The sequence below is a fragment of the Megascapheus bottae genome, chromosome 3, assembly GCF_031878675.1.
Source record: "Megascapheus bottae isolate mThoBot1 chromosome 3, mThoBot2.hap1, whole genome shotgun sequence".
Taxonomy (NCBI): domain Eukaryota; kingdom Metazoa; phylum Chordata; class Mammalia; order Rodentia; family Geomyidae; genus Megascapheus; species Megascapheus bottae.
In genome coordinates this window covers 23,224,414-23,368,592 of record NC_143511.1, presented here as the reverse complement: position 1 = coordinate 23,368,592, position 144,179 = coordinate 23,224,414, and the positions used below count along the sequence as shown (strand labels likewise).

General features: G+C 37.9%; 1 pseudogene; it reads left to right on the top strand.

The window, feature by feature from the left end:
• Positions 1-26,147: 26,147 nt before the first annotated feature.
• On the top strand, positions 26,148-139,208 carry LOC150065070 (small ribosomal subunit protein eS1 pseudogene; annotated as a pseudogene).
• The last annotated feature ends 4,971 nt before the right edge of the window (positions 139,209-144,179 follow it).

Here is a 144,179-nt window from a genome sequence, read left to right as displayed (position 1 = left end):
CCTGTGGGAGCCTTGCTGAGATGAATTTGGGGCTTTATTGTCCCATCCTACGTTCCACATTTAATAAACACTAAGATGGCTCAGTTGGAGGGATCTGAAGTATAATCACCAATCCAGACTCTCAGATCTGGCCAACATTCAGTTGCTCCAATCTAATGCCACAGATGGTAAACCCCCCCCATTACACACAGGCCCCCAAAATAATTCTCTTTCTCAAGTTGCTTCCCATTTGTTTGTTCAGCTACTTCTCCCATGTTAGTTCTTTCTGACTTGTAATATTTATGTTAGGATAAATGTTTTGCTATGGAAAAGTTATTTATTTTATTTCTCTAATAAATAGGAGAGGCAGGATAAAGTAGGATATTGTGGACCAGAGTATATATATTTAATGCTACCTTTAACTTATACATGCAGAAACACAGAATATAATCTATAGCACACAAAAATATTAATTGCATAAAGGATTGCCTCCTGCTGGGATATTTAGATACATTGTTTCCAACTTTTCCAGTTTGTCTCAGATTCTAGGCCAATCTTTGTAGCATGTTTCTATGCAAAGCCATAACTCTCAAGTAATGACAGGAAGTATTGTGTTTGATTGTAAAATCAGCCTTTGTACCTCGTTTGGTCAAAGCTCTATGGTCATACATATATGATTCCTACAGCAATATGACATGTTTATACCAGCCTCTATGGGATCCTCCGTGTGTGTGTGTGTGTGTGTGTGTGTGTGTGTGTGTGTGTGTGTGTGTGTGCATCACTAACAGGCTACCTTTTGATGGGTCCGATTCAGATGGTAAGAACTGAAAGCCAGAGAAAATAGGGTTTTTTTCTTCCACTTTGGAGAAGTCAGGTCATAGTATACTTACATACAAAAGGTGTTTTCCTGAGAACTCTCAACAGTTAATTCGCCTAGAATGTAAGGCTAGGAATATACCTTTGATAGACCAAAAGACTAAGTGAATGAATTAAAACTATGAGTAAATATTTGAAACACTGGCAGCAGAATGGCTGGCTGTGGCAGGAACAGCTCTGAACAAAGTACTGTGGCATTTATTTCCTTGTACTTCTAGCAATTCTTCCCTGTTCTATGATAGTCACTCACAGGTCCCCCCAGAGACAACTGCTCTGTAGCCCCAGTCACCATGGCAGTGTGTTTTCATGTCAGCCCTCTTAAAAGTAGACAAAAACATGAAGTGAGAAAGGAAATGCAAAGCTTTCCATGGGAGCTGAATGCAGAGCAAAACCTCACTCCTGTCTCTGAGCCACAGGGTATCAAAGACAAGCCAGCCATACATGTCTTCTCCTGGAGGGCATTCGGGAGATTGGTACATTCAAAGAATAAATTTACTTCAAATGAGGTGTTTGGTATAAAGTAGAAAAGGGATTGGGAGTAAGCGAATGAAGGAAACGAAGCTGCTTCTTTTTTGCTATAGTGCAAACAGATTTTTATTTTAAAAAATGGCAAACAAAAACAGTTGGGAAATAAAACTTTCCACTTTGGAGAATCATAAGAAAACACTATAGGAAAGCACTCAGAATTGAAGCATAGAAAAATCAAGTAACATTACTTCCAATAAATATCTTCTAACTACATTTTGTTGTTGGAATAGGAACAAATGTTTCTGTGTTAGATACATGCCTGTGCTAAAATTCAAAATAAGCAGTTTTAAATCATCAATACTTTAAAACAAAAAAAGTATAAAAATAAAGAGAGGAAGTCATAGAAATCAACTGAGGGAAATTAAGAAAATTGAGGGAAGGGGTAGCTTGGGAAGAATGGGGGAGAATGATAAAAGGACTGGCAATGACCAAGAGTCACTGTGTCCACATATTATGTTGCTTACTGGCAACTCCTGTATAATGAAAGACAAATATTTTAATACCCAAAGAAATAATTATCTTGCCTCTTTAAACCAACATAGTAAAATTCAACAATGTATCAGAAACACCCTAGTGCCGTGTTACTGAAATAGTCAAGTTAGACATACTATTTCTTGCAAAACATTTTCAGAAAAGGCAAGGGTAGAAACTCCAATTAAAAGAGATTTTTATTTTTAATAAACACTTCAGTTCTAGTGATCACAGTGGCATCAGAGGCAAGAGATAACAGTGAAGTCCTTTCACCTTTATGTCACCAAAAGCAAGGAGTAGCAAAACAATGTAAAAAAAAAATGTTACAAAATGAGCTGAGGGCATCCACTATGACATTTATCTGGAGCCTTCCATGAGTTTTGGTTATGGCCTTTTCTACTTAACACAGGCCTAAGAAAGTACCTTTAGACTAGTTTTGACTTTTAAAATTAATCGTCTTTAAACTAGAGATGCCTTGTAAAATATTTTTGCTATTTTTCATTTCAGGTTCCCTGTGAAAGAATGGAAGATTAAAGAATGTTTTATCTATGTAATATTTGAAAAACAAGATGTTTGTAAATGCATGTGTTCAATACTGTCGCTTTTTCACACATTCCTATGTCCACATCCCAGTATTTATACATTTTATATGGATGTCTTATAAAACGAGACAAGCATTGTCATTGGAGAAAGATATTCTGAGTTTGAGTACCAACTTCAGCAGTATGTGACAGAGATAAATATTTTAGGCTTTGGTATTATCCATAGGAATATTGTCCATTCCCATATTACCCTCTAGTTACAAAATCCTAATTTTTTTGCTTTTTTTCAAATTTATATTCTTACAGAGTATCATGTCAGAAAGCACTGATAACAGATGACTATGTAAAAGCTAGTTTTGTTATGAGAATTACCAGAATGTGACTTCTGCTTTCCTCTTCTTATTTCTTGTAAGTTATGCATGTGGTACCGAGTAATTGAACCTGGGTCTTTGTGCATGCTAGGCAAGCACTCTACCACTAGGCCAAACTCCCGGCCCCTCATGATGACATTTCTATACTTATGTATAATCAACCTAAATCCACCATTCCTAGTTTCCTCTTTACAACAAAATCCTAACACTGAGTAGAAGTCAATAAATAGAAGTAATGCTATATTTTTGGTAATTCAAGGTTGTTGGCTTTTGTGTGAATGCATTTATCTTTAATGTATATCATTTATTGTTCATTGAAACTTAGTTCAGAGTCTTCCAGTAGAATACAGTCCATTAATGAATCTCTTCAAACTTGTTGCTGTTATTTACAGAAAGGGTATCTGTGGGTCAACACTTCTTTGGAACGCTACACCAGTGTTGCCTCTAAATATGCAACCATGAGAAAGTTAGAAACCTTTCTGGTCTTGATTCCACATCTATATAAAGAGGTTAAAAACCTAACCTAAACTAGTGGTAGAGTGCTTGCCTAGCATGCACGAAGACCTGGGTTTGATTCCTCAGTAGTACATACATAGAGAAAGCATGAAATGGTGCTGTGGCTCCAGTGATAAAGCTCTAGCCTTGAGAAAGCCCAAGGATGTAGATAGCTGGACTCAGAAGAGATCCCCTAGGTAACTGCCTATTTCTTGCTATGTTTTTAATTCTGATCTCTTGTATCTCTAACATGCATTTGCTGCTGGCTGTGAGTCAAACTTCTCAAAGAAAGATTTGATTCCAAATTCACTTTGAAACAATTCTCCCCAAAACTGATGAGTCAATAGAAGAAAATATCTAAAATGAACTTTGCTGGTTTACTTCAGGGGCAACATGAAAAAAAATCTAACAAGTTTTTCTCCTACTCACTCAGCTAAAGATATTGCTTGATATGAGAAACCTTAATATCTTGGGAGTTATGGATACTCAGTAATGATCTTGAATGGATTACAGGAGAATCTTTCCCCTGTCTTCTGACCATAGAATCTGTTAATGGAGTGACACCTTTTTCTCTTTCATGTATGCCTGTCATGTCTCTATTTTCTGCAATAATACCTTCCTATTCCAGATACACTAGAAAGCCATAGTCTGGGAACCCATGTCAAGTCTCGGTTCATAGTGCAGGGTTTAGGTAAGGAAGAGATACAAGGAGAGAGGCAGAATTGCTGGCAAGGGGAGAGATAAGAAAATATATATTTCAGTAAGAAAATTCTAGCAGTTCAGGGTACCATAAAACTATTTTAGAGTAAAAAAATCCCAATAATTATTTTATGGGAGGTGAATTTGTTGAGCTCTAAGTATACTTTAGATATGAAGCTCTTGTGGGATGCATAGTTAGTAAAGACCTTTTCCCAGTCTGTGGGCTTTTTATTTATCCTGCTGGCTATGTACTTTGTCATGCACAGACTCTGCAGGGTAATGTGATTCTGTTTATCCAGATGTCATTTGTGTGCACACGTGTGTGTATGCATGTATATGTGTGTGTATGTGTCTGGATCTTCGGAAGTTTCAACCTGTGCCAAGGAGCAGTAGCGAATCCCTTCCTGTAATGTTCTCAAGAGTATCTGAGGTCTTTGTTCCATTTGGAATTGATTCTGATAAAGGTGATATATAAGGATCTCACCTCAATTTTTGCATGGATATAGCCTATTCTGCCAGCACCATTTATCGAAGAGCTGTCTTTCTTCCACACTGTGTGTTTGGCTCTACTATCAAATATTAGATGGCTATAGGTCTGCAGGTTCATTTCCATTAGTTTCTGGCCTGTTCATAAGCCAGTACCAAACTATTCTTGTAACTACAGCTTCCTAATTGAGTTTGAAGTTTGGTATTGGTACTCCTCCAGAAATGTTCTTCCTGCTGAGGATTTTTTTTTAATTCGGGGTCCTCTATTATTCCATATCAATTTTTGGATTGGTGCCTCTATATCATTGAAGAATATTGTTGGAATTTTGATCAGTATTGCATTGAAGTTGTAGATAGCTTTGACATTGTTCAAAAAGAGTGTACTCATTACCTGAATTACATAACTGTACATCACCTTTACAGTAATACTTTTTATAAAAAACAAATAGCAGGAAGAACAAGCTATGGGCTAGGGATCTATTTTCTTCTACAAAGTCAACTAGATTCTCAGAGCAACTGTCTGATGGAAAAAGAAAAAGAAAATCTCCTCAAGGAACTATGCTGAAACAAAACAGCACATTCTGTGCTTAATTTTTATATATGTGTAAAGGGAACTAACCAATCCCAAGCCCGCTGAAGCTTTCGTTATTTTCATTTTTGCAATAAATATTGATTTCATGAGTTCAAAATCACCCTGGGCTACTTCATGAGGAACTTATAAGAGTAAAACAAAAATAACACATTTGATTATGTATGCTTATGTTTTATGTATTAACTAAGATATGTATGCTTATACATAAAATGTTAGAAATAATAAAAAAGGGGTAGAGGAAATTTTGATTTTAGTCAAACTAAGTTTTAAAATGTTTTAAATATGTTAAGCTAAATAAAACTTAAAATACTGTTTATCAAAATGTGTGGAAAGTATTGAAAATACATAATAATTGCAGCATTAAATAGGGTAAGAAACATCTCAAGTCAATAATACATACTAAAAGTCTATTAGGCAAATACTGAAGGAAACTAAGAGAAATTTAAGATCAATCTAATAAACTAAAAGAGGAAATTAAAATTAAGCAGAAGCAACACAATAATAGAGAAATTAACAAATTAAAAATATAAATAAAATTAAAAACTTGCTCCTTGAAAATATCAGTGAAATCAATATTTTATACTTAGGTTAAGTGAAAAATAGACAAATGATATGAATTACTCAACTTAGGTAAGAGGAAGTACCAATTCAATTAAAGTGATTATAAAGAAATACTATGGCCAGGCGCCAATGACTCTAGCCTATAATCCTAGCTACTCAGGAGAATGGGATCTGAGCACCACGGTTCAAAGCCAGCCTGAACAACAAAATCTGTGACACTCTTACCTCCAATTAACCACCAGAAAACCCAAAGTAGCTCAAGTGGTAGAGCACTAGCCTTGAGCTGAAGAGCTCAGGAAACAACACCCAAGCCTAGAATTCAAGGCCCACAACCCACCAACCCCTTCCCCCACCAAAAAAAAAAAGAAATACTATGATCCTATGTACGACTTTATACCTAACAAGCCTGGTAATTAATCAAAATAGGCCAATTCTATGCTCTGCCAAATAATATAAAATAAACAATCTGAAAAGGTCTGTATTTGTAATATAAATATATATACCCATATATAATTTGAATTTTTGGAAACTTTGCCTGTGCTATAAACTTTGGGGAAAGATCCAGCTTACCATACAGTAATTAATAGCCATACTAGTCTACAAACATTAAAATTAATTTTTCCATTTATACTGTATTAAATATGTAACTCTGATCTACATGGTTTTGATTGCAGAAGCTAATAAAGTATTCTCTAAATAATGGAATTTTACCTGTATTTAAGGAAGATTTTAGTAAGTTTCTGTAATATCTTCTAGGCGATAGAAGGAAGAGAAAATATTTCGCTGTGTCCATCACTACTAAAATAATAAAGCCAGGTAAGACTTTGTGTGAAACAACACTACAGGACATTATCACTTATAAGTATAGAAGCAAAAAATATTACTAAACTTAATTGAGTAACATTAAAATATATATTATGATGAAGTGGATTTCATTCTACACATGGCAGTCTGGTTAAATATCCAAAACATACATAACATCAGCTAGTTCAAAAAAGATAGTTGCCTAGACCAGAAATAGCACGTAACAAAATCAAATTTTCATTCATGTGTTAACAAAAAAATCTGCAAATTATCAATAAAAGGATCTTCTTCAATCTGATTAAAAATATCTATCCCAACTCCCCCCAAAACACCCTACACTTGAATCATATTAATAACAAACTCAAAAGTTTTTTTACTAAAATCAAAAACAAAGGCAAAAATGTCTCCTCTTATTATTTTTCACAATGTATTTGAAATTCTAACCAAATAACAAGAAAATGAAATAATATATGTTAACCGCTAAGAAAGAAGGCAAAGTGATTTAGTTTGGAGGTGATATGATCATTAATATATAAAATTAAACAAAAAAATTTCTAATGAATAAATGATTTCAGTAAGGACTGCAGAATACGAAGATATTCTTGCTTTCTTATATGACAATAATTGAACAAATTTGAATTTAAACACATATTATCATTTATAGTAGCAGCCCCCAAATTAAACTTAAATGTAAATTAACAACGTATAAAATCTATGATGAAGAATGCTATAAAAGATTAATAAGTTGGAAAGCAGTGTGGTGATTCCTCAAATATCTAAATATAGAGCTCTCCTATGACCAAGCAATCCCACACCTTGGCATTTACCCGAATGTCCAGAAACAAGACCATACTAAAGCCACTAGAACAACGATGTTCACTGCATCATTATTTACCATAGCTAAGATATGGAACCAACCCAGATGCCTCTCAGCAGATGAATGGATCAAGAAGATGTGGTACTTATACACAAAGGAATTCTATGTTGCCATCAGAAAGAATGACATCACCCCATTTGTAAGGAAATGGAAAGACCCAAAGGAGCATAGGCTCCATAGTTTCTCTCATTTGTAATAATTAGTACAAATCTAGGACTCTCCTAGCAGAATAATAACTCAAAATTGATGTACAAATATAGGATGTGGCTAAATGAAATGAACTCTAGAATATGGAAACAAGAGCTTTATCTTGTGTGATTTTTGTTCTTTTTTTTTATTCCTGTTTGGTTTCTTTTTTTCAGATATTTATTATTGTAATTAATAGAAGGATTACATTATATTTACCAGATAGAAGGTACATTACTTCACAAACATTGATACCCTTCCTCAAGTCTTGGTCCCCATTTTCCTCCCTCCACCCCCACTCCTCATCTTGTTTTTCCCTCTTTTGTTCTTAATGTACTATATTATTTCTCTTCTCTTTTTTGGCCTTATAGTTAATCAGGTTACTGTATCTGACTTTGTTACCTGGTATATTGTTTTTAAAAGATCAATAAGTGAATAAGCATTAATATTTTAGAATCCATGTTCATAAATATTGTCTATTTATTAGTTCAATCCAACATGACCTATAGCTTCAATAAATCCTAACTAAAATCATAGTAGGAATTTTTTGATGGATAATTCACAAGTGAATTAGATCAAAGTTGATCTACAATTTATATTGAAAAGTAAAAGATTCAGAATATCCATCTCAATATTAGGTGAAAACAGCAAGTTCTGATACTGTCAGTCTTCAAGATGTACTATAAATCAACAGCAATTAAGCCAGTTCGGTATTTTCCAAATAACAGATAAGGAAACTGAAGCAGTAGAATAAATATTCAGCAAGAAGTGCACACACACACACATACACACACAGTTAAGTAACTTTTGTCACAGGAGCAAAGGCTGTACATGTGAAATTAAAATTAATCTAAACACAGACTTGACACCCATCAGCATAATTAATTTAAAATTAATTGTAGTCCTAAATATAAAATGCAAGCACAAAACTCATAGATCATGTAGAGGAAAATCTAAATGGATTTTGTCTGTTAATGACTTTGTAAATCGAACATCAAAGGCTTAGTCTGTGGCAGAAATAATGGGCAATTTGGGTATCAAATCAAAATCCTTTATCCTCATGAAAGAACAAATATCAAAAGAATGAGAAAATCAGCCATATGTCCAGAGACATATGAGATTATGTACTGCTATCTGGCTAGGTACCAGTGGATCATGCCTGTAATCCTAGCTACTCAGGAGGATGCATTTTGAAGCCAATCATGCAGGAGAGTCTCTTATCTCCAATAAAGCATCAAAAAGCCACAAGTGGGGCTGGGAGTTTGGCCTAGTGGTAGAGTGCTTACATAGAAAAAAAGCCGGAGGTGGTGCTGAGGCTCAAGTAGTAAAGCTCTAGCCTTGAGAAAGTCCAAGGACAGTGCTCAGGCCCTGAGCTCAAGCCCAAGACTGGCAAAAAAAAAAAAGAAAAAAGAAAAAATAAGCAAGAAGTGGTGCAGAGGCTCACATGGCAGAGCCCTAGACTTGACTTTAAACGTTCAGGGATAGCACCCAGGCCCTGCATTCAAGCTCCAGAATAGGCACGGACACAAAACAACGAAAGTAAACACACACAAAAAATTTTAAAGCAAAGGACTGATATTTAAAATACACAGTTTTGCAACCTAGCCATAAGTGGACTAGAGGCAGAGCTCCTGTGGTAAAGCAATTGCCTAGCAAGAACAAAACACTGTTTTCAAACCTCAGTACAGCTGAAGGAAAAAAAATAATCTGCACTAAGAAAATGATTTAAAAATGGACAAAAATGAGGTGTTTACACCTTACCAAAAAGGAAACAAACAGATACCCATTAAACGTAGGACAAAGATATTCTATATCTTTACCATCGATGCAAATTAAAGTAATTCTGGTTATTTATCACTACACACCCATTTGAATAATCAAAATCCAGAGAACTTTGACAACTCCAAATTTGGACAAAGGCATTGAGCAACAGGACCTCTCATTTACAAACATGGAGACAAGCACAGCTGCTTTGTAAAGTCATATGCAATATCTTAGAAAACTAAACACAACATTCAATACAAACAATTGCACTCTGGAAAATTTACCCAAAATTCAATATCCATGATGTAACTGTCACCCCTCTGTACATCACCTTTATAATAATAGTACAAAATTAAAAAATAAAATAAATCAAGCAATATAAACTTCCAAATGGAAAAGAAAAACAACTTATGTCCTCACAAAGAAAAAAGAAACTTTCACAGGCATGAGAGGAGAGAAGGGGAGGGGGAGGGAGGGGGAAGGAATTGGGAAGGGGAGGTGAATGAACAGGATCATGAAATTCCATAACATGAGTTTATCTCTAACTTCTAGGGGTTTGATTTTTCCAACCAGTGTTAGGATATTAACAAGAATATTAGTTAAAAATATTAGTAAAAGCTGAAATTCCTCATTGTCTAACCTGTCAGTAAATACTGCCATTATGATTACAAACAAAAAATTCAAGAGAGCACAAAGTTTCTTTCCAGAGCATCACCCTATCATCTGCAGGCATAGAGTACCTGCCAATGTTTTGCCAAAAGTATTTTCTCTGGGAGCTATGCCCATATTTTATTTGAATGATGCCACATCAAATTAGTTCCAGTGGCGTTAATAGTCTGGTATCATTATAGACAAATCAAGTGCTTTTGTCTCCCTTGTTTTATAAGGTCAATAGATTTTTGAAATTGGAATTTATCAACTGAGACAGCCAACCAAGACCTAGGTATTTACACTAATTATGTGTTCATTTTCATTTGGCATTTAGGTAACCTGAGTGAAAGAAAAATGTTTATTTGCTCACAGAAACACAAACATGAGTTAAAAAGGAAAAGGTTAAATGTTAAAACAAAGTTGACTCTAGTCTAACATTTAAAGCATTTAGCTAATAGAAAGATTAGGAATAATATTTTAAAAATTATATGGTATTCTTTCCAATCATTAATTCATTTGTACTGTTACTGCCAACTTGCTGGTCCTGTGTGAAGCCAGAACTTGCACATTTTGCCAAAAATCATTATAGCTCACTATGCCAGATTTATTCTTCTACAACTAGATCGTGAGTCTATTAAAAATCAACCTAAAAACCAAGTAGCTATGATGGAATAATAAGGTCCAGGCTAGCCTGGGCCAAAGACACTATAGGATTTTAACCTCAAAATTAACAATGGGAAAAGGATGGTGACATGGCTCGAGTGGTAGAGTACAACCATGAAGTCATGAGTTCAAACCCCAATACTGCCAAAAATTTAATACAAAAAAGAACCATCAGTAAGTGAAAAACAAATAAGTCTAAATTTAGTATGTCATTTATATGGAATCTGACCTAAAATGTCTTAGAAAGAATAAAGTAATTAAAAATAAAAATATTGCCTGGACTTATTTGTAAGCAGTGATGCAAAATAAAATCATAATCAGATCCCCTTTCATAGCTATCCAATGAGCAACTCAGGATATTAGTCAATATTTAGTAAAACAAATTCTTTGACACTGGTGAGAACATAAATTAGTCCCCTTGAGAAAATATGTTAGCAATAATTTTGTAAAGTTGAAAATTCATATGCCTGCTACCCAGAAATTGATTGCAAAGTACCTCCTTTGGAGGTAGTGAGGTAGGAGACTTGTATCAGGAAATTCATAACAGCATCAAACATTAAAAGGAGCATAGTAAAATAATGAAAAATAAAGCTATGAACAATAATGTACATGATCTTAAAAGTATATTTTTTAATCAACTGAGTAGTTTGTGACTCATTTTTACAGCATGCAGTTTTTAAAGTTTAGAAGTAGCTAATTGCATAATACAATGTATAGAGAAGTATGTGTATGAATATATTATATATTCTGTTATGTATAATATAAATATATCTGCATATATATTTTGTCAATCATGGGGCTTGAACTCTGGGCCTATGCACTGTCCCTGAGCTCTTTAGCTTGAGGTTAGTGATCTACCACTTTGAGCCACAGTGCCATTTCTGGTTTTCTTGTGCTCAATTGGAGATAAGAATCTCACGGATTTTCATGCCTGGGTTGGCTTTGAACCGTGATCCTCAAATCTCAGCCTCCTAAGTCACTTGGATTACAGTCATAAGCCGCTGTTGCCTGGCTAAATATATATTTTTAAAACAAGTGAAAAGCCAGGTGCTCATAATTCACTGCTATACTTCTATTCAGAAGTATTCTAAAAGTGCTTGAGAATCTTTATTTCTAATTAGCCAGCATAAAGCCAGAAATGGAGGTATAGCTCAAGTGCCAGAGTTCAAGTCTTGAGTGAAAAAAAAAAAAGAAAACTGAGAAAGTGAAGCCTCGAGTCCAAGCCCCCATACAGGCACAAAAACAACAGCAAGGCAGAACTATGAATGTGTAAGTTCAATCTACCACTGGCAGAGGCAGTCAGGAAAAGGGAAATTCAGAAGTGTGACATTATTAGGAAGGTGCTAGCTGTTATGTTGATGACAGGCTTGTGAGTGTTCATTATGTTTTGCGATTAGTACACATTTTCTGAATATTTCCTTTATCATATCAAAAAGGATAAAATAAATGGACTAAGTTAAAAAATCAATGGTACATATAATAAGGCAGAATTATTTCTAGGGACTCTATATAGGGTTGAATAATGCTCAGCAGGTGATTAGTAATTATTCTTTAAACAATGTCTGTGCACACATATGAGGTGCATGCTACAAGAGGGCATGAGCTAGAAGACACCTGCACTCTCTTGCAAATACAGCATGTACCATGAAGAACTGCGCTAGTGTAAGAAGCATGTGGATAGGGGCTTTTACCTGATTTAGAGGCATAAGTTTTGGCTTCAACCAATCTGATAATGACAACACGGAAGGGAAGTTATAAATGGATATACGGCACAGGTGATTCTCAAGGGTTTTCCTATGCACTGTAAGTCTGCAATAAATCTGTCTGCCATTGTCTGCAGGGGTGGGAGGGAGGGAAGGGACAGTCTCTCCTTTGTTGACCATAGACATGGATGAGATGTTTTGTTTGAGCAGCACTTCTTTTTTAACTGGATTCTTTTAACTTTCATGAAGGCTTTACATGCCTTATTCACTAATAAATTTGAATTGAATTAATTTTTTTTAAAAAAAAAGAGGTTTGGTTTGGGAAACACAAACATCTGGAAGGATATTTGTAACAGGTGGTAATACCGGACCATGCAGCCCCATGCTCAGAATTTTCTTATGGGCCTTCAAATCAAGCCACCTGACTTTTCTATTTAATTGTCTGTCATTGGGAGCTTCTTTGCCACTGGCTGCTGGTTAGACTCAGTCAATTGACTCACCGTGGCCCCTTTCCTGTTTTATCCTGGCAGAGGTCAAATGTGTCCCATTTCCTGCCTCTTTTACCCTTTACATCCCCTAGGAAGCAGCTGAGTCCTCTCTTCTTGCCCTTTCATTCCTAGGGAAGATAAAGTTCCCCTGGCCCACACCAGTCCCCTCTGCCACACCTTTTGCTTTTATTAAACATTTAATTGCTCGTTTTGATTTTCCATATGTTTCCTGCTAGATTTCTGACTCATTGATGAAGGGTTTTAATAAAAACTCTAACAAGGAACAAGGGAGAAAAGGATAGGTGAAATATGAACTCTTTTCCACTGGGAACATAATGTCAACAGAGGATCATTAAAAAAAAAAAAGTAAAACAAGCAAAAATCCCACTTTTCCTCAAAGATAGGCCAGGCCAAATCTCCAAACACATAAATGGCAATAGTAACAGATTTGTCCAGGGAAGGGAGTGAGGGAGAGAGTGTCTCAGAGCTTGAACTCAGGCCTATTGTTTAGCCTTTTTTGTTCAATGCTAACCCTCTATCACTTGGACCACGGCTCTAGTGATCAATTGGGATATTAAAAATCTTCTGGACCTTCCTGCCTAGACTGGTTTCAGATCTCAATCTCAGCTTCTGAGTAGCTTGGATTACAGTGAAAATGAAAGAAGAAAAAGAAAAAAAGTGTGATTCCAAGAGTGTTCCCTGATTTAAGTAGATATTCTTATGTTTCAATTCCCATTAATTTCTGACAGTAATTCACTCATTCCTCAGGTTCCTCAAGCTGAACCCTGGGAATTAACAACATTATAATCTGACAAACAAGAAGCTTATTCGAAGTAATTAGAAATCAATTACTCATTTTACAGCAATTAACTAACAGTTAAAGAGCATTCCTATTCTTATTTATAAAACATACATTACATATTGAGAGCTCAATAAATTATCACCGATAAAAAGTAATGTGTAAGTCACCATATAATTGGCTTGCAACAGCAGTGACATAAAGGTACATAGATTCTGAATTATTGTTGAAATCACCAAAACAGAATAATGTAAATTTTACTAATCAAGGTATTTGATTGGCAGAGCATCATATCTTTTGAAGAGTAAGGGAAATTAGTACAGAGAAAAAACTATGTATGTAGTATCTCATCAATTAGTAAATTATATTTTAGAGTACTGAAAAACATGGGACAAACAATAACATTGATGAGTAACAAAAACAGCTCATTTTTTTCCGTAGTGCCTTTCTTTGTTAATGACCTGAATCAACTCCATGGCTACAAGGAAGTAGAAGAAGCTGACTTTGACACAGCCAAAGCTGCAAATCCTGTCTATTTAGGCAAATGCTAGGGAGTGTTCACCACTGCAGGCTCCAGAGCAGAGAAGTCATCTGTTCTGATGCATTGGCTCATTAAAAGCAAGCAGCAGAGTTGAGTCTTTTTCATTCATTATTCAATATTGATATATTTTGGTATAAAGGTTTGCACTCATTCAAAAACTTCTCTTTGAAATGAAAAACCCTTAATTTTCACAAGTGCTCAGTTATCCTTTATTCAAACATGTACTCAGCTTAAGAGATTTAAAAGCTGCACATGTAAATAGAAAAATCGTATATCACGTCCCTCTTTGAGTGTTATTTTATCAGCAAGAACCCTAAATACTGTGTCTCTATTACTAATCTTTAGTATGCTTTGTTTTCACTAATATGACTTCCTCCAATTAAAAAAAAATTTGGTAGAACTGATCAGAGAAGTGACAGAATCTGAAAACAGATTTTCTACTATATTTTAATAGATTAATATAGTAAAGCAAATGGACAGGCTCTGAATTGCTTCACATCAAATGTCAATGAGCAAACGGTATGCTGTAGGCCAAAATTGGAAAGAGGTGACATAGTCTTGCTATTCACAAATAGATACTTGTTTTATTTATTTTGTTTTTGCCAGTCTTGGCATTTAGACTCAGGGCCTGAGCACTGTTCTTAGGCTTTCTTCAAGGCTAGTGCTCTACCACTTGAGCCACAGCATCACTCCTGGCTTTTCTATGTATGTGGTACCGAGGTATCAAACCTGGGTCTTCGTGCATGCTAGGCAAGCACTCTACCATTAGGTCAAACTTCCAGCCCTTGTTTTTTGGTTTTTCTTTTTTTTCATCAGATTGACTTTGTTACCTGGCATATTGTATATACGTTTATTTGTTTATTTGAAATAGGGAAGGGAAGGGGGAAACAAGATGATTGGGAGGGGGTAGAGGGAGAGAAATGGGGACAAAAACATGAGAAAGGGTATCAATGTGTGAGAAGTAATGCACCTACTATCTGGTGAATATAACTGTAACCCCTCTATACAATAAAAATCAGATTTCTTAAAATAATGTACGCATTGACAGTGACTTTCATTCATTATTGGTTAAACAATACTTGGAACATCTAAATTGGATAATTTAATAAGAAATGGACATATCATTTTATACATAAGTATTGAGGAAAAAAATAAAGGGTACCCAAAAAGCCAGTACTCTATTATTTCTTTTTTCCCTCACACTACTGCAATTTATAAGCTGAGACTAGTGGTAGATGCCTATAATTCTAGTACTGAGGAGACAGAAACTAGAGTATTATTACTTTGACCAATCTGAACTAAATAAGGCTGTCTCAATTACATAGCCACAACATGCCAATAAATACTTGATTATTTAGAATTGAGCAATATTCATGGCCACGGAATAAAAAGGCATTCTAATCAACAATACAAATATATTGATTAAAAAACTCAATTGTCATATATACATATATATGTATATATATATATGATAGATCCTGGGATGTAAGAGTGGAAACACAGTGGGGAAGGAAAGAGCATAATCGAGTTCCCTGATTCTTTTTTTTTCAATATACAAAGGGGTTACATTTATATTCGCCAGATAGAGGGTGCATTACTTCTCACATATTGATATCTATTCTTATGTTTTTGTCCCCATTTCCCTCCCCTCATTTTTCCACTCCTATTTCAAATGAACAGGTAAACATCTATATAATATGCCAGATAACAAAGTGGGATATAGTAACAATATGAAATTAATCAAAGGCAACACAAGAGATGGGAGAAAAACGTAATATATAAAGAGTAACAGTCACTTACAATGGACCTCCAGGACATGGAAACAAGAGTTCCCTGATTCTTTTTGTTGTTGTTGTTGTTGTTTTGATATTTTTTATTGTAATTAATAAAAGGGTTACATGATATTTGCCAGATAGAAGGTGCATTAATTTACATACATTGATACCCTTTCTCATGTCTTGGTCCCCATTACCCTCCCCCCACCCCCTCATCTTGTTTTCCCCCCTTCCCTATCCAATTTCAAATAACCAAATACAAATATATCTGATATATCAGGTTACAAAGTGAGATATTGTAACAATATGAGATAACCAAGGGACAGCAAAAGAGATGAGAGAAAACATAGTACCTTAAGGACAACAATCATTCATTATATGGCTTTTGTTTCTATATCCTAGAGGTCCTTTCAATTAGCATCATACTATATGGCCTTATGTATCAAGGTTTTGCTCTATTGCAAATCTCTGCTAGGAGAGCCCAAGGTTTCTACTGATTATGACAAATGAGGGAAACCATTGAGCCTAAGTTCCTTTGAGTCTGGCTTACTTCACTTAATATGATTTTTTTTCCATTTCCTAACAAATGGGGTGATGTCATTCTTTCTGACAGCAGCATAGAATTCCATTGTGTACAAATAACACATCTTGTTGATCCATTCATCAACCGAGGGACATGTAGGTTGGTTCCATATGTTTGCTATGGTAAATAGTGCTGCAATGAACATTGTTGTGCTAGTGGATTTAGTATGTTCTTGTTTCTGGATGATTGGGTAAATGCCAAGTAGTGGAATTCATGGTTCCTAGGGGAGTTCTATGTTTAGCCTTTTGAGGCACTGCCATACTGCTTTCCATAGTGGTCGAACGAGTTTGCACTCCCACCCACAGTGTAGTAGTGATCCCTCCTGGCCACATCCCCTCCAGCATCTGTTGTTCTTAGTTTTCCTAATCCTGGCCATTCTAACTGGAGTGAGGTGGAATCTTAGCGTTGTTTTGATTTGCATTTCTTTTATGACCAGAGATGTTGAGCATTTCTTCATGTGTCTATAGGCCATTTTTGTTTCTTCTCCAGAGAAGACTCTCTTTAAGTCTTTGGCCCATTTTATAATGGGATGGTTGTTACTTTGGAGATTAGTTTTGGAGTGATTCAATTTTTTGAGTTGTTGATATATTTTAGATATGAGGCCTTTGTCTGTTGTAAGGTTGGTGAAGATCTTCTCCCACTCTGTAGGCTTCTTCTTCTCCCACTCTGTAGGCTTCCTATTACCTTAACTAAGAATGTAAAGGAGTTTTTGATGAAAACTTTAAAACCCTGAAAAAGGAAATTAAAGCAGAACTAAGGAAATGGAAAAACCTCCCATGCTCCTGGATTGGAAGAATCAACATCGTGAAAATGACAATCTTGCCAAGGGCTATCTACAAATTCAACGCAATACCCATCAATATCTCAATGTCATTCTTTAAAGAAATAGAAGAGGCAATCCAAAATTTCATATGGAATAATAAAAGACCCTGTGTAGCAAAAACACTTCTTAGCAGAAAGAACAGAGCAGGAGGAATTTCAGTACCAAGCATTAGACTCTATTACAGAGCTATAATTATCAAAACAACTTGGTACTGGCACAAGAACAGGCATGAAGACCAATGGAATAGAACTGAGGACTCAGATATTAAACCACAGACCTATGGCCACCTAATCTTTGACAAGGGAGCCAAAAAAATAGAATGGAAGAAAGAGCCTCTTCAACAAGTTGTGCTGGGCAGAACTGGTTAAGCACCTGCAGAAAACTAAAGTTGGACCCTTCTTTGTCACCTTGCACTAGGATTAACTCCAAATGGATCAAAGACCTGGAGGTAAAAGCTGACACACTGAAAACTTTACAAGAAGGAATAGGAGATACACTAGGCCTCCTTGGCAGAGATCGAAACTTTCTTAATAAGGACCAAGAATCACAACAAATCAGAGAAAGGCTGGATAAGTGGGACTGCATTAAACTGCGGAGCTTTTGTATGGCAAAGGACATAGCTAGCGAGTTCCCTGATTCTTGAAGATCACTTTTCTCAAAAAAAAATAGGCCCCCTTCTAGCAGTAAAACTTACAGTTTTGATGATTTGATAAAGAAGGCAAATGGCAGGGAAATGCCATGATTTCAACTAAAAAGGGAAGGAAGAACACTTGCCACCAAGAAGAAAACAGTAGTTCTCAATTCTCGGGATAGACTCATCAAACATCTATTATTTACACAGATTCACATAGCTCATCTAAGGCTAATAAAATTGTCATAAAAGTTTTGTTTCTGTCCTTGCAAAAGAGATAGAATTATAAAGGCTTGAATTTGATGTGTTTACCTGTATGGTACTGCAAGACACGGAAAGAGAAGGGTATTGGATAGGATCATAATAAAATACAGTTACTATAGATAGTAATCATAAAATGCAGTATATAATCAGAAAAATATCACCCCATATACAAGGGAAAAGTAATCATCACATAGCTAAATACTGCAATGATTAAATTTAGCAAAGGAGATATTTTAAACAACTTTTACTCCTATCCTCTAAGACTAAATATTTAAAAGCTGTCAAGTCAGTAACAATCAAATATGATTTATTATATCTCTTGCCTTGAGGAAAGTGTCTTCTAAATGGTTTGAAGGATTAGATTTCTTGAAATAGAGCCATGCGTGCTATTGGGATGAGTCTTTAATTCAGCTACTGTGAAACAGAGCACGAAACTTCTTCCAAAAAATTATAAAAGAAGCTACCATACAATCCAATAATCCCACTACTAGGTTTTTATCCAAAGAGCATGAAGTCATTGTGTCAAACAGATAGTTGCACTCCAATATTAACTGCTCTATTCCTAACAACTACGCAATGTGAATCAACCTAAATGCCTACCTAGCCATGGATGAATAAATATGGTACATAATGAAATCCTTGGCTTCCCTAAAGAAGAAAATCCTGTCATTTGCACAGCAGATGAAACTGGAAAACATCATATAGGGTTCATGCTCAGCAGGAGACTTTGAAAAGCAGACTGTACAAGTCTGAGAAGCTGGCTGGGGATCCTCAAGAATCCCAAAGGCTCAGGATCCCCCAATCATGATCCATTAGAGTTCACGGGCTTGAGACAGACAAGAAATAGAAACAAATCTTAGTGTGGGGTGCAAGGTGAGAGTACCCCACAAAAGGTTCTACAGTAAGATAGAAATATTTTCAGATCTGTATCTTCTACCTAACTATGTATATGACCTTGGAAAAATTTGTCTAAGTTCTCTGTGCTTCAGAATCCACATCTATAAATTGGGACTAATAATAATTTTAGTATGCTATAAACATTAATAATCTTAGTCCATTTAACTGTGTTTTTTCTTAGTTATTGCTATCATTGTGTTATTATGTTATCAGTGATCTACAGGATTTACCTCTCTGAATGGTTTTGATATTAGCTGTTAACTTTTAAGAGCCATCGAATGTCCATTTTTCAAAAAAAGCATTGTGGTATGCAAGCTTAAAGTGAACCTTTCAGGTTCTTCTTAGCTTCCAGGTACTGAATAATGCACAAGTTTGTACCATCATACATAATGAATGAAAGTGCTTATATTTATTGAATGTCTATTAAATGCCAGGATGTGGGTATAAAATTCCATATATAGTATTTCATAGAATATCTTTAATAAAACTGCGAGGCAGGATTTGTCTCACTTTCTGGTGAGAAAAACTGAGATTCAGAGATGTTAATAAACAGCAGATCATATTGTTAATATGTAGTCAAAATGAGATTCAGGAGGACAATTTTTTCATGGCTTTTTTTCAAACAGTTTGAAAATGGCTGGCTACATACTGTTAAAATACCCAGTATCATACACACAATTGAAGAAAAAGTTATTCTATTTTCATGTTCTTTCTGCTCATGATGCCATTTACTCAAAAAAAATAAGTAATTACATACAGATTATGTGAAACTCTTAATCACCTTTAAGGGTGTATCATAGCTCTATTTCTATTTACATGCATAAGCTTTAATTACATTTAATTACATGCATTGAGCAACCTTTTAGTTCCCTATGTCACTTCTTGTCTCTAAAACATATCATGTACATGTACAAAACACATCACGTAGTTTATCTTATTTGCTTGATTTTGGAGTCCATCCAACTACAAATTGTAATTCTCTTGACAATTCTTTGCCTCAAACCACTCTTGTTTAAGACAGGGTTCTTTGGCAAAATGAGGGGGAGAAGGCATTTGGCCATATCAACATTTGGTCTTTTCCTGTCCTGTTCAACTTCTAAGGTTTCTATAATCCCTCATTGGTTTGCTTTCTTTTTTTCCCACTATCTATCTATCTATCTATCTATCTATCTATCTATCTATCTATCATCATCATCATTTCTCTCTCTCTCCCTCCAGATTTCAAGCTCTAGGACAAAAGGGCATTCAAGTCTGTTTTATTCACCACTGTTTTCTCAAAATATGACATAGCAGCTCGATCCATAGTGAGACCTGAGTATTTATTTTGTTGAGTTCCTGAATGATAGGTAAATGGACCGATGAAAGGATTAAGATAGTTTTGGCTGTCTACATAGTACTCAGTTTGCTCTTTTACCCTAAAAGAGAAGTGTAGAAGAAGAAATGTGTTATGATCATTTTGTCAACTATGATTGCAGGTGAGGAAGATGGGAAATTTTCCAGACATAGGGATATTAAAGAACGAATTAGGGCTATAGAGAAATGGGTTGGGCTAATGAACTGAGAGCATAATCAACAGAGGTCTTACTTCAATCTTCCTCAAAGTACACATCTATTGAACCCTAACCATACTGCCATCTGGATTGGTGTTCTTGACAGGATTTTTTTCTTCTATTTATCTGAAAGTTGCTTAACAGGTTTGCTATTTTAAATGGATAAAAAGCCAGTGATTTACAGTATTTATTGAGCACCTCTGTTTTTGTACAGAAATAGAAAGACACGAAGAAAGCAAGAAGCAAAAAGGAACTTAGTACTCAGTTTTATTTAGCCTTTGAAGGGTCTGGAGCTATTACAGAAGTGCTTGTATCTGCATGATTCTGTTTTCTTCTTGTATCACCATGGCATCAAATTGATACAAAGCTACAGAACTCAGGTAAAAATCCAAGGAGTTTCTCGCCAGCTTGCAAACACCCAAAGACTCAAATATGTGAAGAAAAATATGATGTACATTATTTGCAAATTTGGGGTTATAAAGAGTCCTTGAAAGGGCTTATACTGGCCAGTGTTCTTTTTAAAGAAACAACTACATTTTGCTTTTTAAAAAATGCTCTTTAATCAGTACTCTCATTCTTCACCTGAAATTTGTTAATTGGTATTGAATTGCAGTTTTTTGACTCCCAAGGTTTATTTGGTAAGAAAGCTGTCCATAGCTTTTGTGTTACACTAACTAAAGCCCAGTGATTTTTAGTGAAAGACAGATAATATTCCTCTACTTTGTTAGAGGAAATATAGTTGGAGAAGAAGCAACACATTGTCCATGAGGAACTTTCTGCTTGCCAGAATCACATGCCAGTGAGCCTGTAACTAAAGCTATTGCAAGGGTTGTTTGTACTGCAGCTACTGCTAATGCTGCAGAAAGACATGCGGATTTGAGACGATAATATTTGCAAAAATATGATAGCTTATCACAAAAGCAGCTGAAGAGAATCCCACAGCAATGTGAGCTGATATTGGCATAGCAATGTATATCTTCTGAGTTCATTAATATGAGTGAGAAACTTGTGTTATAAAGAGAAACTGCAAAGAAAACCTTTATCCATAAAGGCCAAGCTGTAGGAATGATTGCCTTTATTCCCTTAGCAATAAAGAATCTCTTTTATGCAATTCAATCTCAGGGTTTTCAAGGAAGACGAGTATGATGTAGATGAAAAGTCAGGCACAGAGACACAAATATTTTCATGCAGAAGCTAAGAGAGTTGCTCTCCTCTTGGAAGACACAATAGTGGTTATTACAGAGGCTGGAAAAGGTGCACAGTTAAGGAAGCTGGATTAAAATGGTCTATGTGTGCAAGAAAATAGTTGGATAGAGGAATACATTTTGTTACTCTATAGCACAGAATAAACAATAGTGGATTAGACAGTAAAGATTATATGAATATTCCCCACACAAAGAAATGGTAAATACTTTAACCAATACTTACGTCATTTTCCCGATCCAATCTTTGTATTAAAATATAATACTGTTAGGCTAGTTATTGTCGGGGTCCTTCGTCCCCGGTCCCTCTCTACTAGCAGGGGGGATGGGGAAAAACACACCCCAACCAGACCAAACCGAGAGAGGAGGGGGCCCAATGTCCTCCCGCACCCACCCTTCTTACCCGAACAGAGACATCATGCAGCTTCATCAAGGCAGGAAGATCTCTCTCTTTTTATTCCCTAAATCCCTCCTCCTTATATTGGGTGAGGGAGCCTATCAGTATACAAGATGGACAGGACAAAGAGGTCCACGTGTTTTATCTCTACTACAAGCCTCAGCAGAAAGTTATCAGACATGGCATTACTCGGCCCCCAACAAGTTATTATGTGCTAAATAATTAAAATGTTAAAATTTGGAGGGTTTTTTTGCCAGTCCTGGGCTTGAACTCAGGGCTTGAGCACTGACTTTCGGCTTTCTCAAGGCTAGAGCTCTACCACTTGAGCCTCAGCACCACTTCTGGCTTTTTTCTATGTATGTGGTACCAAGGAATTGAACCCGGGTCTTCGTGCATGCTAGGCAAGCACTCTACCACTAGGCCAAACTCCCGGCCCTAAAATGTTAAAATTTAAAAAGAATACAGACAGTGAGGAATGGATTATGTTCGCCTTATGGGACAGTGTAAGCCAGTGGCTTCTTTTTTAATTGGATGATGACAATGCTATTTCAATGTGTTTATAATTCCATTGGAAGTAATGAGCCAATAGCATGGCATACCCTTGGACAACAGAAAGCAGAAATCTGTATGAATTCTGAGTCCTTAGTAACACTGTAAGTGGAGCTTTGTTTGATCGGTTTGTTCAACTCTAGGAAATTCCTGTCCCAGTCCCAGGAAATAAGCAGACATTTATCAAAACAAAAATGGAAACCTTGGTCTTCCCCAGAGCATTTGACCACAAGCCTCTTCTCCATACTTCTTTCTAGAAATGGTGGTCTACCCTTATGTTCTACATCTCTCCTGAGACCCTTAGCCCAAATAATACAGATACTTAAATGTCAGCTCTTTGGAGATGTGGAAACGGAGTTATTTTTAGTTTCTATTATGAAGTTTTCCTTCACTCCGTTATTCTTGAGATGAGCAGTCCATGAGTAGTACATAATCAGAAATGCAAACTTTTCCAACATGTATGTAAATGCTGCATACAGAAATGGCACTGGAAATGTCTGTTGCAGCCCCCTGCATTTAGTTTGGATAATGTTTCAGTAAAGAATATGAACAGGTACAATGGAAGGCCAGCATTTTCTCCCTTTTAATTCCTTTTGGCTTTGTTTATACAAGCGTTAACAGGGCTACCTCAACTGATTTTAAGAGCAGCTCCAGGAACACAGGCCCAAGATCAACGTCAGCTCTCACACTGACCTGACCCATCATGCCACTAACATTTCCATTCAGTCTCGCTTGAAATCTTTAGGTCTAGAGAGGAACCAGAACTCGACAACGTGGTTCACATCTGGTTTTCTGGCATTCCCTTAAAACCTTACTGCAGTTCTCAGTATTAAGATGGTGTGGAACTCCCGGTAGATAATGCCTGATCTTGGAAAGTTTAGTGAAGCAGATGGCTCTCATAAATAGAAAAAAAAAGTCTAACTGCAGGAGGCAAGCACCCAACAAGGTCCCTCAAAGGAGCAATTCTTTCCCAGCACCCACTCTGCTAAGCCATAGGAAATCACTGTAGTATTTGTTACCAATTTTAAAAAGGAAAAGAATTAATATTTGAAACCAAAGTAATGATTGTCATCCATCACCTCATTTCTGATCTTCTAGTAGAATAGAATTTTCTACAACTCATCATTTAGAGAAATTCAACTTTCTTCTCCCCCTTTATCAGGATGGTTTTAAGTCTTTATTTCTGATTTTATTTCCCTTTAAGACAAAGGATTACCCTTTAGCTTTTTAGAAACCTTTCAGTTTTTCATCTTCTACACCGAGGTTTTTCAGTCATTTTCTTTAATGCATCAACCAAATAGCTCATGGCTTAGCAGACATAGACTAGGATGTATCTAATAATTAAGTTTCATATTACACAAATGTCTCTGCATTCAAACCCATCTATAAAGACTCAAAAACAACTTAAAACAGCCTAATCACCTAAATCAGTTACAAATACAATACACATCATGACTTTTGCCAGAACAAAATTAAATTATTTATTTAAATCATTTATTTAAATTGGTCCTAGTTAATTATTTTTGAGCAAAAAAAACGTAAGTTATCTTCTGGGCTTATACAGTATAAATGTGTATGTATATATACATATATAAATACTCTCACATTGTATTATACACATTATATATGAATGAGGGCATATTTGGGTAAGAAAATGTATCTTATATCTATATCATATATAGGTAGGTATCATAGATATCATATCATAAATATCTATCTTTATATCATAGATATATATCATATATAGATAGAAATCTGATATTTGTGATACCATATATCTATCTATAAGTAGATATGTCTATAAGTAGGTTTATATCTCATATATACACACATGAAACAAACCAAATTAAACATTATCAAGGCTTTGAAGCAGCAAGAAGTGCTGGGTATCAGAGAAAAATAGAGCACAGAACTCTGAGAAATTTAAGAGTTCAGTTGATATTTTCTATACCTTAGGTCTGAAGTACATCTATAATGCTTAACATGTAATATATATTTTCCATATACATACATGTATACACACATCATTTCCTCTTTCTGCCATGTCATTGTTAGATAACGTGCTTTATTTTCCCTGAGTTATTAGCTAAACAGCTCCCTGATTAAAAGGCAACATCTGGGGCCGGGAGCATGGCCAAGTGGTAGAGTGCTTGCCTAGGATGCATGAAGCCCTGGGTTCAATTCCCCAGTACCACATACACAGAAAACACTAGAAGTGGTGCTGTGGCTCAAATGACAGAGCACTAGCCTTGAGTAAAAAGAGTTCAAGGACAGCACCCTGAATTTGGAGCTGGAATTCAAGGACAGGACTGGAGTTCAAGTCCCATGACCAACCAGAAAAAAAAAAAATATATATATATATACATATAAGTATGTATGTAAATAAAGAAGAGGAAAGGGAGGGAGAGAGAGAAGGAGAGAAGAGAAAAAGATCCAGAAAGAAATAGAAAACAATACAGTAGATATTCTAAGTTTGGTCCCCTCCCACCCAGTACTGGTGCTTGAACTCAAGGCCTGGGCACTGAGTTTTCTCAGAGCTAGCACTCTACCACTTGAGCTACAGCACCATTTCTGGCTTTTTTTTTTTTGTATATGTGGCATCAAGGAATCAAACCTTCATATATGGCTTCATGTATGCTAGGAAAGCACTCTGGCACTAGGCCTTACGCCTGGCCCTGAAAAGTTTTTTGTTTGTTTTAAGATGGTTTCTGGGGGAGGGAGAAAAGGGGAGTGGGGGAGAGGGGGAGGGAGAGAGAATAATTACTTTCATATCTCTCTCACTGAAGGTGACAGAACTCTGATAGTCAAAATGTTTACCTTGCCCTTGAATGGATTTTTTAAGATACTCCTTAACTATTTCAGTAAATTTCACTTTCTTTCCTTGGAAAAAAAAGTCAGCCTTCTTATCACAACTGTATGTTACAGCATTATTATATTAGTATAACTACTGAATTATATTTATACTGAATTTATGTTATATAGTGTTATGAGAGCATAGGACAAATTCTTCATTGTATATGTATATATGTTAATGCCATTGGATACATCATAAAATGTTTTCTAAAAAGATCACAGAGAAACTGAATAAATTGAAATATTTTATTTTAAAAAGTCATTCTCACTGTATCTGACTTTGGTACCTGGTATATTGTATACATATAAAAGAAATAAAGGGGTAAAACAAGATAATTGGGAGGGGTGAGGGGAGGGAAAGTGGGAGAAAAACATGAGGAAGAAATATCAACCTGAAATGTCCCTTGACAAGAAGATGGCTAATAAACAGTGAAGGGCCAGGAGTTTGGCCTAGAGGTAGAGTGATTGCCTTGTACTCACAAAGTATCTTCAGTACCACATACATAATAAAAAGCCCGAAGTGGTTTTTGGCTCTCTGACCAGCACCATGGCCGTCGGCAAGAACAAGCGCCTTATGAAAGGCGGCAAAAAAGGAGCCAAGAAGAAATGGGTTGACCCATTTTCTAAGAAAGATTGGTATGATGTGAAAGCCCCGGCCATGTTCAATATCAGAAGTATTGGGAAAACTCTAGTCACGAGGACTCAAGGAACCACAATCGCATCTGATGGCCTCAAGGGTCGGGTGTTTGAAGTGAGCCTTGCTGATCTGCAGAATGATAATGTTGCATTTAGAAAATTCAAGCTAATTACTGAGGACGTTCAGGGCAAGAACTGCCTGACCAGCTTCCATGGCATGGATCTCACCTGAGACACAATGTGCTCCATGGTCAAGAAGTGGCAGACCATGATTGAAGCTCATGTGGATGTCAAGACTACAGATGGTTACTTGCTTCGTCTGTTCTGTGTTGGCTTTACTAAAAAGCGCAACAATCAGATCCTCAAGACCTCGTATGCTCAGCATGAGCAGGTCTGCCAGATCCGGAAGAAGATGATGGAAATCATGACCCGAGAAGTGCAGACCAATGACTTGAAAGAAGTAGTTAATAAGTTGATTCCAGACAGCATCGGGAAAGATATAGAAAAGGCGTGCCAGTCTATTTACCCACTTCATGATGTCTTTGTAAGGAAAGTGAAAATGCTCAAGAAGCCCAAGTTTGAATTGGGAAAACTCATGGAGCTTCATGGTGAAGGTGGTAGTTCTGGAAAAGCTACTGGGGACGAGACCGGTGCTAAAGTCGAGCGAGCTGATGGATACGAACCACCAGTCCAAGAAAAAAAAAGCCTGAAGTGGTGCTGTGGCTCAAGTGGTAGAGCTCTAGCATTGAGAAAGCACAAGGACAGTGCTCAGGCCCTGAGTTCAAAACCTAGGACTGGCAAAAGATGGCACAGGCTGACTTCCTTTAAAAGAGCACTCTAAGCCAGGCATGGTGGCTCACACCTGTAATCCTAGCTACTCAGGAGGCTGAGATCTGAGGATTAAGGTTCAAAGCCAGCCAGGCACAAAAGGACCTGAGCCTCTTATCTCCAAATAACCTCTAGAAAATGGGAAGTGGCTCACAGGTAGGGTGGTGGCCTTGAGCTGAAGAGCTCAGGGATAGCGCCCAGGCTAAGTTCAAGCCCCATGACCAACAACAACAACAAAAAAAGGGAAGACTTTTTATCATATGATAGAATACTATTCATTAGTGAAAGTAACTGAATTATAGTTACTGACATTAATCTGGATGAATATTGAAAGTATATTGAATAAAATAAGCAAACTCTAACACATTTATATAAAGTTCAAATCTATAAAATTACTTCTGAAAACACCTAAAGCCTTAAAGAAAACCAAGAAATAGTAGTACCTTTCAGAGAAAAAATAATTTTTGAGTGGACAGTCAGGTGTCAAACTCAGGGACCTACTAAGCTGAAAAGGTATTGAAAATCTGTTTCCTAAAATGGTTGATAAATATGCACATTTTCAACCTATTCTACTCTAAACTGTTACATATTTCTTTTTGGTCATTCATGAGGCTTGAACTCTGGGCCTGGACTCTGTCCCTGAGCTCTTCAGCTAAGGGCTGGCACTCTACCACTTGATCTACAGTGCCACTTCCATTTTACATATATTTTATCCAATATTTCTAGGTTACATTTAATGGAAAAACATACTTCAGAAAGTTCCATGAGCCCTTTCATGTGTCTCACTGTGTTCATTCTGTAGACCACAAATTATTGTTTAGAAGATTCTGGGTTGTGGAGTTAGCTACCTAGATTGAAATGTGGGGTTCACAGAAGTAAATTTCATCTTTTATTTGTGTCTTTTGTGCACTTCTGGTTTTATATTATCTTCTGACAGTTGAAAAACAGCAGACAGGAAAAAATAAACATCATTGAAAAGATTAACTGAGAATACAAATTGACCTTTGAAATGTATTGCCCAATAGACAGATAGAAACATGCACTTGGTACAAGTTGTGATAAATTCTTACATGAGCAGTAGAGACTTAAAAATAAACAAACATGAATTTGGAGATCTGACTAAAACGTTCTCATTTCCATGCTTTATTTCTTACAATGGGTGGTTCAAATCACAGCTCTTTGTGGGTTATGTAAAGCCTTACCCCATGAGTGAAAATATTTCTGATTAGAACACTCCCTGGGTTTCCTACTGTGTTGTGTTTATTCAGCTTATTTCAAACATTTGCAGGGGAAGGGGCACAGCATTTACAGAGAGAGGAAGAAGGAAAGCTGCAATGCAGATTTCTCATTCAGCTTGACAAATTGGAACCTGCCTTTGGACATCATATCCAGATATTAATGTTTACAGATACAGAAATTATCTTTGTCTTTCAACTAAATAAGGTGGTTAAGTCTCTGCTGAAATTTGGACACATGGTCTGGGACTTGGATGACCTTTTCTAGAACTGAATATGTATTTGAAAACGTTTCGACATAAGAGGTTTAAAATAACAAGTAAACTAACTTATACATGCTACCTAGAGGGATAGATGTTAGAAAATGTCCCTTAACTTTTCTAAACACTGGAGCAGTTCATTCACTCAAAAGGGAACATTCTCTTCCATGATAGTTTTCTTAGAATGCTCAAAAGCTATTACGTCTTTCATGCCTCTATCTTGGCTTTTTTTTTTTCCTTTCAAAAAATGTAAGTGGGAAATTGCGGCAGGGAATAGTTTATACAACATCTGTTCCCCTCTAAGTGTCTCTGAGGCCAGAGAAAATTGTCCAAGAACATTGGACACCAAAAGGAAAACAAAATTGGTGACCTTACAACCAAACATAAAGACAGAACACATACAAATTGTATGTGTAGGAAAATATTAATTTGAAGCCTGTGTGCTTTTTGGCAGGATTACAGGCATGCACAATAGCCCAGAAAGAAAGATGTATAAATGAACTATATTGTACAGAGCTTTCAAAGCAGGAGCAGTATTGGTGTGAAACAAAAAGTAATCCAAAAAGTGCCTAATTTCAGAGTCCTAATTTTTAAGACAATTCAGAGCCGGGACCAACATGGACTGCAGTTCACCCAGTGCTTCCAACACCTTAATTTTGGACTGCCTTTCTGAGAGCTATTTGACATTTAGACAACACTTATTTTCTTTGAATATAGTTTTCTGGATATTGTTCCTAAAGAATTCTAAGAGTAGTGACCATCTACTCCACCAGCCATGTAAAGTCATTTCAATCATTTGGTATATGACAAGGCAGACATATTTCTTGTCAGCTGCCCTCAACCTGTCTGCACATGTTAACAAGTTGGTAAGACCTACAAATGTTAGAAATATCTAAATGGTCCTTGGTAAAGAAGAGATTTCCCCATTCCTATCTGAAAATGTATCTGTAGAGGACAGAGAAGACCTAAATTAGTTAGGACTTTTGCTGTTGTTTCTTTGTGTTTTGTCGGGCTATGACTACACTCAAGGTTTCAAGTTCAGACCACTTGAGCTACACTCTCAATTTGTGATCTGTTAGATTGTTTTAAGATAGGATTTTTGTCATGTTTTTAGTGATCTTAGATGGAGATTCTTTTGTAAGTAGCAAGAATTATAGACATGTATCCCTATATCCAGCTGTAGGATCTATTTTTTTTAATTTATTGTGTGTACCACATCTTATGTGAAAAAAAACTGAGAATAAATTCTATTTAGCAGAATCTTTCTTTGGATGAAATGAACTCAATTATTTGAACATATCTCAAGAAAGATTATGAAGAGTGGTGACTAGAGATGCTCAGAAGAGAGACATCTTCCTAATTAATAAGTACTTTCAGAAAGCATGATCCTAACAAGGTTTCAAGATGTCATATTTTTTCATGCCAGCTTTCTACCAAGCCAAGAACTTCCTGATACCCTAAGAATGTGAGAGAATGGGAAGTGGCACTATGGCTCTCATGGTACAGTGCTAGCCTTGAGCTGAAGATGAAGAGCTCAGGGACAGAGCTAGGGACAGAGTTCAAGCCCCACAAAAGACAAAAACAAAAATAAGAAAAGAAAAAAAGTGAAAGAATGTGAGAGAATGCTGGAAAGTAATGAGGTGAATATTTTTAATTAATGTTGTTGCAAACTCCTTGGCCCTCCTTCCTGTTGGAACTGGAGCATTGAGAAATACAAGGTATCTGGACAGAGGCAATTAAAGTAGATTGTGAAGCCAGTTACTGTCTTAACCTATATTCGTGTATCTGGTTTTGTTGTTGTTTAATATTCCATTTTGTTTCGGGACATTATTTTTAAGCAGTTATTTGGAGATGAACGTCGTGAATTGTTTTGCCTGGGCTGGCCTCAAAAAATGCAATCCTCCAGATCTCAGCTTCCAAAAGAGCAAGTGTTACAGATGTTAGCAACTAGCCATGCTCTTTTGTGTATCAGAGAAACACTGTCACCTTCAAGTTCTTCCTTTAGCAAAAAGTACAAGTTGTTACGTCAGTTTCATGGGTAACTCAGTTCATGCACTGAAAGCAAGGTGATTTCATCCCAAGTTGCAAGTCTCATGCCTAATGTCTAATAATAGATAATGCTTCCGGAGCCAGTATTGGCGAGGTTTCTCAGATCCTTAGTGGCACACCACTATCAATTTGCAATACCTGCCACAGTACAGAAGTAGAATACTTTACTCCTCTAAGATGCCACAGCTTCATACATTTAATATCCTTTTTAAGACCCACTGCTTATCCTTAAAAACACAGAGTTCAGGCTTATATCCACTACATAAATGGAGGAGAATATAAAGAATAAACTCAGCTTTTCCGAGCCCCTCCATTTACCATATAGGAGACAACTTTAATGAGTTTACCAGCAAGGAAGTGTAAGACACATATTTCTTATAGCTGCATGCACACAAGAGCTGTTTCAAAAACTCTTGTCTACTAATGTCCTGAAAGAAAACAGGCAGAGCAGCCGAGTCAGCACTGGAGTGAGGCTAAAGACAACCATGGCACTCTGTATGCAGGGAGATTTGAAGGCTTGAAACTATGGCTATGGTCTGACCCTATGAAAACAAGTATACAACAAGCCTAACTTCTCTTTCTAAGTATATTTAGATAAGCTAAGGTTGCCTTTTGGAAAGGAAGCCTCTTTAATAAAACTAAGTTAAAGCTGAAGTAGACTATTAGCGTGAGCTTAGGAACAAATTGGGTCATCAGAAAAAAAAAAGGAAAGGCAGATTACAACCTTTTCTGGCAATTTCCCAGGGTTTTCAGAAAGGAGAATGCCTGGCTGCTTCTGAGCTCTGCACCCCCAACCTCTTCCTTGCAGTGCATAATGGCACTTAAGAACAAAAGCAAGAGGGAAGACACTGGACCAAAGGAAATGTACTCACTACCTGACTCATGTAATTGTAATCCCTCTTAAATCACCTTTCTAATAACAATAAAATAATTCATAAATGAAGAAAAGGGAAGATGTGAATTTCTGACTGAGATGAAATATCTTGCCGTTGTTTTTATTATGTACTGGTGCATGTCAGATGTTCTAACTTAACCCTCTTCAAAAGCAGGACATTTTCGTTTGGTCTAATGGCTACTTTTAATCTGTCAATGTACATTCCTCTCTTCTATGTTCTAAAGGTAGATTTCTTCTCCCTCACACCCAACAAGTATTACTCTCTCCTTCTCAAGTATGGGACTTCTGATGAAATTTGTGGATCAGGCTCAAGTTAGTCTCCCATTCTACTGCACATCTGAAACCCATCAGAATTCTCAGAGGCCACAGACCTCCTTCTGGAGGCTGATAGTAGAAGATGGCAATAAATCTGACAAGTTTCTCATGTTCTTTCCTGATCTCTTAAAACACACACACACACACACACACACACACACACACACACACACACACCTTACATGAAATCTGACATACAAAACCCTTCTGGTGTGTCCCTTACCTAAGATGTTTTGCTTCCTAGGGGTCATGTGACTTAGTGTTTTTAAAATCCATAACCATCTTTATTCTACAAGATCCTCAAACAGACTGATGCCAGCGGCTCACCTCTGTAATCCTAGCAGCTCAGGAAGCTGAGATGTAAGTAAGGAAAATGGTGTGTCCTCACAAGCCATCCTGGTACCTAGCTGGGTGATAGGTGCTTTCCATTCAGCTTCAGAGGCATAGCAGTGACCAAGCCATCCTTTGAATTGCAGATGCTTAGCTCAAGGAGAGCCCTGCTTCAGAAAATATGTAGATGCATCATGTTGTTTAGCCCCAAGAAAGACTTGCTCCTTGTGCTGTATTTATGGTCTGCTTTTATTAAGGCTTAGTCACCACCAAAGAACTTGGTTTCTGGCTTTAAAAGCTTGATTCAAGCTCTGTACAGGGATGCAGGTCTTTGAGGCTGGAGTACACCTGCAAATACCAGCTCTCCAATAAAGACTCCCAATTGAACCTCTCAAAACGTGGCTTCTCTGTTTTCCACCAACAGACCAAACTTACAACACAAGCATCTCAATTTGAAGCCAGCTGGGACAGGGAATTCCTGAGACTCTTGTTTCCAACTAGCCACAAAATTCTGGAAGTAGAGACATGGCTTGATGAAAGAGCATTAGCCATGAGCACAAAACCTCAGGTCCAGTGTTCAGGCTTTAAAGAAAAAAAAAATCCTAGAAGATTCTAATCATTGTTACTGTTGTTTTAGACAAAAGATTTGGAAAATTAGATCACTCCAGGACTTAAGAGTCTGCTTCATCACCTCTAAGACCCACCATTGTTAATGTTTTCATGACTTTTTAGTCATCTATATTCAAGATTAAGTTAAAGAGAAAACTTTAAAAGAATCAGACTTCTATGAAAAATTTTAGGAAGAGACAATTTCTGGAAATTCATTTATAAATTATGTTAAAGAGCTTGGTTGGATTTGTGTTGTAGTTGTTCCTGGCTTTCTTTTTGTTGTTATGATTTCTTGGTGTTTGTTTGGTTGATTCATGTTTGGTTGAGACATGGCCTTTTTTTAATATTCACAAGCATTTGGGGCTAGGTATTTGTAAAGTAAGGTGGCTGAGCCTATGTGAGGCACAGCTATGCCAGTGCCTGCCCAGGTGCTGAGGGCTTCTCTGTCATCCTGGCACCTCTGGCTGGAGAGAGGAAATTCTCCACCCAGTGCTGGAGAACCTAGGAAATCCATTAATCAGCAATCATAGCAGGATGGATGACTAGTCTGCCAAGTTTGATGAGGGAGTGAAGGGAAGACTGTCTTGATGCGGTAGTGATACCTTAACCACTCTAACCCTCACTGCCTGTGTGATTCTCATCTTGCTACAGTTAACGCCCCTTATTTGATATGAAGTCTGAACTGGGATAACATTCGGAAATGTCATCCAGGGTGCTCTACCTCCCAGCCTTACCTGGGATATAAGGCCAGAATCAAAAATGACACTAAAGGTTTATCACCAGTTTATGACCATTCACCACTCCCACTTTTCTGAGCAGACAATACTATTAATGGTTTTATTAATTTGGGGAGGGGCGTTCATTATTGTTTTCCCATTGGGAGAAGGGAGGTGATTCAATCAGGATTCCTGAAGCAGTCACCATATCATTATAGAGTCATAAACAGAGACCAATTGTTGCTTACCAATTGTTTCTTACCATATGTTGTAGTAGATGACAGATTCTTGAATTAATAATAGATTCATAGAATAGATTCATAGAATTAATAATAGATTCATAGAATTAATAAATGTTATAGAGGTGGAAAAGCAATTGGGATCAAGGTTAAGAAGTAAACTTGGGTTATATTTTAGAATCTCTCTGGAGGAAGCCTCACCTAAAAATTAATAGACTTTGGAGCCAGGTAGATTAGGTACAAATATCAGCTCTACCACTCTGAGCTGTGTCATCGTGAAAATATTACTAAAACTTAGTTTCTCTTATTTATAAAAAAGGCAAACAGCCTACCTATGATACAGATTCATTGTGATGATTTTAAATAGCATAATGCATATACATAGTTCCTTATGTCTGTTAGGTATGGTATCTATGTGTGTTGGAACATACATATATATATATATAAAATCTGTGTTTATGTACATCTCTTATTATCTGTGTCATCTATTGGAAGAACAAGTCATTGTTCTGTTGGAATGGTAGCTGGTTTCAAGGAAGTATTCAAAGAAAATACAAGTAGGTAGAAAGAAGTGAATGGAAGATACATGTGGAAGAGTGATAGATTAATATTTTAGTACAGTAATCTACACATAAAATAAGTTTGTAAATCTGGGTTTATGTAGTAGAAATAGGAAGACAAACTGGAGTAAGACTTGTGACTCATACAAATTCATGTATTTTCTCTCTGTGGCATATTGAACAATATTCTACTTTATTAAAAATAAACAGCATATTCAAAATTCACCCTAACCATTAGTATGACCTGTTCACTTGCTTGCAAACAAAAATGATAGAGAAAAGTCAACAAATAGAAACCCTATGCAAATGTTAGTACCCAATGTGAAAACTTATGTACAATGTGCAGCTCCTCTTTTTCAACTGAATCACACTATTTACACCATTCATTCCTTGACAGCTTACAAAACTGTAATTTGCATCTTCTCACATGAACTTATTATACCAAGTATTTCTAAGGATCTAATATTTTGGAAGACTTTATGGACTTTTGTGGAAAAATTACTAGTTTAGATGCAGCAGAAAGAGACTGAAGCCTGAAGCCAGGGGCTTAGAACTATGTAAGGGAAGGAGATTGTAATTACAACGCTGTTTTAGCTTTGAGTTACCTACAGTAGCAGTGTCAGCATAATAATGCCTGTCTAATATTAAACAAAAGAAAAGCCTATAATTTTACAAATTACTCACTTCATTGTTTTCATCTTGGATATAGAGACATTGTTTAATTAAGCATGAGTTGACCTAACTATTTCACAGTACATTTGCAGGTATGAATAAAGTTTATACAGACAGCACAGTGCAAGCTTGGGAGGTACGCTCAGAAACACCCAGAATTCTTGCAAGTGGGCTCTGAGTTGAGCCTTTCTCATCTCTCAGTTCTCAGGCAAGAACTATTCTCACTGAAACAAAGCAGAGTAAATATATGAACATATCAGGCCTTTCTGTCAGATACTGACAGTACAGTAATGTTGCGGTTCCGAGAACTTCCTTTATCAAAACCATCCAAAGATGAAGACTGATAATGAGACGATGAGAACTCCTCTTTGCCCAACAGTTTTGCTTCCATACTCCTCTAATGGTGCTGTTCGTGATTGTCCTTTGAACAGGTGAGCAAGCTACTTTACTAAGGCAGTCTCTCTTACAGGCCTTTCTTTCTCTCTCCTCTTTCAAAGCAACAGGCCCCTTTCCCGAAGCTATTCATTTTATCTGTATCACCTTCATGCTCTCAGAACTGTAAAAATCTCACCAAGAAGCTGTGCACTTAGAGGCTCATGCCTGCTATGTTAGCAACTCTAGAAACTAAGGCTTGGAGAGTCAAGTTCCAAACCAGTCCAGGCAGACAGTGTGTGATACTCTATCTCCAATTATCCAGCACAACTCTGGGCTGGAGGCATGGCTCAACTATGAACAGGAAAGCTAAATGAGAACATGATGCTCTGAATTACAAACCTCACTACTAGCAGGAAAAAAAGGACAATGAATGCATCTCATTTTAGATCACCTTAGTTAAGAATTTTACAATGAAAGGTTACGGGATAAGTCCTATAGTTTTTTCTGTTGCATTTTAATTTTTACTTTCCTTCTAGAAATCTCTCCCAATCATGGCCCCTATCCCTTGCACATTGACCAGTAAGACTGATGCTGTTTCTTCAAGAAACCTTCCAATCACATTCCTTTGGTTTCCATCTCCATCATTGCAATAAGACTCATTGAAGAACAAAAAACATACAACCTGATGATTTGTTAGACATATAGGAGAAAAATCAATCTCATATCTAAATGGAATGAAACACATTCTGGTATTCTTTGAGTAGGAATTTAACTCATGGTTTCCTAATAGCACAAAAAGCCTATATGTTTTGGAATAAATTGATTTTAACAAATTTCCTGGTAATATGCACACTCATCTCTTAACAGACCTAATTAAAAATGAAGTATGCAGGCTAGCATATTTGAGCTGCATAACTAGACACAAGGCAGGACCTGCTTTAGGTACTTGTTCACGTCATGAGATTCACCCATATGAAAAGCAAGCCCCCACCTGTGCCCCTCAGTGGTTCTATGTGTGTCTGGGGATAAAAATGACATTTAGAAATTTTTTCTACAACCCATAGTGGGTTGTCACAGCACTTCTAATGTCAGAGTTCAGTACACACTATGTCTGCTTTAAATGCAAATGATTCAAAAGGTTTTCCAAGCCTTTAGGTAAAAGAATTGTGAAAAACTCCTATGTTTAAATTAACATGTAAAAGTCACAATTCATTTGATGGCTACTGTAAGGATAATTTTTTTCATGGTTTACAAACATTCTATTAAAATGTAGAATTCTATCTTAAACTTTCCTGGATTTAGAGAGGAGATCTGTCATGTCATCTCACTTGTAACACGGGTACTTGTCAAGCAAATCAAACACATCAGATTCACGTGCCATTTGCAAAAGCTGGACTTAATTTTAAATAAAGGTAGCAACACAACTCCCTGTAAAGACCATCTAACTTCCATATTCTCAGATAGAAAGGAGAAAGAGGCCACAGCAGCTTAGTCCATAACTGACCTAAGTTGTCGCTCCTTTATTACTTCTTACCCAGGCTTTCTTTGCCTTATTATTTTTAGTTATTCTTTGAGGAACCTACCTATGTATGTGCAAGTGTCTTTTGCATGACATCCAGACATTTACCCAACCTAGGGGTCATTTGTCGTGGTAAAGTTTAGGAAGTAGAAATGTTTGTCTTGCTTTTATAAAATAAAGAATGTATACAAGGCAACTCCCACAACGTAGTCTGGTCCAAGACAGTATCAGTTCACGTCTGTTGCCATGATTTAACTATTTATTCCATGAGCATAAAATGGAGCCAAGGATCTAGGCTATTTATATATCTCCATGTTATTCCTCACACAAGGCAATTTGAAGATATTCTGTTCTGGGACATGGTAACTAACCACAACCCCCTCCCTGAAACACATACTTTGGCAAATGGTTGTCTGAAATTGGTTGATGCAAAATGGACAGCCTATGAAAGACAGTCAAATACCACCAACTGGTTCTCATCCATCAAACACAGTCCAACAGATATGAGATAGTAACATCCTGAGAACAAAGGTCCAGTTACTGCTTCTCCTAACAGTTTCTGCATGTACCCTCTGACATGGCACTAAGTAATGAAAACCAATTTATACACACACATGTGATTATCATGCCTTTCATTGGTAAACTGATCATATATTCTGAAACACCAGGAATAGCTGTCCAGGTTATTCACAGAACAATTCTAGAGGTGTAATTCACATTTATGATGTGAATTCACATTTATGATGTGAATTACAACTAGCTTCCACTCTCCCAGTGACATAAATACCACTCTCATTTTGCACTGAATTTTTATAGGTAATAATTGCACTGAATTTTTATGGATAATAATTACAATTTCATTTTCAATTTTTTTCAAACTAAGAGTTCAAAGCTAAAGACTATGAACAGAAGGAAGTAAATTTTGAAAGAATTCTCAAACAATACCCCTACTTTGAATAATGAGCTGAAATTTAGAACTAGTTACAAATTATACTGGCTAGAGAAAGGTGTCTAGTTGTCTAACAGGTGGGAAACTTTTAGATCTAAGAATCTGGAGTTGTGTCTAGCACATAGTAGAAGCCCCTATCGTCCATTTAAAGTATTATAATCTCAAGAAACTGACTACTGGACATGTACTTTCTGCTCTTGGCTTTCTTAACTGATACATTTTAGTGACTTACACTTGGCTTAAAGCAAACAACAAACACAACCAATGTGAAAGTCACTTCTACTCTCAGCTGTGAGGACAGCCTTTCCGTCTGTTTGAGCCTCATAAGCAGGATATTGATATGCATATGAAAAGAGCCTTGAAACTGGAAGGAGGGAAGAAGAAAAGGAAAAGAGAGAAGGAGAGGAAAGAAGGAGAGGATAAATAGGAAAGAAAGGAAAGAGAGGAGGGGAGGAGAGGAAGAGAGAAAAAGAGAATGAGAGGAGAAGAAAGGGAGAGGAGGAGCATAGGAGAGCAGGAAAGAAGAGTAGAAGGAGAGGAGAGGAGAATGAAGGTGGAGGAGAAGATAGAGGAGAAGGGAAAGAGAAGGAAAGGAGAGAAGAGAGGAGGAGAGGAAGAGAGGGAAGAACAGAGGAGAGGGAAAGAGTAGCAAGAGAGAAACAGAGAAAGAAGGAGGAGATGGGAGAGAGGCAGAGAGACACAGAGGGAGAGGAGAGAAGAGGAGAGGGGAGGGGAGGGGAGGGGAGACGAGAGGAGAGGGGAGGGGAGGGGAGGGGAAGGAAGGGGAGAGGAGGGGAGGGGAGGGGAGGGGAGAGGAGAGGAGAGGAGGGGAGGGGAGGGGAGAGGAGAGGAGAGGAGGGGAGGGGAGGGGAGAGGAAAGGAGGGGAGGGGAGGGGAGGGGAGGGGAGAGGAGAGGAGAGGAGAGGAGAGGAGAGATTGTTTGCTTCCAAGGAGGAATTCTCATTATACTATGAAATTGTAACAACCACACAGGTGCAGCCAGCAGAAGCGAAAGCCTGTGAAATTTTAGGAGGCTGATTCCTCACACCTATTTGCAAGGGTATATTGTAATATTATAGCACCTTCTCCCATCTGCTCTTAGCATCACAACGTGGAAACTTGCAGGCCCATAAGATGCAGTCTCCAAATTGAATTAAAATTATATTGGAACTTAAAGAAAAATACCACAGTAATTGATTTTACATTAGAAAGAAGTAATAAATGAAAATTGTCTGCTCATCATTCTTGGCATACTCTGCTGTTCTGCATACATTTATACAATTATACAGCCTCTGATTATTAATGAAAAATATGTTTTCCATGAAATACCATTATGCCTTCATGTTGGCAGAAAATGGTGATTTTTGATCAAACAAATATTTCAAAATGTACTTCAATTTTCCTCAATATATTTCCACATAGCTTTTAATTAAATTCCTGGGGACTTAGTTCCATGTGATTTAATATTTACATTTGGAAATACATGGCATTTTGAAAGCAGAAAAGAGTCTGTTATTAATATTTAAATACAACTGGTTTACATACACGGAGAAGTATGAAGACTTCAATTTACTTAAAAGAAGGTTGGATATAGTGAAAACAAGATTGACAATGTCTATGCCATGAATTTATGTAATTCTTAATGTATATACACATACGCACATATACAGAGACATACATAATATCCCATATTTACATGTGGAAGTAGAAAGGTTCTATCAGCTAACTGGAGCATGCTCCATGAGTTATAATATAGCACTTTTGCTCTTCACAAACAAGACAGAGTTGACTTTCCCTGAATATCTACCCAAGGCCATGCTTGGCAAGCTCAGCAGGCTTAAGCTCCTGAATGTAGGGTTTTTTGCTGAGTTTGTTGTCATTGTTATCTGTGTGTGTATGTGTTCGTTTTGAGGCTTGAACGCATGGCCTCACACTCTTACTCAGTTTTTTCACTCAAGACTGCCACTCTACAACTTGTGCAATACTTCCATTTCCGGCTATTTTTTTTCTGGGTAACTGTAAATAACCTGAGAGAATTTTCTGGAGGCTGTCTTCAAAGTGAGATTTTCAGATGCTGGCCTAATGAGTAGATAGGAATACAGGCCAGAGCCACTAGCACCCAGCTTTCAGGAAACTTCATAGAACTAGAAAAGCTTGAATAAAACTGCAGACTTCTCAGTCTAATCATCTACAGTGAAATGCAGGTATGTATAGGAATCTTCAAAATTACACAGCTAGTTCTAATGCACATTCAACATTCAGACTCCAATCTAGCATGCTTTTTAAAAGTTGAAAAGACTGCTATTCACAAAAGGATGAGATCGTTTTCTTCCCCAGTGTTCAAAGGGAAATAATAAACTAAAAGCCAGCGTTTTACTAAGTCAATCTTTTCTTCAATCTTTCTTTAAGGCTACCAATGGTTGAAAGAGAATCTAGTGTGAGATAATGTGTGATTGAGTTTCAAATGTATATTTAAGAGTCTTCAGTTTAATTATTATACTATGTCACGAAGAACTTTCTAATGTTCAGGCTGTCAGCTACCTGAACAAATTTATAAATGATCATTGCAGTACCTCTAGACAGAACTAAGCAGGGTAGATTTCAGTGAGAAAATTTAAATGGTAGGAGGGAATGGCTGTGTATAAAATATACACAAGAAGGCTCCAAGAACAACAAATATATCTTATGACTCTCGATCATTAGCAAAATATCAAAAATTCAGGTGGCAATTTGCCACCTGAACTCAAGAAGAGATTTTTTTTACAATAGCTCTCATAGCTCATTCAACTCTTTAAGGAATTCTCATAATGAGATGAGTCAGAAAGACAGGATGTATTATTTTATGGTTATTCGACTTATATATGAGACAACTTAAGAGGATATACTTTGTTTGGGCATTGAGTATCTTAAAATCAATTATAGGAAATTCAGTTTCCATAGGCAGTAATTTGCCTTCAATTCCAGTGGGATGTCTAGCTAATTAGAAATTCCTTCAGTGATTAAAAAAATTTAAATAGGAAATATGTGCTAAAAAGTAGTTCACAGACACAAAGGCCCCGAAAGGAAATGCCAAGGATATTCATATGAGCTACTCATTTCTTTCTGAAGTGTTTGATCTTTTTGCTTTAGAATGTCATTCTTCTTGTGGCTGTATATGATGGATAGCATTGATAAATATAGAAATTCTTGCTCCTGTGACTGACAGGTGATCAGCAATCTCTCTTCCTCTGGAAGAGCAAATGTCACATGCAGTGCTTTCACTGAGTTGACTCACTTAACATTCAAGAGACGTTAATAATTTCTCTTAGTCCTCCATATTCCACGTTTAATAGGAAAACTTCCTACAGCAATAAGACTGCCCATTCAATGGCTGTTTTCTTGCCCTTGCTGGCCAGCATTCCCAAGGTCTTAAGTAATGGTGTATATGGACCTTTCAAGGAAGAGCAGCATTGTATTTCCTGTCAATTCTCTACTATTTTCTCTAATATCTACATATGTTTATTTCTTCACCTGATTTCAACTGATACTAAATTTGTAATATAATAATATTAGGTTGAGGATATAGCTCCAAAGGGGGAAAAAGTCCATTTTAAAGTAATTACGTATATATCTCTGCCATATGCCATGAGCCATACAGGTGGCTCATATCTGTAATCCTAGCTATTCAAGAAACTGAGACCTGAGGATCTCAATGCAAAGCCAGCTTGGGCAAGAAAGTCCATGGGAAGTGGTGCTGTGGCTCAAGTGGTAGAATGCTAGCCTTGAGCTGAATTGTTCAAGGATAGCACCCAGGCCCAGAGTTCAAGCCCCATGACCAACAGAAAAAAGAAAACAAAGGTTTTCTCAACAATTAAATAACCATATCTTCAGTTGAAAAACAAAACTGAATTTTATCTAGATCTTAGCATATGCCTGTTTCTTTGCTATACATTATCAGCCCCAACTAACTGACCAAATTTTAAAAGCACAATGTTTTCATCACCATTGCTACATGGGGAATGTACTTGATACTAAAGAACTTGCCTGCCTAGCATGCAGAAGGTCATGGGTTCAATCCTAAGTACTGCAAAGATAAAATACAGTTAAAATAAAAACCATCACTAGTAATATAGTACTGACAATAAAATTTTTAAAAAAGCTGACCTTCTATCTCGGGGAAATTTCTTTCTTTTTGCATTATTAGCTTTTATTTTTAAAATTTAAGTAGTTGGAAAGGGGGCTTCAACTCAACATCTGACCTTTTATTTTTAAAACTCAAAAAAAGTGCTTCCAATGGTTTTCTTCTAAAGCTATGATGAACCTGTATTCATCACTGAGGATTATTAGATAAATTCTACTACGTGTCCGCTGTAGGTGAAGCCTATGATAATAGTAGATGAACTCAATTCCTGAAGAATTAGATTTTAGCCTTCTAGGTTAATTTCTTCTGCATGAAAATTCTGGTCAAACACAGAATAAAAATATACTAATGTGAGCCAGGCACACACCCGTAATTCAGCTACATAGGAGGCTGATATCTGAGGATCACAAATTAAAGCCATCTCTGAGGCTAGGAGTATGGTCTAGTGGTAGAGTGCTTGCCTAGCATGCACAAAGACTGGTTTAATTCCTTGGTGCCACATACACAGAAAATGCTGGAAGCAGTGTCCTGGCTCTAGGGGTAGAACTCTAGCCTTAAAAAAGCCTGAGTTCTAGCCCCAGGGCCAGCACACACACATTCTCTCCTCCTCTCTCCCTCCATTCTCTCTCTTCAATCTCTCTCTAATGTGTATATGCAGCAGGGGTGGAGGAAGAAAAAAACCTTTCACCTCATTTTACAGCATCTGGGACAGAAAATGATCACCTCTCAGACATCTCAAACAACAGTGACCTTTACTCAAAGATGTCAGCTAAAAAAACAGAATCCAAGCCCATGGCTCATACCTATAGCTACCCAGAAGGCTAAGATCAGAGGACCATGGTTCAAAGCCATCCTGGGCAGGAGAATCTGAGACTCTTATTTTCAAATAACCACAAACATCTAAAAATGGGAAGTCAGTGGTTCACACCTGTAATCCCAGCTGTTCAGGAGGTTGAGATCTGAGGATAGCAGTTCAAAGCCAGCCCAGGCACTGAAGTCCATTAGACTCTTATCTCCAATTAACCATCAGAAAACTGAAAATGGTGCTGTAGCTCAAGGGGTAGGGTGGTAGCCTTGAGATGAAGAGACCAGGAACAGTTCCCAGGCCCAGAGTTCAAGTCCCATGACCAAAAAGAAAGAAAAGCTAGAAATGGAATATTGGCTCAACTGGTCAAGTGCTAGCATTGAGCACAAAAGTTCAAGAACAGGGACTAGGCCCAGAATTCCAATCCCAAGACTAGCAAAAACCAAAAAATAAATTAAACCATAATCCAAGTGCCATCTCCAGGAATTATAATTTCATTGCCATTTAGATAAACATTGGTAGTCCTAGCTTCAAAAGAAAGTGTAAGTAGAAAAGACCTACATCACTTTGAATGAGCGTAATTATCCACATTATAAAAAAGAAAAAGAGGGAAAGTGTGTTTTGATACCACATTCAACTTTAACTTTGCTGTTGGGTATAAATTTTCTGCAAGGGAAAGTCAGGACAGATGAGTGGTAAAAACCACAAGTTAGGCATCACACAAACACTAGCTCTAGAAGGACAGATTAGCTACACTCATAAAGCAGTTTCTGCTGTCAATTAATTATCCCAGGGGGATTATGTCTTCAAAAGTCACCAGATCAAATGGCATCCAGAAAACAGTTAGCCTGTGAAATATTAGCCTTTCTGAAGCAACATTTCAGTATCCTGCCAAATTGTCAATTAGAACCAGCAAGGTTTAAAGAAAAATATTTTGCTTGTGCATCTTAACATACATCCCCGGTGTCTAGCCAACATTACATCAGTCCACGAATGAGGAAAGAGCCATTGCTTCACAACTTCCAGTTCAAACCTTTACATAATCTGTTTTCTACAGAAATCCAGTCCTTTCAACAACTCAAAAGAAGTTATACCTACCCATCCTCATATCCCTTTCTTTGAAGACTTATTTGAAGAGAAATTGATCTTTGACTTGCATTTTTTTCTTGCATTACAAACCAAACTAAATTGTTACTGTAACCACCAAACAGAGACGGAGGTGTCTCAAGAAGCTTCCTTTCAAATACCTGGCACAAGTTAGCTATCCATCTGCACATACTACTTTGAAAGTCATGCTTTGGGGATTCCAGGTAAAGAAATAACTCCCCTAATCCCATGGGTCAGTCAGGATGAAGGAGGCCCTCAACACAGGAGCTGTGATTGGTAGCCAGGTTGCAGATCTCTGGGGCTTCCATACTTCCTAAGTTACCCTTCTTTACAAATCATTTTCACATTCGGAACACCTTACAACAACCACTCTCACCAGACTCATATACTTAAAGTATTTTGTTAGCCAAAAGGTGCTCATGTTCTCAGCATTTCTGATGATATTTTAAGTTTTATATATATATATATTAAAAATTCCACTGCAAAGACAGCCTCAGAAATGTGTGTCGACAGCCTACACATTTACAGTGGGTCCATATTTCCTTTGTTTCAGAGCATATGGATACACTCGTAAGGAGCATACTTCTTCACTGATTACTTCATGGGATTGTTCACAAGGCAGAGGCCTGTTGTGAGTGATCCTAAGATATTGCTTTTAAACACACGACTTGAGGTTTTCTCTCTGTGTCTGCAGCTCTGCCCACCAGTCAATCACCCAGTCCACCCTGAACTGGTAGCATCTATCCAGCATCAAGACCACTGCTGCTTAGGATAAGTTTCTTCTTTTCTTTTAAACTATAAGGGAGAGTTTGTGGAGTCTATGTTTCTTTCTGAAGCCCAAAGAGAAAACGGAAATTCAAAATGAAGGTAAAATAAAAGCTGAAGGGTTTTTTGTTGGGTTTTTTTTTCTTTACTTGTAGGTTCTCAAATATCTTGGAGATAACTCATTAGGATTTCCTAACACTAACACCTCCAAACCTCAATAGAACTAGATAGATAGCAGTGGGTCATCAAGTAAAAACATTTGCTTAATTATAAATTGTAGACCTCATGATAAACCCACATTATCAAGATGAAAATGGTCTATTTGCTCGCTTAATGTGCACATCTTTACTAACCAAAGCCCTAATTACATGCTTTCCAAAAAAGCCTCTCCAAAATTAGTTTCTGTTGACAAACTCTAAGGACCATATAAAATAGTATTTAGCTCCTACTTTAAGATGTATACCAAACAAGAGCTCTAATAACTTTCAGAAATCATCAATTAAATCTTGGTTTAATAGTTATAAAATCCTAATTTGTGTGTACATATTACCTGATAGATCTGTTTAATCAGTCCCCAATTGTTTGCACATGTCACACTTCATGATTTGTAAGCAAAGCTTTTGTCTTTGACCATTTAAAGCATACGAAGACATTCTTATGCACTAAGAGAAAATATGGGATGTCATAAAATATTCTTAAAAGTCATTGTTCCAAACCTAGATACATAAAGCCATATAGTATGACGCTAAATGAAAGGACCTCCAGGATATAGAAACAAAAGCCATATAATGAGTGACTGTTGTCCTTAATGTATTATGTTATCTCTCATCTCTAATGCTCTCCCTTGGCTATCTCATATTATTACAGTATTTCACCTTGTTATCTGATATATTGTATATATGCTTGATTGGTTATTTGAAATTGGATAGGGAAGGGGGGAAAACAACATAAGCGGTGGGGGTGGGGGTAGGGAAATAGGGACCATGACATGAGAAAGGGTATCAATGTATGTGAAGTAATGCACCTTCTATCTGGTGAATATAATGTAACCCTTCTATTAATTATAATAAAAATATATATTTAAAAAAGTCACCTTCTATCTGGCAAATATCATGTAACCCTTCTATTAATTACCATAAAAATATATGAAAAAAGTCACTCTTCCTCACATTCCTGACTTGTCATGTATTTTTCCCTGATATTGCTTTTTAATATAGTGGATGAGATTATCCGTGGCAGTAGGCTAGGCATTCACAGAAAGCCTTTACCACTAATGCTTCTTTCAAATAGCTAGGGAAGACATAATGTAGGAAATGTCTTCAGCTCATCTTCCAATGATTTAAAACCTGCTGATACCTCAAAGAACTATTTAGAACAATATTGTGCTTGGAGGGGGTTTTATTTTATTTTTCATTTTGTACTGCATCCATCTGGAACAAATCTCCCTGGGTGTGTTACATCTTGAAAACACTATGAAAAAAACATTCATCAGATCTGGCCTACCAGATCGCAAAACCTTTACTACCCAGCACACCCTGACATCCTCTGACCACACAGCAAGGGGAGGGAGCACATTGTTGGGATGAGAAGAGTTGTTTCAGGTGTGGCTTCTGGTGAGGAGAGAGACAGAGACACAGAGACAAAGAAATCTGAATATCTGAATGACCAAGTAGTCCTTCCCCAGAACCAATAGACCTAAGCCATTTGATGTGACAGCCCAAATGGTGACAGTCAAAGTGTTCCATTCAAAAGGACAACAACTGCTGGTGTCTTTTATCAGGTACCTCATAAATTTTGTAAAAGTAAAAAGAAAGCCAAGGATGGGAGCCTGTGGCTCAGGCCTGTAATCCTTGCTACTCTCTGAAGACAGAGATTCAAATCCAGCTAGGGGAGTAAAGTCCAGGAGACTCTTATCTCCAAAAAAAACTATTCAGAAAAAGATAAAAGTGCAGCTGTGGCTCAAGTGGTAGAGCGTTAGCCTGGAGCACAAAGAAGCTCAGTGACAGTGCCAAGGTCCTGAGTTCAAGCCCAGAACTGGCACCAAAAAAAAAAGGAGGAATGATCCCTGTTACAAATATTTTATTTTAGTTGATAATTACTTAGTTGAGAATAAAACCCTCAGGGTCTGGTTATCTTCTACAATAAAAATAAGTACAATTAAAATTACTCACAATCCTCCAATGTCACTCTATACAGAATGACCAGATTATTTTCCAGATTTTTGTAATGCATCTTATCTTCAATAGACTCGTACTAGACCTCAATTTAAAAAATAATTCAATGTTGTGTCAGACAGAGAGCTACTGAGAATATCCTCTTGTCACTCGTGTTAGATGTTTGCCCTATGCCCTTCTTATGGTGGCTGATAGACTAATTTATATGGCTCGAGGACCAATTCTTAAGGTGAAGCAATACTTGTGTCCTCTGCCTTGATATACACTACTTGGGTTTCTCTAATGACAAAGCCACCATTGCTGCATCCAGGAGCTTTGGGGTGAGGTACACACACACACACACACACACACACACACACACACACACACACGCCATCAAAGGGGTACTGTCCCTTGATGAAGCTTCTTTGGAGCTGAACACACTGAGGAGCTCCAGCTTGGTTTGCCTGGCTGAACAGAGAGTATACATCAAATCCTGAGTCACATGCACTGCTGCTAGGTTCTGCCATAGCCTACCCCTGGCTGCAGAGCATTTCAGAGGCCACCATCATCAGTGTCTGCCTCCTGTGCCTTCACAGTTGACCCTCACCTCTTACAGTTCTAACAACACTAAGAGCTACTTTCTGCCAGACAGTAACAAACGCGTTCTATCTGCTCCTTCTCGACAGTGTATTTGAGCTTCCTCAAAAGCAGCACCAGGTAAATGAATAGAAACTCTTTTCTTCTGGGGATTTGAATTTAGCGCTAAGCAGGGGAGACATTAGAAAGTTGGTATCTCTCTATTTTATTTAAATCACACTGAATGCTAATGTGCTGCTGGTCTACCTAAAGTTCTTTCAGTACTAGCAATGGTTGACTGCCAGTAAAGTATCCAAATTGATCTTCCAGAATGCCTTCCCCAAACGGCTAAAGAACTGTTGAGTTGGGGACTGCTAACCAGAGGCTATTTTTAAGCTAGTAGCTTGTAAGTAATTCTTAAAAACCTACCACCCTTGCTGGTTTTATACCCCCAACTTGAAAACACAGTCCTGAGCTGACACTGATGCTGTCATACTAGAGGTGTATACCACAGTCAGAATCTGTAAAAGGCCAAGTGTTCCTATTGGGATGCAAATACACTACTACAAGGATATTCTTGGGAAGGGGGGAACATTCTAAGTGATTTCCAAAACATCTTTAAAAGAAGTTCACTGAATGTACCTATGGCCTACTAAGTTCTTTTAATCTGAAGAACTCACTTACCCAACATTAACTATTATTAAAGAGGTTTGCGATGTTGATCATTAAAATTAAAATAAAGGTGTAGAAACCGCAGAAGGAGTTCCATTTCTCTAGTGATATATCCTACTCTCCAAGAAATAAATGTAATCTAGTTTTGGTAAAGAGGGAAGAATGAGCATTTTTCAATACATGGTACTTAGCAGATCATGTTGTTTCTATTTAAATTTTTAAGTACTAATAAAGGAACTAGTCATAATGATGTGCAAGTTCATACATGTAATCAGAGCATTGCAAGTAATAGTATAGCCTAAAATATAGAGTATGTCAAGGAAATATTTAAAACAACGGCTTGTCCTTTTAATACAATACTACATACTCACTAAAACTTGCTAAGAGTACCTGAAAATAGTTAATATTTTATAAGAGGTAGGGAAATGGAATACATTTTATACATGGTATAATTCCAGTTTTTAAAAAGGATCTGAAATTCACAGAAACAAATGTACCATACAACTAAAAGGGGTCTCTTTCTACTGAGAGAGTGAGTGGTTGTTTATAGGCACTTCTGAAAATTTCTGTATCTTCTCATTTATAATAAACATGTTTACTTTTTTCCAAAAGTAACATACGTTTTGCTTCAAATTTAAAGCAACTATGATAGTGAAGTTTTCCATTCCCATCACTTTTCCCGTGTACCTTATGAAACATAAAAAAAATTGCTTAGTGAAGTCAGTTGACAAATATCCTAGTGACTACTTTAAAAACTGAATGATTTTTTTATTTAGAAAACATCAGTTTGAAAAAGAAACCTTACATTTATTTCCAAATAATAAAATTGGATTCTTTTACATAATACATATGATGGATAATCAAACCAAATTAAATTTGGTAAATTTCCAAAGGAGCAGGAGGAGGAAGAAAATGAAAATGGCCTTGTTTGATGATTGACTACAGGCTTCAGCAACTTTAAAACCATTTCAAGTTTAATTTCCAGAAATTCTCTGCATGAAGTTTAAAAACAAGTTGTTTCTCTTAGAAATCGATCCACCTATCTATCTCCATTGACCCATCTACTCAGTTGCCTTCTGTTTGGAAACCAACTAATAAAGTAGCTCACTTATTTGACAAGATAACCTTGAAATAGGGTCACGTATCCCCAGTCCACACAACTTAAGGAATATAGTAAGTGTTGTGCGATAAATGTAAAATAATAACCTACCTTTAAGGATCCTATTTTCAAACCCACCTTTTCATAGAATCCACATTCCAGGAGCTAAGGAAATGAAAATCTTGTCAACAGAGGAAATATGCACCGAGGAAGTTAGGACTTATTGGAGGAAAAGATCAATGCTCAGGGTCAGCTGTAATTTATAATCATTATGATGGCAGTCGTGACTGTTTGATGTTTAACCTTTATACATTTTTAATTCAAGAGCCTTTTCTACATTCACTTTCTCTCTTCCTTGTTAAAGGCCCTTAAATAGTCAAAATAAGATTCAAAATTGACTATTAATTCACAATTTTTGAGATCTGTTTAATACCACATGGAAGTTAATTTTTTTCAGCAAGGAAGACAGTCAAAACCAGCTGAATTTGAGGAATAAATTTTTAAAAAAAGCACAAAATACCCAAGAAATACAAATATTTCATCAAACATACAAATATTCATAATAAACTGTGTTGTATTTGTTTGCTTAATTCAATCTATATACATTTTAAATTGCTACTACACAGCACAGAACATGGCTCAAAGTCATTTAAACCATACCAAATTAAAGAAAAATAACATATTAATGTATGAGAAATAATTCACTTACTATCTGGCAAATGTAACTGTAACCCCTCTATACATTACCCAGACAATAAAAAATAAAGTAAAAAAAAGAAAAGGATATGAAAGAAAAAGAATTTTAAAGCATGACTCATTCACAAGCCAGTCTACTAATCAGTTTGGATCAAAATAAAACCGGAACTATAACTCATGTTAAAGACTGTTTTAATGTTGAGGAAAAGTAAATATTCAAGTGTTATAATTTATTTTTGCTACTGCAACTCACAATGACAAGTATTTTATAATTTTTATAAATAGAAATGTATATTAGAAGCTAACATCAAAAGCATTAAAAATAATAAATATACATTTTGTTTGTTCTGATCAGTTGGAATTTAAAGTGGCTTAAAATATCATAATGTGCATTCAAAGTATGATGCCTATATACTTTTCCCTATATAATGCCTGTGCATTTCAAAGAGATAACTTTCAAAGTTGGAAGCTTAGTTTTTTTTTGGGGGGGGGTTGTTTTTGTTTTTTTTTTACCAGAGCACTGAAACGAATAAATCTGTTCATCTATAGTTTTCTTCTCCTGCAAGAGAAGATCATTCCTATTATCTTTATCACTCTGTCTACTAAATAAATGTTTTCTCAATTTTACTCTTGACTCCTCTAACTCAAACATACAGCCTCAGAGCTCACCACCCTGTCTCATTCTACACCGAGATAACAGTAAGGACCAGTAATGAGCTTTACAAAGAACTTTTCACAACTCAGACTGGCTTAATACACCTAATCCTCTTCCACAAGTTCCTTCTAAAGTTTGCTAACAAATCTCCATCAAGGATCAAGCCAGAAAGAACACTTTGGCATCCTGAATTTAAAAGGCTCCTTTGATCTCCTACACAACTTAACAGCTGCATTTCTGTACACTTAAAAGAAACATGAAACTCACCAGATTTGTTTGTTTGTTTTTCATTTGGGCAATCTTCAGACGGACGAACTATAATGACTCCAGCTGTCTCCTCACTTCATTCTGCCAAAACCTGGAGGTGCGACAGGTGCAGGGGACAGCCAACCGACTGAGGGGGAGGGCACCCGTTCCAAGGGCAGTGGCTGAGACCAGGCAGGGGATCTGCCACAGGTTGTAGTGATTGGCTTTGGCAGCTGTCTTCTCGCTTTGCCTCCAGTCGGTGTTGAGTCGGCAAATGATGGCTAACTCCTGTGCTGCACCAGCTGGCTGACTATTAGACTAAGCCCCAGTGTCCCTTGTCCTGTGTGGAGCTCAGTCAAAGCAGGGGTGGAGGGAGAGTAAAATGAACACTGACTCTTTCATCCAGTCATAGCAACTGCCCACCTAAAAGCAAAGGAAGTCACCTCTGCTTTTTATTGGTCTCTTCACTAGGTAATTACCCCATCTTCACCTTACACTGTCGGTGTAGTGCATTGATTATTAATACTTGCATGAAACATTTCCTGACCCAAGTCCTATTTATAGCCAAAGTCTCTTTTGTTTACAGTTCCCTTGTGAGATCAGGAGAGAATATACCATTTACCCTACACGATATGGGGCTTTGCCTCGCCCAGCCCCATTACTCACACTAAACATAAAAGAGGATGTTTCCTAAGGATAAAAAAAAAAACAGCAAAGCCATTGGTGATCCTTGCCCATCCCTTTTATTGTTTATGCATAAGTGAATGGACCAGTTTGAGTGAATCAGGTGCTCAGCCCTTTCTGGAGGGGATGGGAATTGCTGCCTCTGACGTAGATGCATCCCTTGGGAGTGTGCAGAGACCTCTCTCCAGAGATGTGGAGGGTTTTTCTATTTTCCTACATCATGTAGTACTTCAAAAATACAGCTAGTGGTCCATGCAAGCTATCCTCCATGTTCCTATGTGTGGTCCTGAAGGTAAAATGCCCATCTCTCCTCCTGACCCTTAGTGTATCTTGCTTCTCAGTTTTACGGTGAAATTTCCAGCAGGTATTGATGGGCATTAAACAACTTTTCTTAAGTGCTTTCCTGACTTGGCCTTTCTTCAGTCCAAATCTGAACATGCTAGGTTTTGTTTTGTTTTGCCAGTCCTGGGTCTTGAACTCAGGGCCTGGGCACTGTCCTTGGGTTCTCTCAAGGTTAAAGCTCTACCACTTGAGCCACAGCACCACTTCTGGCTTTTTCTATGTATGTGATACTGAGGAATCGAACCAGGGTTGTCATGCATGCTAGGCAAGCACTCTACTACTAGGCCAAACTCCCGGCCTCTGAACATGCTGATTTTAACTGAACATTTTTTTTAGAAGGTTGAGGAATAAGGGTAACAATATATGAAATGTCTGGCCAGTGTGGAATCTATAAGAATAATACACAATAAAGTCGGGTGTCAGTTGCTCACACCTGCAATCCTAGCTACTCAGGAGGCTCAAATCTGAGGTTGGTTGTGGTTCAAAGCCACTACTGGAAGGAAAGTCTGTGAGATTCTTAGCTCCACGAAGTGGAGCTGTGCTTCCAAGTAGTAAAACACTAGCCTTGGGCCAAAGAGCTCAGAGAAGGCACTCAGGCCCTGAGTTCAAGCTCCATGACTAAGTAAAAATAATAATAAATCACAGTGTATTTGATATGGCTACAAACCTTGTAGAAATTCATGTCACTACTAGTCAAGAGGGGCAATAGGTGATATTCAGTAGCAATACTTTGAAGAAATCAGCATGATAAAGCCAGACTAAAAAAGACAAATAAACATGTGGAAACTAGACCCAAAAGACAGGGGGAAAAAAGGATCTGAGTGTAAAATGGAGAGTAAGGAAGGGAGATGGGAGGTCAAAGGCCAGCGAGGTGGAGTGTCAATTATAACAAATGTATGCATGGAAAGTTTGCTTATTTGAGTTCATTTTATGGAAATCTCTCTAAGGTAACAAATCTAATTCATTCTTTTTAACAGATCCATAACTTCCCCTGCTAGGGAATGTGTCATAATTTATTTAATATCATGAACAATGTGGCAATAAATGTCTTTATATAAATTTCCAAATGTCTTTTTTCAGATACGAATAGTTTTACCTTTAATAGTTCCACATCCCTTTGTAAGAAAACCTATTGTAAGTGTATGAACATACTTGTTTCCTAGAACAGTTTTTTACATTTGTTTTTACATTTTTATATTTGTTTAGTGTTCATGTGTGCAAACACGCACATATATTTGTGGGTACTAGAACTTGAAGTCAGTACCTCTTGCTCCTGCTTGTTCCAGGATGGGACTTTGTCACTTGAGCCATACATTCATCTTGGCTTTCCTACTCATTATTTTGGAGATGGCCAGGACTTTCCTGCCCAGGCTGGCTTCAAACCATGATCCTCTAGATCTCAGCCTATAGAGTGGCTAGGATTGTGTCAGCCATCAGCATACAGCTGTGTCAATTTTGTTAGCTTATGTAATGTAACATATCACGTCAACTTTTTATGTTTATTGAGCATGTGTTCTACTGTCTTGTCTTTTTTCAATGTTAAGTGTTCTGTATAATACGTATGAATCCTCCACTTCCTGTATAACCAATATCTTTTGCAACTCCATCATTAATTTTTTTACTTTCAAATATTGTCTAAATAATTATTGGTGTTTTCATCTTTAGTCATGCAGAAACTTCAAGTGTTAGACTCATTTCACCTTCAGATTTCTGAACTCATTCCCATTGCTATGTTATTTCTAAACACATGTTAATTAATTGGGAAAATTTCTAAACCCATTCATGTATTTATTTTGGCTGATTCATATTTTTTGACAGTCCTGAGTCTGAGGGCCGAGTAATGCCATGTTTAATAACTTTCTGCTGAGACAAGGCAAGGCGCAAGAGGCAGGGTGCAAGACTTGCTTACCATTGGTTATAAATGTGTTAAATGTGTTATTGTTTATCACTCTCTGCTGGGACCTAGAGTGAGGGTATATTAGCTGGAGGGACTTTTTTAGGGAGAGAGATTTTCCTGCCTTGATGAAGCTACATGGCGTCTCTGTTTGTGCTCCAGGGAAGGAAGGCTGAGTGCGGGAGGTCATGGGCCCTCCCCTCTCATGGCTTGGACTAGTCAGGTGTGTTTTTCCCCATGCCTCCTACTAGTCAAGAGGGACCGGGGATGAAGGACCCCGACATATGTATAGTATATATATAAACACTAACATGCTTTTGATGAATCAGAGGTAGGCTTAAGGTAAAGGAGAATTATATGTATTTTGAATTAAGGGGGGAGATAAGGAGGGGTGAGCATGCTGGCACTTGCTTATAGTCTTAACTACTCAGAAAGTAAGAGATTAGAAAGTTGTAGTTTGACCTGAAAAAGAAAATTAAAGCAGAACTAAAGACGTGGAAAAACCTCCCATGCTTCTGGATTGGAAGAATTAACATCATGAAAATGGCAATCCTGCCAGGGGCTATCTATAAAGTCAATGTGATAACCATCAATATCCCAATGTCATTCTTTAATGAAATAGAGGATGCAATCCAAATAGTCATATGGAATAATAGAAGACCCTGTATAGCAAAAACAATTCTACTGAAAAAAAAATAGTACTTGAGGAATACCAATACCAAACTTCATACACTACTCTACAGCTATAGTTACAGAAACATCTTGGGGAAAAAAAACAGCTTGGTACTGGCACAAGAACAGGTGTGAAGACCAACGGAGTAGAACTAAAGACCCAGAAATCAACTCACAGAGGCCATGGCCACCTAATCTTCAATGAAGGAGCCAAAAAAAAAAGAATGTATAAAGACAGCCTCTTCAACAAATGGTGCTGGCAGAAAATTCAAGTTGGATCCTTATTTTTGTCATGCTTCACCGAAATTAATTCCAAATGGATCAAAGATCTTGAGGTAAAATCACATAGCCTGAAAACTTTACAAGAAGGAATAGGAGCTACACTAGGCCTCCTTGGCACAGGTCGAAACACAACAAATAATAAAGACCCAGAAACACAACAAATAAAATCAAGTTTGGACAAATGAAAGCGCATTAAACTGCAGAGCTTCTGTATGGCAAAGGATATAGCTCACAAAAATAGAAAGCCCACAAAGTTGGAAAAGATCTTCACTAGCCATATGACAGACAAGGGCCTCATATGTAAACTACCCCTACAGCTCAAAGAATGCAATCTCTCAAATCCTCAAAGAGACAACCATCCCACTAAAGGGATGGCTGAAGATTTAACAGAAGACTTCTCTAAAGAGGAAATAAGAGTGGCCAGGGCCAGGAGTTGGCCTAGTGGTAGAGTTCCTTCCTAGCAAGCACAAAGCCCTAAGTTTGATTCCTTGTTACTACATACATAGAAAAGGCCAGAAATGGTGCTGCAGCTCAAGTTGCAGAGCTCTAGCCTTAGAAAATCCAAGGACTGTGCTCAGGCCCTAAGCTCAAGCCCAAGGACTGGCAAAAAATAAAAGAAAAACAAAGTAAAGAACAAGACTGGCCAATAGATACATGAAGAAATGCTCAACATCTCTGGCCATAAAAGAAATACAAATCAAAACAACTTTGAGATTCTACCTCACTCCAGTTAGAATGGCCATGATCAAGAAATCTAATAACAACAGATGTTGCTGGGGATGTGGCCAGAAGGAAACGCTACTATACTGTGAGTGGGAGTGTAAATTTGTTCAACCACTCTGGAAAGCAGTCTGGCAATTCCTTGAAAGACTAAACATAGAGCTCCCCTATGACTCAGCAATCCCTCTCCTTGGCATCTACCCACATGTCCAGAAACAAGGCCATTTTAAGCTACTAGTACAACAATGTTCGTTGCAGCACTATTTACCATAGCTAAGATATGGAATCACCCCAGATGCCTCTCAGAGGATGAATGGATCAAGAAAATGTGGTATTTATACACATTGGAATTCTATGTTGCCATCAGAAAGAGTGACATTGCCCCATTTGTAAGGAAATAAAAAGACTTGGGAAAAAATATATTAAATAAGCCAGACCCAAATGAATATAGGCTCCATGGTTTCCCTGACTTGTAATAATTAGTACCCATGTAGAATTCTCCTAGTAGAGGATCACAACAGCTCAAAAGCTGAAGGGAAATGAGGGAGGTGAAAGCAACGTTCTACAAGAGATGTACTCATCACCTTAACAACAAAACAAAAATTTTAAAAGTCTGATTCTTAAACAGAACACAGTCTTTTCAATATTTTCTGGTTCTCCAGTAGCTATCAGGAACACAGTAGTAACATGCCAATAATGATAGTTTCCCTCATGATGTTTACAAAGAAGAAAGAAAGAGAGATAATGGTCTAAGTTTAAGTTTAGTTTGCAAACTAAACTTAAATTGCAAAATTCAATAAAATAAAGAATAGAAAAAATGGGTAAGAATGTGAGAACTCTAAATGTTGGTTTTTCAAAACCATTCATAAAGTTATCAAATGTCACCCAATTGTCCAGAAACAAAGACATACTAAATCCACTAGCACAATGATGTTCACTGCAGCACTATTTACCATAGCAAAGATATCAAACCAACCCAGATGCCCTCAGTTGATGAGTGGATCAACAAGATGTGGTATTTATACACAATGGAATTCTATGCTGCAGTCAGAAAGAATGGCATTGTGCCCCATTTGTAAGGAAATGGAAAGACTTAGAAAAAATCATATTAAGTGAAGTAAGCCAGACTCAAAGGAACATAGGCTCAATGGTTTCCCTCATTTGTCATAATCAGTAGAAACCTTGGGCTCTCCTAGTGGAGATTGACAATAGAACAAAACCTAGATACATGAGGCTGTATAGTATGACGCTAAATGAAAAGACCTCCAGGATATAGAAACAAAAGCCATATAATGAATGATTGTTGTCCTTTATGTATTGTTATCTCTCATCTCTTTTGCTGTCCCTTGGCTATCTCATATTGTTACAGTATTTCAGTTTGTTGTCTGATATATTATGTGTGTGTGTGTGTGTGTGTGTGTGTGTGTGTGCTTATTTGGTTATTTGAAATAGGATAGGGAAGGGAGGAAAACAAGATGAGGGGCAAGGGTGGGGGGAGAGAAATGGGGACCAAAACATGAGAAAGGGTATCAATGTTTGTGAAGTAATGCACTTTCTATCTAGTGAATATAATATAACCCTTCTATCATTTACAATAAAAAAAAATAAACAGAAAAAAAACAAAAAAAGATGCTGTGGTCACTGAAAACTCTACAGGAAGGAATAGGAGATACACTAGGCCTCCTTGGCACAGGTCAAAATTTTCTTAATAAGGACCAAGAATCACAACAAATCAGAGAAAGGCTGGATAAGTGGGACTGCATTAAACTGCAGAGCTTTTGTATGGCAAAGGACATAGCTACTAAACTAATCAGGAAGCCTACAGAGTGGGAGAAGATCTTCACCAACCAAACAATGGACAAAGGCCTCATATCTAAAATATATCAACAACTCAAAAAATTGAATCACTCCAAAACTAACCTCCAAAGTAACAACCATCCCATTAAAAAATGGGCCAAAGACTTAAAGAGAGTCTTCTCTGAAGAAGAAACAAAAATGGCCTATAGACACAAGAAGAAATGCTCAACATCTCTGGTCATAAAAGAAATGCAAATCAAAACAACTCTAAGATTCCACCTCACTCCAGCTAGAATGGCCAGGATCAGGAAAACGAATGACAACAGATGCTGGAGGGGATGTGGCCAGGAGGGGTCACTACTACACTGTTGGTGGGAGTGCAAACTCGTTCAACCACTATGGAAAGCAGTGTGGCAGTGCCTCAAAAGGCTAAACATAGAACTCCCCTATGACCTAGCAATTCCACTACTTGGCATTTACCCAACCACCCAGAAACAAGGACATACTAAACTCACTAGCACAACAATGTTCATTGCAGCACTATTCACCATAGCAAAGATATGGAACCAACCTAGATGTCCCTCAGTTGATGAGTGGATCAACAAGTTGTGGTATTTGTACACAATGGAATTCTATGCTGCTGTCAGAAAGAATGACATCACCCCATTTGTTAGGAAATGGAAAGACTTAGAAAAAAATCATATTAAGTGAAGTAAGCCAGACTCAAAGGAACTTAGGCTCAATGGTTTCCCTCATTCGTCATAATCAGTAGAAACCTTGGGGTCTACTAGCAGAGATTTGCAATAGAGCAAAATCTTGATACATAAGGACATATAATGTGAAGCTAATTGAAAGGACCCCCAGGATAGTGAAACAAAAGCCATATAATGAATGATTGTTGTCCTTAATGTACTATGTTGTCTCTCATCTCCTTTGCTGCCCCTTGGTTATCTCATATTGGTATAGTATCTCACTTTGTTATCTGATATATTGAATTTATTTGTATTTGGATATTTGAAATTTGATAGGGAAGGGGGGAAAACCAAGACGGGTGGGGGGTGTGGGGGGGGGGAGGGAAACGGGTACCAAGACATGTGAAAGGGTATCAATGTATGTGAATTAATGCACCTTCTATCTGGCAAATATCATGTAACCCTTTTACTAATTACAATAAAAATAAATTTAAAAAAAAAGATGCTGTGGTTTGGTGAGTATGGTGCTTGGATGATGCCAGCAGCTAAGGGACACAGTAAAACCACCAAGCCAGTCTTGTGAACAAATGAAACCTTCATGGAGTAAGTGATCCCTTAGCCAATCCCTGAAGGAAATGTTAGGTTAAAGGACTGCTAGTGGGCAGAAGTCTTACCAAGGCATTCAAAAATTAACCTCATAGGCAGGCTCTACAAACATAGCCAATACAAATAATATATAATATTGCCTAATTTCTTCTTAGAAAATTTTTCTTTATACCACTTCTAGGTATAGGTGTATCTTCAATTTCATGTACGAAAGTGGTTAGATCATAAAAAAAATGTGAGATATTCAAAAGGAATAGGGCACAATCTAATATTGATCCAGAACACTACCTTGAGCTCCTACTCTACGTGATCTGTAACAGATAGTAACATCAAAAAATTTTAAATATCCACCAAAAAGGAAATACTCATCAAAACAACACTAAGATTTGGGGGCCAGGAGTTTGGCCTAGTGGTTAAAGTGCTTGCCTAGCATGCATGAAGACCCGGGTTCGATTCCTTGGTACCACACACATAGAAAAAAGCCGGAAGTGGTGCTGAGGCTCAAGTGGTAGAGCTCTAGCCTTGAGAAAGTCCAAGGACAGTGCTCAGGCCCTGAGCTCAAGCCCAGGACTGGCAAAAAAAAAAACCAAAAAAACAAAGAAACAAAAACAACACTAAGATTCGATCTAACCCCAGTAAGAATAGCCATTCTCAATAATACAAACAATAAAAAAATATGGGTGGGAATGTGGAAGGAAAGGAATCCTATTACACTGGTGATAGAAATGTAAACTACTGCAGCCAGTATAGAAGTTTGAAGATTTCTCAAAACCTAAGCATACAAACCACCCTACAATCCAGTGATAGGGACATGGACATTCATTCAAAAGATTACTGAATACTGACACAATGACACGTAAAGGCATTTCTATACCACTCTTCATTGCTGCGCTATTCACCACAGCCAAGTTATAAAAACAGCCCAGATGCCCTAACAATGGATGATACAGATCAAGAAAATATACATGCATACATGTATTTTATGTATGTATGTGTGCACACACAGCATATATAATATAAATAGCATGAAGTCAGAATTTTATGGAGAAGTATTTGACTTCTACTTTGATTGGTCAGAAAGATCTTCAATAAACTATCCATATGATGAGAAGGGGTATCAATGTGTGAGAAGTAATGCATCTACTATCAGGCAAATGTAACTGTAACCCACTATATTACAATAAAATAATTTAATAAAAGAAACTATCCATGTGAAAAGTCAATTATTTCTCAGATGATCCTAGCATTGCAAGCTCATGATACAAAGTAAAGCAAACATGTATGATTTATGCTCTGTTATGGCTACTTATGCCCATACAGGTGATTCAGTACCAAGTCAACTCAGAATTCCAAAGAGCTTCATGGAAAGAGTATATTTTAATAGCAATAATAACTTTTTTTGCCAGTCCGGGGGCTTGAACTCAAGGTCTGAGCACTGTCCTTGGGCTTTCTCAAGGCTAGAGCTCTACTACTTGAGCTGCAGTACCACTTCTAGCCTTTTCTATATATGTGGTACTGAGGAATTGAACCCAGGTCTTCATGTATGCTAAGTAGGCACTCCTACCACTAGGCCAAATTCCTAGCCCTAACTTTTAAATTCTAGATTAGTGGTTTCTACTTAGCCAGCTTGGGCTTGCAATTGAGAAAGTTTCTAGAGACAATTCATTTGCCTATCATCTTTGTTCTCAATTCCACAAGTCTGTATGTAGCTGGATCTATTTTAGAGAGGACAGATTGAAATGAAAGATTCTGAGCTTATTGTGGTATTTGTGGTGTGTCTTTCTTTTCTTCTGTTTTTTTTTAGAACAATTAACACATCCCTGGGAGCTGAAATGATCCACAGGTGTGAAGTATTTGCAAGCAATTCTCAGAAACAAAAGAACCTTATAGAAGATTTTTCTTTAAATAAAAACCAGCCCTTCTTACTAAGCAGCATTGAGTGTGAAGTGATGTTCAAGTGCTGAGCCACCTAAGAACAAGTGGTGTTATGGGCAAAATCTGGCAAAATGATGAACATGATTCAACTATCAGGAAAAGCCATGGGGAAACATGAGCCACTTTCCTCTATTTTCACTCATTTCCTATTCAGAGAAGCTCCTCCCATCCCCTAGACTCCTAATCACCCTCAACATCTAAAAATCTTCTGCAGAGGTCAACTTTATATGTCTTGTCTGAGGGAACTGTTTTACCTCATGGGTAAATGTCAGAGCTTGAAATGACTTCATTCTCTGAGAGCTAACATTCCCATCCCATGTGGCATGGGTCATGCCAGGCTAGCCCCAGGGCGGCCAGGGGACACCCTCTTTCATCCCCACAGGTACTTCCAAGAGAAGACTCTGAATTTTAACCAACAGACAGGGTTTCATATATCCAATTTACCACTCAAATACAATATGTGATTATTTTTTCCCAAGTGTAGAATGCAAGTGCAATCCTTCAGAAGAAATGATGTCTTGGGAATAAATAAATGAAACATCAGAAGTGGTATATAGATGCACCTATTATCTGGTGAATATAATGTAACCCTCTATTAATTACAATGAAAATATATGGGAAAAAAATTTTCAAAAAGAAGTGGTATGTAGTACCTTTCTTCAGTACATGGATGATATATTATATGTCATATGTATTATATAATATGTAATGTATATTACATATATAATGTGTAATACATATGTCATATGTATTATGTAATATGTATTGTATATAAATATATATAATCTTGCCCAGTAAAGCCAAAGCTGTAAGGTATGTAGAAGCAATTACCACATTTCCCCAAGAAATGTTCAGGCTACCAAAGTAGAGGGATTAAAACTGCTATAAGAGGACTCTTTTTTTCTCTATCAGTCTCAGGGGCAATGCCTCAAGTTCAACAGGAAGGGAAACAAAGGAAATGAAAAGTATCACCTCTAAAATTTATATTGCCCCCCCCAGAATACTATGACCTTATAGAACACATACCATATGAACATGGTTTGGAGAGTCAGACCATCTGAGTTTCTAATCTGTATCACATCAATTTTTATATGCTTATGCTTGAAAAAGCTCTCAGCCAAAATTTATCTGTACAATAGGGAATAATAGAGTCCCACAAAAGAATGTCAAAACAGATTAAACAATGTTTTATCTTGAGAGCTAAAACCTCTTGTTAGTCTTATAAAAAGCAAATTCTAAAATATATACACCAGAAGATTAAAAAAACAGTAACAAACCAAAAGCCTTACCCCAACAGTATATATAGTTTTTCCCTTTTCCAAATATTTGGGTATTATCACACTTTTGTTTCTTTCTACTAATAGATAATTAACAGTTCAATTTTCACATGTAAGTCTACAAAGAGCTTGCAATCTTTAAACCCATCGGGATTGAAAGGCTCCTGTTTTAATCCTCTTAGAAGTAAGAACTTAACGATGATTGGTGATCCAATTTACCAGCAGCAGTTTTACAGATAGAAATAATCATGTATGCCACCTACACAACTAACTTTGTACTTAACAAGAAACAGTCATTCATATGTGAGAAAACAATTTAACTCCTAGGTTATGTTCATTTGAAACTCGATTTTGTTTCTTATCACAGAAGTGACATTTTTGATGTGAAGCTTCTGACAGGGGAGATGTTGTCGGGTGAGGCCACTTCCTTCCTCGCTGGTGATAAAATGAATTGGTAAATAAAACACTTGCTTCCCTTAGGCTTTAAGAAACATATTCTTATCTATGAAGTCATAAAGAAATCCTTTCCCACTCTAACAATATAAAAATGGATGAAATCCTCCCCAGCATAACTCTGAAAAATCAACCCAAGACAGACAACAAATTGCATAGCACTTATTTATAAAAATTTGATTACCTTTGAGTACTAACAGTAGAATCGTCCGTGAAAAATCTCGCTTCCATCCCACCTCCCAACCCCACAGTTCCTCAGTGTCCTTGTTTTCAATAAACAGCAAGGATAATTATGAAAAGCAGCAGCTTCCCACCAGATAGTGCACACTTGAGCAGGAAGTAAAAGGGTCTATCCCATGAGTTTGCCCGTAAATGACAGAAACTCAAGTCAAAATTTAATGTAGAAGATAGAATGTGGCTTAGTGATAGAGTGCTTGCCTAGCATGCATGAAGCCCTGGATTGATTCCTCAGCACCACATAAACAGAAAAAACCAGAAGTGGTGTTGTAGCTCAAGTGGTAGAATGCTAGCCTTGAGCTTAGGGACAGTCCAGGCCCAGAGTTCAAGCCTCACAACTGGAAAAAAAAAAAACAATGTAGTACATCCATAACTTTGCTAGCTTGATGATCAATGTACCAACTGGAGCAAGGAATGGACCAAGCACAAAGTTAACAGGAGATCCTAGAAATAAGAGAGCAACAGATAGTCTAGACACATAACATAACTGTGTGACTGGTAACCGAAACAAGTGGGCAAGGGGTATTTGAGGTGGCTAGCACAAGAGATAAGGCATAAAACTGATGTTAATGCTATATATATTCCCAAACCCACAACACAGAACCCTATAGTAGAAGGAAGATTACAGATTGGAGACAAATCTCCAGGAATACAATCTCAGCCCAAATCATTGGCTGACAACTAAAGTATGGAGACTTAGGCAGAACCTTTAGAAAAACCAAACAAAAATAATATTAATAATAAAAATAATAACTAGGGGGGAGGGAAATGGGGACAAAAACATGAGAAAGGGTATCAATGTGTGAGAAGTAATGCATGTACTGTCTGGCAAATATAACTGTAACCCCTCTATACATTAAAATAAAGAAATAATTAGACATAAACATTCCTAGCCACATACTGCAGGGAAGAGTGTTCCTGTGAAAATGTGTATGGAAACATGCATTGGTTCTGCATTTCTGTCTATAACTTCAGTCATTTCTATAAATCATTCTATTACATGTATTAAATTTGCAGAGGGCCAGAAGGAGAACCCATGCTATATGTTTGCTCACTGCTCATTTTGGTGTGTCTCATGGGATTTATCTGGCCCCAGATCTGAATGAATATCTGTAAAAGTTTCTGTAGTCATTCTTAAAAGAAGAGAAAATCACTGGCATTATGGTTCAAGTGGTAGAGTGCTGGTGTTGAGTTTATGGATAGTACCCAAGCCTGGAGTTCAAGCCCCATGGTAGACAGAAAAACAATAGTAATACTACTACTACTACTAATACTACTAATACTAATACTACTACTAATAATAATATGTAACCCATTGCACTGGGTGTTTGGCCTAGTGGTAGAGTGCTTGCCTAGCATGCACAAAGACTCAGGTTTGATTCCTGGGTACCAACCATATACTTAGAAAAAGCCGGAAGTGGAGCTGTAGCTCAAGAGGTAGAACTCTAGCCTTAACAAAGCCCAAGGACAGTGTCCGAGCCCTGAGTTCAAGCCCCAGGACTGGCAAAAGAAGAAGCAGAAGGGGAAGAGGATGCGGAGGCTGAGGTGGAAGAAGAAGATGGAAGAAGATGGAGGAAGATGGAGGAAGAGGAGGGAGGAGGAGGGAGGAAGAGGAAGGAGGAGGAAGAAGGAGGGAGAATCATTCTATTCAGAATCTGGGAGGATTGGAGGTGCTGGGAGTCCTAGCTTCTGCCCCAACGGTGAGGAAAAAGTATTCACTTCTGTCAAACTAAAGTGTATTTGGTATTGTATATTGATAGTTCCTTGAATTATTTGCTTTATTTATTTCAATTGTAACTTATCTATACTAGCTTGTTACCAGCTAGCCATGTTAGAGAGATAAATCTTGTGTTGAAAAGTTTAAATAATAAACTGTAATTGTTAAGTGAAAAAAGTAAAGCTTTGATGGGAATTAAAGACTGGACCCCAAGACGATCAACTCTTAACTCCTTGACAAGGAGGACGAACAGTGGAGACTGGAATAAAAACGGAGTAAACTTCCCTGCACCATTGCCTACCTCACTCTGGTTAGGGTATGGCATTACACCCTTTTATGCAAAAGTAAATTCCTTAACAAAAATCTCCTAAAAGAGAGAGAAGGGAGGGTCATGGACAGGGATAGAGACAGGGAGAGAGAGGAGGAGAGGGAGGCTGGGAAGAGAAAGGAAAATCAATCAATAAGGAAAATAATGGGGGAAATTATTTATGTCTAGGACCCTCAAATTAGTCACAGAATAATAATGTCATAGAATAATCAAGAATCAATTATTGAGTGCCAAGGTGAGAAAAAAAAACATTTTATAAAACAATATTTGAGGGGACCAGGAGTTTGGCCTAGTGGTTAAAGTGCTTGCCTAGCATGCACAAAGACCCGGGTTTGATTCCTTGGTACCACATATATAGAAAAAGCTGGAAGTGGTGCTGAGGCTCAAGTGGTAGAGCTCTAGCCTTGAGAAAGTCCAAGGACAGTGCTCAGGCCCTGAGCTCAAGCCCAGGACTGGCAAAAAAAAAAAAAAAATATTTGAGCTGTGCATTGGTGGCTCATGCCTGTAATTGCAGCTACTCAGGAAGCTGAGATCTGAGGATCATGGTTCAAAGCCATGGGGCTCATCTCCAATTAAGTAGCAAAAAAAGCCAAAAATGGAGCTGTGGCTCAAGTGGTAGAGCACTAGCCTTGAGCAAAAAGAATTGAGAGTCCAAAGGCCAGAGCTCAAGCCCCAGTACTGTTATATAAAAGGAATGGAGGGAAGGAGAGAGGGAGAGAGGGAGGAGGGAGGAGGAAGGAAGGAAGGAAAGAAGGAAGGAAGGAAGGAAGGAAGGAAGGAAGGAAGGAAGGAAGGAAGGAAGGAAGGAAGAGTTTGATAAGAAACTTTGACTGAAGACACTATTTTACACCAGAAGATTAAAATGAGACATTGTCACACAAAGAATATTATATTTAAGATCTGTACACTAACACAGGAATGTGATATTCAGGATCCTCATATGTACCAGAAGATAAATGAGCAGTCAGTCTCGGACATAGAGTACGTGGAAGTCAGGGTTGTGAGAGTCTTCAGTGTTATGACCTGAGATGCACTCAACAAGCTGCAGCAAAAGGAAAGGAAAAATAGAAACCAATTATAGTATTAAGATAAAATCATAAAAGAATTGGTGTGAGAAGTCCTTTAAGGTAAAGAAGCATATAAGAGTAACCAACACATTTTCTATGAAATCCTGGGAGGAAAAAAAAGAGCTAAATAACACATTTGTATCCAACAATGTTGTTACCTTTGTGGCTAGATCAGGGAACAGTATTTGTTATCCTTAACTTAAATATATTTTGGAATATTTTTTAACTGCAAACTCCCTGATAGCTTATACTTCGTTATGATAGACATTAGTATCCTCCAATCCTCAGTGGTTAAAATGATTTTTTTTAATGTTTTATTTTGATAGTTAAGAATGGCTGAGTTCCTTCTGCTTATCTTAGTCAAATATGAGATTTTATTGCTAGTGATTTTTGCATGTATAGGATGCTTAAGATCTGTTAGAAAAATAAGCAACTGGCAGAAAATTAATAGAGCAGACAAAGCAAGGGAAATTAGTTGGGCGTCTTATGCAAAGCTTGTATTTTGGCTGATGTTCAACTCCATTTACTTTTTTTCCCTCCTTATTCATCTGGAACTAAAATGTGTATTCTTTCATTTCAAGAAGAAACCAAGAGCTAACAGAGGGATTGTTTGAGTCATGGCAAATATCTGTTCCAAAGAAGATTATAGATGTCACATACAAATTAGATTTGAAATGAAATGCAAAGGAAAAGGGATTAGGAATTTGGTTTAGACAGTAGGAAAAGAAGAATTAAATGCTGACTCTATAAACACTGACCAGTCTTAACTGTGTTTCATGTTCTTGACATGACAAATTGAAGATAATGACACATGAATCGGAAAAGGGTTATGAAAGATGAGACTAAAATATCTTAAAATAACATTGTGATGTCACTGAGGATGGAATGAGCCTCATAAAATATGCATTTAACCTTAATTTGGAAACTATGACACCTCAGTTTACAAACCATGAAAGTATAGTTGAAATGCTTTATGGCAGGATTGGTATAACCAGCCGAAGCTGGATTGCTACCCGAAATGGATTTACATTGCCACCTAGAAATGGAGTTTTATATTTTTAAGAGTATTTAAAATTTTTAAAGATATGTTTGCGACTTATGAAACTGTCTGGATTTCAATTTCAACATAAATACATAAAATGTTATGGGGCCACAGTTGTATTCATGCCTTCTCATGGGTACTGTTGAGCTGCAGTTTCTGGGTCATGGACTATGTACCCACAAGCCCTCTGGAGTTTATTACCTGTGCCTTTATCAAGAGTTGGATGGGCCAGAAATTGGGCTTAGTGGTAGAGTTCTTTCCTAGCATGCACAAAGATCCAGGTTTGAGTCCTTGGTACCACATTCATAGAAAAGTCACAAGTGGTGCTGTGGCTCAAGTGGTAGAGCTCTTGCCTAGAGAAAGCCCAAGGACAGTGCTCAGGCTCTGAATTCAGTCCCCAGGCCTGACCAAAAAAAAATTGAATGTTTGCTTCTAACAATTCACTTAGATGACGAGTTACCCTGATTTCAATCTTACTCTAGGTTAAGGGCTTTACCTCCCAGTATCTTCCTGTCAAATAAGAATGACTAGCAGGTGGTTATTTCAAGGTAGTCCAGTATTCCTCTTCTGTGGCTCTAAGTGTTTCTGCCAGTGTGTTTATAAAGAAAACTCAGCCTCCCTAAAGACAGCCTGGTTTCTTCTGCTGTATTTGTCTTAGTTCTGCTGAGCATACAAGTTCCCCCTCATGTCATGTTTTCTCTTGACTTGTTGTAATAAAAGAACATGATGTATGTTTATATTTTGTTACCACTCACATAAAACCGTGCTGTCAAACAAAAGTTACTCAGCAAGTTGTTGTGATATTATGTCATTAATTTTCAAAATACAGTGATTTATTTTGGTACTGACTGGGATTGAACCAAGAACTTCACTCGTGAACAAAGTGCTCTACCATTGAACTGTATCCCAATCCTCATAAAAGATCTTTCCTAGTTACAGAAAACCTTCAGAAGAAAAGATTCAATGCAGATATAGATCCTGAGAAACAGAAAAAAAAGATGACAATGTAATAGATGGATAGTTTTCTCTACCTAGTTGTCCATGTTTCAGCTGCTGCATTTTCCCTTCAGAGCCCAAATATTTCCAGTTAATATTCTAGCCTCATACTTTCTAAACCTAGCTGAATATAATTAAGAAAATCCTTCTGCTTTTCTCCCTTCTCTCCCTTTACTGTGATGAGGTTTTCATATAATATCCTTTCTCACTTCTATTTTGCTTCTTATGGACCTCTTTTATATCCTATTAACTTTGGTATTTCCCGTGAGCTTTCTTTTCCCTCCTCTAAAGCACAAATAAAGGTAAACACTAAAGATAATTGTTGCTTCCAGCAACATTTGCCTAATTTAGAACAAATGCACGGTTGTATTTATTAAAATCCAACCTCCAAACAAAAACTGCAGAAGGAATTTCAGAATTTTTATTAAGTTTTTAAAAATGAAACTCTCTTGAGAAAGAGGGTATAATTTTGAGATATGAATCCAAGCCCCCTACACTTGAATCTCAATTATTCAAGATACCTAATTATAAAAACACATAGCTGGATAATAGCCTCTACCCTGCTTTTTTTTTTTTTTTTTTGCCAGTCCTGGGCTTGAGCTCAGGGCCTGAGCACTGTCCTTGGACTTTCTCAAGGCTAGAGCTCTACCACTTGAGCCTCAGCACCACTTCCGGCTTTTTTCTATGTATGTGGTACCGAGGAATCGAACCCGGGTCTTCATGCATGCTAGGCAAGCACTTTAACCACTAGGCCAAACTCCCGGCCTCTACCCTGCTTTTTATTGGGTTATTTATTGGCTCCCACTGAGAAGACTTATTTTAACTTGAGTTGTGTCCTCTAAAATCTCCTAAAAAAAAAGATACTAACTTCAATGACATTAACAGTGTCCCACTATATATGCAAATAGGTATGTATATTATATATACTAGTTCAATAAGTATATTTGAATGTATATAATATTTGCCTATATGGAATGTTTGAATGACTATATATAATATTTGAATGAATCCCAGTAGTTGTGATTACTCAATACTATTCAATGATTTTTATGATCTGAATATGGTTGGGCCTAAGAAGTCTCCTGAAAATTTTGTCCCCGGGTAGAAATTCCAATCAGTCATTAAAGGGTGCCCAGATCATGACAGCTCTGACCTAATCTATAGATCAATACTTCATTTGGAGGTAGAGAAAGTAGCTACCAGAAGTGTAACCTAGAAAGATACACCTTGTCTGCTTCCTTCCCTCTCCCTTTTTGCTCCTTTGCGTTCCTCTTCTGTCTTCCCTACACTCTGGGGCAAGTAGTTCTGCTCTTTCACACCTCAACACAATGAGACTAGTATGGAAAGAAACCTTTGAAACCATGAGTCACCATAAACCTCTTCCTCTGAATATTGTTCCTTTTTCAGAGTCCCAAGAAATTCCTTTATCAGGCATACAGATTAGTACTTTTTGTGGTTATTGGACATAGGGCTTGAACTCTGAGCATTTGTCCTCAATGTTAGCACTCTACCACTCTGAGCTACAGCTCCACTGATTGTTTTAGCATGGTTAATTGGAGCCAAGAGTCTTGGGGATTTTCCTGCCCAGGCTGGTTTTACACCACAATCCTCAAGCCTCAGTATCACTAGTTGACAGGATCACATGAGCCACCAGCACCCAGCCAGTAATATAAAAATTTCAGATTCTTTAGAAGATTTAATTTCAAATATCCAACTGAAGTATAGGCTTAAATTTGTAAATTATCTAAGCAAGAAAAGAAAATTTAACCTTTTGGGAAAGGTCTATATTGTATAGCTACCCCAAGGGGCCTAAAATCATCATTCTTGGCCTAGAAAAGATGTAAGCATGTGAATGCATGGAACATAGGCAATTATCACATCATTTTATATGAGTAGCACCAAATAGAAGTCACTCACAGAACCATGAAGCCCTTGTGTCACTTCAAGATACAAATTATATACAGGCACCAGTGATTCTAGCTTGTTATCCTAGGAGGCTGAGAGCCAAAGGATTAGAATGGGAAGCCAGTGCCATCTGAAAATTCCAAGAGACTCCAGCTTCAAAGTAACCAGTGTAAAGCCAGTCTGGAGGGGTCACTTAGGTGGTAAAGCATCAGCTGAGCAAAAAACCCATTAAGCACAAGGCTAAGTTCAAACTCCAATTCCTGGATGGATAGATGGATAGATGCACCCACATACACACATACACGTGCACACACACACACACACAAACACACACACACACACACTAAATATGTATGTGTATATGCCTATGTGCATATGTATAGCTGGAATAAGAAATAGAATTACCTAGATATTATTGCATCCATTTCATTACTTAGGAGTTACACATCTACCACACTGGAAGCTCATATCTATGTGCAAGGCATCTTTCCTCATTAGTCTTAGTGAACTGTTCTAGGCACAGGCATGTATCTAGAAATAGATTGTTCATAATAATTTTGATATCAGGAACTAAGTCACTGCATCAAGGGGACACTGGTTTTATGTAAGAGTTTCCATTCTTTGTCTTTGGCTGCTCAAAAGTTTAGTTTCCACTTAGTTTTGAGGAATTTCTCAGCTTTTGACACCTGACAGGAAGTGTATCTTTTGTTCTTTACACCTGAAAATGCCTAATAATTTTCTAGCATCCCATGTAGACAAGTTGTAGAGAAAAATCCCAAATTCCTTCATAATTAAATTTTAAAAATTCCTATTTATTTCAACAATGTATTGTGAAAAATAAAAATACATGCGGAAGGTTTGAAAGGTATGTAGTACTGAGTACATTATCTCTGAAGCATTATCATCTAGAAGTAGTGTTATGCTTATCAACATAGTTATACTTATTGATAAAGCAAAGTACCAGGATGTAGTACCTAATTTTGTACATCATAGTTATAGCAATCCATTTATGAAATGCCCTGAGAAGAATACTCCTTGTAAATTCTAAGCACAGGCTATTTTATTATGATGATTATGAAGAGAAATAGGTTAATGATAATTGTGGAGGTGAATGTTTGTCTTTATTCTTATCATGTTCAGCAATGTAATAGGATTTGGGGCCTCAATACACTATATAACTTACTTATAAATGCAAGTTATGTTTGGGGAATATTCAGTCCCCTAATGCTGAGATGATAGCTACCAGAATTTTTTGAAACAATGAGAAATTCACTCACACATTCCCCCACCCACCCTATGGATGTACAGTCAAAGCTGCAGCCTACAGCAGTGATTCCTGTAGTGTTTGGTTATAACCCTTCTCAAAGTTTTCTCTCACCTCAAGTATGTCCTCCAAGTCCCGGGGCTACACATTTATTTTTAAGTTAGCATGAAAGAAAAAGTTGGAGAATTGTATAAACAGCCCTTAAGACTTCACAAAACCCCAAGTAGGGGAATAAGTGCCTAATAAGTCGTATTGAAGACTGTCAGAATCTTTTCCACGCTGTCCTAGTAGCTCTTAAGACGATCAGTGCACAATGGTTGAAAATATTGCCGCAGCACTGATGCACATCACAAACTGCTACAGCTAAAGGTCACTTCACAGGTATCCCAAGGCCCAGCCATTGAAATGAGCTTCCAGTTGGTTTTCCTCATTGGCAAACGTAGCATTTGACTGTCACCCTCTCCTTACATTAGCATGCTGTGATTACTACCAGCAGTGGAGCGGGGCCTCCATGGTAACACTCTTCAGGGAGCTGGGGAAGCTCTTTAATTATTAAAATGAATAATTCTTACCAACACATTTAATTGGGAAATATTACATGTTAAAGGGGCACTAATGGAATGGCTCTGAGAACTGAGTGGTGTGATCGTCTATGCTTTTTTATGTGAATTTTAGCAATAGTCTCCTCATCCCATCACTCTATGCATTATTTAGTGGCTTTAAAAAAATCCATCATTTCATTTCTAAATGGAGATGGAATTATTGAGCTAGCAAAAGCAAAGCTTTGAATAATTACTCCTGTGTATTTGAACCACGACGAACCCACAAAAAACAAATACAGTGAATAGTGACATTATTTCTGATTACTAGGAAGTTATTCAAGAAAGACCCCAAGCATTACCTCAGCCAGTTAACAATCTAGCTTTACAGAGGATTCGCTGCAGTATTTCCTTTATTAACAAAAATTTATACATCAGAAGCATATTTACCTATGAGTGAATGTGCCACATTTACATAATACCCTAGACGTATGTGTTATGTATTCTAAAGGAATGAGACTTATTCTAAAAGGAGGTGAAAAAACTCAATATTCTTAACTCATCACACAAATATACATCATTTAAGACCTCTGACATAATCCTTCTCATATCCTTCATCAAGAAAAAATTCTTCACAAAGAAAAAATATTGAGTCTTATCCATCTCTTTGAGAGTACAAAGCTGTTTCTGTGACAGAAAATTATAGGAGCACAAGAGATAATAATACTAGAGAACCATGGAATAAAAGACAAGCACATTTATCCACTGGCAAGACTCTGTGTAATCATCAGAACTGTCACCCTTCAACTTATAAATATTTACTTTGGAATTAAGATGCTGCTGGTAATAGGTCGAAGGAGTTCCAGAACTTTTTTTTTTCAAAAGGCCTAGTCAAAGCTTCACTTTCATTAACGTAAGGCTTCATAATTATTAAGCAATGATAACTCAGCAAAGAGGATGCCATACTCCTTCCAGAAATTTCCCCAGGGACCACTAGCCATCCTCCCTGAACACTACAAGAACCTGGTAAGTACACAGAAAAATGTGGTAAGCCTCAACTTGGCTGCCTCCTCAAGTGTGGTAGGGTCTGCTCCCTACGAGTCTCACCTCACTGCTCCCGCTGAATTTATGTTTAACAATTCAAAAAAGCATATCCCAAGGAACCTTTCAGAGGCTGCAAGTATCAAATTGTGCTGCTGTCTGCAAATTCCCTAGCCAGCTTCCCAGATAGTCCAGCTTTCTAAATCACCCTCTTGTTCCTCTGGGTCTGTCAGCCTGCCTGGTGCCTTAATGTTAGAGGACAAATCAAAGAGCTGCTTGACTGGAAAGGGGTAATTACTATCAGTGACATTTCCATTAGGAAGTTTCCTACTGAGCTGCTCTCATCTTAATACCAAATACTCACATTCATGTCCTTCCCCAATTCAGCTTCCCTACACTCATTTTTTTAAATTAAAATTCTTAATAATTTATAAGGAATGCTTGCTGTCAGCCTGGAAACCCAATGATTCTAGGGCACCAAAATGACACGCACTTCTGCCCACGTACATGTCCATGTGCCAGATGCAGACATGTGCTGGATTCCATCCTTCACCGATTCACAGCCTACAGTCATGAGAAGCTTTTAGCTACTGACTAGCCCTCACCACACACCCAGAGAGGAATGAACAGGTGACTGACTTTTCCAGCTTGTTTAGAGCAGCAACCTTTCTTTTTAACCTTTCTTTCAAATGGAATTTTACATAAGTGACGACAAAAGGAAGATTAACTTATTTGTATGCGCTTTATTAGAGTGAAATTTAATTTATAGATTCATATATGTGACCATGTTATTAAGTGCTTTGTTTATTAGTGCTGTTTCCACAAAAGGGAAACTTCAGCAAGCAGATGGAAATGAGATTTGTATGGTTGGATTTGTTGGCATCAATTTTATTTTCCACCGGAAAGGTTTCTCATAACTCATCCTGTATTCTCAAGCCATTCTTCAGTGAGAGAGAATAATAGAGATAATTAATTAAAAGGCCACTCAATAGTCACAAAAGTGATCTCAACTGTCTACAGATTTGATATATAACACACATGAGTTGTTTCATGTAGAATATTAGTTATACTTTAAATAGTTAACTGGACTTTTAGATGAAAGCTGAATCACATATTAAAAGAGTCATTAAAATACAGCCCTAGGACACTAAAGCTCTGTAGAATAGTTTATGTAAATACTATGGGTTTATAAATTGTGCATCAAAAGATTCAGTTAATGCTTAGGAACAAAAAGCTAAAGAGATAAGGAAAAGGCTAACAGCTGGAGAAGGCTGTATTGTTAATTTCCATAGGTAGTCTCTTACCTTTCTGGGCACTTTCTCATTTCTTACCTGATGGTGATTTTATTCTATGCTGCAGGGGGTGGAGCCTGTGCCTATTTATATTTACACTACATTCAGCCAAAGGCAGTCAATCAGTACCGTAGACTCTATATGGTTTCTCCAAAATTCAGACATTGAAACTTTGATTCCCAAAGTGACTGTATTTGGAAATAGGGTCTTTGAAGAAGTAGTCAAGGTTAAATCAAATCAAATCATAATTCTGTAGAACAATTATCTTTATAACAGAGGAGAAAGAAATACCAACACACATACCCAGAGAAAATTCCGTGGAAGGACAAGGGAAGATGGTACAATCTATAGGCCTAGGATAAAAACCTCACCAAAACGTAGTCCTGCTGGCCACTTGATCTCATAAAGTAAGAGAAAATCCATTTCTGCTATGTAAGTAACCCTGCCACAAACGGCCTGGCAATTTGTGATAACAACTAAAGCTTACTAATAGAATCATGAAGTCAATATGGCCAACAACACTGGACAGAGCAATGGATGTCCATCACTCTGAGGTTTACCTGGATTTAACACAGTACAGAACACTCACTAGCACCACCATTAATAGACACCTGCTTGAACCGAAGTAGAAATAAGTCATCCAGGCTTGAGGCAAGCAGGCCAGTGGTTCTGTGCTCTGCCCATACTGTACAGTAAAGGACTTCACTCACATTGTTAAACTATTCATGTGTCAAACATTATCTTTGACTTTTTTTAATCAGGAAATTTCTGTATATTTTCATCATTCGGAGTTCACCCGTATTTTATACCAAGAAGAGCAAGGACATAGGTAGCATAGGCATTGTCAATCTTCTATCAATGTTTAGGGCAATCATAAACAGCTAGTTCTGACACCACATTCCAAATTTTTCCATGCCCTCTCACAATTCTTTTCAATACAAGTGTCTAAGGCACCAGCTACCAATGAGAAGCCATGGAAAAGGAAAAATTATTTGTCAACCCTGTGTTATATCTTTTTTTCCAATTGCGATTCCGATCCCAACATGGGACATAAGCTTTAGCTTTAATTGCTTTATGCTATTTGCTAAATGGTAAGAATTGATTTTAATCTGCTCAAAGTTGTTGCATTAATCTATTTCAGAATGCTCAGTCATCCCCAACAGCTGTGTCATTCACTACATCTGTGTGGTACACAGGCTACTCATATGTTGTAGGGTTGCCTTGTTATGTTCATTTTGTCTTGCTTTGAACTACTTTCAAGCAAAAATGCTTAATTGGGAGATATTCGACTCCAGAAATGTTAATGACTTGCTTATAAAAACATCTTCTTTGTTGCAAAATATTTAGATGCCTTTTATACTTATCAAATCAGCAAAATATCTATACTAGAGTCAAATATTGTCATTTAAGATGGGAGTACAAATTTCAGATGGTAGCCTTAAATACAGCATCTCCATATTTTTCAACAACATTGAAAGTAAGAAAAAAATAAAGACATATTCATTTTCAAAATCGAACTTCAACCTTAACATTCTTCCAAGTCTGAGAGAGATGTTATTAGTATAATTAATGAGGTAGGCAAAAAAAATCTTGCTATCTAAATGCAGAAATAATTTTACAGGCTGGGAAGCTAGATCCAAGCTTGTCAATTTTACCAGCATTTGTTTTTTTGTGTGTGTTGGGTTAATTTTTTTTGCCTGAATTCAGGGCCGGGGCACTGTCCTGAGTTTTCTTCAGGCTAATGCTCTGTTGCCACAGTACCACTTCTGTCTTTTTCTGTGTGTGTGGTACCATGGAATTGAACCCAGGGCTTCATGCATGCTAGGCAAGCACTCTACCACGAAGTCATATTCCCGGCCCTTTTACCACCATGTAGTGCCAGATGGGGAAAGAATGGATCAAGGCCATCCACAGTCCCTCCTCCTTCTTATTCTCCTTAGATTTTTATTGTTCCTTCACACACAACAAAATAATCCCGTTACTTCTCTGGATGATACTGGTAAATTACTTATTAAAGTTCCATTGCAAGGGAGTCTGCCAGATGAAAACATCTCTCTTCCTCCTAGAGCTCCCATGGGCAATCTAACCACTCAGTACTTACCAAGGTTGGTTGAGCATGGTCATGAGCTCTGTCCCCTCAAGCCTAGCCCCATGCACATCTTGGATTAATCCTAGGAATTGTAAGTGAAGAATATTTTGTCATTAGCTGTTCTTGGCCTCTTATATATTTTATTTGATTCTATTTTTTTATTGTGCTGGAACTAGGGCTTGAACTGAGGGCCAGAGAACAGCCTCAACTTTGGCACTCAGTGCTAGTGCTCTGTAACGTGAGCTTTTTTATTCAATGCTGGTTAATTAGATATAAGAGTCTCATAAATGTTCCGGCCTGGACTGGCTTCAAACCATGATCTTAGATCTCAGCCTCTTAGGTAGCTAGGATTGTAAGTATGAGCCACCAGTTCCTGGGTTGAAATTTTCTTTTCTTTTTTTACTTTGAGGAAGTATTCTTTATTTCCTACAATGTAACTATGGACTGCAGCAATATGAAAAGCACATTATAAAAGGGGGAAAATATACAAAACAGACTATTGCCCTATGTACAACACAATCAAAAAAGAATTCAAGTCATAATTCTTACCACTCCCATAATTATTGCACTCATATCATAGATGATACTATTCATTTCTGTATACCTTCACAAATGACACCATAATTCAGTGATTAGACAGAGGTTATAATATACTATGGCCATAATATAGTATAGGGCTTTTGTTTTTCTGTTAGATCTTTCTCCAGAATTATCCAACAACCCTGGTTTGAAATTTTCAATGTGTGTGTGTGTGTGTACAACATGATGTTTTGAAACACATACACAGTGAAATGATTCTATGGTCAAGAAAATGTATATCCAACTGTTCATATAGTTTGACTGTTGTGTGCATGGAGGGGGGCGAGGGAGGGAGAGAGAATGTGTTCAGAGTACCTAAAATCTCCTAGTAAACTGTGAAGGCTCTGTGATAGTACTTGGTCATCACACTGCTTGTTGGATGACTGGGTTGCTTCTCCCTTTGCAGGCTGGAGTTAGGTGAAGAAAAACCTCACTGGAACAAGTGTCATTTCCTAGCCTACTCCCTGAAGAACTCTACTACATTGAAAGAGATGTTTCTAAGTCTCAAACATTAAATTTTGCCATGTACCGATGGACCACACCTGTAATTCTAGCTACTCAGGAGGATGAGATCTACAAGGTGATTGGAGAAGGGAAAGGGGGGGGGGACAAAAACATGAGCATGGATATCAATATTTGAGAAGTAATGCACCCATTACCTGAAGAATGTAAGAATGTAACTGTAACCCCTCTATACATCTATACATTACCCTGACAATAATTTTTTAAAAAAGAAGAGAAAAAAGAGGAATTTGTTATTTTCATACCTGGTTGAAGATTCTAACTATTTTTTTTCAGGCAGGTTCAGGTCTCCTGTGGGTCAGAATAAACTTTCCATATCTCATGTTTTATTCCCTCATATACTAACTAAACACAGCATATGAGAACTAGTCCTCGGGACATGCACTGCTAACAAGGTGCTTTCTCCACCTGTTTCCAGCTCACCAGGCAGATAGACTCTATAATGCTGAAGGCATCTCTATCTCCCAGAATACATTACGTATCTCTATTGCCTGAATTGTGCAGAATAGTGAGGGGGGGAGAGAAAGGCACATCACCAAAAATGGAAGTACCTAAGAGGTTTCTGACAGGGCATGATGTGTGTATATTAACTTGAGCTAGGTGAATGGACAGACAGATGCTCTGGGAATAGGATGCTGTAGTGTAGAGATGATAGGACGTAATGAGTCAAGTGCTCATGAGAAAAGTTACAATGTTATAAATACTCAAATAAAATCCTCTGCCTCATCACCTTAGCTCTCAGATCCATCTAACTATTCCTGTAACTTAACCTGGGACCATAGAACATGGTCTTTATGGAAACATGACTGTGATCAGAGACCTTGGTTTTACTCTATTTTTTTTTGCAGGTCCTGGGACTTGAACTCAGGGTCTGGGCACTGTTCTTGGACACTTTTTTCCTCAAGGCTAGTGCTATGCCACTTGAACCACAGCACCACTTTTAACTTTTATTTTTTTCCATGTGGTACTAAGAAATTGAACCCAGCCCTCCATGCATGCTATGCAAGCACTTTACCCATAAGCTACACTCCTGGATCCATTATTTTTACTCTTCACAGCCCAGGCAAAAGTCGGGTCATCAGGACGGAATTGAGTAGAGTTGCTATTTCCCACTGAGCACTATTTCTTGGCAAATTAGAAAATGCCAGTCATCCTAACTGGCATAGCTTCCCAATAGTCACAGTGTTGCTTGCTATGGAATTAAATTGTACCATTTTCTTTACACACCAAAAGGAAGGGAAGGATGCTTATTTGCTCCTTATAATAGCACCGATGCTACATATGAGGAACAGACAGTGAAGAAATGTGTTCCTTTCTTATTTTCAAGTGCTCTTTATTTTGTAAAGCAGTGTGGTAACAGAACATGCAAAAAATACTTTTTTTACTTTATAGTTCAATTCATCTAATACATTGGCATCTTTTAATTAATATCCATTTCTTGTCAGATACTAGAATAAATTGACCTCACGAAATGGAGCTATTTGGACTGAAGAGGCGCTAGGGGGACAGTTTCCTTACCAATGTGCCCCTTACTTCTCTCCCACAGGCTTCTCACTCCCAAATTAAGTGAGGAGACACAGTTTTACCACTGCTATATATATATATATATAGTACCCCAATCCTTAGAGCTGTTTTTAGTATTTCCTGGAGATTTGGCTTGCAAGTGGAGTGGCCCCTGGTGGCCATCCCAAAACAAATTTTGGAAACTAAGTCTCAGATTGCTTGTATCAAAATTGCACTTAACATATCCACTATGCAAGGTTTTAGGAATCACGTGAGCCCCTCGATGTCATGAGCCTGTACTTCTAAGTTGATCATGATTTCAGAATCCAAATCTCCCTGGCACTGGCCACATCTGTTTAATGCTCGATCTGCAGATCCGTTTCAAGGTGTAGTTAATTCTCTATGTTCAAGCAGGTATGGGAGGAAAAGAAGGGAGAGAGAGGGGGAAAGAAGGAAACACTGTAATGAATGAGGGATTCTTCTTGTGCACTCAGCATTCTAAAGACCTGTCCTGAGGTACTGACAGGATGACTAGATGTGACTGTCACACACACACACACACACACACACACACACACACACACACACACACACATGCACAGAGGCATCCATATATTCATTAACAGAAACAGCTACCCTTTCATACTGAAATTATCATCCCTTTGTATGCACAGCACTTAGAGGAAAGCATTCCTTTATTTAGAGGGGTTCTCCAAATACACAGGTAGGAATGGTGTAGGTCTGCAGTCAAGTTACACATGTGCTGTCACACCCCCATTCCAATCACTACCACCATCTTTCATCCAGGTTTGTCTCAGACCCTACAGGTCCCCTGTATCAAGGACCCACGATATCAATTATACCCTCACCTCCCCGACGCAGGAGGCTCATAAGGGTTGAAACCTGCCCACATTTATATTTTTGAGCGGGGTTTTCCCAATACCTCACATGGAACCTCCCACCCAATAGGCACTCAGTATTTGTTGAATAGATGAATAAATTCCCTTCTAATCTTCATCACGGCAGGTTTCCTCTCTCCCTTTGCACCCAGTTCCAGCAGCCCTGTTCTGTGCATACCCCACATTGGACTTTATAGTAAGATTTTTCTGGGAACCTCACAACAAATTTCCTCAAAACCCGTATTTGCTACATATATCTACATACTGGTTGATCATTAATCTGTATTATTAATCTGTATGGATTGGAGAAATAAGAGATTAGTAAGTATTACCTATGGGCTTAGGTCTCTGATGTGATATCCAGAGAGATTTTAAGGTGGAAAGAGTAGGGGAGGAGGGTTGGCCTGCTTTGAATGTGGGCAGAACCATCTCGATAGGGAAGGGGCTCTCCCCCCCCTTTTTCCTGTCCCTCTTTTTCCCCCTCCCCTTTTTCCTCTCCCCACTCTGTTCTTTTCTCTCCTCCACTCTCTGCTACTGGCTTTCTGGCCACCATGATATGAGCTGTTCTGTTACACCCTCTCCCTCTGGACCAGTGAGCCTATTATATCTCCCCTCCCACAAGTTGTTCCTGTCAGGTATTTTATCACAAGTGAGGGAGTCTGACTAACACAATGTATTGCCTTCCAGAGACAATATACATGCAAATAAGCAATGGGCCAGTGTGTTTCAACCCAAGTCAGAGCATCTTCCCCTGAGGCTGTAATCAGATGGCATTATTTTAGAATTGACTAGCATCTCCAACTTTTATTATTCTAGAAGGTTTTCTTTCTGTCTAAAATTGTGCTGTTAAGCTCTTTTTCCATCTGACAATCTTCTACATTTTCAAATTACAATGTAGCCACTGCCACTTTATAATTCTTATTCGTCCACACAACAGGGGTTGGGGCTGGGAAGGGAAATCACTGCCTGTACTCATGTCCTGCGCTCATGGTCAGTATGTTCACATCTGACTTTTACCCTAACATTTCTTGCATGGATATAGTCATAGTATGTCCCACCTGACAGCTCAACAAGTAGCTCCTTTGTTAAGGATCTTGTTATTCTTTTCTTCCCTCTTTTCTCATTTTTACATGCTCTCCCTAAAGCATTGTTTGCCTATTTGCTTCCAAGCCTTCAGGTACTATTTAATTGCCCTTGGAGGCTTGAAGTATATGCACAAGGAAAGCCAAATAAAACATAAATAAAAATGGCATGAACAGAGCAGAGCTCTGGCAAAGGCTAGACTGGAAAAATCAACCTAGCTTTGAGGTCACAGTGAGACCTTCAGCTTGTCAACCTTAGGCCCTGAAATCCCTGTGCCTAAAGCTAGCACTCAATGAGTGATACTAGCTCCACTTATACTTCTACCAACATGGACAGTACTCAGGACTAAAAGACTGCCTTGTCAGTTCAGACTTACAGAAACAGAGGCAGCCAGTAGCAAGAGCAGGCATCCCTCCAAAGCTCTGCTCTGATCTCACCTTCGTTTCTAACCTCCATCCAGCCAGGTCAGTCTGATCGAAAGAGAAAGAGAAAGGAAAGGGATAACCAGGACATTCTAACTGGCCAGAAGTACAGATCTGGAAAAGGGAAGATAGAATAGGGTGTGCCATCAGTATGCCATTAATACAGTAGCCCAGCACCCAGTAAACTAGTACATTAATTTCAAGTCTGAGCTACTAAATTTTTCTGTATCCCTTAACAAGAACAAATAGAAGGGATTAGAAAGAAAAAATGAACAGAGCTTGGCACCAGTGGCTCACACCTGTAATCCTAGCTACTCAGGAGGCTGAGATCTGAAGATCACAGTTCAAAGCCTGCCAGAGCAGGAAATTCGTGAGACTGTTACTTCCACTAAACTACCCAAAATTCCAAAGTGGAGCTATGACTCAAGTGGTAGAGAGATAGCCTTGAACAAAAGAAGCTCAGGAACAGCACCCAGGCCTTGGGTTCTAGCCCTGGACCTAGCACAAAGTGAAAGAGAGAGAGAGACAGAGACTGAGAGACAGAGTGATGGAGAAAGGGAGAGAGGGAGGAAAGAGAGGAGAGAGAGAAAAATGCAACACCCTTCTAGCACTCTGCCAAATTAGCACAAATAAGTCTCTGGCTAAGGCTGTAATTAAAGAATATTTTCCCTCAAACAGTCCAGTATGTAGTCTATGGGTATTTGTTGAGTGAATAAATGAATTCTGACTTCCAGATCTGTATCTCCAATCCAGGGCTTTGTCATAAATTCTTTTTTTATTTTTTCCTTAGCTTTCTTCCTCTTTCTTATTTTAGTAAATGGAACCATTGACCACGCAGTTACTCATGTCACAATTCTTCCTGCCCCTGTAAAACCCTCTCTCCTAAAAAAGAAACTGATTTGTCATCCAATAATTAAAAATCAATTTATCACCTAAGTAGTCAGAGCTCCCCCATCCAAAGAGCAACAAAAAAGCCTGATTCAAAGACTTTATCTAGCCTCCTTATATCCAAAGTATCCTTGAGCTCATTTCTTATATACTGTGTTTCCTCACATAGTAGATTACCAGCCTGCAAACCTTCTTCTTCGTATTTTATAAATTCTCACTTTTGAATCAAATACTTTAAATTATCCTTTTTAGCCACACCAAGTCTCGTCCCCCGCAAAAAAAATCTTCCTAGGATATTTCTTACATACTAGATTTCAGAAACACATTAAAGTGAGGTTATTTTTTTTGATTATTTATAATGAAACCATCTCCTTTTGATATCTAACACATCTTTTTGACCATACTGTCGGAGTTTTTAGTCCTTTGTCTCTCTCGACCTGTAAGAGGGATAGAGAGAACACCCTCCGACCAGGATGAGCGGAGAAAGGAAAGGGTCGACTGGCGGCCCCCCAGCCCTCCCTCCTCGGAGGACAATCAGATCATCAGGGAGACCCGTCAAGGCAGGAACTTGTTTATTGAGGAAGTACATTTAGCTAATATAGGATGCAGGAGCCAATCAGCACAAAGGTGCACAGGGTGGGGGGAGGTAGGTAAAGAAGGGGAATCAGGTGCTGTCCGAGAGGACGGAAGTGTTCAGGGCCAATCCCAGAGGTAGCCTTACTTTATATTACAAACCACAGCCAAGCCTTACCAACCAGGTGACAGGCAAGTTGGGTCCCAAAACCAGGAAATGAGCACTGGGACAGGAGGTATGCCTCCTTTTCTACAGCATAGGTTTCCATTTCCCTGATGTGACGTGTCCCACACCTTACGGTATTGGAAATCATACACAGCTACTGAATGATCAATTAAGAAAAAGTACTGCTGACAAAGGAATTCTACACTGCCATCAAAAAGAATGAGACTGTCTCATGCATCCGTAGGAGACTGACATAAAAAAGCAGTATTTTCATTAGTCTTATTTTTTCTTTTCTTTTTTTAATATTTTTATTGTAATTAATAAAAGGGTTACATGATATTTGTCAGATAGAAGGTGCATTAATTCACATATATTGATACCCTTTCACATGTCTTGGTCCCCATTACCCTCCCCTCACCCCCTCTCTTGGTTTTCCCCTCTTCCCTGTCCAATTTCAAGTAACCAAATACAGATGTATCCAATATATCAGATAACAAAATGAGATATTGTGACAATATGAGATAAGGAAGGAACAGCAAAAGAGATGAGAGATAACATAGCACATTAAGGATAGCAATCAGTCTTATTTTTTCATTTGCCAGTCAGTTCTCACCTTAGCAAGGGCCATTCTAGCTCATTTATAGACTATGTTATTGATTTCAGTGAAAGTAATTCACAAATGTGTGTATAACATACAATTTGTAGTACACTCATTTGATTTCATTAGAAGTGACTCAAAGGGGGAAGAGGCAGGGGAAGTGGGAAGAAAACATGAGAAAGGGTATCAGTGTTCAAGAAGTAACGTATCCACTACTTGACAAATGTAACTGTAACCTCTCTATACATTACCCTGACAATAAAAGACAATAAAAAAGAAGTGATCCATAAATATAAGACAGAAGTCAAAGGAAATGATTCACTAAGGCACTGAATAAGGCATGAATGGAAAGAGAGCAGATCTGAAAGCAAAGCTTGAATGAGAACAATACATTCGTCTAGGAAAGGCAGAGATGGTAGATCTAACATGCTGGTCTCAGTTGCCTGCTATGGTGGAAGTCACAGCAACCATCTCTTTCCTGATTATTCGAGGACATAAGCAGTACTTCACAATCTTTATTCTTTTGCTCATGGTATTAATTGCTCTGCACTTCAACTAGCAAATTTGAAAAAGCAAATAATTTCATCCATATGTTATTCCAATTAATAAATTTTTGTTGTAAAAAGTAATGCTTGGCATTCCCAGCCACAGTCCCTATTTTTTTAATTATCTGGCTTCAAAACTACTAACGTGACTCTTTAGGACTGTTTTCCTGGAAAAGTAATGACAAATGATCGCCCTGATTTGTGAACTTATTCAGATTAAATATCTGCATCAAGGTCACCTCCAAAATATAAAATATCTGAAGGTCTACATACTACGGGGCTAGAGATAAGACCTGGTGCCATGATTGACCCTTTCTCAGCCAGGGGTGTATTTGTGAAATGGAGGTGATGAGCTGTGGGCAGAATGTAATGAAATCAATATAATAAGTCAAACTCAGCTCTTCTGGCACATGTAGATGTTTAATAAATGTTATTTTCAAAGACAAATATAGATGAATAACTTTACATATTTAAACAAGAAGGTTTTTATGCATCCAGAAACTATAAATGAAAATATTAATGCATTTAACTATATGAAAGTTTTAAATTACAAAACTGTTGCAATAAAACCACCACCTGAGGAAAAATATGTGCAACATATGTTCTAAGGAAAGGTTAAATACCTGTAGTGTATTATATTCTTTTAAATCAGCACCCCTCCCAAAAATGAGTAAAAAGTTTGAGTAAATTATGCCAAAATAAAATGGGCCAACAAATATACGAACAGATGTTCAGCCTCACTAGTAATCAAATAAATGCAAATAAACAACAGATTGTCCATGGTTTTTCAGAGTTGAGCAAAACCCAGCAATTCAAAACACAGCAACCAGTAGGCTACCCTCATTCACATCTGGCAAGTACAATTACTGATGAAATCTTTCTTAAGTGATGTTAATAGATACACATTATCATTTAAAGGATATATTCCCAGCCAGGTGCTGGTGACTCATGCTCAAAATCCTAACAACTCAGGAGGCTGAGATCTGAGGATCATGGTTTGAAGCCAGTCCAGACAGAAAAATCCATGAGAATCTTACCTCCATTTAATGATAGAAAAAGCAAAAATAAGTGGCAGAGGGCCAGCCAGTACCCAGGCCCCAAGTTCAAGGCCCACAACAAGCAAATAAGTAAATAAATGAAATAACCAATATATTCCCTTTTATTTTTGTATTTAGTTTTTATATTTTACATAATCAAAGATAAAGTCCATTTCAGAAAACTTTCCTTTTCCTTTTCTTATTGATCCTCTATAAATTACTATGTAAGCCTCAAAGGTCTTTTTTTTTTTTCCCAATCCTGGGCTTGAGCTCAGGGTCTAAGCACTCTCTTTGGACTTTCTCAAAGCTAGAACTCTACCACTTGAGCCTCAGCACCACTTCCGGCTTTTTTCTATGTATGTGGTACTGAGGAATCGAACCTGGGTCTTCATGCATGCTAGGCAAGCACTTTAACCACTAGGCCAAACTCACAGCCCAATCAAAGGTCTTTTAATACTAAAACCCCATCAGACTCTTTCAAACTGTAAAGTTTGGGTGCTCTGTATTTTCTCCACATCGCAGTTGACCTGGAAAGGGGCACCCAGCCAGCCAGGGGCACCAGTACCAGAATTAGTACTGAATATTCATGACTTTGGGTCTTTTGCCATGTGTTGAATGATCTAGAATCTCTCCTCCTTGCAAGGTTTCAAGACTTTTTTTCCTTCAGGCTTATCAGATCTGGCTAAAGAGTGTGAGAATTGCCCTTTGTCTACTCATTAAACTTGAAATTAGAAATGATGCTGGACAAAAACACAATTGGACAAACTTCCCTACAGACGCTGAGTTCATGTGGAAGACAGTGGGAAGGAAATGTCTGTTTTCCTGCATTAAATATATTATGCTTATTCTCATTCTTTTTCTTGCTCATTTTTTTTCCAAGAAGGGAATTAAGAGAAAGAAGGGACAGGCTTCTGAAATCAATCACATCAGAGAACAAATTAGCCCAACAACAGAAATTTTCATGATCATTAATATTAAAATATAAAACAAGGTTATAGGATTTCAAAGTATTCCCCTAATTGGCACATTCTGTTGAGTTGGGATGTTCTTTTTTACAGCAAGTGACTAAGGTCAAGGCCCTCTATGTCCCTAGAACCTCTGCTCAACTCCAATCCAACATAGGTATCTAAACTCTTTTCAGTAGATTTTGAAAATTGGACAGTTTCTTGAAATTTATTTTAATCTCTATGGACTTTCTACTTCATGAATAAGTTTTGAACTCTCAATACCAAGTATGAGTATAAAATTTAAAAGATTTAAAAAAAGAGAGACTTAGCTCCGAGTTTGGCCTACTGGTAAAGTGCTTGCCTACCATGCATGAAGACCCAGTTTCGATTCCTCAGTACCAAATACATAGAAAAGAAGCCAGAAGTGGTGATGAGGTTCAACTGGTAGAGTTCTAGCCTTGAGAAAGTCCAAGGACACTGCTCAGGCCCTGAGCCCAAGGCCAGGACTGGCAAAAAAAAAAAAAAAGAGAGAGACTTAGGCTTTTTTTTAAGGAATTAGAGTAGAATGTTGTAAAGTATGGAAGTAGTCATTTCTTAGCCCCTAAAGAACCCAGGACCACTATAGAGGAGTCCTGCTAAAGCAATGCTTTTAGGAAATGCTTAGCAAAGAAAATTCAAATAAGCTATAATGGAATAACGTGAATTCAATAAAAAGACAATGTAATTCCTATGCCTAGGTGTAGAAAACTCACTAGTCATTAAAAGTAAAAATTATGAATATAACAAAGTTTCACTTTTTTAAAAAAGAGCTAATTAAACCAATTTTCTTTCTCAGTAGTCGGTAGTTCTGAGTTTTGTTGTGGCTCCAACGTAAAGACTCATGTTGAAAGGCCAGTCAGGATGGAGAACAGACTCAATAGCAGAAAACCAGGTTGAAACCACTCCTTCTGGAAGCGTGGTTAAAGAAAGAATGTTGAAAATGTAGATTTTCCCAGTCCTTTGTTTCACAGGGCACGTACTTCTGAGATCTAATCGTTGGGATTTTGTCTCATGGGTACACTGAAGAGAAGTCTGAAAATTGAGGGACCTTTCCCTTGCTTCTTTTAAAACAAAAAGAAAATCTTCCCATACAGTTTTTCTCGGTACTTAATAGGTATTGCATAGGAAATAAACACATTATAATGATAAAAAAGATATATAGTCCCCAGTTATATCCACACACCATCTACCATGCATATGTACATACATACATACACACACACACACACACACACACACACACACACACACACAAAGAAGTGAACACTTAACTATGTGTGTGCGCAGCTAAGATTAGAGAAGTCACTCAACATATGGCAATTGACTGATGGTAGACATTCTTCCAACTTGGTCTGGCAACCTTCTCCCAGCCCCTGAAGCAGGTACAACCTCCATCTCCCTTTAATGCCCTGGCCACATTTTGCAAAGAGAAAACAAATCCATTCTCCAAATGAAAAAAGAACATTATTGGTCTCAATTGTTCACCAAAAGTGGACCGATATGCAGAAGAAAGTGTGTGAAGTGGCAAATCCAAAAAGAAATATCTTTCAAAAATTATCAGATTAGTATTCTCTAATAGAACAGCTAAAGAGAAGTAGAAAAGCTAGAAAAAGTAGGCTGTGATTAGCAAATACACGTGGGGAGGCAGGGGTGAAGGAGTCATATGATCTGGATTTGAAAACCATGCGTTATTAATAGTACAATATGTTGCCAAAAGCAGCTATGGAAATTATGACCTGTAATCAATTACAAGAAAGAAAAAGAATTTGTGTCTTCTTCATTCCCAACAAATTTAAATTTAGGACAGATGATATGATCAGCTTCATCTCAGCCAACTTAGAGATTTTTTATTTCTGACTGTTCCTAGAGTATGATTTTCTAAGAACTAAATCCCTTTCAAATGTAATTGACCCTTCCATTCAACGGGAGGAGCCAACTGAATCTGAGCCGAAGGCCACATCCAGGGAGATCCGTACACTGTGTAGTGCCAAATACATAATTCTAATCTTGCACAACATGCATTGACAGTGGAAAGGCACAGAAAATTTCTATTCTGGTGCATGAAACTATTCAATCAAGTCCAAAGTTTGTGGTAAACTATTGTCTAGTTGAAAAATGTACATTCAACCATGAGACTGGGAAGTAAAACTCTTGACTTCTTTCTGCTATTTGAAGCAATCCCCACTTCAATTTTGCTAAATATCATCACTCGATATCATTTTTAAATGACTGGAATTCTCCCAATTAAAGTGCTCACTCTACTTTCCCTTTTTAGAAAAGCTGCAAGATCTTAGTCACTTATTTTGTTGGAGAGGAGCAGAAGCTGGAAAGCCAACATGGAAAAAAACTTCAGGTGTTATTATGTAACTGTTGAAGCCAAGGCTTCCTTTATTATGGTTGGTCCAAGTGAATATTAAAAGCAGATTCTTTTGTCCAAGCATATAATTTAAGGAAGAGGTGCCAATTTCAAATAAACTGATTTTAACTGAAATCCATGCAACAATGAAGTATTGGGTCTACACGGCAAAGTAAAAACAAGGATGAGATTTAACACCTGCCCTCAAAAATCCTGCCATTCATGCATTACAATTAAACATAATGAGCATCTAAGACATGACAACAAAGATCTGCCTTCACAGGGCACAAAGAACAGTGAAAATATTGAAATCTCAACACCGACTGCCATGTATTATAAATCCATCATGAAAAGCAAACTCAACTAAGGATATTATTGGAACATCAGTAGGTAGCTGACATGAACTTGGATAACCAGGAGAAGCTTTCTGGAAAAGTCTAAAGCTTGAACAATAAACAAACTGTTCAAAGTAAGAATAACATTCTGTTTTAGAAAATATGTTGAGGGGGGAGGAGGAGCAGGCAGGTAGGTGATTTACTGTGGCTTGCGTCTGCTTATTTCCCAGTTGCACAAGTATTTATTGAGTGCCCGTACATTCTGTTCCAGAAATAGTGAAAAGAAAGCTCCATCTTGACCTTGTTATATTAATAACAATAGTGCTAGTATCAAAGATAATATGCCTTAAAAGATAATTGTCATTTTTGTTATTTTATTCAGTAAATATTTGACAGAATGTCTAAGAAGATAGGTGATTGTTACCTGATATATTGTATATATGCATATTTGGTTATTTGAAATCAGATAAGGAAGGGGGGAAAATAAGATGAGGGGTGGGGTTGAGGGGGGAATGGGGACCAAAACATGAGAAAGGGTATCAATGTATGTGAAGTAATGCACCTTCTATACAGTGAATATAATGTAACCCTTCTATTAATTACAAAATATATATATGGAAAAAAAAGAAGATAGCTGACATTTGTCAAACGATTACTAAAGTTGCTGACATGAAAATTTGGTGAGGCCTCTACTCATAACTCCATTAATTCCACTGAATAAATAATTCTTCATTTATGCTTCAAGCCTTTGTACTATGAAAAATATGCTAATTTCAAGAACATCCTATAATTAAGAACTTTTTTCAGAACTATGCTTCCATTTATCCCATTCACCTATGAATGATAAAGAATAAACATGTGAAGTCTAAAATAATATTAAACTACATGGTAATAGGAACATGGATGGAGAAAAAGATAGTAATTTGCTAGTAAATGTTTAGTAACGTGTTCATAAAGCAGCCTGAAAGTATCCTACTTTGATTATTTTCAGTTTCTGTAGTATGAATAAACCATGCCCCATTTGAAACCACACTGATGCTTTAACAACTGAAGTGCACAATTTTTGAAAATGTATAATCATTAGAAGCCATTTGCAAAAGATACATTTATTTTTTTCCAGTCCTGAGCTTGGGCTCAGGGCATGAGCACTGTCCTTAGGTTTTTTCCTCAAGGCTAAAGCTCTAGCACTTGAGCCACAGCACCATTTCTGGCTTTTTTCTATGTATGTGGTACCGAGGAATCGAACCCGGGTCTTCATGCATGCTAGGCAAGCACTCTAACACTAGGCCAAACACCTGGTCCCAAAAGATACATTTAATAATAAATTCTTACCTAGAATACTTTAAGGACTTTTTAATGCTAGCAATATGAACAAAACAATTAAACATGAGAAATGGTCTGAGCAGGAATCTCACCAAAGATGATAAAGAGTAATATAAGCACATGAAAAGATGTTTGAATCACATCATCAGTAAGTTATAATCCAAACCAATAAAATAACACTATTCTCTATGAGAATAGTGCAAGTGCAAAATCTTTACTTCACTGAAGCTGCTGGACTTATTTACTGCTGGTAGAAGGTAATCGATCAGGTGCAGCCATTTTGGAAAACAGCTTGGCAATTCTTTTTTTTTTTTTACCAGTCCTGGGGCTTGAACTCAGGGCCTGAGCACTGTCCTTGGGCCTTCTCAAAGCTAATAATGCTCTACCTCTTGTGCCACAGCACCACTTCTGGCTTTTTCTATGTATGTGGGAACCGAACCTGGGTCTTCATGCATGGTAGGCAGGCACTACCACTAGGCCGACTCCCAGCCTAATTTGGCAATTCATTACAAAGCTAAACATACCTTTACCATACAATCTAAAAGGCCACTTTTTGCTATTCACTCAAAAGGAATCAAAAGCTCCATCTGCACAAAAACCTTTGCATTGTTCACTATTCTGGAAGAAACTAAGATGAGCTTTGTGGATGAATGGATAAATTGTAGTACATCTACAAAATGGAATACTACTACTCTACCCTAAAAAGAAATTCTGAGACTCATCTCCAATAAACTACTCACAAAAGCCAGAAGTGCCACTGTGGCTCAATTTGTAGAGCACTGGCCTTGAACAAAAAGAAGGTCAGGGACAGAACTCAGACCCAGAGCTCAAGCTCCAGGACCAGGGAAAAACAAACAAACAAACAAAAATGGGGCCTGGGAAAGTAGCTTAGTGGTTAAGCGCTTCCCTAGCATGCAAGAAACTCTGTGTAAGATTGCTCAGTTTTACCTAAACAGAAAAAGCCAGACGTAGTGCTGTGATTCAAGTCACAGAAGCTCAGGGACAGTACCCAGGCCCTGAGTTCAACCCCCAGGACTGGCAAAAAAATAAAAATAAAGTTGTCTTTTAAAAAAACAAGGTAAACAAAACTAGAAAAATGCAAAGTGTAATAAAAGTTACAAAAATTATAAACCAAAAAAAAAAAATCAACTTGACTTACAAAATTTTAATCCCTCTGTACAGCTTCTTGATAATAATCAATTACCTAGTTAAAAAAAAATCAATGATGCCCAAGGCCTAGAAGAGTTTAGAGGCATGAGTGGACCACTGAGAGTTTTAGGGCAATAAAACTATTGTGTATAATAAAATGATGGCTATATATCAGTTTACATTTGTTAAAACCCATAGAATATGAAACATCAAAAGTGAATTCTAATGTAAACTATGAATGTTGGGCAACAAAGACATATGGTGTTTATTCCTTGATAGTAGCATATGCACAATTCTAGTAAGGATTGGCAGAAAGAAGGCTGTGCATGTGGAGTAAACAGAGATTATATGGACATGCTGTACATCTTGTTTACTTTTTCTGTGAACTTAAAATAACTCAAAATTTAATTTTTAAAAATGTCAAGCCTGGTGCCATATACCTATAATTATTTACTCTGGAGCTACAGGTAAGAGGATTGCAAAATTAAGACCAGTTTGGGTCAAGTTAGTGAGACACTATCTCAAAAATAAAATATAGTCAAAGTGCCAGTGACTCAACCCCTGTAAATCCTAGCTACCGAAGAGGCTGAGATCTGAGGATCAAGGTATAAAGCCAGCTTGGGCATAAAAGTCCACAAGACACTTATGTCCAAACCAGAAGTGGAGTTGTGGCTCAAAGTAGTAGAGCGTTGAGCAAAGGAGTTCCAGAACAGTGCCCAGACCTCGAGTTCAAGCCCCACAAGAAACAACAGCAGCAAAATGGAAACCATACACTATCCTCATCCCAGCTCTCCAGTCAAGAACAGGGAAGTGGCAAAGAGGAAGACAGGAACTTCAATTGGGAAAGTTTTCAGAATTATCAGTGGAGTTCTGCTTTTCATTCCTTGGTCAGAATTATAGCATGTAAGCATTTCATTTTTTAAAAAGTGCTTCTTTTAAAACTGGGCATCCTGGGGTTTTTGTAGAAAAATAGAAGAAAAGATATGCAGACAACCAGAAATATCTACCAAGATTGGATGAATGTTAAATTTTTATTTATTTATTTATTGCCAGTCATAGGGCTTGAACTCACAGTCTGAGCACTATCTTTGAGCTTTCTCAAGGCTAGTTGTTTACCACTTGAGCCACAGCACCACTTCTGGCTTTTTCTGTATATGTGGTACTGAGGAATGCAACTCAGGGTTTTGTGCATGCTAGGCACACACTCTACCACTCGGCCACACTCCTCACCCCTAAAAATGTTTATTCCCCAGTAATGATAAAAAAAAAAATCTACTGTGTATGTTCAGATACCAAATACTTTATACTTTATTGCAACTATAATTATTCCTATCTCTGTGCTGATGTGGAAACTGAAATAATGGGCTCATACTTAGGTGGGTAGTAAATGAAATAGCCAAAATTTGGATTTGATTGACCTCAAAAACATTTGTTCTAAGCCAGGTGCCGATAGTTCGCACCTGTAATCCAAGCTACTCAGGAGGATGAGATCCAAAAGATTAAAGGTCAAGGCCAGCCTGGGCAGAAAAGTCTACCTTTTATTAGCCAGGAGAAAAACAAAACAAACCAGGTTGGAGTTGGGGCTGAAGTGGTACAGCGTCAGCCATGAGCAATTGGCAAAGTAATTTTGAGGCCCTGACTTCAAGCTCTGGTTGAAATAAAAAGGTTCTGAGATTTGTTCTTTTAAGTCTAGAATCATTCCTTCTCCATAAAGAAAAAGAATATGTAAATTATTCTTTAATACAGTAAACTTAAACATCTTTACTCCCTTAGAATTATTTCCCCAAATATTTCTTTCAGGCAGAATATGTTTCTCTTTGAATTGTAGTCTACCTATTTTGAACTTTCTCAGCAAGTTTCCTGGATTTTTTAAGTGTTTCTTTTCCGACCTCCAAAAAAAAAAAAGTCTCTTAGAAATAAAAACATGCAGTCTCCCATTAGTTCTTGCCCTCAACCATCATCCAAACGGCTCCCATTAGAGATAGCCGATTTCTCTGTTGATTTCGATAAAAATGTTATATTTTTTTTTCAAACCTTAGTCCTTAGAAGAATGTGAGGAGACAGCACGTGGGAGGAAAAGTCCCTGCAACTTTATTATTTGAGAAGAAAAATTGCTTTTTCAAGGAAGATTAAAGATGACTAGAAAATAAATAAAGGCACTTTCTGCTAAACATATGGCATTGTTGGGATGATTAAAAAGGAATCGGCATGCCATTGAAAGAGCAAAATCCAGGAGGAACCTGAAAGAGGAGACAGTTACCCACAGCCTAACAACCAGTGCTAAGACTTTCCCGGTTGTGAAAGCAACAATAAAACTTTGTACTATTCAGAGAGACCTTAGAGAGATCCACCCACAATGGACTCCAAATGGTAAGTAATGCTTGGGAAAGAAAAATAAAAAAGTTTCAACTTGGTTTTCTCCCTCATGGCCAGTTTTCCCCAAAGCCTTCTTACAAAGGCTGGTTTTATTTACTCAGAAAATAAGGGACCCAGGTCTGATAACATGGTTCTAATGAGATGCTCATTAAAAACAATAAGATAATAGTGCTATGTGCCATGTCTCCAATAAAATGGAATCACAATAATGAGTGGTTTCCCAACAGAGACCCCATTACATTCCCTAAATCAAAAGACTGGAATGACAATCTCCTGCATTGCTCTCTTCAGGAATACTTCCCACTAGATTCTATGGTGTTTGTGGTACATAACACAATCAATTTACCCCCTCCCTACTCTAGGCTCTCCTTAACCTGTGCCTTTTCATACTAAACAGCTCTGACCCAAATAACTCAGATTTTCTTATAGGTGTAGGTTCTACTGATGTGTAATGTATAAGCAAGCCACGGGAGGTGATAGCTATCCAAAGCAATTAGAACATTTCTTTTTTCATACCACCAATTCAATGGAGGGCCTTGTACAAACTAAGAACACATTCTATCACTGAGCAATACACCCAAGCTTGCATAGCATGATTCCTTCATTACCATCCTAACCAGTCCAATTAAAGCTTTACTTTCAAGAAGAGGCATATAGATCACCTGAGAAACTCTGGCCAAACAACTATGGCTCCTTTTGGGAATATTATACATACCATACAGCAGGCATAAGCAACAGAAAAGCTTAGTTTAAAACAACCCCATAGCGCTTTAGAGCTTTTCTATATTCTATTGGTTTTGATTGTTCATGTTTCAAATTGGGCTCCCTGGTTGTCCTATCAACTATTCAATACCTAAAACTGATCATTTTATGTTTACACAGCCTAGATTCTGTTGCTTGAAACTAGTAATCCTAAATCAGGTGCTGGTGGCTCACACATGTAATCCTAGCTATTGAGGAGGCTAATATTTGAGGACTGTGGTTCAAAGCCAGCCCAGACAGAAAGGTCCATGAGACTCTTGCCTCCAACTACCAGAAAATGGGAAGTGGTGCTATAGCTCTAAGTGGCAGAGCACTTGACTTGAGCAAGAGAGTTCAGGGAAAGTGACCAGGCCCTGAGTTCAAGCCCTATGACTGACCAAAAAAATTTAAAAAGAGAAAAAAAAAGAAACTAGTAATCTTGGCCTATATAAAAATGCATATAAGAAATGCAAAAAAATGGGGGGAATTTAATGTTGGTTATTGTAGTCTGATAAATATTCTATAACAAAAGACCGAAGACTTAAGACAACAGAATTTTATTACCCTAAACCTAGGAAATTCTAAAATCAACATCCCAGCACATTTGTTGACTTGTGGTAGACATCTGCCTTCAAATGGTAAACCAAGAGAAGATTTCTTCTTTTTATTAAGACCACTAATCCTAACACAAGACTCTTTTCCCATGTCCTCATCGAAACCTGATTTATCACCTCTCTCCAAGTGCCATCAGAGAAGTAAGCCTTCAGCCTGTCACTCTGGGGGTTCGAGCGCAATGAGGTCAACCATAGTTTTAGATCCAGGGTGGGTGTAAAGGCAGTGATTGTTGATTTGCTTTGCAAGTAGAGATATTAAGAGCTTAAATGATTTTTCCAGGGAGTTCAGTGTCAGACTGCCAAATAAATAGGTTCTTGAGGACTTCTGTGGACCAAGTGACTGCTGTGGAAAGCTGTTTTGAATAACATAGAGAATACAATAGATGGCTTGGCAAATAGGTTACCTATTTCTACCTGTTGAGAGAGCTTTAATAAAGAAATGATAAGATGGGGACATAAAATCCTTGGCCAAAGGTGCAGTTAGAGAACTGTGACTTTTCTTATGTAAATTATCTCTTGTATCTTGCTGGGTAAATGTCAAACTGTGCTTTTAAGGTTCTGTGAGTTGCTAAGATGCAATATAAGTTGAATTCCACTCTCCTAAGAGGTTAGGCATGAATCTGGGAAGAGTAGAAAAAGAAGAGAAATTTGCAGTATTTGGAAACCTTAACTTATTCATTCTGTCAAATCTTACTGAGCCTCCCTTATTAGTAAAAGTAATGTTGACTGCTCTCTTCAGTAAGACTTTCTCTTTCAGTTGAAGGCCTTGTATTTGGGTTGTCGGTTTTCCTTTATTCTTTACCTATTATCTCCTTATTACTTCTAAACGTATAACAAAAGTCAAGTACCAACATGCTGAAGGAGATACGTTATAGCCCATGAAAGAAAGCCTGACACACCAACACAATTGTAAGACAATATAATTTCTTATCGCATTTGTTCAGGCAAATATGTAAAAAAGTATTCTGAGGAGAAAGGTGAGGAGAGAGTTTGAGTGCCCTTAATAGATTCTGAATCCATTCTGCTGGTTATAGTAGTAGTCTTTATGATTATTAAACTGACAAAATTTAGCTTTAATTGGCCTGGTTAGGATGGTAATGAAGGAATCTTGCTATGCATGGTGGTATATACCTGTAACATAAAAATGAAGGAAATTAGATAGCAACCTCAGTGCCAGCTGAGCTAATTAGCAAGTTCTAGGCCAGCCTAGGATACATAGCAAGACCCTGTCTCTACTAGTAGTAGTAGTTGAAGTAATTGATGTATTAAAAATCTAGAAAAGGATATCCAAAAATTGAGGATATAGGAATGCTAAAAATGATTTATTCCATACTGCTTACTCATGTACCAAAAAAAAATGTACCACTATTTTTCAAAATCATCTGTCTTCTCTAAGCCAGAAATGAGGATAGGGTTGTATTTTCTATATAGAATTGAATGTATTTCCTAACTTCAATAATTTAACACAAGAATGAGGGAGGGGGAGGAAAGGAAACATACTCAGTACCTGACTGATGTAACTGTAACCCCTTTGTATATCACCTTTAGGATAAAATTTTACAAGTTAAAAATATAAGTTAACACAGTGACATTTGTCATTCTGATAAGTCTATAATGCTGTCTATAAAAATCTCTGATAGTGACTTATAGGTTTAGTAGTCTATAAGTCCTGTGGATTGTAATAGTGATTGATAGAATACTAATTTTGAATCAATGTTAACACTAAGTTTAACCAATACCAAGTTTAATACATATGTGTACCAGAGAAAACTATCAGAGGATGGGAGGGAGAGTTATGGTCCATCAATCATTTCTAGATTTATGACTCCCTTGGATTTCTTGATTCAAGAGGAAAATGGAATACTTGAAGAAAGACCTCAAAGGTAGACGATGGTCATTTATCAGAGTAGCTGTGTCAGACAGCACTGTCATCCATTTGTCACAGTGGGATCCCTTGGGACTCGGATGAAAATCTAGTTCTGGATTGACTGAAACCACAATTGACTCAGAGGAGTCTTAAAATCTACTGTTTAGTCACTTCCATAACCTCCAAGTTTAAAAATGAAACATAAATACCTGAAACTACCCCACATGGGCTTTCCAATCTATTAAGTAACGGCTTCAAAATTAGTGCTGAAATTACATCTATGAACAGAATGATATCACAAGATAGTAACACCATTATATCTCTGCCGAACATCCCTACTTAACTTTCATAGAAGCACTCATTCTTTGGTAAATAAGTGTGTCTTTTGAATCTCATTAGATGCTAATTCCAGTTGCTGCTGTTTCCATTTTAGAATATGTACTGAAATATTCACACAGCACTGGGCATGTGATCTGCAGCTGTTTTATCTAGTAAAAGCTTTCCCCCCTATTCTATTCATTATAAAGTTACAGGAATGGTTATTTTTCACCTATTATAGTCAATGGATCTACTATATTTTTTGTCATAGATATTTTTTAACCTCTGAGATTTTGATATAATGTGTTTTTAGAGTTTTGATACCCTTAGAAACTCATAGAACAGGCCACTACTTGAATGATATGATAGAATGTCTTTGTATCCAAATAGCAGATGCATTAGATTCAACACATCCTACGAGGTATATACTCCATGGGTATGCAGTTATTTGTCACTTCACTGAAGTTTTTAATGGGTTAAGATACCCTCATTTTGTTATGTTCCCTACATTCATTGAGTAACATGTAAGAATGGTAGCTTTAACTAATAAACATAGCAAGAGCTCACTCCCAGCTTGCTAGTTCCAAGGCAAAGAATTCTGCTAATTGACCTTCATGAGACCCAACAAATTCGGTGGTGTTTAAAATATCTGTCACACATGATTCTGTATTTAAAGAATCCTATAGACTCTACTCCCAAGCTCCTTGAGCTGATTCAAAACTTTGGAAGGGTAGCAGGCTATAAAATTAACCCTCAGAAATCAACTGCCTTCCTCTACGCCAACAGTGAGAGGAATGAGGCAACAATCAGGAAAGCAACTCCTTTCGCAATAGCCTCAAAGAAAATAAAGTACCTAGGAATTAGCTTAACTAAGAATGTAAAGAACCTTTTTGATGAAAACTTTAAAACCCTGAAAAAGGAAATTAAAGCAGAACTAAGGAAATGGAAAAACCTCCCATGCTCCTGGATTGGAAGAATCAACATCGTGAAAATGACAATCTTGCCAAGAGATATCTACAAATTCAACGCAATACCCATCAATATCTCAATGTCATTCTTTAAAGAAATAGAAGAGGCAATCCAAAATTTCATATGGAATAATAAAAGACCCCGTATAGCAAAAACACTTCTTAGCAGAAAGAACAGCGCTGGAGGAATTTCAATACCAAACTTTAGACTCTATTACAGAGCTATAATTATCAAAACACCTTGGTACTGGCACAAGAACAGGCCTGAAGACCAATAGAATAGAACTGAGGACTCAGATATTAAACCACAGACCTATGGCCACCTGATCTTTGAAAAGAGAGCCAAAAAAAACAGAATGGAAGAAAGATAGCCTCTTCAACAAGTGGTGCTGGCAGAACTGGTTAAACACCTGCAGAAAACTAAAATTGGATCCTTCTTTGTCACCCTGCACTAGGATTAACTCCAAATGGATCAAAGACTTCCAGGTAAAAGCTGACACACTGAAAACTTTACAAGAAGGAATAGGAGATACACTAGGCCTCCGTGGCACAGGTTGAAACTTTCTTAATAAGAATCAAGAATCACAACAAATCAGAGAAAGGCTGGATAAGTGGGACTGCATTAAACTGCAGAGCTTTTGTATGGCAAAGGACATAGCTAGTAAACTAATCAGGAAGCCTACAGAGTGGGAGAAGATCTTCACCAACCATACAATGGACAAAGGCCTCATATCTAAAATATATCAATAGCTCAAAAAATTGAATCACTCCAAAACTAATCTCCAAAGTAACAACCATCCCATTAAAAAATGAGCCAAAGACTTAAAGAAAGTCTTCTCTGAAGAAGAAACAAAAATGGCCTATAAATACATGAAGAAATGCTCAGCATCTCTGGTCATAAAAGAAATGCAAATCAGAACAACTCTAAGATTCCACCTCACTCCAGTCAGAATGGCCAGGATCAAGAAATCTAATAACAACAGATGCTGGAGGGGTGTGGCCAGGAGGGATCACACTGTTGGTGGGAATGCAAACTCATTCAACCACTATGGAAAGCAGTATGGCAGTGCCTCAAAAAGACTAAACATAGAGCTCCCCTATGACCCAGCAATTCCACTACTTGGCATTTATCCAACCATCCAGAAACAAGGACATACTAACTCCACTAGCACAACAATGTTCATTGCAGCACTGTTTACCATAGCAAAGATAGGGAACCAACCTAGATGTTCCTCAGTTGATGAGTGGATCAACAAGATGTGGTATTTGTACACAATGGAATTCTATGCTGCTGTCAGAAAAAATGACATTGCCCCATTTGTTAGGAAATGGAAAGACTTAGATAAGATCATATTAAGTGAAGTAAGCCAGACTCAAAGGAACTTAGGCTCAATGGTTTCCCTCATTTGTCATAATCAGTAGAAACCTTGGGCTCTCCTAGAAGAGATTTGCAATAGAGCAAAACCTTGATACAAAAGGCCATATAGTAGGATGCTAAATGAAAGGATCTCTAGGATATAGAAACATAAGCCATATAATGAATGATTGTTGTTCTTAAGGTACTATGTTATCTCTCATCTCTTTTGCTGTCCCTTGGTTATCTCATATTGTTACAGTATCTCACTTTGTTATCTGATATATTGGATATATTTGTATTTGGTTATTTGAAATTGGATAGGGAAGGGGGGAAAACCAAGATGGGGGGGTGGGGGCGGAGGGTAATGGGGACCAAGACATGTGAAAGGGTATCAATGTATGTGAATTAATGCACCTTCTATCTGGCAAATATCATGTAACCCTTTTATTAATTACAATAAAAATATAAAAAACAATAAATGGAATACACAGATCAAGAAAAAAATAATAAAGTATCTGTCACAAATCAGGTTATTATGGGGTCATTGCAACAAGTAGAAAGAGGAGGATATAAGCCTCCAGCAATTTGGAAAATAACAATAGCTTGTTTCCTGGGCCCTGTGTAGTTGGATAATAAAACAAAAGATAACAATGAGTTATCTGTGATAAACTGGGATTGTTTATGTAAATAAATATTTTTTAAAAGTGTGCCAAGAAACTCCTCACAGCTGGTAAAGTTTTCTACTGAATTTCAGTTCAAACACATCTTGGAAGCACAAATAAGCTGTTGAAGTGTGCATTGTTAAATCATTGCTCCTGATATTCTTCTAGACTTTTCCCCACACAACCTGAGAGAAGTTGCTTTTAAAATTTGGTGAACGAAGTGGAAAATATCAACCTGACCCACAAATACTCTGTTCCGGGCATAAATAGATGACATTGTAATTATAACCTTAATCAGAGATGATCAATAAAACAGCGGGGGGAAATATCAAAAGAAGAGATGCACAGGGCACTACTCAGCAGACACATCTGGAGATTCAAGTTTGAAATCAACCCAGGCAAAAGGTTCTTGAGATTCCATCTAGTATAATGAAAGAGGCTAAGCCCAGATGTGTGTGTGTGTGTGTGTGTGTGTGTGTGTGTGTGTGAGAGAGAGAGAGAGAGAGAGAGAGAGAGAGAGAGAGAGAGAGAGAGAGAGAGAGAGAGAGAGAGAGAACAAGGGGGAGGAAAAAAGCAAGGGAGAAAGGAAGAAAAAGTGAGAGGGAGAAAAGGAGAGAGAAGGGAGAGTAAAGGACAGAAGAGAGGGAAGAGAAGACAGGAGAGGGAGAGAAAGAGGAGAGAAAAGGGGAGAAGAAAGGGGGGATGAAACAGGAGAGAAGAAAGAGGAGAGAAGTGAGGAGAAAGGAGAGAAAGGTAAGAGAGGGAGGGAGGTTTTGGAGGCCCTAATCTATAATCATTTCTGATCTATAATCATAATGATTATGATTGGCCTGGAAGGTCATTAGCTTGGGTTTACAACAAGGTATCAAAGAAGATATGTATGAGTATATAGATGTATTATAAACTTCAGAATGAACTAAGTATTAACACATGTGTATATGAATACTTACCCAAAGTACTGTCCTTACAGTGTTGTTTATGAAGCAGACAAAAAAACTCAGTCTGTGGACATTAAGCGGCATTTTAACTGTATTTGGTTTTACTGTATTTTTGTTGTTCCCTTTTTTGTGCTGAAGACTGAAGCCAGGATGCTGCACTTGCCAAGTAAGTGCTTTGCCACTGAGCCCTGGGTGACATTTTTATTCAGACTTGTAAAGACTTCTCACTGGACCTATCAAGTAACAATAGGAGGATGGAGCTTGCATACAAGAACAATTTTCTGGTTCGTTCTACTTATGGCTGCCCAAACTTCCAACCACCTCCCCCCACACACACACAATACCAGCTGTCACACGCCACTGAAAATCACCCAGCTCTAAAATTAAGAGCTTTTTCTCTGGGATAGACATTGACCCTGGACACTGATTTTTCTTGCCTGCCAGGCTTACTTATGCCAACGTCATCATCCTTGCGGTCTTCACTACAGAAGGCCACATTTTGTAAATGATAATAAATAAGCCAAGAGGCACAACTCACAAAAGACTAATCTTGGAACATTTTCTGCCATTCAAAAGCCTCCAATTTTTAATGAATAGACATGCACACTGAAAAGTAATGCAGCTGAGACTCTGGGATCTGGGTTCTTTATAATTTAGTGTAAATAAGTAACTGATATTCCTTCTCTCATATGCATCCAACATTGTATTCTAAGGCAACAGAACATTGTAGACTTCAATATATGGATTGGGATTCACAGGTCAAGAACACATTAGCTTTTAGCATGAACAAGAGGAGGGTAGAAGTTACAATGGCATTTCTCAATGTTACCATTAAATACTGTTCTTTATGTTTTAGTTTGGTCCTGAACAAGAGTCTTGCTTTGTAACCTAAGTTGATCTCTAACTGAGTCTTCCTGCTTAAGCACCTTTTTTTTTCCTTTTGTGCCCATTCTAAGACTTGACTTCATGGCTTTTTATTCTTGCTTGGCTTGCTTGCTCACACGCACAGTTCAACCAGTGAGTCATGCCTCCAGTCAGTTTTTGCTAATTAATGGAGACAGTGTCATTTAGTTGAGATAGTGTTTGGAGAAACTTTACTGCCCAGGTATGGAATTGCATCCGCAGAACTCAGTGTCCAGAATAACCAGGATTGCATATGTAAGCCTCTTAAGCCACTGATGTTTTTCAAAAGTTAGTGGAATTGGCCTGGAAATGACAATTTACCAATTCCTAAATCAAAAGATATAGATGAAAACTCTTTAGTGATTATGGAGAGTGATTCTTCCTTTGGGTCAGAAGGTAAAGGATAGTTGTGTATTGGTTTTGCTGGGAAACATTTCTGTTGTCATTGTCTCCTTCAAGTTTTAAGTATAGGTTTTCTCAAACCCAGCCAAAGAGGTAGACTATGATAAATATTGAAATGTGGTTAACTACTAGATGCTGGTGCCTCATGCCTGTAATCCCAGCTTTTCAGGAAACACAGCGTTGAGTCTGTATGATTTTTATCTCCCTTCAACTACCAAACTGCTGGAAGTAAAGTTGTGGCTTTGCATGGAAGATCAAGAATGGCACCTAGGGGAAGAAAAATGAAGAAAGAAGAAAAAAGGGAGAAGAAAATTAAAAAAAAATGGGAAGAAAAGCAGCAGCAGCAAGAGGAGGAGGGGGAGGGGAAGAGGAGAAAGGAAGGAAGAAGACAGAGGAAGAAGGAAGATGGAGGGGGGGAAGGAAAGAGAGAGAAGGAGAGAGGAAAGGAAGGGAGACAAAGGGAGGGAGAGAGGAAAGGAAGGGAGGGAAGGAAGGAAGGGAGGAAGGGGGAAGTGAGGGAAGAGAGGGAGGAAGGAAGAAGGGAGGAAGGGAGGAAGGGTGGAAGGGAGGGAAGGGAGGGAAGAGAGGGAAGGGAAGGAGGGAGGGAGGAAGGGAGGAAGAGGGGGAGGGAGAGAGGAAGGAGAAAACCCTGGTTACCTCTTTACTCATCCCCTTCTTTGGTACACTTTCCTGTATAATAGAAGCTAGAAAGTGAAAACTTCATTTCTAAAACTTCCTTCCAATATTGGAGTTTGGTGTGTGACCTACGTTCCACCAAGATGACACATTTAGCCAGGACTTGCAAGAAGTAAAGAATAAAGAGAAAACCTGTACAGCCAGATAAGCAGGCATGTCCGTGTCTCTGTGTTCCTCTGGGGTGACTAACAGCAGGATTAGCATTGAGAAGAAAACAACACTGGTAGGAAAATTGCCCTGGAACTCTTTTGGGTTGGAAGAAAGGGTCCAATCCAGGCTGCATTCTGACTGTTAGCATCCAAGCTTCCTTTGTTGTCCTCAAGGAGAGGAGAATACTAATAAGCGTGAAGTTTATTATATAAAGTCTCCCTTCCTGAATGCAAACTCGGCCTTAATCATTTTCACTACATTCTAGTGGACTGAAATTAGCATGTTATTATCCTACACAGGATGGATTATTACCTGAGATATATGGCTAGAGAACACCAAGTCATCATGGCGATATACTTTTGCCCATATTAGCCAGCTGCTGGGATGTGAGCATGGGGCGCTAATAATTAACAGCTTTGGAAATGAAGCTAAAAAACGAAGAGGCAGGGGCTCAGAGCATGGATGGTCTAGTTGTAGAGTGCTTGCCTACAGTACACAATGCACGGGGTTTGATTCCTTGGTACCATAAACATTGAACAAGCCAGAAATGGTGCTGTGGCTCAAGTGGTAGAGCTCTAGCCTTGAGCAAGCCCAAGGACAGTGCTCAGGCCTTGAGTTCCAGCCCTATAACTAGCAAAAAAAAAAAAAGGAAGAGGCAGATTTTCTTGGGAGGAAAATACTTCATCTTTTACCAACAAAGCCCTATTGCCAAAATTTATTTCTAAGTATGCACACAACTGGTGCAGAAATATATACATATATGCATATACGTATATATATATTTGAAATAACTGATTTACATTAGTATTTGAGTATCTCCATGGCAAAGCCCAGATATTGGGGAACATTAAATGTGTACCTTACCCCCAAAATATATGCTTCAAAGTCACATAACATCCATAAGCAGGTACCATTTAATTTTCACATCCTCCATAAAACTAGCATTACAAGGACATGACAAAATAGGGTTGGTGAATTGGCAGTGGATGTTTATTGAGATGCCATTCTTGGAACTTATTGTTCCCCCAACTATCTTGGGTTTTGTACAAGCAGTACCCTGGGATGTTCTGTATTCCTTATTCCAACTAATTACTATTTATTCATTCTTCAGATCCATCAACCTAAAATTGCTTACTCAGAAAAACTTTCCTTGACCCCCAACCACATCAGTACTCTCTCCTTGCTTCCTGTAGAAGCTCTCCCAGCACACTTGTCAATCATTTACTCTGTGGCTTTCAATTTTTCCCTGGTCTCCTCCATTTGCTTAGAAGTTAACTGTGATATCTAGATCTGGGTTTTTTTTCATATCCCAAGTGCCTAGCCAGAAACTCAAACATTTATTTGAAGAAATGAGCGAACAAGTGAATATACTTTGCTTGGTGACATGCTAAACACTATTTTATTCAATCCTAGCAACGAGCCTGAGTTTGTCATTTTATTATCCCTTCTTTGCAAGCAAGGAAGCTGAGAGCAGAACCCACTACCACGGCTCCCATACCCAGAGAGGGACAGCACTGAGATCAGAGCCTGGGATCCTTCCACTGAATTTCACTAGCATTTGTTATACTCTGAAATTAGTTCAGTGTTTCTTTCAAAGATTCCTGCTTTGGAATCTTGGTCCTCAGAATGGCAGTACTGGGCTGGCAGCAGCTTTGAGAGGCAGAGCACAGCGAAGGTGATTATGGCATAAGATCATCACAAACATCATCCTCAGAAGAAGAGATTAATGCTGGTCTCCTGGAGCAAGTTAGTTCTTTTGAGAAGAAGCTATGATAATAACAAGTCTGACTCCTGTGTCTCTATTGCTTCCAACCCTACTACAGACACAATTCCTTCCCTTTTTCACATGTTCTCACCACGATGCAGTTTGCCATGTTATGTTGTAGACAGGGGCCCAAACAATAGGATTTCCTGAACTTTTCAGCCTCAGATCCATACACACAGAAAATCTGCCTTTCTTTAAACATTATCCTGCCTCAAGTATTGTTGCAATAGAAACAGAACATACAGTACGACACCAGAATGTTTCAGTGAATAGCTTCAGAGACATTGTCTTTCCCTGGACGTGGAAGCAAAGAAGCGAATGGCATCACTACAAAACAGATGGAAGGAAGTACAATCCTAAGGTCAGATTTGAGATTCTTTTAGCATGTGTGGGTGAAGAAGCAAACTCTGGGCATTCAAAAAAAAGACTTCATGCTTCAGTGCTTCCGAAATGGCTCACTAAATCCTTCTATACATGTTAACTGTCATGATTTGATAACTTTAAAAAGTAGTCATTTTAGGCTTATGAAATTAATTATAAATATATGATAATTTTCCTAGGGGAATCTTTGCATCAGTGATCATCTGGCTTATTTTACTTGTAAATGGATCCTTATTTTGAACATATTATCTTCAGGGTTAATTTTGCATAAATGTGTAGTTCCTCTTTTCTTTTTGTAACCTCTTATTTCTTTTTACATGTATCAGCAATTAGATCCTCTTCAAAAGGCGCTGACCTTAACAAGCTAGTCTATATTCTTTTATGTATTATGTATATTCACGTAATTCCATTTAATCCTTTTAGACCTTGTAGGAGCAACTTTTGGGTCGTTATGTTAAGGAAGAAATTCATGTTATTTATGCTTTTCTGCATTTGAATTCTCTCAGTCCCTCATAGAAATTCCTCCAACTCCACTGGGATGGATTTTTTTTAATGACTTTCTTTTTAAATGACTGCATCAGGGACCGTTTTTGGAGCCCCTATCTAAACAGAAGGTCTTACTAATTTCCTTTTCCAGCTTAACTTTTACTTCCAAATAAACTGACTGTTTCAAAATAAACTAGTAAAATATCCTGTGGTCTACACCTATAATTTCTTGTAACTCAACTCTGCTGGAAGAGTTCTGGCCACTAGGGGGCACTGTAAGAGCAGAGTCAAGTAATCAGAGTCTGGTGACAGATTCAGAGACATTTGTTAATAAACTCACCTCTTTATCCTCACTCTTCTAACCAAAATAACATACGTGGTATAAATTAGACACATACACAGACTCGGACCCATAAAACACACCATACGTCTTTCCTCAAGGCATCTGTTAGGTTGGTTGGCTGTGTGGCCCACCCAGCCTCTCCATTTTCAACCCTTGCACCAATGCCACAAAATCCAAGCATAATATACATTCCCTCTACTTTCCCAATGACCACAGAGTTGCAGTGATTTTGCACTTGTGAGTCCTGCATGCCCTCCTTCTCTACCACTGACCATCACCACTGCGAGGTCAGTTCCTTCTTTAGGAAATCGGATTCCAATTTGCCCTATCATGGAGTGTCCCACAGAAAATGGCTCCATCCTCAGATTACAGAAAAAGTTGCTTACTTATGGGACACCTCTTCCTGATGACACCTTCTAAACTCAAGCCTACTTGCTCACAGTGTGCATCTGATGCTGGGGTTGGTCCATAACACATCCTTAATATGTATGTTCATAAATGAATAAATGGCTGCATGGATGAGTTATCAAGAGTCAGAGTCAACCCCAATTCTTAGCAGCATGAAATAAATAAAAGTTCAACAGACGTGAGTCATTCCTTTCAGAGAGGATTTTGGTGACCAGTTCATTTATCTAGCCAACTAGTAGCAAATAAAGCTCCCCTGGTTTTTTATTCTACAACTAAACCTGTTGTAATAGTTTTTGGATCTGGCTAGTGGGAATTGGAAACCTCAAAGAGTATGCTAGGCTATTCATCTCTGACTAGGCTTTGCTCTTAGTTGCTGCTGGGACATCAGGTTCCATTTTACTTTTACTAGAGGGAAAATTCTCCAGGGTTCAGAATTATACCTCAGTTGTTAGAGGGAATACAAAGAGAAAACATTTCATTTTTCTTTCATTAGAAAAGAAATTGTGGTTGAAGTGGATATATATTTTTTTCTCTCTCTTTACAAACACACGCGGAGGCTGTTTAGTTTTGTTGAACTTACTTGTCATTTCCTCTGGCAAAAGGCAAATCAATCCTCCTGGGAAAAGAAATGAAGACCCAGCAATGTGAAAGTCACTGGGGCCACAATTACTAATGTTCTTTCTCATGTGGTGTTTTCTTTCTGTGAACTCCAGGCACCACTAATGAGAATGCCCAATTATTACATCTATTGACTGCGAACAGTGCACTTTTGCAATAACACAACAGTCCATGGCAGCTCATTCTAATGAGAATGTGAGTGACTGTGGGATTCTTTGCCCAGAAATACAGTCCAGGAGGTATAGCCTAAATTGGACTTGTAGCTACACATGCATCTTTTTCAGTTATTATAAAGAGAATTTTGGACAGATCATCCTCTTTCCATCTCTTTCCATGCTCCAAATTCCAAAATGTGTTCTTTCAACTGCCTTTAAAAATGTTTTGTTACATTTCTTTTCAGTATACAAAGTGGCTTTATTTTGTTCTCTCTTTTTTGTTATTTTTTAGTCAGTCATGGCATTTGAACTCTGGGCCTGGGTGCTGTCCCTGAGCACTTCAGCTCAAAGCTATTGTTCTACCCTTTGAGCCACAGCACCACTTCCAGTTTTCTGGTGGTTAATTTGAGGTAAGAGTTTCATGGACTTTCTTGTGCCTGGGCCAGCTTTGAACCACAATCTTCAGATCTCAGTCTCCTGAGTAGCTAGGATTACAGGCGTGAGCAGCAGTACCCAGCTTATTTTGATGTTTCTATACAGGCATACAAGATACACACTCTGTCAACCTTGCCTCCTCTATAACTCTCCCTTATCACCCTCCTGGATTCTTAATTTCTACCGGTTTCATTTTTCTATTCTTTTTAATACTTTTATTATCTTGAAATAGTTATTCAAAGGAGTTATCATTCACCAAAGCAGTTTGTGAATACAAACTTGATCATCTTGATCAATGTCACCTCTTTTCAATATTTTCACCCACCTCCCTCTTACTTGTCTTAATTTTAGGTTATATATTGAATTACTTTTACCATTTAACAAAGCAATTGCCGTGTACAACATATCGTGATCATCACTTCCATATTTTCACCCTCCTACCCACCCCTCCCCTTCCATTTCTCAGTTCTGTGGTATATACAATGAATTCTTGTCTGCATTCTCCTCCCTTTCATTCCTCATTCCTCCCTCTCTCTGTCTCTGTCTCTCTGTCTCTCTCTCTGTCTCTCTCTCTCTCTCTCTCTCTCTCTCTCTCTCTCTCTCTCTCTCTCTCTCTCTCTCCCTCTCTCTCTCTCTCTCTCTCTTTCTCTCTGCCCACCCCCTTGGCCTCATCCTCCCCTCTTACAGGTACTCATTTCCTGGTACTTAGTTTGATGGACTTTCAGTCTTTTTAAAGAATTACATTATTTGTATTTCTCATAGAGCCTGTTACACTCCAGTTCATTTGTAACTCTAAAATACATTTTTAATAACACAGGATCAAAGAATTGGATGGGATCCTTAAACATTATCTATCCCACGCAGAAATAATTTTAACTCATCCCTGAAAGTAATTTACCCACCTTTCTCAGCTATCTCAAGGAGACTTTCTACCATCAGGGTGTCCTATCTCTTGGCACAATTTGCTTCCTTAAGATTCAAGTACCATTGTCTTTGTTTCCTCCCCTGCTCAAGTAGAAGCTTAGTTTTTCCACTGTTATTTCCTCTACTGCTCAAGTTGTCGCTTAGTTCTTTTCCATTGTACCCAGACTCACCAAGTATCAAGAAAATGCACATGGTACTGTTTCTGCTGCTCTATTTTTGCAAATATATAACTCCATTTGCCTGGAGAATCTATCCTTACTACAATTCTCCCTTTCCAAGGAAAGTAAGTGAAAGAAGTGGAGTTTTTAAGGGGGAAATAAAAAAAAAGTTGAACATAATTTTACATCCTTTCTCTGATTATTACATAATAAACCATCAATCCACATATAAGCACAAAGCCCTAATCATTTCATAAAGGTTCCACCTGATCCTCCTCCTAATGTCACCTTCCAATCTAATCCTCATCATAGGCCAAGTGTCACGGGAGATGAACTATACTCAGACCACAGCAGGCCTTCTCACCAGGCAACATGTGTCTTGTGTGAAAACAAGGTATCCTGTCCCATAAGTGGAAATCTTTCTACAATGTTCTAGAAAAGTACTCAGAGAAAAAAGACTCATTATTTTATTTTCAAAATATAATATTGAATGCTTGTAGCAAAGTATGAAACTTTTAATCTCCCTGCAACAACCACCACAAAAAAAAAAGGCAGGGAAGTAGTGCTGTGGCTGAAGTAGTAGAACACTAGCCTTGAGCACAGAGAGGCTCAGGAAGAGAACCCTGACCCTGAGTTTAAGCCCCAGAACTGAGTGGGAGGGGGGGGGAAGAAAGTGCCAAAATAAAAAGGCAGAACCAAAAATGCTAATCTATAACCAATCATGTTATTCATTATTCTCAATTACCAAATCCCATATATCGACAACCTCACTCTGTGCAGGAGGAAGTTTAGTGAAGGAAGAAGGCATTTGGAAAGATGGTCAGTGGAAAATGGATTGACTATTAAGTATGGTCAGCTGGTTTGGAGAAAGCAGATGGATTGAAAGGACTTCCTCAGGTGATAAGACGTCAAGATTCATGAGTTGAGAGATTAAAATTTGTTCAAGCATCCTTCCAGAAACTTATACAATCCAGATTGACAAAGGGAAAAGAAGTACAAAATACAGGCAAAGTAACAAAACCAGAGATGAGACCCTCAACAGCATGAGACAGTATTTTTAACAAAAACAATCTATGAGCAAAAGAAAAAGAAAGCTAAAATTCTCTCCTGATCTAACTTTTCCTTCTAAAAGAAAAAAATAATTTCATAAGCGAACAAAAGAAAAGGATGATATTTGAATTTTAGACAATTTTTTTAAATAACAAAGTAGAAAGAGACATGGAAAACATTCTTATCAATAATGGGAGTATCTCAGAAAAATAGTCACAGAACATAAGAAAATTCTAATCTAACAGGTTTTTTTCTTTTTTATTGTAACGTATAGAGGGTTCACAGTTATATTTGCCAGATAGTAGATGTATTACTTTTCACACATTGATACTCCTCATGTTTTTGTCCCCATTCCCCCCCTCACTCCCTCCCAATCAACTTGTTTTCCTCCCTTCCCATTCCTATTTCAAATAAACAAATAAATGTATATACAGTATGTAACCAAGTCAGATACTGTAACAACATGAGATTAACCAAAAGCCAACAAAAGAGAAGATAAATAACATAGAACATTAAGAACAACAATCACACAAGATAAAGCTCTTGTTTCCATATCCAGGAGAGTCTTTCATTTAGCCTCATTCTATATGGCCTTATGTATCTAGGTTTTGAGCTATTGTAATCCTCTGTTAGGAGAGTCCTGGGTATGTACTAATTTTTACAATAAACTAATGAACTTTTTAAATAAACTAATGGAAAATTTTAATGGCATGCATTTGAAAGAATATAAATCTGGATGATTAAAACTCAAACACAAGGTAAACAAAAACCAACATTAAAAACCTTATTTTAAATGATTTTTTTAAGCTTGACATAGTTTTCCCAAAAGAAGAGAGCCGAATAGTCAGTAAATAATAAATAAAAAGTTTCCCAAGGTGCAGGGAGTTTGGCCTAGTGGTAGAGTGCTTGCTTAGCGTGCATGAAGCCCTGAATTTGATTCCTCGGTACCACATACACAGAAAAAGTGGGAAATGGTGCTGTGGCTCAAGTCATGCTAGCTTTGAGAAAGCCCAAAGACAGTGCCAGACTCTCAGTTCAAGCTTCACCACTACTGGCCAAAGGAAAAAAAAAAGACAAATTATGCTATCACTATGTACTCCTTTGGATGATTAAAATTGAAAAGACAAATAACAAGGATATTAGAGCAATGGATCTCATATACACTGCAGATGGAGAAGTAAAATAATGTAGCTGGTTTTGAAAATTCCACTGTGTACCTATCCATCAACCTTTTGACTTCTAAGTATTTCTCAAAGAGAAATGAGCCCACGTCATCAAAAAGGGTTTTGCAGTAATGTTCACATAGCTGTAATTCATAATGGCCAAAGCATAGAGGCAGTATGAAGGGTCTATCAAGAGAAGACACATTGTAGTATATTCATCAGATATAGTATTATATAGATTAATCTTTACAATGCATCAAATGAAAGAAACAAGAGGTTGGGCACAGATGACTCATGCCTATAATCCTAGCTACTCAGGAGGCTGAGATCTGAGGATCAATGCTAGAAGCCAGCCTGGAGCAGGAAAGTCCCTTAGATTCTTATTTCCAGTTAGGCACCAGAAAACTGGAAATGGCACTGTGGCTCAAAGCCTGCATGTGTCTGCATGGAGAGGGTATTTCCCTGTTTACATGTAGACCTAAAGCAGATGCCGTTTTAGTCCCTTGAAGTCTAGAACATGACCAGAAACACTAGTATCTACAAGGCAAAAAGATCACTTCTGTAGAACTATAAACACACTTTTGTCTTTGTAAGAATCTTCTGATTCTTACCATCTTTTTCTTTTTGTTCAACAGCTGTTTCTTGAACTTACAAGCCGGGTCAGGCATTATACCTGAAGGATGAAGTAGAGAATCCAGGATACTTTTCAGGATGCTCAGCAAGGTGAAGTACAAATGTAATAAGTATGACAGAGCCCTTCAATGAATACAATCTGGTTTCTTCTCCAACTGTATGCTCATTACCCCTCACCCCCAAATATACAGCTGAAAAATCATTATGATAAGCTAGCTGTTGGTCAAATGAAAACACATTCAGCTCTAGCTAAGGTCGGAGTGCCCTCTACTGAAACATGAAGCCAAAAGTAGAGGAAAAAGATTTTAAAAAAATAGAACTAGTCTAGGTAGAAAAAAAAGCAGAAAAAATTCTCCATACTTTTTTGGTAAGAAATGAATAAAAACCCTCATCTTATAAAAAAATAGCCCATCAAAAATACTCATTACATGCTTATAATAAGATGGAAAGAAATAAAATAGAACAGTGGCAAATCAGGTTTAGAATAAGGGGATTTATAAAAAAAACTTGCCAGGTACATTGATAGGCTATAAGAATTAGAGATATGTTTATCTGGAGCCTTATCATAGGAAGAACACACAAGAGAACTTAGTTTTTGGCAAACTACTGTATGTTTTCCTTTCTCAACGTTGTATGACTATTAAGAGAAATTCAGCCAAGTAAACCAAGAGGAAATTTATATGCATCTAAGTGAAAGAAACCAATCTGAACAGGCTACAGGCTTTATGAGTCCAAATAATTTCTATTCTGAATAAGGTAAAATCATAGGCACAGTAAAAGGACCAAGGTCAAGAAAAACAATCAGATGAATTGGCAGAATTCGGATCATAATTAAGTCAACTGTAGTCAAACTTACAGGCAATACTCTAATGTTGGATATGCATACCAATTTTTGTTTAACAGTCCTGAGCTTGAACTCAGGGCAGGCCCTGGGCATTTTCTCTGAACCTTTTCTTACTCCCCCTCAAAGACTAGCTCTCTAACACTGGAGTCACAGCTCCACATAAAGCTTTTTTATGATTAATTGGAGATTAAGAGTCTCAAGAACTTTCTTGCTAGCCTCCTGAGTAGCTAGGATTCTATGTGCGAGACACGTCATTTTACATATAAGTCAAAAACTATAGAGTAGGGGCCAGAAGTGTGGCCTAGTGATAAGAGTGCTTGCCTAGCATGCATGAAGCCCTGGGTTTGATTCCTTGGTACCACATACATAGAAAAAGCTGGAAGTAGAGCTGTGGTTCAAGTGGTAGAGCACTAGCCTTGAGCAAAAGTATTCAAGGACAGTGCATAGGCCTGGAGTTCAAGCCCCAGGATTGGCAAAAAAAGAAAAGAAAAGAAAAGAAAAACTATTGAGTATATAAATACTGAGAAAACTCTAATGTAACTATAGAGTGAGGTGACAATGATGTGCAAATCAAATCATAGATTTATCTATGATTAATAAACATTCCCTCTGGAGCAAAGTATTTGTAGAACACAGACACTCACAAACTCAGAACATTCAGTTCAATTTTGCTACCAAAAAATAAGGATTTTAAACTATGCTGTAAATATAAAATTGGATTCTTTCGGTTGTTTAAAAAAAAGCAAAATCATCTAAGTTCATCATGGAGGAAGATATCAGAAGTCAAATGCATACCATCGAAAGGCAATGCATCTTGCTATAGATAGGTAGAGAGGCTGTATCTGTAACAGGCTCTATGAGCTTCCAATAATGTCATAGTATTTCCTTTCTCTTGCCCAACCTCCCCGTAAGGCTACAAGGTATGAATAGTGCTAGCCTTATATCAGAACTTGGTTAAATTCTCATTGATTTAGTAGAAACTGAGGCATACACTTGAAAGTAACAACTGTAACATCAACTCTTATTTTAACATAGATCTTAAACTAGAACTCAAACTGATATCCAGAATGAAGAAAAGCAGCTTGCTTTGAAAGGGTTTACCTTTTGTAGCCAGAAAGTACCTTGTCTCAGGGATGGGGAATGTGTTAAGGACACAGCAGTCTTCATCTACCCCATGTAACAGAGTAGGGAACTACACATTTCTTTCATAAAAGTAGACATTCTACAGTAAGTAATTCTAGCAACTGTTTTGGGTTTTTAACTAAGAAAGCTTATATTAAATGTCAATATCGGGCCTTTGGGTTGGGTTGCTTGGCATGAAGTTGATTTTCTACTATAAATTTGCCTCCAAAATTGGATCCCAGATTTTGAAACCATACAGTTAATAAAGTGTTCAAAACATTCCAAGAGGCACACGATAGCCTTTTATTTAACAAATTTAAATCAATCCTGGCCTCCTTACTTAGCAAATAAGATCTAAATACTTTCTCTTTCATGATTAACATGCTAATACAGAAGAAAAGGTAAGAAACAGGTCTCTAGAAAACAGGTGTCGAATGTCACGTTTGCAATAAACATCCTCAGCCACCACTGGGCTGGACATCTGGCAGAGATTTTGTAGTGATGAACATCTGGAATTTAATTTGTTACACAGAGTAGAAAGTCTTTCCACAAAAACATTCCTGCTTTGCTCAAATCAATTCATAATACTATAAACCACTCACACCACAACCCCACCCCCTCAGGGGTTTAAAAAAAAAAAAGTCCACAAAATCTATTACAACAACCCTTAGATTTTCTTGGCTTTGCAAAGTGGTAACTAAATGCATTTCAAGCAAGCTTATACCAATTATTTCTTCCTTGGTTCAATCCATTCCTGAACCCTGGCTATAAAATTAAATGTTACTCTAAATGATTATTTAATCATTAAATGATTATTTAATTAATTGATTTTCATTAAAATCAATTAAATCATTTACTTAATCAGTATTGTCATCTACTTCATAGCCTATGGACCCAAGAGTATGTCTGAAGGCACCATAAGAAGTAGGGGAGGAGATCAAGCAGAGAGTTCATTCTGTGTTTATGTAGTTCATTGTGTTTATTACACACAGGATTCTTTCCCTGAGCACATAAGTTTTGGTGACAGCTCTTTGTTCAGGAGATTTTTGCTACATTGCAAATGGCTGCTACCAATAAACACCCTTAACTTCCATTTGTGAACCCAGTCACCACTTCCTGGAGATAAAGATGGCTTAGATTTCAGCACAATGGGAAACATATTCCAAGACATTGCTTGGGATGGTGGCAGGATATTTAAAGAGAACCTAACAGATCTTAGATAAAATAGCTAGCTCTTTCTGGATGGTTGCAGGACATTAAAAAAAAAACTACCAGATAGACATTAGGCAAAATAAGAGCACTTTTTTCCTATCCCTAAATATAAGGTTAATAGACCCCAGAAGGCAAATTGGAGCCATTAAATAGTATCAACCCTTTCTTTAGTCTAGGGGGTGAGCCAACTACCACTCTCAAATAGTGAGCTAACTGTAGCATGCATGGAGACCTGGGTTGGATTCCTCAGTACCACGTACACAGAAAAGGCCAGAAAATTCTGTGGCTCAAGTCGTAGAGCTCTAGTCTTGAGAAAGCCCAAGGACAGCACTCAGGCCCTGAGCTCAAGCACCAAGACTGGCAAAAAAATATAGTGTGGTACCCACAGGATTGAGTAGGACTGATAGACTCCTTTGCAATCTTCTCTAAACAGCCTATGACAGTTTTCTTGTGCAATGTCAAGCCAATAAGCACTTCTCTGAATGATTTCCTCCTACAACGAAACTTCCTGAAAGGAAACTTTGACTCTGAATTACTCCTATCAGCATTTCCTACCATCACCAACACACATCTCATTCAATGAAAACAACCTGCCAACAGATAGGACAGTTGTAGAAATTTTATGTTCCTTTCTTTCATCGATTCTTCTTCATAACAAATGTCCCCTGCATTTAACAACTCCAAAGCAGTCTCTTAAAATACCAGTTATCTAAAAGTTGAAACATATATTTATTGACTGTGAAAAACATGTTCTGTCCAGAAAAGCATAGCCTTGTAGCTGAGAACCTTTTGAAATGGAAAAATTACATATGGAAAACATACAATATGGAAAGAGGTTGTGTGGTTTCTCTAAGCTGGTATCAGATGAACTTCTAGTAGGCTTTGGCCTTCCAACAAAATGAAACCTAAAGTTGACTGAGTAGAAGAGGATTTATGGTGGTCAGCAATGAATGGAACAGATTGGGAACATATGTTTTTTAAGCAAAGGAAGCTTGACACCGTGAAACCTTGTGACACAAAGGAAGGAAGCTGATCTGAGTGACCACAACGTGCCATTGACAATGATCAGAGTTTTCATACAGCCCTGGTCTCTGGTGTCCTTGTTTGTTTGGGAGCCATTTCCTGTATGATAGCGTGTTCCTGTTTGACACACCATGTCTGGGAAAAGTCAGTATCACTTACCCCCACCCAGGCAGATACAAGCTGTAAGGCGTCATCAGAGTCCTCTGTTTCCGTTGCTGGGCGTTATTCATTCTGCGGGGTTTGCATCTTTACTTCCTGTCCAGTTATCGGAAATGTAAAGGACACCCAAAGATTTGGTTTCAAGATGAATCAGCAAAGCCTAGAGAAAAGAAGATGAGATGGAGGAGGAAATAAATTTCAAGGTTCAAGATTTTAAAATCAGAATGTTGATGCCTTACAGAACCCATCTGCTCCTTGCCACTCAAATTTTGGTTTGTTGTCCAGGTACAGCAGAATAACCTGGGAGATTATTAAAAATGCAAAAACTCCAGGCTCCACCTGTGACCTATTGAGTCAGATAGTTCATCTTAATAAGATACTCAAAAAATTCATATGAACACTCAAATCATTTAGATATACCCATTCAATTCAACCCTTTTGTTTATAGATAAGTTAACTGTCATACAAGTGGTGTGTGCCAAACCACAAAGCCATACCACAGAGGAAGTAGAATTAGACCTTACCAAGGAACCCTCCCTACTCTTTCTCTGGTCATGAATGAACAGTCTTCAACAGATAGCATGGACCAATTTCTCCTTATTCTTTAGAACCTCCTCATTCTCCTTATCCTTTAGGACTAATTTCTCCTCACTCTTTAGACCCCCTCACGCTCCTATCCCTTCTAGATTACATTCCATTCTCCTTTCAAATCCTTCAATTCCCCAGACCCTCCTCTCATTCTGCAACACACTTAACAAAACACCACCAGAAATAAAATCCTCTGCTCCTTTTCTATCATTTTGTACCTTGTCCAACATCTTCAAAATTCCCATAAGGCTCTGTCAAGTGATAACTTTCTGTCAGTTTAAAGTTAACGGAAGTACTAGGCTAGGCACTGAACACTAATTTCCAGTATCCGTGCTAAATCTAAGTACTCCCTTCCACCTGTCTTACCTGTTCTCAATCTGTAAAATGCCTACCTCGCAACAAAATTAGTTTGTAACCCATCCTGGGAAACCACTAACACCCCATCTTGGGAATGAATCTTGCTTTACACATCACCTGCCCTCTCCACTGAATGTTCCATGTGAACATTCTTGCTTTTAAGTCTACTTCATCCCATTTTATCCTAATAACTCCTTTTCTTTGATTACACATTGGAGAGGAACTCTTTTCATTGACACCTCTCTCAAATTCATTCTTGGTAGTTCCGTGGAAAAGCATGATTTCTACACAGGTAAACTTTACTGTCTCCTCTCCCATTTACAGTTTTTTTTCTTCATTGTTACAAAACTAGCATATGCCTCTCTTCTCCTTTGTTGCCCCATTTAAGCAATAGGACAAAAAGAAAACTCAGTAAAACCATCAACCTGGAAATAATTATTTTATCTTTACTTCTTTTATTCTTCTGTGATTTTTTATTAAATAACTTTATAGTGATTAATAGAAGGGTTACATTATATTCACCAGATAGAAGGTGCATAACTTCACAAACATTGATACCCTTTCTCATGACATGGTCCCCATTTCCCTCCCACCCTCCTCCCGCTTATCTTGATTTCCCCCCTTCCCTATCCAATTTCAAATAACCAATTAAGCACATATAAAATATATCAGATAACAAGGTAAAAAATTGTATTTCTTCTTTATTGGTGTATAGCAACAAAAAAAAATGGGAGATGGAAGGGAAAGTGGATACTATTCTATATACTATGTGTTTGCTTTGATTGTGTGTGTATGTGTGCCTGAGCTCAGGCACAGGACATCTCCTTCAGTTTGTTTGCTCAAGGCTGGCACTCTACTGCTGCAGCCACACATTCACTTCTGGCTAATTCATTTCTGGCTAGTTGGAGTCTGAGTTTTCTGAGCTGGCTACAAATCTCACATCACAGCCTCCTGAGCAGCTTGGATGATAGATGTGAACCAACAGGGCCTGGCTCTATATACAAAGATTTGCAATATACAAAGTAATTATACGGGGCCGGGAGTTTGGCCTAGTGGTAGAGTGCTTGCCTAGCATGCGCGAAGACCCAGGTTCGATTCCTCGGTACCACATACATAGAAAAAAGCCGGAAGTGGTTCTGAGGCTCAAGTAGGAGAGCTCTAGCCTTGAGAAAGTCCAAGGACAGTGCTCAGGCCCTGAGCTCAAGCCCAGGACTGGCAATAAAAAAAAAAGTATACTTGAAACAGTAGAAAATGTGGAAATTTAATATTAAGAAACTGCTTAATTTAAACAAGAAAGTTTTCTTTTCCTTTCTTTTAGAGGTTACATCATTTTAATTGTCCAAAGTTTTATTTTTTTCATATATTTTTATAGTAATTAATAGAAGGGTTACATTACATTTGCCAGATGGAAGGTGCATTACTTCACATACATTGATACCCGTTCTCATGTCTTGGTCCCCATTTCCCTCTCCCCCCCACCCCTACCTTCATCTTGTTTTCCCCCCTTTCCTATCCAATTTCAAATAACCAAATATGCATATATCCAATATTACTGAAAAACCAAAGTTTTATTTTTTAACATCTGTTCTATATTACCACCTACCCAGATTCATCCCTGGAACAATATCTATCTTTTATGCTGTTTTTTTTATTTTTGTCAGTGGTGGGGTATGAACTCAGGGCCTAGGTACTAGCTCTTTTTGCTCAAGGCTAGTGTTTTTCCACTTTGAGCCACCCCACCACTTTTGGTTTTCAGATAAATATAAGAGTCATGTACTTTCCTGCCTGGATTAACATGATCCTCAGATCTCAGCCTCCTGAGTAGCTAGGATCACAGGCATGAGCCTATCATTTTTAACATAGGTTTTCCTTTCCTGTTTGTCCTATTTCCTTTCCTACTTGTCTATTTAGCAAATATTTTAGGAGCATCTAAATATTGGAGAGGAGGTAGAAAAAGCAGAAGATTTTCACACACATGGAACATACATTTTAGAAAAGAAATTTGATAAACAAGACAAACTAAAAGCAAAGCCCAAATTAGATTCAGACCATGCTTGTTAAATATTGTTTGTCTAAGGACACATGTTGAGTGGGAGGAGGAAGCTATCATAGACAAGACTTGTGTTTGGATGTGACATATGAGCTGAGGCATGGATGACTGAAAAGATCCAGGCAAGCTGGGTGCTGGTAGCTCACACCTGTAATCCTAGGTACTCAGGAGACTGCGATCTGAAGACTGGAATTCAAAGGCAACCCAGGCAGGAAAGTTCATGGGACTTTCATCTCTAACCACCAGAAAACCAGAATTAGAACAGTGGCTCAAAGTGGTAAAGCACTACCGTTGCTCATGAAGCTCAGCAACAGTATCCAGGTCCTGAGCTCAAGCTCCACAGCCAACAACAACAGAAAATCCAGTCAAGAAAAGATTTAGTAAAAAGGGTCATTATACATGAGAAACACAATGTCTAAGTAAAGGACAAAAAGCCAATGTGGACGGTGTTCAGTATAAGAGAATGAATAGATAGACATTTCACAGGGTATTTCACCAAGGTATGACATTGTGAACTTATTCCAAAGGGATATAGAGCCAACGTAAAAGAAGGTAAAAGGACAATATGAACTTATTTACATACCAAGATGACCAATTTGATTGAATTGACAGAGGAAGGGGAGTAAAAATTCAGAAATTATTGCAGTAATTTAGACAAGAGACACTGGGATCTTGACTGGAGGGGAAATGGTATGAATATATAAAAGATCCCACTTAGGATATTTATTATAAGAGATGAGGCTTGCTAATAAGTTGAGATGAAAAACTAGAACCAAGGACAAATCCTAGTATATATTATTTGGTCGGTTTGTTGGTTACTTGAATGGTTGACTGCATTTGTTTAATATAAGCAACTAGTTTAAATTTGGTACAATTTACGAGGAGAGACAAGAGGAGAAAGTTCAAGGTTCAATTGTGTCCGGGAATGTCACATTCTAGCAATCTATTCAAAATCCTACAGACAGAGATATCCATATTCAACCAGAGTTGAGTGGACAGAGAAATTTAGAGCAGTGACTGTATGGATGAAATGAATGCCACGGGACTAATTGAAACCTCCTCAGGTAATAATAGGACAGGAACAATGGCCCTCAGTTCTCACTGCACCACAAAAAAAAAAAAATCAGAGAAACTTCAAGAATATCTTGTACCAGTTACTCTCTCCAAAACAAACCAGGAAGTGCAAAGGTCAGGTGTGGTTATCAGAAGAGTAAGGCTAAACCTCTTGGTAAGCTAACACAAGAAAGTTGAGAAAAGTTGAGGGGAAAAGCCTGAGCAGTGATGAGGACAAAGAGGAATTCCATCCTCAGCTATTCTTGCGGCCAGGATAACTAAGTGTTTTGTGCAGAAGAGTGAGGATTCTCTTCTGTGGATCATTAAGAAAAATCAGGTTCAAGCTAGCCACCTGTGGCTCACTCCTGTAATCCTACTTACTCAGGAGACTCAGATCTGCAGATTGCAGCTCAAAATCAGCCTGGTCAGAAAAGTCTGTGAGATTCTTCTCTCCAATTAACCACTAGAAGACCAGAAGTTATATTGTGGCTCAACATAGTAAAGCGCTAGCTTTGAGCAAAAGAGCTCAGGGATTGAAATTCCTCCAGCGCTGTTCTTTCTGCTAAGAAGTGCTTTTGCTATACGGGGTCTTTTATTATTCCATATGAAATTTTGGATTGCCTCTTCTATTTCTTTAAAGAATGACATTGGGATGTTGATGGGTATTGCATTGAATTTGTAGATAGCTCTTGGCAAGATTGTCATTTTCACAATGTTGATTCTTCCAATCCAGGAGCATGGGAGGTTTTTCCATTTCCTTAGTTCTAACTTTAGACTCTATTACAGAGCTATAATTCTCAAAACAGCTTGGTACTGGCACAGGAACAGGCCTGAAGACCAATGGAATAGAACTGAGGACCCAGATATTAAACCACAGACCTATGGCCACCTAATCTTTGACAAGGGAGCCAAAAAAATAGAATGGAAGGAAGACAGCCTCTTCAACAAGTTGTGCTGGCAGAACTGGTTAAGCACCTGCAGAAAACTAAATCTGGATCCTTCTTTGTCACCTTGCAATAGAATTAACTCCAAATGGATCAAAGACCTGGAGGTAAAAGCTGACACAATGAAAACTTTACAGGAAGGAATAGGAGATACACTAGGCCTCCTTGGCACAGTTCGAAACTTTCTTAATAAGGACCAAGAATCACAACAAATCAGAGAAAGGCTGGATAAGTGGGACTGCATTAAACTGCAGAGCTTTTGTATGGCAAAGGACATAGCTAGTAAACTAATCAGGAAACCTACAGAGTGGGAGAAGATCTTCACCAACCAAACAACGGACAAAGGCCTCATATCTAAAATATATCAACAACTCAAAAAATTGAATCACTCCAAAACCAACCTCCAAATTAAAAAATGGGCCAAAGACTTAAAGAGAGTCTTCTCTGAAGAAGAAACAAAAATGACCTATAGACACATGAAGAAATGCTCAACATCTCTGGTCATAAAAGAAATGCAAATCAAAACACCTCTAAGATTCCACCTCACTCCAGTTAGAATGGCCAGGATCAGGAAAATGAATGACAACAGATGCTGGAGGGGATGTGGCCAGGAGGGATCACTACTACACTGTTGGTGGGAGTGCAAACTCGTTCAACCACTATGGAAAGCAGTGTGGCAGTGCCTCAAAAGGCTAAACATAGAACTCCCCTATGACCCAGCAATTCCACTACTTGGCATTTACCCAACCATCCAGAAACAAGGACATACTAAACCCACTAGCACAGCAATGTTCATTGCAGCACTATTCACCATAGCAAAGATATGGAACCAACCTAGATGTCCCTCAGTTGATGAGTGGATCAACAAGTTGTGGTATTTGTACACAATGGAATTCTATGCTGCTGTCAGAAAGAATGACATCGCCCCATTTGTTAGGAAATGGAAAGACTTAGAAAAAATCATATTAAGTGAAGTAAGCCCGACTCAAAGGAACTTAGGCTCAATGGTTTCCCTCATTTGTCATAATCAGTAGAAACCTTGGGCTCTACTAGCAGAGATTTGCAATAGAGCAAAATCTTGATACATAAGGCCATATAATGTGAAGCTAACTGAAAAGACCTCCAGGATATTGAAACAAAAGCCATATAATGAATGATTGTTGTCCTTAATGTACTATGTTGTCTCTCATCTCCTTTGCTGTCCCTTGGTTATCTCATATTGGTATAGTATCTCACTTTGTTATCTGATTTATTGAATTTATTTGTATTTGGATATTTGAAATTTGATAGGGAAGGGGGAAAACCAAGACGGGTGGGGAGTGTGGGGGGGGGAGGGAAATGGGTACCAAGACATGTGAAAGGGTATCAATGTATGTGAATTAGTGCACCTTCTATCTGGCAAATATCATGTAACCCTTTTACTAATTACAATTAAAAAAAAGAAAAAAAAGAGCTCAGGGACAATGCACAGGCCCTGTGTTCAAGTCCCATGACCAACAGAAAAAAAAAAAGATGAGGACCAACTAGTATCGACATGGAGAAGTAAGTAATTCACTTCTGCTGTTTGCTTAGACATATGATCGAAAGTTATTAACAATAGGAATGTAGGAATTGCAAGGTTAAAGTTGGAAAAGAAGAGAGAAAAGGGTCAGGAGCGTAGCCTAGTGGTAGAGTGTTCACCTAGCACGCACAATACCCTAGGTTTGATGCCTCGGTACCACATACTCAGAAAAAGCCAGAAGTGTCACTGTGGCTCAATGGCACAGCACTAGCCTTGAGTAGAAAGTGTCCAAGGACAGTGCCCAAGCCCAAAGTCCCAGGACTGGCAAAAAGAAAAAAGGAAAGAAAAGATTTTGATGAACTAAGAGAAAAGTCAACTTACAAGAACCACCAAGAAATATCAAAGACTCCTAAAAGTTGCGACTATTCAGTTGGAGAGGGGCTATTAAATCCAGCTGTCTCGTATTAATTCTAACCCTATTCAAGTAGGCATAGTTGAAGTAACTAAGGCCATGTTTTCCTTGGGGTTTTATTTTTTAGGCATTTGTTTTTCCAAGTATAAAGAAAAGGATCAGTGTCCTTAATTCTCCTGGTGTGCCAATGGTCAATTATCATGACAGACCATAGACCAGAACCTTCAGTACAGAATAGCTCTTGCTCTAAATCAAGAACCACCACCACACTAGAAAGAATTGGTCAGGGGCAGTTGTTAGAAAAGCAAAAAAAAAGTTATTATTCTGATTTTCAAGGAGCCTGCTTTTGCCTGAGCTGAGTAAAGAAACAAAGAGGCTGGGAAGCTAGATGAACTGTTTATAGTTCTATCCTACTGAAGTAGAACTGAGAATGGGAACTTAATGCAATTAAAGATGGTAAGACATCAAAAATCTATCTGCTTTCAAGCCTTCTGTTTCCCTTCTGTTCCCTGTATTGTCTTCAAAATTTTATTGGGATAAATAATTTGATTTTCAAGTGTACATATTCTGTCTTCTGTTAATTAGAAACAAATTATAAGCAAGTTCCAAAATGACATTATTTTGTTACTGTAGTTGTTTTTTAGCTCCAGAATCTTTTCCATGTTGTTTTTTTTTTAATTTTGCTTTTGCTTTTAACATTGTATACATAACTGATCTTCTTAATAAAGTCTTATTCACACTTTTGTGACTCAAAATGCCTGTGAAATATGGACTGAACAATTCAGCTCTTTTGACCAATTTTCTCTTTGTTCCCTCCCTAACCCCTAAATTTCCCACTGTTAGTCTTCTGTTCCTTCTTCCTTTTCCCACCACTCTTTTTCTTCATATAATTTTTATTGTAATTAATACAATGGTTACATTATGTCCAGATAGAAGGTGCATTACTTCGCAAACACTGATACCCTTTCTCTTGGTCCCCATTTCCCTCCCCCCACCCCCACCCATCATCTTGTTTTTTCCCCTTCCCTATCCTATTTCAAATAACCAGATAAACATATATACAATATATCAGATAACAAGGTAAAATGCTCTAACAATATGAGATAACCAAGGAACAGCAAAATCGATGAGCAATAACATAGTACATTAAGAACAACAATCACTCATTATATAGCTTTTGTTTCTATATCCTGGAGGTCCTTTCAATTAACATCATCCTATATGGCTTTGTGTATCTAGGTTTTGCTCTATTGTAAATCTCTGCTAGGAGAGCCCAAGGTTTCTACTGATTATGAAAAATGAGGGAAACCATTGAGCCTCCATTCCTTTGAGTCTGGCTTACTTCACTTAATATGTTTTTTTTACAAGTCTTTCTATTTCCTTACAAATGGGGCCATGTCGTTCTTTCTGACAGCAGCATAGAATTCCATTGTGTATAAACACCACATCTTGTTGATCCACTCAACTGTGGGGCATCTGGGTTGGTTCCATATCTTTGCTATGGTAAATAGTGCTGCAGTGAACATCATTGTGCTAGTGGATTTAGTATGTCCTTGTTTCTGGACGACTCTCACCACTCTTTTTTTTTCCTACCCCTCTTTTCTATCTCTTTGTCCTCCTTCTGATCATTCTTTCTCCTCTCCTTTCCTTCCAACTCTTCTCTCCATTTTTCGTCCTTTCTCCTTCCCTCCCTTTCTAGCCTCAGTTTATCAGGCAAGCTTAAGATAGAAAAATCTAATGAGTACTCCTCTTTGCTGACGGAATCCAAGTCATGTTTCATTGATACTTTGCTGCTGACACTTCCTGCTGATTGCGAGCCACCAGTGATTTACTAACCAATGGGAGGGAAAACTGAATATTTTACAGTGGGCTCCAGTGAGCCAAGACAGGCTCCATTCCTTAGTCTCTCTTAGCTCCACATTTACATCTTGAGAAGTATCAGATACCTAATGACATAAATTTCTAATGATTCGATGGAAAACTATTTGCTTCCTGTCATCCTCAAGGATGGGAGGAAGGTAGTTTTGGATTTGAGCAGACATCACATAAAGGAAGATGGGTTTCTGCACCTATCCTCTGTGTAATTTATCTGTGAGATTCCCTTTCCTTTCTCTCCGTCCTTTTCTCTCAGACAATGTCCATGTGAAGCACACTGACTACGTGGCATACAGGTTCCATCTCTTACATTGACTGCTGTTCTTTAGTGATTTTTTGTGGGGGGGGGGATCTGAGCCCCAACATTTCCTCGTTCTGTAGAAACCATTCTTAGTACTCACCCCCACCCAGACCAAACAAGGAAATGAAAGGTGGGTTCAAGTTGAAAGGGGCAGTTCCACCCACAACTTGCTGCACTGTCATATACCACCCTGTCGTCCCTCACCCCTCGTCCTTTACAAAAACCAACCAGGAATACAGGATGGGTATATTCATGGTAGAGTTGGTATGGCCCTGTGCAGGACACAGCAATGCCTGACCCTGGCCTAGAGTACCAGCCTTTGCATCCTGATGAGAAAACAGGAAGCCCGAGACAAAGGCTTGAGTTACCTCATCAGCAACCAGGCACACAGATACCTACTCCATAGATATGGATAAAATACATGTAAAAGTACTCAGTGTCGTGCCTACATGGAATATACTCATCAATGTTAGGTAAAATAATTGTTCAATACACCTGCCTAAGATATCTTCCCAGTCACAACACAAAGCTCAATACAAGCCATTAAAGGATGTATGTTCTAATAACATTTACAAGCCTCAAAGTCAGTGTTTAGGATTTATTTAGTTTTGTTGCTATTTTTTAATTTATTTAAAGCATCCTTTATCATGCTCAATGCTCTCTCTTTATTCTATGTTTAATTTTGTTTTTGAAATAAAAATGCAAAATAACAACTTTTTATAAACATCACCACATGGAAACACACTTTTAAAATAGCATTTCATGCTCTAGTTCCATAACATGTTTTGGGGCTGGTAGTTTGTCCTAATGGTAGAGTGTTTGCCTACCATGCCCAAAGACCTGGGTTTGATTCTCAGTACCACATGCATTTAAAAAAAAAAAGCCAGGAAGTGGTGCTGTGCCTCAAGTGGTAGAGCTTTAGACTTGAGAAAGCCCAAGGACAGTGCTCAAGCCCCAGGACTGGCAAAAAAATAAATAAAAATAAAGTGTTAATGGATTTTGAATCCACTGAGTTTTCAGTGTTCTCTATGGCTACTTTTCCGAACACACAGATCTCACTGACTCATGCAACAGCAAACACAGGTTCACTTGCTTTTTGCAACTTTCCACTAGCAGCTTGGCTACGTCACTTTTTAGGTGGTTTTCTGCTTGTTGTTGCTTTACCTATCAGTTCTGACTTTTATAAAAATCTTTACACAGATTTGTGCTCAGCAGGCATATATGTAACATTTGTTAAGAAATCTTTTATATTCTGTATTTTATATTCTTTATATTCTATTGTGTTCTTTTCTCTTTTACAATGCAACCTGAAAAGGAAGCAGTATTGGGGAAATGGTCATGGGTCAGGTTCTCGTGGATGGTGAATGAATTTATTCATTCCACACATGTGTTAAGTACATATTTGTGTGCTGTGAGCAGACTCTGGACAAAGAGCTGAAGGAACAAAAACATAGAATGCCAGACACTAAGTGCAAGGTATAGACAGGTAACAGATAGTGTGAGAAATGCTAAAGCCAAGAATTTATAGGGTACTATTTGCTCCTGGGGTCAAAGCTAGCTAAACTGGGAAAGGACAGAATGGAATTCCAACATGGAAGCATTTTCTAATAGAAGGTGCTAAAGAATGGATTTTAAGCATTAAACGGTTATCCATTTTAGATATCCTAAGTTGAATTGCCTTGAAGTGTCTAGACAGAGAGTCTAGACAGAAGTGTTTGGGTCTAGATAGAAGGGTTTAAGAGTGATGTAGCCCAGCTGATTGGGAAACAGAGGCAGGCAAATAAGGCAGTCAACATCACAGGCATTATAGTGCACTAAGAGAATGAGTAGAGAATTAAAGGTCAAAGGGAGAAGACTAAATACTAAGAGGTCAAAAAAAGATAAAGAGATATAAATATTGAATGGCTACCATATTAATGCTCTATTTAAGACTCGGTTCAGATACTACTTTACTTCGGAAAGTTTGTATAGGTCATTGTATATAAATGTGTATACCACATTCAAGTGCTTACTTTCCTCTCAGAAAAACAGTTAACAGTCCAGCATCCATTTCATTCTACTGATAAGTTTAGTTGTTCTGCCGGCAGTGTACCAGTTGAACCATGTATCTAGGCTTGCTTTTCACTAGTTATTTTGGAGATGGAATCTAGAAGACTGTTCTGCTTAGGCTGGCTTTGAGCCAGAATCCTCACCATCTCGATGCCCTGAGAAACAGTTAAGATTATAGGTGTGAGCCACCGGCAGCAGGCAACTATATGATTTCTGACACAAGGTGAATGGTTCCACAAAATAGAAATCAAGAAAGGGATGAATTACTTCCAATAAGTCAGGTTATATAACCTTTGTATAGGTTATATAACCTAGTAAATGTAAGGCCCCAAGTTCAATACCCAATACTACAAAATAAAAACAAGTGCTTAAGGATGGTCAGTTGGTATAAATCTTGGCAGGAGAATGTGGAGAATTAGAACCAAGCAACCACAAAAACATACTGAAATAAAGGGGACAGTAAAAATACATTTCTCTTTTGAGAAGCTTACTGCCAAAAGTTGTATTAGCACATACAAGAGCTGGTGGGGAAATATTTTAATGCATCTTGGAAGACTGTTCCACCCTTGGAAAAATGTCTTCTGTTAAAGTGACTGTTACCTGAAACATACAAAATAAATCACCTATAAGTACGGACATTTTAATGTCATGGTCTTAGAAAAAGATCTCACCAGCCTTTTGTCCAAAGATGTAAATATTCATGCAATTCAAATTAATGTAACATCAACCCAAACCATCCTCCAGTATATGAGAACTCAGAGGCTAAGAAGATGGTACTTTCTGAGACCCTTCAGGGTTTTTTTGTTTTTGTTTTTGTTTTTACATTTGCCCATTTTCAAAGTCCTGACTGCTCTCTTGTCTATACTTCTTTGATACTAGAGTAAATTCCTGTCTATGCTTCTTTGGTACTAAATTCCTGTAACTCTGATTTGTACAAAGATATTCTGAGTCCCCCATTGGAAAATTGTTCAAGTGTTGCAATTTTTTAAATTTAATATATTTTCATTATATTGCAGTCTATGTACAAGTTTGTGATGTTGCAAACATTACTAGTTTTTGAGACTGTGTCTGTAGCTCAATGTAGATTTGCCTTGCACACATGAGACCCTCCCTGGATCTCAGCACTGGGAGAAGACAAAGGAAAAAAAAACAACCTATTTACCATTTATGAAAACTAAGTGTTGTGGGTTCAGATGGAATCCATCATAATTTTTTCCAGTAAAATGGAAATGTTTTCTACATTCAATAGCTGTCCATTTGAGACAGAACTTTCCAAAGTGAATTGAAATTGTTATGTGAGACATTGGATGGGTGGAAAGGGGAAGACAGTAGAGAATAGAGAGCTTCTTTTAAGACTGAAGACTGTTTTAATAAAATTATGTTTTAGGGGAAATAAAACCATAAGAAAGAATGTAAGTACAGAAGTCAGAGGACACCACTGGTAAAGTGATTTCCTGAAAAAGATTTTTACAAAGGGGAACCAGAGACATGGATGGGTCAGATGCAGGTGGAACTGAGGCCATTATTTTATGGCAAAAGCAGGGTATAGAGACAACAAAATCTGCAGATACAGATTGGCAAGTCAGATGACTATATTTGTGTGCCAACTTGGCTATGCTGTGGTACTATCTGTCACCAGTCCAGAGATTTCCAATGAGATAGCAGTTTTTTACCTGTAGTAAACAGGAAATGAAACATGAGGAGTATTCTTGTTTTTGTTTTGCAGTTATTTTGGGGGGAGGAGGGTAAAAGAGGGTCACAGAAAGAGGGGGGGAGAGGGTGAACCAATACCATCATACTATTTATTATACATGCTGTTTAGTATAAATTATGTGATGTGTAAATTGTAGGGAGGAATGGGAGGGAGAAACAGAAAATCAAGGAAGCGGTGACATTGTCAGAAACAAATGTATCCATTACCTTACTTATGAAATGGTTTGTCCTCTCTGTTCATCAAATAAAGCAAAAAAAAATTTAAAATCCCTCCTGACTTTCAACAAGGCAGATTACCCTGTGTATTTCAATGTGCCTCATCCAAACATGGGAAGGCTTCAAAAGAAAAGGATGGCATCCTCCCTCTCTTCCCCCATCTCCCTCCTCCTTTTCCCATCTCCACCTGCAGAATAGCTGAGATCACAGGTATACGCCTACATACCTGGCCCTTGATGAATGTATTTTGGATGTGTTTCGGGGTACTGTGTGTTCTTGTGAAGCATTCTACCACTGAGCTACACCCTTGGCCCTCAAAATGCCTAGTTTATAATGCCTTCCATCACCCAAATGTGGCAAGGACTTCTTTTATTTTTAACGTAGCTTATCACTTGCCTCGGCCTACTTCGATAAATTCCTAAAGTCCAGGAGGGCAGAAAGAATGATGCTCATTCTGGTTTCTGATCTACACCTAAGAAGCCTGAGAGTCATCACTCCATTCTAACGAGCAAAAAGCCAAACAGAAAATGGGTGTGTGTGTGGGGGGGGGGAATTAGCAATTCTTCAATCAGCAAAATGCTGCCTCACAAAATGAGAGACAGTTAAAAGAGCAATGACTTACCCGAGCAAAACCCTGTGAGCTGAATCCTGCCAAGGAAAGAGTAGGTAAAATTGAATTAGAATTGATGATTTGCTATTGGCTTGACGTAGACAAGTCTGAGGGGTTAAAATTCATCCAGAAGCCAGGCACTGGTGGTTCACACCTGTAATCCTAGCTACTTAGGAGGCTGAGGACTAAGGATTGCAATTCAAAGCCAGCCCGGGCAGAAAAGTCCCTGAAACTCTTACCTCCTATCAACTACTGGAAGTGGCATTGTGGCTCACGTGGTCAAGTACTAGCCTTGAGCACAAAGAGGCCCACAGTTCAGGAGTAGCCAAAAAGAGAAAGAAACATCTCAATTTCAGGATATGCCATTAGAATATCCAAGAACTATGAAACAACTTCCAAAGGTATGATGTGCAATGGGAATACAAGAAATACATAATACACATCATATATATATATATATATATATATTAAATTCTACCATCTAAGCACTTGGTAGATAAATACCCTCCTTGTATATAACATTTGGTAAGTTTCTTATTCTTTATTGTTATTATAAAGGTCATGTACACTGGGATTATAGTTACATAAAGAGTACATTTCTTTTTGTACACTGCTGTCCCTTCCCTTCCTCTGCAAATTTCTTTATAATGCACACCAAACAGTATCAGACCTTGTAAGAGGCAATATTGAGATCCTACATATTATCACTACAAAGTAGTATATATTTACTTCCTATATATTATCACTGCAATCTAGCCAGGAGTATTTGTAGACCATTTCTCAGAGGTGTGCCAGAAAACAACTTTTCTCTGTGCTTGGGGAAATGTCCTGTAGTTTTAGATTAATACTATAGGATTCTTGCAAACTTTCCCTTGCTGGATTTGCAAACAAATGTTTTCAGCAAAAAAAAAAAATTGTGTGGCTACATTCCAATAAAACTTTACACCAAGAAGGCTGTGGGCTGTAGCTTGCCAACCTCTACCCTAGAAAATGATGATGATGCTTGACCCTCAATCATTTTCTTCTGACAAACACTAATTGAGTGACTACTAAGTGTTCAGGTTCCATCAGCCTGGTTGTAGATATAGGCCAACAGACAGTTGGCTGCAGGTGCCATGGGAGATAAAACTACAAACACCATATAAAGTCCTGGAATCATTATTTGCCTTTATGTGCATTTTTTCTTGTGAAACTATTGTGCAATTTTATTGTGAAGTTGACAGCATCATCCTTCCAACACAAGAGGAAATGGAGACTCAAATGTTCTCAGTGCCTGTGCCAGAGGGGTCATTTAGGAATACCATGTATACTGATGTTCCTCCATTTGGGCTCTTCTGAATCATTAGTGCTCTGTGACAACTTGACATTGTACCTTTCTAGGGTACTTGGGTACTTCTAATGAAAATGGGGAGTGGGGGCAGTAAAGAAGCACTTAGCCTCAGTGAATTCAGCCCTTCCAGGAAACTATGTTCCTCACTAATAAAGATTCTTGAGCTGGCCAAGGAAAGAAATCTGATCTCTCTACCACCAACTCACCAGTCCTCTGGCTGAACTTAAATCCTGGCCAGTAGTAAAGAAAGAGAATGGTGCCTTCTGGTATTTTTCACTATTTTGTTTTGAAACCCTGCGGAAAAGTTTTATTTAGATCTGGCCAGTCTTTATCTTGCAAAACTTTCCATGCAAAGGCTTCATAGCTTGGGGGCTTTCCAGGTTCTGTTGATTCCTGTAAATGGAATAACTCCAGGCATGTTTGGGTTTTGTTCAAATCACCCACCAGCCTCCACTTCCAGACCCAGTTCCCATGCCAACCTGTAGCAATGAGATTATCTATGACCCACAGTTACACCATGTCCTTTCCTAGGGAAGGACATGTCCCCTCCCCCCTCCCCCCGAAGGTGACTGTCACATCTGCAGAAGCAGGAAGGGGAAGTTACTCATCTTAACTGGTGCCAGTGTTCACTTTCTCAAGCTCAGGTCCACTAGCCTGTCTCCCTGTCACTTCTGAAGAAGCTTTAAGAAAGGAAGCCCAAGAAGCCAGCCTCCTTCCAGCCTATACTAAGTTGTTGGTGAGAAACAATTAGCATTGTGGTTCAGACCTGGGGCTTTCACTCACAATAAAAGCTGTGTTCTTTCAAATTCCTTGTCTTGGCTGCCCTTCTGGCCACAAACTCAGCCACGGGAATGTTTACTAGAACAAATGTTGTCCTTTGCTTCAGCTATTTGTTTCTCTTCCTAGAATTCCTATGAAAATTTTCCTATGAAACAGATCCGAGAGCCAAGATGAACAGTTATGTTCATTCACTGTTATGTTGTTTTTCTTCCTCAATTTTTAGTATCTTAAGCAGCTATGCAAAGGAGTTTCAATACAAGATTGATTGTATAAATGAAGCATCTTGATCAATATTATCCTTTTCCCCTTCTCCCCCTCCTCTTGCTCTTTCTCACGCTGTCTTTGTCTGTCTGTTTATCACACACACACACACACACACACACACACACACACACACACCCCTCCCAGCTACACCCTTCTCCAAGAGTTTTCTTTTGATCAGCTGTCTTCTACTTTTCTGCTCCCCCAACCTGATTGGGGGGGGGGTGGCAGGCAGGGAACAGAATAAAAGTTCTCAGATTGCACACACAAACTTTGGGTCTCATAAGGGCTTCTAAGAGCTAGAAATAGGGGTGGAGGGGAGACATTCTTTAATTGGTTCAAATGAAAGCAAATTCCTAAGATTCCACTTCAGCTAGCATCTGTGAAGTAAAACCAGTCTTAAGATCCTCAAAAATAAAAGTTATCCCTAAGAGCGTAGGCCAACAAGACTGTCACCACTCACAGACATCTGTAGATTTAACTCACCCCAGAGCTCCTGTGAGCAAGAAATCAGGCCCTGGTTATTTCCACAAAACCAATTAACCTTGGCCTAAGCAGGGATTAGAAACAAAGCAAGGCAAACTAGAATAACCAGAAATTGGTATGCCTGACTAGAGGCAGAATACAAAGCTGGAGAAGAGTGTTTCCCTATGAAATACGCAACATACTATAGCCAGAATGCCTGACTGGATAGATAGATAGATAGATAGATAGATAGATAGATAGATAGATAGATCGATCGATCGATAGATAGAAGGTATGCTGGTGCTTGAATTCAGAGGCTTATGCTCTTGCATCTCACATTAATAGTGAATTTCACTTGCTGTTTAAACGGCTTCAAGAATATTGCAATACGATATGACATTCAATCAAAAGGCTAACTGTAGAAAGCCCTAGACACAGAGAAGTGGAGCATACATGTGTGATTAATTAAACAGTACATTGGTATTGAGGGAGAAAAAATTTACATGTTTTCTTAAAAAGGACTAGCCAAGTGCTTTATAAGAGCTAAGAAGATGTTAATACATTGATGGGGTCATATTTTTGTATTCAGTAGATAGTCCAAGGCAGGATAATTTGCCAACACCTTGGAATGGATGAGAATCATTTTTAAAAGAGTGTAAGGGGCTGGTATGGCCAATATAGGTGAAATGAGATTTTCAAGTTTTTGTTCTTGTGTAAATTTACATTTCTTCCTTAGAAGTATGTAAACTAATGGCGAGTCTAACTAATGGAATCTTTGGGTGTGATATCTATCTTTTAGGGTAATATGTAAGGCTGTGATTCCCACTGAGAAACTGATCCTCTTTATAATTCCTAATCCCTTCAGCCCAGAGTTTCAAGACAATTACCCATCTGTGCTTCACATCAGTTCTCATCCAGCCTAGTCCCCAAACCTCATCATGGTGCCCGAAAATTGTTCTCACCAATACCAAAAGTCCAGGAATTTCATTTCTGAAGACCTTTAGTCTTCATTAATGTCTTTTGTATGTGTTTTGTAACACAATCTCATGAAAGAAAATCTGCTACTAGATCTGGAAAACATACTACTGAGTGGAGGAATTCAAGCCTAGAAATACAAACGGCACATATTTCTCTCAAATGTGAATCTTAGATCCAAAATACAAAACACACCCAGGGCCATAAGCATGTATACACAATCAAGTTGATTAAAGTCTAATATATGCAGGAATGAAATCCCATGGAGTAAACTTAACAATTGACAGTGTCAAATTCCCTTTCTTCATGGTATGACAGCAGTCACTCACAGTAAGGCCCACTCTATAAACTTAGGAGAGTCTTGTCCTCACTTCTTAACTATTTCTACAAAGACAATTTCCATATAAGACCACATTCAATGGTATCAGAAGACTAGGGCATGCATTTAAGGGGACACAATACACATCCTGGGGGAATGAGAACAAGGGTTCTTCCCTGTACCTTTCTTTTATTCCAGAAAATGTGCCAGGCACTGGAACAAAGTAGAGAATTGGCAAAAGCAATACATTTTTTTTTTTTGCCTTTCTGCTTACACCCCATTCACCTTCTCTGTAATCAGTACTCTTTTGGAATAGTCTCCTAATTTTATTTCTGGCCTTGAGGTCTAATTAATGCCAGGCGTATTAGTTAGAACAATCACCATCCTGCTGACATAATAACTACTGTATCTCAGTGTTAAATTATCAAAGGTTTAGCGGGGCACTGGTGGCTCATGCCTATAATCCTAGTTACTCAAGAAGTTGGAAAGTGAGGACTGGGATCAAAAGCCTAGGCATGAAAATCCATGAGACTCTTCTCTCCACTTCACCATTAGAAACATGAAGTGGCGCTGTGGCTCCAGGGGTAGGGAGGCAGCCTTGAGTTGAAGAGCTCAGGGACAACACCTAGGCTCAGAGTTCAAGTCCCACAACTGACAAAAAAAAGGCTTTATTCAGTCTATGAACAACTAAAGGCCCTTTCTAGGCCCAGTATGTGCTCTCAAAGACCCAAGACTCATGCTTCCATGATAGTGAAAGGAGAAAATTCCTTAGACTTGCAGCCCAAATTTTGTTGATATGTCACTATATGTGGCTCCAAAAAAGCAGAAAAATTTTAAATAGGCTATGAGTCTCTAGGTTACTCTAATGTATCTCTTATGGTTACCCATTGCCTATAAAGTTTATTATTTTAGACTCCATTAATGATCCCCAATCTCTATTTCACTTCACTTCCTGCTTTGTTGCCACATACACTACACAAAACTTGATGCTCAATTTCCTGTCACCCGTGCTCTCACATCCTCACATGGCCAATTTATGATCAGTCCTATGTTCATTCTCATTTACAAAAAAAAAAAAAAAAAAGAGCCTGAAACCCCGTGGCTCATGCCTATAAACCTAGCTACTCCAGACGCTGAGATCTGATGATGGTGGTTTGAAATCAAGCAGCCAGAAAAGTCTTGAAGACTTACTTTCAATAAACTACTCAGAAAAACCTTCAAGTGGACTCAAGTGGTAGAGGGCTAGCCTGGAACACAAAGAAGCTCAAGAAACAGCACCCAGGTCTTGAGTTCAAGCTCTAAGACTGCAAAACAATGTGTCAACCATCAGGTTGCACCAAAGCCTGGGAAGTGTGTGTTTAATGGGAGGGGAAGAAATGTAACAGGATCACCACAGGAGTCACTGGAGACCATGGTGAAGGGATAGATTTCCTGAGGATGTACTATGGTTCTGAAGGGTGGAGGAATCTTGAGAAGGGAGGCATATAGGCAGGCCCATAGATCAAAAAAAGAACTTGTGGCAAGTTTGGAGAACTGAAAATAGACTAATTTGGGGGAACTACTTGGATCACATTGTAAAACAAATTGATGACTGAACAGCAGAATCTGAATGGGAGAACAACAGAACTTTTTCTGCTTTCATGATTCATCAAATAACTGGTTCCTTAATTTGACCTCCCTGACCTAGCAGTTTCTGAAAAGGATATTCCTCTTTGTCTCTAATACTATCTCCTATTGGTAGTTTTACCTAATAACTTCAGCATCTATTAATTTCTCTAAAATAGCCAGATGCCATTAGAACATAACTGTAATCCTAGCTACTCAAGAGGCTGAGATCTGAGGACAGTAGTTTGAAGCTAACCCAGGCAGAAAAGTCCTTGAGACCCTTCTCTCCAATAAACTACTCAGAAAAAGCTGGAAGTGGCTCAGGAGCTCAAGTGGTAGAGTGCTAGCCTTGAGCACAAAGACTTTCAAGGACAGTGCCTAGGCCCTGAGTTTAAGCCCCAGAAGCGGGGAGGGGGAAAGCACCACAAACCAAAACACAACTCTCTGAACTTCCTTCTGCCTTATGACTTTCATATTACTGTAGAATATTTTATTTGTAGCTTCTTTTGAAATACAAACCCTTTTCTTTAGTATTTTGTGGTTATGGTCTAAAACTTCCTTATTTTACTGCTTTCTCTGTCATTGTTGCTTCTTAAATCATTGCCTTCTGAATAGCTCCCATGTTCCCAATGAATATATAGTGTTCCCTTAGACTTGAACCTCTGGAGACTCATATTTGTGACACTTCAATAGTTTTCCTTCCTGTCCTACTCCTTTCTCTTTTCTTGAGGATCAAACCTGGAGCCTTATAGGTAGTAAGAAAGTGCTCCAGAGTCAAGGGATTCAGGAACTGAAGAACACAAACATGAACACATGATCAGGGATTCAGGGAATTTCCTGCACACATGGTATATGTTCCCAGCATGTTCTCGGTGCAGCTTTCTGGTCCCAATGGACCTTTATCTCAATACTAGTTACTTCCCAGTTTCAAACATGTACACACTTCCCTTTCAGCTCTGTGGATGTGTGGGTGTTCTGTGCTAATATACAAAATATGGCATCTAATAATTCTAGATTCAGGATCTAACAATAGAAGAGTTGTTTAGAAGGTAAAGTAGAGTTGAGATATGCCAATTCCACTGCCTTAATTTTAACATGTAAATTAAATGTAAAACTCAAGTAAAATAAAAGCAATCTAATAACACTGAACAATTTTAAAGTTAATGTATCATGAAATGATTTAAATAAAAACTTAACTGCTGTGGTTTAAACTAGTCTCTGGATTAAGTATGATTAAATCTGTGACCTGTTGTCAAATCACTGCAGTCTGTCTCTCTCACCTCACCCCATCTCCTATCCCTCTCTATTTTCTTCCCTCTCTTCTCCCTCCCCAACACTAAAGCATCTTTCTCTTATTCATTTTGGTATAGAATGTAGTCTTTCTTGGTGGTATTGATGTTTGAACTTAGAGCCTTATACTTGCTAGTTCACTGCCACTTGAGCTGTAGCCGTAATTGCTCCTTTTAAAAAGATTAGTGTGAGTTGCATATAGTGTTTCCTTCCCACAAATATACCATCAAAGAGAGTGGGTAGCCTAAAGAGCAACTTTGTGGTTGAAAAACTGACAAGGTTTCTTCCTTTAAGTGATCAAGGTTAACACTTGGGTCATTATTAACATGTCATGTTAACACTATGTACCGTTGATACAATGTGATGAAAATACTATTCTTACTATTATTCCTTTCCAAACCCAATCTAAATGTGATGGGGTGGGGGGAGGATGGGAAGATTCTGGTAATCTACCAAATGCCTATTCAGCATCTTCAGAACTGTCAAAGTCATCTAAAAACGTTGAGAACTTCCAGATACATCTTAGAGCATTCCAAGGAGCGGTGACTAACAGATATGGAAATCTTAGGCAGGCTCCTAAACCAAGATAAAGGACCTTGTTAAAGGATATACTTTAGTATACCAGCTTTAGTTCACTAATGATGATAAATGTACCATAGCAGAGTACAATCGTAACAGGAAAAGTTAAGACTGGAGAACATTAGGTCTGGGGTCTTTAGGGATCCTCTCGTAGGTCTGGAGTATGTGAGGGCCCTCTGTAGTTTTCTTTCCCCAACTTTTTCTATACATCTAAAACTATTCTAACATTGAAAGTCCATTTAAAAAAAATAAATGTGAAGGAGAAAACTGGATGAGATGGTTTCTAGGAGTTTAGCCTCAACACTGAGATCTAAGTATGAAATGGGGAACTGCCAAATTTAACAAGAGAAGGGAAATCTCATATGGAAAATCAGCAATTAAATCATATCCTCAACAGTAAATGTACATCCATAAATGCCATGTTATCTATCCATTTATAACTTGTCTACTTAAAATGGTCTACTTAAAATGTTTTATAAATTATCTATTTTGATGCCACAGACATAATTCATTCATTCTAGCTATAGTAGTCCAATGCTTGAGTATATTTACTTATTATGGAGTCCCACACTGATTCATTTATGATCTTTTCAATTTTCCACGAGTATAAGCACAACAATGAATATCTCTAAGTTTGTCTCTATGTGGAAGAATCTCATATGCATATATATGCATATATATATATATAACGCAGATTAGGGTTGAGAATATAGCTCAGAGGCAGAGCTCTTACCTAACAGGTTATACGGGTTTGATATAGTACACATACTCAATCTTTGTGTTGTTGTTTTTTTTTGCCAGCCCTGGGGCTTGAACTCAGGGTCTGGGCACTTATTCCTGAGCCTCTTTTACTTAAGATTGGTGCTCTATCACTTGAGCCAGAGCACCACTTCTCATTTTTTCCATTTATGTGCTACTGAGGAATCAAGCATGCCAGGCAAGCACTCTACTACTAAGCCATATTTCCAGCTATATTCAGTCTTAAGACTTTACCAATTAGGCATCATTAACGCCATTAAGTGTTAGCAATAGATTTCTATTCAATAGTTTTTATATTCTTTACATACTCACTGTACTTTTGAATTACAGTTCATTTCTTACATATATTTCCTCTGAACACTAAAGAAGGTTAAATTTTTTTATGTGCCAGTACTGAGGCTTGAACTGGGGAACAGGATACTCTCCTTTAGCTTTTTCACTCAAAGTTAGCACTCTGCCAGTTAAGTCATAATTGCACTTCTGGCATTTTGCTAGAGGTTCACAGATTTTTCTGCCTGAGCTGGCTTTGAATCATAATTCTCAGAGTTCAGTAGCTAGGATTACAGGTGTGAGCTATTGTCACCCAACAGAAACATTTTTTTTGCCAGTCCTGGACCTTGAACTCAGGCCTTCTCAAAGCTAGAGCTCTACCACACAAGCCACAGCACCAGTTTCAGCTTTTTTTTTCTATGTATATAGTACTAAGGAATCGAACTTGGGTCTTCGTGCATGATAGGCCAAACTCCCAGCCCCTAGAACCATATTTTTATGTGTATTTTTGCCATTCAAATTTTCCCTTTGAAGTAGGGCTCTCTTGCTCCCACTCACTTGGGTGTTGTTTTATTTTCCTAGCACTCAACAAGCCAATTGTATTGATACCACAAATGGTCAGATACATGAAATCAACACAAAGTTACTAAGTGTACAGAATTTGCTTTTTAACTGTATTCAAATCACATAAAGCAACTCTGAAGCTCAGTGATTAGAGAGTATTATTGGGTTTGATCTGCTATAAGTACATACTTTAAGATAAGTGCAGTAAAACCAAAGCAGACCTGTCCGTTGTTGTTTCTCTTCATTCTTTACTTTCAGTGTTAGGATTCTTCAAATTCACTAGCTAATATTTATGCTTTATTTTAATCAATCACTTCTCTTATGGAAGCAAATAAAACTAACAAGCAAATAGAAACAAGAGCCTGTGTTATTTCAATCGAGTAGGGTGCAAGTATGTACTTAATATATAGCTTAGAAAATGCCTATTATACTTGCCAATAGATTTTTTTAATTCATTTAGATAGATCTTAAAAATAGTAAGCAAAAATCAACTGCACGCAAAGAATTTGCAACAAGCTAGAAATGATAATATAAAAATCATCTCCCTCAAATAATAATTCTGCTCCTAGTATATACCTTTCATTAACAACATGAGATAAACATTAACAGGAAAAGAAAAATAGACTGCCATTTCGTGGACGCCGGGGAAGTGGGTGCATCTGTTTGTGGTGGCTTAGCCAGAGAAGTTCGGGGAAAGCATTTTAGGTGTGTGGGTTTGAGCCCCTCCGCGTTTCTACTCCACGATCTCGAAATGCATGGTAATTCCGGTCCTTTGGACTGTAAGGTTTATGTAGGCAATCTCGGAAACAATGGCAAAAAGACTGAATTGGAACGGGCTTTTGGCTATTACGGGCCACTCCGAAGTGTGTGGGTTGCTAGAAACCCTCCTGGCTTTGCTTTCGTTGAATTTGAGGATCCTGAGATGCAGCTAATGCTGTGTGGCTGCCTGTAAGAGTGGAGCTGTCCAAGGATGAGAAGAGAAGCCGAAACCCTGGCCCACTGTCTCGGGAGAGAAATCACAAGCCTCGTGATCTTCCTCTAGGTCTTCTAGCCCATCTAGGTTAAATGAAAGGAAATAGAAGAGCAGTTTGCAAGAGAAGTGGTGTACAGGAAATAACTTCAGTTAACAGGAGTAGGTACAGACAATTCAAGTTTTGTTTGAGACTTCATAAGCTTGGTGCATTTTTAAGATGTTTTTAGCTGTTCAGATTTGTTTGTCTTTCGGAACAGTAACACAGCAATGTAATTCTCTGTGGTTTGAAATGGATCATATGAGGCATATAATACCAAGAATTGTTCCTTTACAATGTTCCCTTAAGCAAGATTAAATTTGCATTGAACTTTAGTCTTGTATAGGACTGAAATAAAAACCTAAATCTTGCCCCGCTCAAGTGTGATGTGCTAATGTTACAGAAGCAAAACTGCAGAAGTGGAACAGAGATGGAGTGTTTCTCATAGCGGGGATACAGTATGCAGTTGTAGGTGAATAAGCATTCTTTAAAAGCGGCCATGCCCACAGACAGAGCAACGGGTAAAGATAAAAGCTGTGCCATTAAACCAGATGAGAAGTATTTCCAAAATCCAGCTGGTCTTCACCCTGGGCAGAGGTTGCCTAATAACACCTGATGAGAGAGTTTACCTTTTAAGTGTCTTATGTGATTGCTGTCTATGAATACATAGCTGTTTGTAACATTCTTTATTTGGAAATTTGAGGTTTCAAAATACCAATGTCCTGCCATTTTAAGGGTACATTGTAGAGCTGAACTTTTTTGAGTTACTGTGCAAGATTTTTTTTCTCATGCTGTCATTTGTAGTATGTTTTGTGAGAATTCCTTGGGATTAAAGTTTTGGTTACAAAAAAGAAGAAAAATAGAAATCATTTCACATATTACATTAAGAACAAGAATCACAAAGAAACCTCATGTTTCTATACCTGGTATATTTTATGTGTTTATTTATATATATGAAAATAGGAAGGGAAAAACAAGATGAGTGGGGGGTGGAGGGAGGGAAAGTGGGAGAAAAACTTGAGAAGGGTTAACAATGTTCAAGAAGTAATGTACCCACTACCTGATGAATGTAACTGTAACCCCTCTGTACTGATGTACAATAAAATAATTTTTAAAAATAGACGTACCTTTCATGTGGTTAAAACTGCACAGGAAGCCCCCAAATCTTCAATCCCTAATTGTATTTATGTGTCTTCTGTCCACTTAAGATCTTTACTTATCCTAGCTGGTAGATGTTTTCAAGATAGACTGAAACAAAGACAAGTTATAATTACTTAGGCTCTTCCTTTCATTTATTTAAATAGGTGATTTACAGAAATGCACAACACTACATAGAAAGGGGATTTTTCCAATGCTCCCAGAGATACCTCTTCTAGGATAATATAGAGGTCAGCATGCTTTCTTGTGGCTAAGTTGCTACACTGGAGCTCAAATGGATTATCTCTCTCAGAAGCAAGTACTATTACTGGTCTAGTTTCTGTTTTGGAATATTACTTAAAGCAGGAAGAAAAAAAATCACAGTATTTTCAACCACCTTCCTGATGAACAAGAGACCATAGTCAAATATAAGAGACCAAATTCAAATACAAGTTGCCATATCCTGTAAATAATATTTATTCCATTACTCAGTGATTGATTCTCTACTGGCGAGTTTTCCAAGTTTACAACTTCCTCTACATGTAGCTGGCTGCCATCTCATATTTAGCTCAGTTTGAAGAATGGCAAAATTGTTTTTCAAACCAGCTAGGTCAGATACATTTTAAATTCCATATACACACTTAATGCTTGTAGGTATTTGTGTGATATTAAAAATGGCATTACTTTTTAAGGGGGGCTGTTTTGAACATTAAAACCTGCTCCATATTTTGCTTAGCAAAGGCCAAAACTATTGAGTATTGACCAGAAAACTTGGGTAGCATAAATAAGGAGTTACTAGAGCTGTCCCCCTTCTCTACTCACCCCACCCCATGCCCCACAGTAGACCCTGGGCAGCTGGCAAGAGGCAGAGACATATGACTAGGAAAACAAATATGTAAGTCCTCTGCCCCAGCTCTAGCTTGTTATATAATCATAGTTTTGAACCATTATCATGCCTACTAGCAGTTCTCTTTCTCAAATGGAAAAATGAAATGTGAGTGGTTGGAAAAGAGTGGTAATTAGAAATGAGTTGTTTCTATTCCTCGCTAGTTTGTGATAAAAACAAAATTAGAAGAGGAACTATTAGCTCAATTGAAATTTTCCCTCACAGGAAAGAAAGCAGAAAAGTAGACAGCTGCTAAGCCAGGTGTAGCCTCATGTTTTCATTTCACAAGGGCCTTTCCCCACCACATCTCCTAGCTCTCATCTGTAACAGCTGGTTTGCTAAGTTACAGTGGTAATACAACTCAGGATAAATGAAACCTCCTAAGCATGCTCAAAGCATGCTCAAATCAATTCACTGAACAATCATTCCATGGTCTAAGGCCTGTTTTCTAGAAAAAACATAAAACACACACCACACACACACACACACACACCAAAAAAAATACCTGAGCACCAGGAATGGATTAATTAAAACTAGGGCAGAGGCTTTGCTGTATAGCAGTCTCAGAAGTTCCTCAACCTGACATTATTTGAGAATATATAATATAGTCCCCTAATTCTTGACTGCCATAAAGCTGCTTAATTGAATTTAGAAGTATCTGGAATTCTAAATTTTAAAAATCAGGTATTTCTGACCACCAGCTGTGTTCTGTAAGACATAGCTGTTCTCACTTAATAACCTCCCATAATTCACAAAAGTAAATTTATTTCTAGGGCTGGGAGTTTGGCCTAGTGGTAGAGTGCTTGCCTAGCATGCACGAAGACCCAGGTTCGATTCCTCAGTACCACATAAATAGAAAAGCCGGAAGTGGTGCTGTGGCTCAAGTGGTAAAGCACAAGCCTTAAGGAAAGCCCGAAGACAGTGCTCATGCCCTGAGTTTCAATCCTCAGGACTGGCAAAGAAAAAAATATGGCAATTTACTTTTATTTAATAGAAGGGTAAGCTGACAAATTGGATTAAAAGCTGTTTCAAATGATACCTCTAAGAAAGACCTAGTTTGGATCAAAACCAAAGTTGCTCACCCAACTATCCATTCTACTTACCAAATGCAAATAACGCAGCAGACACTGTATGACTCTAATCACTACTGAGATCTACTTTCACTGAGGAGCCTCGCCATATACTGAATACTTTAGAAGCATCAGCCGATTTTTATCACAAGCCTTTATTCCCCCCACCTACCCCGGAATCCCTGCCCTGAGTACTTCACATGCAGATCATCCAGGTTTTATCCTAACTTATTACTTCCCTCTGTTCTCATTAGCTAGAATTTAGGACCACACGACTCGCTAGTTTGCAAAGGGCTAAAATTGTTTAAGCAATTAATCTAAACCAGGATGCCAGTCTACAACAGGAACTTGTCAAAAAGAATTTTTACTCATCTGATGTTCCACCACTTGAACCAAGATCCACCCCCTAGAAAGACAATTCTTGTAGCAAAATATGGCTTCATTGAAATAGCTGCTTACAAAATGGCAACAATGCATGCCATGCTTGCATCCAGCAACTCATTTGACAGCAAAGCTTCTAACAACTACAATCTCCTCATATTTTACCTTCTTTTCTTCAAATCTAGTTAGAATTCAGTTGACCTTCCCATTCAGTAGTAAACAAGGAATACAGAAACCAGCCACAGTGATGACTTAAGGAAAAACTAGGTAAACACACACACACACACACACACACACGATTCCTTTCCAGTCCCATCAAGCTGGTAAATGGGTCATGTGCCCTCGAGTTTTTAACTAAATTGTTTGCCAAAGTGGTCAATTTTTCAAAGGCCTTTGTACATCACTGGCCTCCAATCACCACCCAGACTCTTCCGTTTTCAGTTATATCTAGGGCTAGACTTCTCATTCCATATGCCTAGTGGCTATCTAGTTGTTCCCTTGATACTATCTACAATTAAACTCTGCTGCTATACAGGTCATCCCAGGGGGAATGAGACCACTTGGACATCCAACCTCTCTGCCACACTAGAGAACATTCAATCCATTCCACTCTAGCATCAATATCCTTAAATGGAGTCTCCACTGAATCGGTCTCAAATCCAGTATGATCCCCTAATGAAGGAGTACAGAGCTTCTCCTCTTATAGCGGTGGAAGATTTCTGATTTGAATTGTGAGTCTACCCAAGTGGTCAGCCCCCAAGATGGAGGCCTCAGTCCCGTTATTCAATCAATGGTCCAGCCAGGCCTCACAGCCAAGGGTGGTCACCTATATATAGGAGTTTCCCATCTAGGACATAGGTCCACATATGACAACCTGACAGGCAAAATGACATCTGGGTGTTATGAGACTGGGTGATGTTCAAGCAATGCTACCCTCTAGAAGGTTTGATACACAAACAGGGAAAAAGATTCCTGGGCCTTGAACTCTGGGCCTAGGCACTGTCCCTGAGCTTCTTTAGCTCAAAATAGTATTCTACCACTTGAGCCACACACATATATACATAAAATGTTTGTTTAGATATGTATAACACAAAGTAAGCTCAAAAATGAAAATTAGTTTATTGCTCTCCAATAGGCCTTTTCTTCAACCTTCTCCAACTATCAGGAAAATGTCTCAGGGAGCCTCAACTTTGCTTTTCTTGGTTTCCAAAGGCCTAAAATTCTTACTCCCTTTTCCAGTAGTTTTCTGACATTAACTTTTCTTATGCCCTCAACTCCCCCTACACTGAAGGTTTTGTGTGCTTCCTTTTGTACCCAAATCCCCATACTAGAAGTCTCTTGCACGACCCAGATTGCTTCCGGTCTCCATTTTGTTTTTCCCTAGGCAAGAATGAAACCCTGGATTGGGACTCTGCTCTCACTGTATCTAGGACATACAT